Source organism: Aythya marila (assembly GCF_965140915.1).
Source record: "Aythya marila genome assembly, chromosome: 1".
NCBI classification, from domain to species: Eukaryota; Metazoa; Chordata; class Aves; order Anseriformes; family Anatidae; genus Aythya; species Aythya marila.
The window spans coordinates 110,277,743-110,419,120 of record NC_139042.1 but is presented as its reverse complement, the minus strand read 5'-3'; the positions used below and the strand labels follow the sequence as shown (position 1 = coordinate 110,419,120).

The window sequence follows — 141,378 nt, the reverse complement described above, 5'->3', positions numbered from 1 at the left end:
CTGGATCCTAGGATTGCCATAACCTCATGATGCAAAGCACTGGTTAGTGTTGTAAGCTGACTTTTAATAAAGAAAAAAAAAATCAAATTGATTAGATATTTACTTGCATCTCCAGTAGTAAAGGTTCGAAGGTTTTTGTCCTCCCTGGCAGTGAAGATGTCATCAGAACTGTGTCAGGATAACATGATTTAACTATAAGACTTTTGACTGATTTAGTCATAAGTAATTTAACATAGCTTTGCTATGTTAAATTATACTGTGCAATAGCACCTAGTGTTTTAGAAATTGCCTGAAATGTTCCAACTCTACAGCAGATTGGGTACTGTCTTTTCTCAAGACTGGCGTAGAGTTGGTATAAAAGCAAAAATACTGACTTAAGCACCAAATTGTGTGCTCTGGCACTTGACAGAAATGCCATGGGCTGTTTGTGTTTGGTTGCATTGGTGCTGTGGGCCAGCCTGTACAAGTCTGGCATTTGTGATTGTGGAGCAGCAATCTGAATTTTGTCCAGTTGAATTGGCCAAAAGTTGTTCAGCATGGTCAGACCCAAGTTAACTGAGACACTGGGGAATGAGGACGCAAATGTCTGTGAGCTCTGAATCAAGATAAACTACACAAGTGCTGACAGCTACCATTGTTTATTCTGGGTGGCTGCCCAGTCCCCTGGGTGCGATATCAGTTTCTCATTTCCTCTTCAAAAGCCCACGAGGGAATTTGGTGATAGCTCTGGGATGAGCACATGCATAAACACGTACTGGAAAGGGCGTGAGAGCAGGGAAGTAGCAGCAATTTTACTTTTTAGTCACCAAATGCAGTCGCATTCATAAGAAGTGAGCTAAAGCCATTTTTGATACTAGAAAAATGAAGAGAGAAATAAGTTCAACTAAATGAATTAATGACTAACTCATTTTGTGCGTAATTATTTGTTCCAAACAAAGGGATAAATATAGTTTTTTCACTGTTCCAATTCAGGCGCAAGATCTATTGTAAAAGCAATCATTTAGGCAACCTGTTGGCTGATGAAATTAATTTTAAGTGTTTAAGACAATTTGACAGAAATGTTTATAAATTTCCAAGGCACCAAAGGGCTCTCACTGTGGAGAATCTAAAACAAATGGCTCAGAAATTTACAAGTCAACATACATAAAAGGATTTTATTATTCATATTTTAATTACTGCTTGTTTTATTTTTGATTTTTTTTAACATACTTCATCTTGGAAAGACTTTCTGAACAAATGGCAAATTTTTAAGAAATATTCAAGACTATTTTCAACATTTTATGCTTTGGACAATATTCTCTTGAGTTTTCCTCATAGGAATTAAAATGATCAGGACAATGATTTCTCATTTGCTGAAAGTTTAATTTTGAGCCTAGACTTCTAAAAATGTGGTAACTCTCCTTATAGAGGTTGGCCAAGCAGGAGAACTGTGCTGATGCTGTGCTGCACCCAGCTCAGGAAGGAGTTGTCTGCAGCCTTCTTGGAGGAACCTGAGTGGTGCTGCCCAGAGTTTAGCCAGAGTGTTTTTAAAAAGAGAGGTGCAGGGAAAGTGAAGAAGTTCTGTGTTTGGATAGCTGCTCTGGTTCCTAGTTGTTCAGCCTTGCTAAGTGAAGCTACTGCTGTCTTGTTCAATGGGGCTGAGTAGCAGGCAAGAAGAGGTCCCAATGATTCAAAAAGCTATGGTGAGGTTTAGCGTGCTTTTAAGGAATGTATAGTACAGAGATATTTGAGCTGTTGCCTTTTTCCATGTTGGGATGAAGAGTTTTCTTACTGGATACCCCAGCGTGGAACAAATTGTCCTAAAGGAGCGTGTCTGGATGGATCTCTCTCTCCTGCAAGCCTGTGACGGTCTCTGCCTGCTTCGCTGCTCACCCTCACTACAGCAGTCCCTGCTCATATGACCTGTCACAGCAGCCTTGAGCAAGGGTCTCTGAGCTGGGTAATAATTACCACCAGCGTGTGCCTAGCCTTCTGCTCCGCCATCTGCAGCCTTAGCCTCCTGCTAGGAGTTTTGCATGATCTCAGCTGGGGAGGACAATAAAGAAAAATCCTTCCCTGAGCAGCAATGAAATCTTCCCTACAGCTTTGGCCCTGGTGGCTGGATGCTCTGGTGTCTGACAAAGTCAGATCAGAGCCTGCACTTCCTTTGAGGTTGGTGTAGTTGCTATACTGCTATCTCAAGTGGATTCTCTGAAGCCTAATCTGAGCACTGACGGCAGACTGTGGCTCTCCTTTCAGCAGGAGATGCTAGCTTAGGTCTTCTTCTGGGCTTTCTGTTTCACAAAACTTCTTGACATAAAACTTCTTGAAATGTAGCATCTTTAAAACCATCACCTCCTCCATTAAATTTGATCAAGTGTGGATTATCTGAGATGTTATTGGTCAGAGTAGACAGAAACAGACAAATACACACAGCATAGTTGTGTAAGCCTCTTACATAAAGAAAAATTCCATACAATGATTAAATGATGTGACATAAATGATGATATGCTACAGCTCATAATTTCTCTCAAGAATCCTTGAGAAAAATGGGCAACAGTAATGCCCATGTGCCCTAATCTGTCTGTGGGGCTTTCTCCAGCCGGGAGAAAGAAGCTTGCCTGCCCTGGCAACTAACAATGCTGTCCTTCTTACAGGAGACCTGCTGCAGTACCCATTGTTCATCTACATCCTGGCAGGATGTGCAGGGGGTGCAGCTATCCTGGTGGTGGTTGTGTCCTCAGTCATCTGCTGCTGCATGAAGAGGAAGCACAAGTTTATCCCAGTGCCTTCAGGTGAGTGGGGAGCTCTGTTGCCCCTGGGGTGGATCTGCCAGAGGATAGTGTATGTACAGGTTGGGGCAGAAATAGCCCCAGCATGAACTAGCCTCACCTCGGTGGTTAGTCACTTTCCATCTAGCTCTCCCTTGACCCAGCAGAGCAGAAACCTACTCACGGAGAGGCAACCATTAGGAGTGGTGGGATCTTGAAGAAAACTCTGCTTTTCCTCTTTTCAGTTTATATTTGCTTGTGTGTGCCAGAAAGAAACACAGCAAAGTGTTTTCTATGAGCAAATGGAGAAAATGGAGCCCCCTTTTGGGCCTGATCCTGACGGCTGCTGCTGGCTGTCCTCTGTCAGCACCTGTCCCCAAGTGCTCACTCCCTGCGTGGCCACCTCAAGCTGTGATCCTGGCAGCATGGCCAGGCTGGTCTCTGTCAGGCTGGCAGTGGCCCTCCATGCTGGCATCTGTCTGCTCTGGGAGTGGGGCCAGCACCATGTGAGGGGGAGCCACGAGTGGGTGCTGGAGGCCTGGCCTTGTGGCGAATGTTCCAGTGCTGCTGGGGGCCTCTTCCCTTCAAGTCTCTGATTTTTGGCTTTTCAGAGGATGAAAAAGATGACGGAATAGCGATGTCAGTGGTCTCCAGTGAAGCTGTGAAGAGCCCCCCCAATGGAGACCATGTGGAGGCTCAAGCTGCCCAAATCGACTGCCCTCCAGTGCCAGGTGTGTCCAGTGACTTGTTTCACACCAGACAGCCTGCTGAGGAGGGTGAAATGGACGTGTGGGACAGCAGGGAGGGACCTGGCTGCAGAGGGAAGCCTGGGGATAGCTAGTGCGGGCTGCTAGGCCCGTTCTGTCTGGGTGACAGAAGTTGCAGCAGGTCGCTCATCAGTGCTGTACTGGGTAGCTCTTGCCCTCAGCCAGCCGTGGGATGTAGCAGCAGTCTTCTCGAAAGCGTCCTGCAGAGGGTGCTGCCAGCAGGCTGCATGCTGCCTGTGCCACTGTGTCCTGTGCTAAAATGTCTCTTAAGAAAAACAAACAGCAACACCCACCCCAAATTAGCAGCTTTTCCGCAATTTTTATCACCCCTCTCCTTTATCATCAGTTTGATTTTATAAGAATCAGCATTGTTTTAGTAGGCAGACGTCTTCTTTGGGACAGCATCTACCAATATGCTGCAAACAGGGCTAAATCCTATCAAAGTCAGAGGCTTGCATATTTCCTTAAACTGGGGCCAAAATAGGAATACAGCCATATTTTATATCCTCCAAAATAACGGATAATAAAACCCCACTGCTTTTGCACAGTGTGGTCAAGAGAATGCAGCAATGAAAACCCTTCAGAAATCTGTGAACACTTGATATTAATACTCCGCTTTTTGCATTGTTTCCCTCAAATTTATGTCACAAACATGAATGCTTGGCAATACCTTCCTTAGTAATGCATCATCAACAGCTGAAGTAGGTCCAGCGCAGACATCATTACACAGGTCATAGCTCAGCTCTGCTGCCTCTGCTCCCTTTGTCCTTTGCTGTACTGTGCATGGCCTCTCACCTGCTTGGCTGTGCTTTTTGTCTATCCTTAGATGCTTCATTGCTCTGCCTTCAGTTTATTAAAAACACTTATTAAAGAAGAATCATAATTAAATCATTGTTAAAGAAGGGAGCATCATAATTAAATCGTTGTTAAAGAAGCATTCATTGAATATAGTGCAAGAAAGGGAAAAAAATGCAAGTCATTCAGGTAGTTGTTTAATATTAATATAAATAATGTAGAACTTGTTTCTATTTTAAAAAATTCCACAGTATCAGTTTGACTAACAAAACATCCCATATTTAATTTTTCTACAACTTAGTAAAAGCAGAATTGCATGTGGGAAGTGTTAAGGTGAGAACATATTAAAAATGTACATTTAGCCAGCTTTTATGATTCAAATAAAACTGAATAGATTTGGATTTGGTATGTTTTGGTATATTTTGGTTTGCTGGGCCCCGAGAGCTTCAGCACCAATGTGTCTTGCAGAGGAAGCTCCATAAATGAGTAATTATAAAGCATATTGAAATGTGGCTTGTAGAAGCCTGGGGAAGGGGGTGCTTGAGCTGGTTGGGCAGCTTGCAGCAGTGAGGGCTGGGGAGCGGAGGGGGTAACTTCCACAGGGTTAAATGTGTTGCACACATGTGTAAGCTGTTTCCCCCTTCTTTTCCAGATGCTGCCCAGATTGGTCCAGGCACTGAGCCCTTGCCCCTGGTGGAAGAAAATTTTCCAGTGGTGGTAGAACCTGAGGAAATGCCAGAACAGGAGATGATAGGTTACGTGGAAAGCCAGGAACATGCCTCAGACTGTTTCCCGGACCCAACTGATGACTAATGTGACATGGTTGCTGTTTAACCCTCTCCTGAAGCCTGTGACACCCATCCTTTGCATCCCATAGTCTCACTGTGTATAAGAATTGGTCTGGAAAATTTTAGCAGGGGAAAGATGTGATGTGTCAGGCCTGCTATAACCTCATTTAAAACAAAAAAAAAAAAAAAAAAACAAAAAAAAAAAACATGTGTGGCTCTAAGGCCATGCTACCATGGGCTGGCAGGTTCCCTAACAAAACTGGGCAGCTCTCTGGTGCTTTGCCTATTAGCAGACCTGCAGTTACATGATAGAGCCCTGAGGACAGCCTGAGATTGGATGGGCGATCCTTCTCCCTGCCCTCTTCATGCTTTCCCCCATCTTTGCCAGCCAGTGGCTCCTGCAAGGGACAGGTGGATTGTAGTATCACACCGGTTCCAGATAGAAATGAGGACCTGCCAGAAATTTCCTGAGAAAGCCTCTTCTCAGGAGATTTCAAGGCATTTTTTTCACAGTCTTTGCAAAGAGTTTGACTGAGTTTTCAGCTAAGTATCTGCAGTGCCAGGTATTTATCTGAAGTGCTCCTCTGAGCTCCAGACCCTGTTGAGATTTGGGCCTCACCACAAACTGTGTGAGGTGTGAAGCGGTGGGCAGGAAGCTCTGCTGGCTTGCTCACATCCTGATGCCCTGTGATGGCAGGGGGCTGTCAGATACCTTCTACCAGAATGTAACTGCTTGGGCTGTCAGAGCTCAAACAGCTCCATCACTAGCTTGCTTGCCTTCAGCAGGAGGTTGCCTGGGGCTTGGGTGCATTAATTTTGGCTGAAACATTGATTATAATGCTGAGATTATTCATCAATGCAAGCATTAGTGCCTTTATCATAATGGTTTAGCTACTTACCATAAGCTGATTAGGTTGGCCATCTGCCTGTGTGTGTAGGCTTTCTCAGTGCTGCACTATCTGCACAGACAGCAGCGATTTATGGGGTCCCTTAAGCATGCCTTGACACTGCAAGCATCCTGCCGTGCTTACGGGAGGCTTGTGAGTGCCACAGCTGGGGTAGACCTTCAGGGAAGAGGGAGGAGAGGGCAAGGGCTTGATCCCCTGCTGCAGGTAGTCGAGTCTCTGACAAAGCTGCTGGGGGCTGCTGAGCCACCTGAGTGCTCCAGGATGCGTTACCAGAGCAGGGTGTTTACTGCATGGGTACATTCTGGTAAGTAAAAGTGAGGTGCTGGGTCTGAAATGGATGGGGTATGGAGGTGCATTGTCTTTCTCTCTTTTCCCTTGCTCTGTCCCTTCTGTTATCATGCTGATGCTGTCCCAAGTACCTTGGAAGCAGGCTGGAGGTGTGCCTTGTGAATGCCACCCACCCCCTGAGGTCTGCAGGTACCCTTGCAGAAGAAAAACCTGCTGAGAGCTTTTCTCCCAGGTGGGGGAGCTGGCGGGGTGTCTGCATGTTCACCTGGACATCCTTTGTGTCTGCACATGGCAAAGCTCTGCGTCGGTGGTGCCCAGCTATAGGCTGTTCTGCTCCTTGTTCCCATGTTCTGTGGCTGTCTAAAAGGTTTTTGGATCCTGTGTGCTGTGTTGGCAATGATTCAGCTCATCTCCACTCTTTAAGGATGCTGTAGGAATCAGGTTTTTCCATGGTAAGAGGAAGACGATGACTTTTCTTGTGGTGCTGTGCTATCTCCTTTTGGCACCAACATTCCTCAAAGGCCATGAGTTGAGTGACAAAAAAAAAAAGTGTGTGACGTGGGGTGCTGGGGTGGCAGTTGCACTTATGCAGCACAGTGACTGGGATGCTCTGTGGAGGGGGGCCACAGCTGTGAAAATGGGGAGATGTGGCCAGCACTGCTGCTCCTCTGCCCTTTCTGGCAGGGGCAGGCAGGGGATGATCAGCTTCAGCACATGCGTAGCCTCAGGGGCTAAACGCTGCTCCCAGCTGTGCTACAAATGTGCCAGCATTTTGGGGCCAAGGGTTGGTGAGGGGACATTGCTGGGCTAGCCTGTCTGGCTCCAGCTCACCTCCTTGCTCTCCTGTTTCTGGGATGGCTGGGGATGCTGCAGCTGCTCTTAGCACCCTTACTGTCATACCCCCAGTCTGGGTGGGAGGTTTTTTCCCCTTGAGATAAGAGTCTGAGATTTTAGGATTCAAGACAGATAGGACATGCACAGCTGGTTTTCTTTGCTTCCCTGCTGAAGAGGCTGTTCAGCAGCAGGGCAAAGTTTTCTGCTACTGTGAGGTCAGGAGAAAAGTTGTGTAGCCTGTACTCTTCCTGTAATTGTACATGCCCATACCCAGCTATTGTTCTTTTTATGGTGTTCTTTTCTTTTTCCTGCAATGATTTTGTTCCTAATAAAAAAAAAAAAGTAAATCTGTTTTCTTACTTGTTTTGGAAGTGTTTAAGTTCTGTTATTTACTTATTGTTTCTTTATGGCTTTCATGGAAAAGGCAGGCTGGTTTCCAATTTTCCATATGGCCAAAATAGGAGAGATGATTGCAATGTACTGTGACTAGAGCTGGCATGGGTAGTCTAGGGAACAGAGATCCCAAGGACACTTGTTCATAAGTCAGACCAAAAGAAGACTGTAGGACAGTGTCATAAAACCTGTCAGTGTGTGCATATCCATGTGCAGACAGTGGGTTCAGTCCATATCCTGATGATATGTGATCGTAAGAAACCAGAGCAATGGTTCTGGCTGTCCCCTCCAGCCACTGGTGGTGGTGGGCCTCCTGGCAGCCAGCGCCCCTGGCTGGGGAAGGCTGTGAGTAGGGCAGGGTCCATTGCTGTGCCTGTCAAGTGCTGGTGGGACAAGGGAGCTCTGCTTTGTGGGAAATGCAGACATCTGGGGCTCTGCTTTCCAGCCCCTACCCTGGGCTGCTGTTCCTGATGTCATAGTGGCTGTGTACTTAGCTCTTGGGGTCCCTGCTTGGAGTCTAGCATGAGGCAGGTGCACCAAGAACCAGCAGCTGGTAGGGACTGGAGGACTAGGACTCTGCCCACACCATCAGCTCTACAGAAGTGATTGAGGTTGGTGAGTCTGAAAGCAGATAGACAAAACTGGTAGAAGGCCAGTTCACAACAGCAAATGAAACATTCATTGTAAATACTAAAGAGGTGTGTGAGTAGTGGTTAACTTTTGATGAATATCTAAGTCTGTGTATTTGGAAAAAAAAATAGATTTTAGGCATGCATATAGGAAGCTCATGCCACTTTTTCTGAATGACTTTAATTCACTTCAAAATAAGTAAACGAGCTCATGTGTAACTCATCTGTAGGATGCAGTGTCACTGACAGATATTGCAGAAAACCATTTCCTTAACATTAACAAATTCTCACAGTGCTACAGCATCCAGAAGATCAGGCATTACTACCACCATTCAGGGTGGAGTGAGATGCTGCATGGACTTCAAAAGCTATCTACAAAGAACCAGTATCAGAAGGTGGCCAGGAGAGCAACATCACTCCTTTCTGTCAGATATGGATGCAAAAATTTTGTCATGTGCCAGCATGGAGGCTTGGATTAGCATTTGGGTATTGCTTATTCCTTCAGCCAGGCTGCCTAGTGTCCAGGTATAAAGACTGTTCTAACCCTTTGAGTGGAGATGAGCTGTGATCCTACAAGTATGAGGTTAGTGGCAGAGAAGTCCCTCCAGCACATATAAAATGCTTCCCTCTTGTCCTCTGGTGTAAAATGAATGAGGAAACAACTGCATCAGTCCCATGACCCTTGAAGCCTAGTGACTATTTGCATTGGTTTCATTCACAATGAACTCTGTGTTTCCTTATTACAACTTGAAGCAAGTTGTCTCTCAGGCTGGAGACAGCAGGGGAGTTCTTACTGAGAAATCAGAAGGCCTTAAATGAAGCACTTCTAAATATTTGTACTTCTCCAGCAAGCAGATGGTGGCAGGTGTTGTGGTAATTACATTGAGGGTAGTTTAACTTGGAAACAAGGAGTTAGAGGATAGTTTGGGCTAGGATGTAGTATGTAGGACCACTAGGAAGCATGGTACATTTCTGGCTGACCTTGTTCAAATGTTGCTTGCATGACTCCAGACTGTGGGGATGAAGGTCAACTCTTAGCCAACTATGGCACTGAGAGACTTAGGTTGTGGTGGTTTCACCCTGCTGGGCAGCTGAACTCAACTACAACTGCTCTCTCCCTTCTTCTCAAGGGAAGAGGGTGAGAAAATATGATGGAAAGGACTCAAAGGTTGAGATAATGACAGGGAAAGCTGCTCACCATTTATAATTGTTGGCAAGACAGACTCAGCATAGGGGGATAGAAATAATTTCTTACTGATAGCAGATTACAGCAGTGAGAACTAAAAGCAAACTCAAAACACCTTCTCCCCATCCACATTGTTCTACATCCTCCCCATGAGCAGCACAGGGGAACAGGGACTGGGGGCTAAGGTCAATACCTAACACTTCATCTCTGCTGCTCCTTCGTTTTCCCTCCCACGGGATGCCGTCTGTTCCGAACTGAACTTGAGGGGTCTGCCCACAGGCAGCAGCTCTTCAAGAACTGCTCCTACACAGCCCCGTACCACGGGGGTCCATCTGTTGGGAGCAAAATTCTCCCATGCATCCTCCATGGCTGCAGCTCTGGCCCAGGGCCTGCTCCTGTGGGAGCTCTCCATGGGCCGCAGCCTCCCCCAGGCCACATCCACCTGCTCCACCGCGGGCTCCTCCACGGTCTGCAGCGTGGAGATCTGCTCCATGTGGGACCCATGGGCTGCAGGGGGACAGCCTGCTCCACCAGGGGTCTCTCCACAGGCTGCAGGGGAACTGCTGCTCCCTGCCTGGGGCACCTCCTGCTTCACTGACCTTGGGGGCTGCAGGGATGATTCTGTCTCATTTAATGCTCTTCTGTCCTAGCTGCTGTCACACAGCAGTGTCTTTTTTTTTTCCTTTTTTTTTTTTTTCTTCTTCACCTTCCTTCAGTCTGCTCTCCAATAAGCTGAACTAGCGTTGCTCCCTGGCTCAGCTCTGGCCAGCAGTGGGTCCCTTTTGGAGCTGGCTGGAGCTGACTCTGATCTGATGTGGGGCAGCTGCTGGGCTCTGCTCACGGAGGCCACCACTGCAGCACCTCTGCTACCACAACTTTGCCTTGTAAACCCAATACATGCCTAGCTATCTTGACCAAGCAATGCAAGCAATGTGGCTAAGTCACGCTATCATCAGCCATCTAGTGGTGGTAGGGACAAAAGAAACTGTTGCCTGGCCATACCACAGCAGACTGCCTGGAGGGCAAAAGATGTTTAGTGAAAAAGAACATGAGAGTGGTGGGTAGGGGAATATATGTCCTCCTAAAATGATTCAAACATAGCTAAACCCCTCAGGAAGTGTTTAACAATGACGTTAAAGTAGCACGTGAAGCATCCAGAGCGGTTCTGCGGTTCTGCTTGTGTTCGCTGACAGCACTGTGGGCATCTTCATGGGAATATTTCCAACCCCAGACAAGAGGTGGGCTCTAAACAAGTCAAGCCACCCTGCTCCAGGACTGACTTAACACTGCCGTCTCCTTCAGTCTGTGCCTCCCATCACCTTTAAGCTTTGCTCGGAGAAGGGCTGTTTGCTTGTCTCAGCTCTGTGGAGCTGGGTTGGAAGCTGCTGGTCTGTACTAGGGATGCCCAACATCCCAAAAGGAGCTGAACACGGATTTCTGTGGGCAGTAGGTGGAGTGATGTGTGGGTTTTCACTTCACCTGCTGCATGGTCTTTGGGGGTTGGGTGGGTGTTGTGAGGATGGGATGAGTTTCTGCCCCGGGAAATGGGAACACTTGGCCTATGCCCACTGGGTTTATGGGCTTGTCAGGGTAGTGGCTGGTTCTGTGGCACTAGGGCTTGTCTGTAGAGTGCTCATCATGCTTTTGTGCCAAACGGAAATAGTAAAAGAACCTATCTGCAGATGTAGCAAATATGGGTGACCTATGTCAGCTTATTTTGGTTTCTTTTTCTAGTTAGTACATTCCATATAACAGTCAGTTTCTGTTATTAAAAACACTAATCAGAGCTGTATTTCTAAAGTGTGATTTTTATAGTTAATACTGAAAATGAGTTGAGAAAGCAAAACTTCAAACTTGAATTCTGTAAAGATTTCTTTTTTTTTAATCAGCAAATTGATCACAGCTACTCATAGTTTTAGTGCTGTCTAGCAGTATAGAAACAGATGTATTATATGTCATGAATTACTTGGAAGCCATTTTCAGCAAATCTTTAGGAATTGCAAATACTGTATGTTAAAGAGAATTATCTGCTCCTGTATTGTACGCAAATGGAATAACGAAATACAGTTCAGTGTCTATACTATTTTTCCAACATTGCTGTCTCAGCTTTGGCTTACACAAGTTCTTCTTTGAGGGTAAAATGCAATTTCCCAAAACTAATGAGTAAAACATTTTAAGAAATGTTTCTATGTGTGTGTATGTACACACATACACTTTGAGTCGTGTAGTAAGACAACCTCAAAGAAACAAAACAAAACAAAACAAAAAAAAAAAAAGAAAGGAAAAGATGATGTACTGATATTTTGGCCTATTTAAAAAGAATTGTAACAAATCTATGGCTTGAAGTAATGAACATTAAGAGTTTGTATTGTACTCTTGTGAAAGCTTTTCATCAGAGCGCAGTGATCCTCAGGTATTTCTCCTCTGAAATAACAGACAAACCTGTAGTTACGGGATGTGGGACAACAGGTATGAGATTCTGTGTGGCACACAGTCTGAACCCACTGTGAGCTAAGGTGGCTTTTCCTAGGTGACATACCAAGCCTGGAGCAGGAGCTACCTGCTGGGTGGGATGGTGTGTGCTGCTGGTGCCTCTGTCATCAAAGGATGAATTGTGGCAGGACTGAGAGAGGAGGAGGATGCCACGGAGAGTGAACTGTCAGATATGGAGGATCCCAGAGGAAGAAAGGGCGCTGCCTTAACGACTGAGCGTACAGATGTGATGGTGAGTAGCAGCAGTCATATATACTGCTTCTTCTCTCAAGGGGGAGGAGGATGCTGGGATCTCTAGCAAAGTCCTACATCCAACATTGTCCTGCAAACTCCCTAGGGAATATAAAATGTCTTCCTTCAGAAAACAGTAGTCACTGCTGCTACCTCCTCACACCTACTCTCTCTGATGTTTGACAAGAGTCTTATTCCCCTGATGAATGCACTTTTATCCTAGTGGTAGATCACAGTTCCCCTGAGCCTCTTTGGCAATACACAGGATGGGGCCCTGGGCCCACCTTCTCCTCTGTGCTCTTCTCATTAGCCATTTGCAAGGAATGTGTAGTGCTAGCTTTGATAAGCCTGAGAAGGAGGGAGCAAACAAATCTACCCCAGAGTAGCAAAAACAAAAACAAACAAACAAACAAAACAACAACAACAACAACAACAACAACAACAAAACACCTTTTTTTTTCTTTATATATTTTTAATTCCATATTCTCTAAACCTAGCCAACCCTTTCTGGATTTTTCTCTTCATCTCACTTTCTGAGATGGGTTTTGCCAATGGAAATGGGAGAAGCAATGGTGGAAACCTAGAGCCCTGGCCAGTTTTATGTACGTTGAATACAGGCAAGCACTTGTTGTTTCCCTTTATGTTCTGTGCACAGCCTGGGTCAAGATTTCTCTTGCTGTGCTATGAGGCCATGAAGTAAATTGTGCAACTTCTGTTCCTGCCCAGCCATTGAGGGTTTGGGGTTCTTTTTCTTCAGATGATTTAGTTTCTGATAAGGAGTTTTGTTTGCATAACTTTTGTTGAAAGTTTAAAGCTGTGTTATTGGGCAGATTCAAACAACTATTGATAGGTTTCCCTGGAGAGCGAGCTGTAGATGGAGGGTCTCTTCTTTGCTGGAGAGAAAAACAGTAGGATTCAGTGCTGCCATGAATCTGATAGAGGAGAGGAGAGGGAAGGAGAGGAAAGGAAAGAATGGTTAAACAGTCTTAGTGAGAGAGGAAAGTATCTGTCAGTATTTGTGCTGAATTACGGATGCTGCAGAGCTTCAAGGAACTTCCATGATACTATAAATAACCACTGCAACTGTAGTTCCAACCCAGTGCATCTTACTTATGTGGGCACAAAACATCCATAGCAACTTTCCGTTGAGGTTGTGCTGTAAACTTGCAGCTCTTCAAAGAAGCCTTTAAGGTTCAGCAGATGTTTACCAAGTAGCTGAAAGTTGAGCGTGTAGGGGACAAGCAAGGACCATAGTCAACAAAAAACCTGCCCTTCTATAATGAAAACAAGGAGGAGTGGATGAAATTAATGGTGACACCATCCTGAACTTGACCACTTAGACCTTGGCTGTGGAAAGGTAGTGAGAGCATCTGTTTTGAATTGCTCTTCTTTAGACTTGCTGGTGGATCTTAGCATGTCATGTCGTCATCCCCTGCCTCCACTTGTCCATCTGTGATGCTGGAATGTGGAATGGCTGTTTAGTCCCATGTAAAAAAAAAAAAAAAAAAAAGGCCTTGCTGATAGAGTGGCACCCGACACCTTTGTGTTGGTGTTGCCAAGATGGGGGAGACCCCATGGGGTGCTGCATGTGGTGGGGTGGTCTGTCCAGGATGCAGCTGTGGTCTGGTGGTCTGGCTACTGCAGAATGTCTGTCTGCCCAGGATGTTTAGAACAGTGCTTACCAAGGCTGTCAGGTGGACAGGACTTCTCTCGTTAACCATGCTAACATGCTAGGTGCTGGTTTCCTTCTGACTCACAAGAGTGTGACAGAGGGAGCTGGCCCTGATGTATTGCCTCGATAGAAACACTGTGAAAAGCCACAGCTTACCTACAGTTCCCCAACACTCGTGTGTTACCCAGAACTTCCTCTGCCTGCCTCACTAAGATCTTAAACAACCAGAAATTCTCAGAAATGGAGTGACACAGCACCTTAGCCATTAGAGGCTGACAACAGGAGCCATAGGCTGTAAACTCTCAGAAGCATGGGCAGCTTTGTTGCCTGTACTTTTCACATCTGTGCTGTTGTGAAGAAGGCTGTGCTACTGCGCAAGTAACTTCATGCTGCAATCACCTGGTGTTTCCCATGCAAGTGTGATGTGCTGGCAGCAGAGTCGAGATAGGGTGACCTGACCTGCTGCCCTATTGTCCCTGCACCTGGAGGAGCTGCCCACCCTGGGCTTACTGCTGTTGTCCAGACTCAGTGTGGTGAAAGTAGGGGTGCTGCCGTGTCTGATCAAAGTAGGGACTGGCCCTGGTGTGCCAGAGGTGCTTGCATAAGGCTTCCAGGAGAGTAGGGTGTCTTGGTGCACCAGCTAGCCAAGGGTGTTATGGTGGCAAGGGTCTCAGCTCCTGTTTTCTACTTCACTCTGTCCTCACAGCTTGCCAGCTGGCAAGACTGAATGGGTCAGTGAGCAGAAATGGCTGTGCATCCAAGTGGATGGACACCAGCAAGGTCAAAACCAGGTTCACAGGGCACAGAAAGCTTGTGGGACCAGGGAGGAAGCAGGGGAAACTGGGCTGCAAAGTCAGGATCCACAATGAGGAGCAAAAGGGCTGCACCAAGCCCTATGCTGCACCAAGCCCTATGGCCCCTGATGCACATGGCGCAAAGAGCATTAGTGTAAGGCAAGTATCAGTGTCAGGACCTTTATTTTTTCCTCCCCTTACTTCCATGTCCAGTAGCAAGTCTGTGCTGACAAGTCACTCAGAAATTTTTCTGAGAGGTTTAGTTCTTACTTTGCTGGTGGCAATGACCAGGTCTCCTTGTGTGTAGGTGCAGGGCTCCATAATGGGCTTTCGTATGCCATCATAGCTCCATCATTTAAGAAATAAATTAGTCACGTTTGACATCAATTTGGGGGGTCTACAGTGCCACTTCAGAGATGCTTATTCAAGGTCTCCTAGAAGGAACATTTTATGCCTGCATACGTGCATCCCACATATTCACTGGTAGGACAAATCCCTACAGCTTATGAAGAAGCTTGTGTTGATGGCTTGCATTTGAAGTTAAGACCTTCCTTAGTGTGGGGGACCTATGTAAAGGCCATTCTGGGCCTTTCCCAGGAATAAGCAATTTTAGTGCTAAAATGTAATACCCAGATTTTAGTACTCAGTCTCCTGGTTCAGTTCTCATCCTCCCAGCTACCTATTTCATACTGCTCCTCACTCTCTGAAGTTGAAATACTATAATAAAATAAAACATTTTGCAAAAGATCAGTAATTCATTTGTTAAGCTAATGGTTTCTGGAGAATGTCAGATCATGTCAGAAACATTACTCACTTACATGATGATGACAAGTTGTCTTTCCTGGATACATGTCTAAGAGCAGCTTTTTTTCTGTCCCCCTTGACATTTATTACCATACCTATATGATACAAGACCTGCTGGCAACTGTAGCATCATTGTCACATCAAACTCATAACCTGTCAGCAGAGAAATGTTATCTCTGTACATGTCATGAAGCAAGATCATCTGAGCCAGACAATGGACACATTCCTGCAACTGGACAAATGAGTGCTTGGCCTCAGCTGTCCTAATATCTTCCTCGCATAGTCCATTATCTCTCTGGTGATGAAGAAGTATATTGTAGTTAATACAGGCCTTTGTGTATTTATTACTGCTAAGACAGGAAGAGACAGTTCTGTTCATCCCTCTGGCTTCTCATGTAAGACAGATTGACAGCATCATGCCAACAAATTTTTGCTTGAACCACAGCGTGTTTTGCAGTAGTAGTGAGGTCACTGAAATTGCTAGAATAAGACACCAAAAGTTAGATCTTAAATCTCTTTCGTTACAGATGATGGAAATCAGTGTCAGACAAGCAAGAGTGACATGCACTGTCTGCAAGAATAATTGCTCAATGGGATGCAGATCCTCTTGGGCCTAAGTCAATGCTGTGAGCTGCAGGTTTTCAGAGTGCTCTTTCTGGGGCAGTTACTCTCCTTTAGACCAGGCTTATATGAGGTGTATTTGGGAGGCTTGGCTGTTGACACGTTTTTACAAGTAGAAAGGAAGAAAATGAGTCTGAGAGAGAGAGGACCTAGGACCGATGATATGGTGTTATGGAAATAGCAAGGGAGCCATTTTCCTCAAAACAAACAAACAAACAAACAAAAAACAGTCAAGGACTATTCTGTGTGAGTCTCTCTTGGAAAGTGCCCATCTACGTTTTTTCAGAGAAGGATAAAAAGAAGTTTCTTCAGACAGCTGTTTCAGCACTGGCAGGGTGCGTTGCCATTTTTGGAATACTTCTGCTGTGCACAGACAAAGCAGTGCTTTCAGTTTGCATGTAATGGAGTCAAAGCCTTGGGCTCCAAGCTACTGAGTCAGTGTCTCCGCTGTCTTTGTTTTGATTTCATGACCTTCTTGTTTCCACCACTTTGTTCAAGCTGGACGTCTTTCTTTCTTGGGTGTGTTTATGTCAGAAGTGAAGAGAAGGGGATATGTGGCCTTCACTGGCCAAGTGGGAGAAGCTGCATGTGGAAGCCAGTAGATCCTCAGTGTTTCACAGTGCACAGGCAACTCACTCTGCCAAGGCTGGCATTGCTTCTTTCCCACTCCAACCAGTGCCCACAATTCTCCCTGTCCTGCAAAGTTATGCTAAAGGAGAAGGGACTGTGCCATCCTGAAACCCTTAATTACCACCTAGGGCAGCACAGGTGGAGCCCAGCTCTTAGTCTTACAGGCTGGTATGCTTTATCTCCCAACACAGGAAAGCTCTCAGGTATAAAGTTTAGCCTTATCCAAAGCTTCCCTTCTACATCCTCCACATGATTTTACCCACCTGGTGTTTCACTCAATATCACATTCATTGCTCGCCTCACAAACTGCATCTGACTAAAGGCCTGTCTTTGTGAGAAATTTATAGGTGTGAATTTCAGTACTTGTCATCTTTCATGGTGAGGATCTCAAGTGGTGGTGAGATCAGGGTGTCTGCCTGACTCTAACTTTGAGGGAAGAGTAATGAGTCCCACCTAAACACCATTTAATACAACCTAACCTTGTTGTCAGACAAGGTGGTGCAAATTAGCAGATGGGCTACAAGCACGCATTAGTTTATTGCATGCTATCTTTCCTGGGAATAACATGCTAAGTGTATTTGTACTCTTTCGTTTCTAGTAGATCTAGTGTAATTGTTGTTTTTGTTTGTTTGTTTGTTTTGTTTTGTTTTGTTTGTCTCTTGAGATGCTCCCTTCAGATGTGTGGGTGTCTGTCACCTTTCCATGGAAATGTAAGTATGATACTTACCTTCGTTCCCTGTGAGGAAACTGATTAGAGTATTACAAAGAACGAAAGAGTAAAAATGAGAGCAAGCAACAAAGACAAACCCACATGACTATAGTGCTTTGTGGGTTTTGCAGTGGAAACAATACCACAGAGACAGCAGTGGCTGCAAAGAAACACCCCATTGTCATGGTTGCATTTGGTCCTCTGGTTTACCAGGTGTCAGAAGATGGAGATTTCTAGCAATGCAACGGGCTAACCAGAGGCCAAGAATCCTTAGCCATGAGCTGGATGAGAGGCCTAGCTGAAGACAGGTCCAGCACTTTGGTACTGGGAGACATCTCCTTTTGTGTCTGTGCCCTGTTTTTCTATCCGGCTTGTGTTTAGCCTGGCAATGTTACTTCCTGTGTATCGAGTAGGAGAGAGGGTTTCCGCAGTAAGCGGAAGACTGTGGGGCCATGGTTATCTCCATGCCTAGTAGGTTCATCACATCTTGGGGTGGTGTTTGGGCTGTGGCAGCACGCAGCTGTGAGCAGCAGCTGGTACAGGAGGTGTTCGATGCTGGCTAAAAAAGGGGCTGCTCAGTGGGGTGAGCCACGACCACCTAGCATGGGTTCCCTGTGAGATCCTGGCATGTGGGTGGTGGGCCCCTTTGCTTGCCCGGCTGTGACATGGTGCCCAGAGCTTTTACGTAGGAGCTTTGATACGTAGTCCTATAGTGTAGGAAGACCGCGTGGCTGAACCTGTCCTGAGGCCTTATGGAAGGGGAAGGAGATTTTCTTGTACAAAATCTCTGAGCAAGTTGGTTTTGTGCACACACCCCGACCTACTCACAAATGCTCAGGCCTGGTGTCACTTCTGTGATGCACAGTGTACAGGGGACAAAGACTATCAAGTCACAGCCACCTCTCTTGAGTTTCTCTTCATTGGGCACAGCAAGCTCATTTTCTGAACAGACCTTCGAGGAGTGGTTTCTTGCTGCTTTCTGCCTGTTGCTCTACAGGGGAAAAGTTTGATGGCTGTAACCAGGCTGTTGGGACATAGGGGCCACCACACTGAGTCATTTGGGCTGTAACTTTACAAGGGTGTGGGCACTGGGTGTGACAGAAACTTGATTATCTGGAAGTAGTGGCCATCATTAGGAGTACAGGATATCATTCTGCTGTTGGAGCTTTACCTCTCTTCTCTCTCACTTTTACACACTGACATCTTTCCGCTTGCATTTTAGTCATGCCAGTCTTAGTTCTTGTCACAGCTTCACAGCAGGTGTTATCCAGCGAGCAGGACAGCACCGTGCTGCCTCTCTCTGTGCCCAGAGCAAAGGGACAGTCCCTGCCCCAGTGTGTTTGTGGTATGAACGTGCTGACAAAAAGCTGGGGCCTGCTGGAAGCAGAAGTTGACGTCAAGGGATGCTGCTTTGAGGAAAAAAAAAACAGACAACGTTGAGCAGAATGTGGACATTGGTTTCAACATGGCAGGGCCTCCTTTTGCCCTGCTTGATGGGCCCAATGACAAAAGCTTCCTGTGGCTGGGAAGAGAGGTCCCTGCAGCCCCGCAGGGCTGGCACTGCCAACACGGATTGCTTGCTGGGAAGATACCAGGGCATTTTCCATGCCTCAGCCTGTTTTTCTTCCACTGAACATAGAAGTCAGACACAAAAATGTCATCTTGCTGCTGTTGCTTTTTCTCTCCATTTGCATGTGCCTCTGTTGTGTGTTCTTTATAAGGAAACAACAAAAAAAAAAAACAAAGAAAAGCTAGGTTTTCCATGATGTGGAAATCAGTAATGTGTGGCCTTGTCTGTGGCCTTAGTGCATTTTTCCTCAGGTAACTTTTTTCCTTTTGTGCAAACAGAGGTGCTTGCTAAAGATGAGAAAGATGATCAAGCTGAAGAAGGGGAGGGGTTTTAGAAGATCTTCCTATAACTTCAGGAAAGCAGAATGACATGAATAAATGAGAAAGATTTATCTAACGTTGTACATCTCTTGTGCCGCAGCTTTTCTTTTGTCTTCTTTCTTGGCTTACATCTGCGATAAAAAAGCTGATAGATTTCAGTGGCTGCTGTTGCAAAAGGATTGCTGAGAATGATAATTCAAAATCCTCTGCACCCCATCTGTTTCATGTTGGAAACAGGAATAAAGATTTTATTAGCTTCTCATATTTTTTGGACCTAACTCCAATCCCTCCTCCCATCTTCTTTCCTCACGTTCTTTCCAACACCAACCAGCTCTGGGGCTAATTTCTGGCTAGACCAAGGCAGTGTGCTCATCCCCTTCCAAGCTCATCCCTCTTCTGCAGCTTGCTCAGATGGATGGCTATGCTGGCAGGACACCCATGTGTCGCACTGGCCAGCCCCTTGTCGATCAGATGCTGATGTGAAGCTGATCTGATGCTTTCCCAGGGAAGTACATCTCCTTTCTACATGTCGCCCAAGAGCTGTCAGTTCCTGCTCCCCACAAGGGGACCTGGACTTGCTGTCCCCTCTCTGCTGATGGGTCGCAGGGGAGTGGAAGGGTCCCCATCACTCTCTCCCCCCAAAAAGATACATCTGTCCTGGAAGGGAAGGTGGCACGTGGTGTGGATGCTGGAACTGAACTCTTCACATGAATATGGAAGAGGACAAGGGCACCGGCTGGCCCTCCAGCTGGGTAGGCAGACCTTGAGGGCATGCACATTGGTGTACATTTTCCTTGTCACTGCAGATTTCCCCGTCCTGATACAAAGCAGCCTGTCAGAGGGTATTTCTGTCCGTGCTTTCTGTGCCTGTGTGAGAAACGAGAAGTGCTAGAGTGAGAGGGGGAGGAGGGCACGAGGGCTGTGCAGGCACAGCCCACGACCGCTTGCTTATAGCAGACCATCCTTCCACCTGCCAGGAGCTGTCATTAGACAAGGCAGCACTGGCTTTTTGGACCCTGAAAATGAACTTCAGGAGGATTTTCCTAGTCAAGTGCTTGCTGCTTTGGTTTCCCAATGTAAAAGGTAAGCCTTCATTAAGTTTTTGCTTTCTCAGGCTGGTGTTGTTAAAGTTGCATTTTAAACTATTTACAACTTGGTGGGATGTTACTGATAAGAAACTAGTTCCACTTTCTTAGTGGGTGAGGTGTTTGGGCACATTTGGATTATTGCTATTATTACTTGATTTAATTTTCAGCCACGGTGAGGAGGGTAGGACCTGAGTTTCCTATTTCAATTATATTAATAAGCTGTAAACAGTTCTGGTTTTAAGTTAATGAGCTTTAATTTGACACACGTATAATGAGAAATGTCAGCATGCAGTTTTCTCTTTGCCCTCAAGGTAGCTTGTACTACATTAGAGATCTAGTTCACAGTGTGTTGTGCAGAACCATTATCACATGTAATTACCTTTTCTTATCAAAGAAGAACAAATCTTTTTGAAAGTGCAAATTATATTCTTCCATAAATATTAACAGAAAAAGTGATAGATCCCCTTGTCAGCAGTGAGGCTGAAGGAGCCTGTTATGTGGAAACAGTAAGCAAATATGTACTTATATTTTGTATAATACTGCTCTCATTTTTTAAAACATTAATCTAAAAACTTAAGGTGTTAACGTGTAGGTTAGAGAAGGTTTTAAGAGGTGAAGACAACACAACCAGGCACGGATTTTTTTATTTTATTTTTTTTTCTGTTCATTTCACTGCAGATTGTTTAATTTTTTTTCCCTTCAGAACAAAATGAATAGGTAAATAAGGAATTTATTTTTGGTACATGATGTATAAAAGAATCTTCTCAAGCAGAAATAAAGTATATTTCCCTTGAATGGAAAACTGGTTTCAAATATACACGAAGCTGTAAAATAGAAGACTTCCTTACTTCTCTAAAGCTACTATTTTGAGCTTTTATTTGTAACTCTTTCTTGCAACTGCAAATGAGCTCTCTGCTGCCAGTTCTGATATTTCTGCCCGTTGAAGAACATTACAGTTGGCAATAGCAGAATTGATGTTTCCTTAGCTAAACAAAAAGCATTAGCAGAATTGATATTTCCTTAGCTGAACAAATTTTAATATCACACATGTGGAAGCCTCCACTTTTCATCAGCAAGTCTGAGTGTTGATGTGATTTCTGTAGAGATATGGCTAGGTGGTCAGTTCTCAGAGATTCCACTGAATTTTCCCTGAAAACGTAGATTTTTTTTCTTTACTTCTGGAGAGAAAGAAATAAATGCTAGTATCTGTTATGTACAGAAATCCTATTACTAACTCTAAATACCTGTTCATGACTGAGCAGAAATGAGTATTGAAATTCAGACATTTGATTATAACCTGTAGTGTCATCAAAGTGGAAACAAGCTGTTTCCAAGTCTGTGTGATAGCTTGATTTCAGAATATTTCATTAGAGACATCAAATACCTCAAAAAAAAATGCAATAGTGAACTAAGAGCCTCTCCTTAGACTGGGGGTGAAATGTAGGAAACACTTCAGTATTAATTTCCTTGTTGCAGAGGCACAATATTTTAATTCTTTGGTTATCTCCAACACTGTTAGCTTTGTGACACAGAAACCAGATTTCAATTTCTCCTCTGTCATAGAGTTTATCATTGTACTAGATACAAGGAATAAAAAATTATATGCTACAGCGAAGGAGTGTAATAAATGCGTAAATGCAGTTTTTCTGCCTGTGGGAAAAAGTGCTTGAAATCTATAAAATTAGAGCAGAATCGGCTCTGCCTGGTCATGTGAAAAGAAATCCCATCCTGCCTCTGCTTTATCCTATAAATTGAAAAGGAATGAATACAGAATATAGAAGAAGACAAATGAAATAAGTTGCAGTTCTGAATTAACGTTGTTATTCATTAGCATACTCCATCCGACTCTTGTAAGCACTTCTGGTGTTTTTTTTATCTCCTAAAAATTTTCCACCCACACTTGGGATGGAGGCAGTGCCTGCATTGAAGTGACCTCCTGACAAAATGTGTGCTCAGAAGCCCCTGTTCACCAGAGCTGTGCCTTAAGGAGGCTGTGGAGCACCCTTGAGCGTAGAGGACATGAGACCCAGGCACAGCGGGAAGAGTATTTGATCTCCAGTGGCAGTAACGTGCTTAACATTCAACAGTCCTTGCTTTTTCTGAATATTGTCTTCATGAAAAGTGCTACCCAGTCCTGGCTGCACCTTTGTGATGTAGCCTCCTCTCACCTGTTTTGCAGAGGGCATCTGTGATCAAAGGGCACCTGTCAAGAGATTTTTTTTTTCCTTTGCTTGTCTCCCAGTATCTCCAGGGCCTGATAATTTTGCAGGCTGAGGTTAGCTGTTTTTCTCCCCCCTTACTTGTCTGCACCATGATGGTGTGCTACACACACCAGGTGGATGCGCTGCAGAGTGGCAGGGAGGGGGCACCAGGAACCAACAGCCCTGTGTCTTCCTCCAGTTCGGTGTCTTGCACTCACTGATCGACACAGGCACGTCTTTTAGACCACTGTTGTTATTATTATTGCTGTCACTGTTGCTGCTGAAGTGATCCCATGTTCCAGTTTGCGTTCTTGCTGTCTGCAGTAATGATTGCAGTGACAAGCGCTCTAAATGTCAGCCTGTGCCGAATGCTAAACCAAAGTGACCTTATCTTCAGGTAGGGTTAAGTCCATGGGCAGCCATGAAGCTCAGCATCTGAAATCACTCTGAATAAATCAGCCCAAGATTAGATAGCCTGCTTTTGAGAACTGTACCCTTTACTGCCTCATGTCTCAGGTTTAAGCTGGGTGCTGAAATTTAGCTAATGAACGATCAAGAAGAATTTTGGAGCAGGAGAAGAAAATGTAAGTAACAGAGAGGCTTAGGGAACTCAGAGTAGAAATGAAAACCTTTTGGGTCACCGTTGTGGCTGGTGAACAGGACAGCAGTGGCTGTTCAAGACTTGCTGATGGGCTGGTTGTGCTTCCCTTCAAAGGTGCCGATACCAGAACGATTTACGTGGTAGTGAATGGGTCAGCTTTTCTCAACATCATGACTACTGAGACTGTGCATGAGGCAACATGGTCAAGAAATGATCAGAGGTTACTTCAGATAAAAAATAAGAAAATTAAGTATTACACAGACAGTAAAGGCTGCAGGTGTAACGTACTCTCCGATGGGACTCTACAAATACAGAATGTGGTGAAAGAGGACAGCGGCATGTACACAGTGCTTGTTTACCACGAAGATGGAAAACTGAAGGCAGAAGAAAAAACAAAACTCATTGTTCAGGGTGAGTTTTTACTTTCCCCATAGCATTCCCAGCCACAGATGAAAAAGACCTGGTGTTCCCGCACCCTCATACAACCTTTCCTGCTCATTGCCCCATTTCTGTTTCGGGAGGGCTCCTGTGAGATGTCCGTCTTTGCTCCTTTCTATTACTCCTGTTGATTCCCTCTGGTCCCCTGTTGCTTTCTGGCTCCTCTCTTTGTCAGCCACCTGATCTCTCCATGTGCGCAGGCAGCACTAAAAGCCTGTAGATAGGCAATAGGAGACCATACTCTTCTTTTTTCTTTTTCTTTTCTTTTTTTTCTTTCTTTTTTTTTTTTTTTATTTCTATTTTTTTTCTATTTTATTTCTCTTTTTTTTTTGTCTTTTTTCTTTTTTTTCCCTCAAACACAAGAAACTCCAGCGGTCACATAACATGAGATGCACCGCAATAGGCAAGGATTTGAATCTGCAAGGGGAGACAACTCCTGCATCCCCATCCTCAGACAGCATAATGCAACAAATAAAAGCACCCTTAAGCCCACACCTAGGGAGTTCATCTGCATGGGTTCAAAGCATGAGGGCAGCCTCCAGTTCCGTGCTGTATCTTGTGCTGAGAGATGATAGTGGTAGCAGCCCGAGGTTTCTGAGATGAATAGGAAAGATGGGGATTGGTATTCTGCTCTTCAGTGGCTGCTATCACCTCTTCAGACTGCTAAGCCATAAGGCAAGATTATTTTTTTGTTGTTGTTGTTTTGTTTTGTTTTGTTTCCTAGCAAGTGGATTGTTTTTGCTCTGTTCTTCCTCAGCCAGCATGCTGACCTTTGCCAACCTCGAGTGTGTGGGCATCAGCTGGCACTACTGAAATTATGCCTTCACGAGGCAGCAGCAGCAAAGACAGCTGGAATGGCAGCCTTTTTGTGTAGTTTGAAGGCCCCGTGACTAACAAAAAGACTGCTGAGAAGTGAGGGTGTCTCACTACTTCGAAAACCATAATTGCAAACTGTCTGCAGATTCAGGAAGTTGTTGAGGCCTGAATCTACTTACTCATGCTTTAAGGCACTGAGCTGTCATTGGGGTTACCTGAGTTTAATTTTGGGTTAAGGCAATAAGTTGCAAGTTAGCTGTGTGCTGCATCAAGTCACCTACTGTGCAGCAGAAAGCTTGCCTTGCCTCTGGTACATAGTTTTGGAAGTAAAATCCTCTAGTAACTGTTGGGTGAGTCAATTGTCATCCAGTTTATACCTTGATATTAGTGTTGGAAAATAACTGTTCTATAACAGAAAAAAAATATGTTTAGGTGATGACATCATCACCCAACTCCATCACCAGAACCTGGACTCTGGTGTTTCACACTGGGACATTCTGCTGAAAGATAACTTACAGCTTGCAGAAGAGGAGCTTAATGAGGAAAAGGACGCTGCCTTTCCTTCTCAGTGTGAAACTAGACATCATTTGCTATGAGCAGCTCTTAATGGCTTTAAAATTTATGCTCTCCATAGCTTACACTGCCTACAGCTATAGATGAGCCTGGTGTGTAGTTGTTTGCCTCGTTTAAAAGGTAGAAATTGAACTTTTTCCATCTGATGCCCCTGCCAGTTGTCCCTGGTTGAGCAAAAGTCCTGAAAGGCTTTTCTGCTTCAATCAGTGTCACCAGTGACAGAGAATCTGGAACTGAAACATAACTCGTTGCTTGCAGGACAAGGAGAGACAGATATTGGTTCTCTCTGTCATATTGCCTTGTTGAGAGCTAAGAGTGGTCTGTTTTGTTTTGTGATTTCTGTTCTGATGGGTTTTCATGCTGTGGCTGTCATGCAAGCTGAGTGCCTTTGGTGATACATAAAGCACCGTAAGCAGCTGTTTGTTCTGCCTTAGAGGAAATCTCTCCTGATGGGTACAGGCAGATCAGAGCTCACTTAATTTGCACCAAAACACTGAAGCAGGAGCTGCAGAGGGCTGATTCCAGTCCCCCCCATTCACCTCCTTTTCCTTCTTTCCCTACACTCGCTGAGCTGGCCGTGAGCCAGGCTGGGCCTGGAAGTCATCCAGCCACATTGGTGCTCTGCTTTGCTGAAACGCTCTCAGATGGCTTCCAGATCTTGGCAGAGCTCCACAACCATGGCTCCTCCCTTCCACCCCCAAATCACTCGAGTAAGCTTTAGCATCCCTTCAGGTTGCACAGTATATGGTTAACTACCTGGAGTTAAAGTGCCCTTACGATGTGAACTATTCTGAAGAGGAACTGGGGATAAAACTCAGGTTTTAAATTGTGGGTAATGCTGCAGTGAAAACGGGTACAGGAGAAGGTAGAGTGTAGAGTGTAGGTGCTCTTGCTGAAATAATCATGCCTTGTTTAAGGAAGAGACACTTTATAGAGTAGTGAGAAGGGAATAGAAGGAGACAAAAAAAGATCAGAAGTGTGTTAGAACACATGTAGACTAATATACTGCATTTTGGTTATCATTGCTGTGTTGCTTCTGCAGTAGAGGTCTAATTTGCTCTTTATTCTTCTCTGGTCTCATTAGCTGGTGTTACTCCCTCACTGCTTGTTGGTGGCTAATTTATTGTCCTGCTTAATAATGGAGATTTTCAAAAGGAGAAACCTTGTCAGACCTGCCTGTCCCCTCTCTTGTTTTTCAGAGCCCGTCCCTCAGCCAATCATCTACGCTGAATGCATTAATAAAACCACAGCTGTGAAATGTGAAGTGAAGCAGGCGACTAAGAACCAAACATTTACAGTAGAAGTGGTTTATGATAAAATTAAAAAAAGTAATTCAACAAGGGTGGAATTTACTACAACCCATTCTGGGATGTTCAGATGTACTGTCAAGAATGAAGTCAGCGAAAAAACAACCGAGAAACAAGTCAAGTGCTCAGGTAGAAAATCCATTTTTACTACAATCTGTTGGTTTGACCTAGAGGGCTTGATGTAGTTGCACATATCTGCAGGATTGTTCCAGGTACCAGAAATATCAATGGTTCCCTGTACCCAATATCATGAGTCTAGAGCCACTGCTGGGTTTTTATTGCATGCATTGCATGCTGGGTTTTTATCTGTCTGCAACAGGCAGAAATCACTCCTCTCATTTTAATACTTCTTTATTCCTTTAAAACAAGTGGTACTTCCCAAATGATTACCGTGAAAGAGGTGATTTCAGTAAGATAGTATAAAACTACCCAAGCTACTACAACATAAATTAACAGCTTGTTTTGGGAAATGTGGCATGGGATCTTCTCCATATGTATATGAAGCCATGGCGTTGACTTCAGGGGATTTGCTCTTGATTTACACCTTCATGGTGGGAAAATTTGTTGCAAGTTCTTTTTCTCCTCTCCATGCCTACAAAGGTGGTGGTTGTCTGCTATCTGTGGGTGTGCTTGGGTGCTCTCACAAGGGGAAAAATAAGCTCATTGGGCTCCCTGCTTGGCCAAAAAATCAGGAAGGAGGTTTTGGAGAAGTTAGCTGAGCTTTGGGGCCACATGACTCAGATAAGCATGGCTCACATATACCATGGATTTCCTTACTCATTTGAAGTTTCACCTTCCTCAAACACCGTCACAGCAAGAGAACTGTGGGAAATGTATTTTAAATGGGCAGAATCATGCTGAAAATGATTAGATAGGCAAAAGTAGTTATACCCTTCCCTCCCTGCCTCAGTAAAAGTGTTTTGAGAGTTAAGGTGAAAACAAGGGACAGATCATACCAGTGTAACACCACATACATGGTGCTCAGTTCTAAGCTGAGATATCCAGTGCAGCACCGGGGAAAAGTCCTTGAATTTGATGATCTTGGACTCATCCCTCCCAACTGGCAGCACTGAACTTGAAGCACTCACTGGCTCTGCTGCAGCTAGTGGAGCATGGGGACTCATGGTAGCTGGTGTAGTGTTTCCAATGTCCTGCTATTTCTGCCACAGCAAATTTCAGAAAAGTCCAAAGTTCAGCCCACAGTGTGAGAAGAGAAGGAGCAAATCCTTGAGGTACAGGCCTCACTAAAGTGACACCAAGGTGTACCGTGGCTGAGTGAAGGAGAAATAGCAGAGGAACAGGGTGGGCCTGGGCAGCCCAGGGAATGAGCCAAGCTAGCACAGGCCTGCCTGCAGTGCTGGTGTAGGCATTATCCATCAGCCAGATGCTTCCATCTAGTGGGTAATCCTTGAGAAGAAGTGCTCCTTTTGCACAGGGTGAGACAGTTTGTTTTTCTGTCAAATAATTAATGGAGAAAGAAAATGTTTGCTATGCTGGTCTTGAAGGTACTCATTTGTGCAACACTGATAAAGTAACATAACCATTTATTTCTACCCTTCCTACACAAACTAAAACGTTCTCAGACCTTTCAGTGTGGTGGCAGTACATGAATAGCTCCATAGTAGATTTAAAAATCCCTAAAATTTCAGTCAAATCTTATTCCAACCCTGCTGCCATTCTTGAATATCTTGTCCTGAATTTGAGGTCTATCACCTTGAATATTGACCTTCAGTGGACAAGGCATACTTCAGATGGGATTGAGTTCATCTAACTTTATATAAGCATAGCTTTTTGTCAGTCTGCTTGGGCTCAGCCTTATAGTCAACTGGGATAAACAGACCTTGGAAAGGCAAAACACATCTCAGTGCAACATTGGCAGCTGAAGCAGGTGAGATGAACTAAGTCACTGAGCGTGCTTGTTTCTCTCCATTACAGTCCAGACTGGTGCAGGTCTTCATACTGTAGATAAATGTCTTGACTTCAGCCTTGTGACTCATGCCCTCTGTGTGCATGTCTGGTGTACGTTATGGGTGGTACCAGTAGTGCCTCCTCTTTCGGAGTTTTGTCTCCCAGGGAGCAAAGGAAGGTGCACTTCTTTTGGGTACTTCAGCTCTGTAGTGCCTGTGCTCAAGCACAAACACCAAATGCCAGGAGAGCAGTCCAAACAGGAGGTAGCAAAGGAAGGCAAAATTCCAACAAACCTTATTTGGCCAAAGTAAGGAAGGCTCACATAAATCTTTGTCCACCAATCAAACCAAACCCTTGTTTTGAGGCTGTAGGATATTTGGTTATTTTTTTTTTCCCATCTTCACTATCTTTTAATTTGCATAGAGCCAAAACTTGAAGCAGAAGTACCAAAATGCTATGCAGCAAGCTGATCTCAGTGTTTCCAGCTCGGTAGGAAGTACATAGAAAAAGTTTATTTCTGTTGGATGCTGAGCACTGCCTGGATGCTTGTTGTCCTTAAAAGGGTCCCTTGAAGGAGCAGACTATTTGTATTAATTTAAATAAGAGGAGCTGACACATGAGTGCTCTGGTTTCAATTTGCTGCAAAGAAAGTTTCCAGAGCATTCTCCAACACTGTGTCCTTCACAATGAGGACCAGTAACTTTCTGCTCTGTACAGAGAAAGGGTAGAGGGTGGGTTCTTCCACTGGGGCTGCCTTTATAGTCAATGGGAGAAAAATACAGAATTCTAGGTAGGCATTATGCAAGTTATTTCTTTTTCTCTAACAACCTCTTTCTTTTTTTAACTAGGCCAGCTGGACTTCTATCTTATCATAAGCATAGCAGGAGGCGCAATTTTGTTTGTCTCTTTTGTGATTTTGCTTATTTTCTGCATCAGGAAGAAAAAAACAGAAAGGCTTGAAGATGATGGTAAGTGTTTAAAGGCTTTATGTTACTCTCCAGGCACCTAAAATCTTCAGGCTTCCTACTGATTGCACCCCTGTGGGCAGGAGCGTGCTGTTTGCCATAGCTTGAGCAAGAGCCCAATTTTCACATGCAGTGAATCTCAGCAGATCAGCTGCTATTGTCAGTCTTGGTTTCCCAGGATGTGCTTGGAACAAAAGACCTTTTGATCTCAAACACTTCTGTTTATCTGTGGGAGAAGAATGGCTCCCCTAAATCTCAGCCCAGACCACCTGTCATGAACATCCATGGGGCTAAACATACAATTAGATACTCCGTCAGCAGATTTTTTTTCCAGTAAATTTATATAGTGTAAAATTAGGATCTTTGAAATCATTAGTCACATTTAGAAACACTGTACATAGTGGAAAGGGGCAAGAAGAGCTCAGCTTTTCCATGAGTTTCCTCAGGCATCTTCTGGTGCCGGTTCTCTCTACAAAGCAATGTTGTTGGAGGCCTATCAACACTGGAGGCCCAACATGGGGCACTTTATTAAAGACACCATGCTTTCAGAGTGGGCAGAGACTTCATCTGTCCAAAATTCAAGCTTCTTTAAGGCCACAAGAAATATGCTGATGGAGTTGTCTCTCAGCATGGACTCAGTGTTGATGGAGAGGTTTCTTTGAATTACAGCTCGTGTGCTGTCCCTATTTTGTGTGGGCAGAGGACACTGAGCTGCCACTCAGGAAGAGTTGGCTGGCCCACCCAGAAGAGGAAGCTGAAGTTATGAGGAGGTCACCCAGCAGCCAGGGGAGCCCCTTGGTGTTGCAGGCTTGTTTTCAAGTCCTGCACCCACATACTGTGTCAGGCTTCCTGTGTGGTCTTCAATAGCAGCTAGTCTCTGCATGAGTCAGTGCTCAGGCTACAAAATGGTAGAAAAGACTCCTTTGTACACCACAGCAGTCTTTGTCAAGGTGAAGAGGGCAACATTTGCAAGAAACTCCAGCTGATACCTCGAAGGTGCTTGTGGTCAGGCTGACAGCAGGTCTGAGAATGGCCTTTCCCATGGCCGAGGGTATGACATTAGTGCTGTAACTCACCATGGCCCTCTCACTTCACCTGGTCACAAAAGACAGGCAGGTGCTTTCCCTGTTCTCTGGGAGAGCTCACAGCAGTGCAACCACAGGATATCATCTCAGAAGGCTTGGCATAGGCTGTGAGCACGATGCCAGTGTGAGCGTAGCCATCAGAGTGTTATTTTACATTATGGCTGTTCTTGTTTGAGTGGGATAAATTACTCCCTCAACTGTGCGGTGACAGCATCTCCTAAGTTCTTGGGTCTGGATTTAAAAAAAAAAAAAAAAAAAAAAAAGATGTCTGGGAGAATGAGAACTAAAATAAGAAGGTGACCAGCCTCTTTGAAACAGTTTGGTGTGTGTTTAAAGACATTTCAGTGCCCCAAGAGGTAAATCCCTCAGTCCCTAAGCTAAGATGACTGACATTTCAGAAATGACAAGTTAATGATCAGCTGGCATGTATTTAATTCTTCTACATGTTGGGAAATTAATTCTGGCAATTACCAAGTGCCTGGAAATCTTCATGGCAATCCCACACAGACAGTGGCAGGGCAGAGTGCTTTTATGTTGCGTACTGTAAGTGCATCTCAATTTCCATTCAGTGGTCTGTCTTCAAAAGATGACAGAGTAGCTCAGGCTGTGGGTGTCCCTTGGTGGATGACCAGCACAGAGGGGGCAGAGCTACCTCAAATGTCCCCAGGCACCTTGACCTCAGCTGGGCAACTGAAAAGCTTTCAGCTTTGCCTGGGGTGCATGGGTGACGGTGATTTTGTTTGTTCCACTGAAGCAGCAGGACAATCTGAGAGTGACAGCGGCCTTCCAGGTAAGACCAATATCTGGCTTTTTCTTCCCTGAGCTTTTTCCTCTCCCTCGCTGACTTAAATAACAGCATTGCCTTCTGCTTAGACCTGAGTAGGTGCCTGACTGCTGGGGTCTCCTGTCGTTGCAGATGAGGAGAGGACGATGCAGATTCGCAAGGTGGAGACTGAGATGGCGGTGCGGGAGCTCCCTCGTCCGCCGGCCAACCCTACCCCCCGGCAGGTGCGCGTGCAGCAGAGGCCTCTGCCACAGCCCCAGGGGCAGCAGCAAGCCGTGCCTCCGTGGCCCAGGCCGCGTACCCAGCCGCGGACTCCAAACCAACTGAGAGAGAAACCTTGAGCATCTGGCCTCGGAGGGATGGAGCTCTCTCTGCTCCACGACTCGCCAGAAGAAGGAAGTTGGCAGTTGTCAGGGAACCCTCGCACCCAGGCTTGTTTAATGCTCAGCTATGAAGCACTAGCTTTTGTTGCATAAAATTAGAGAGAACACCAAATAGCTGGAGATGGAGAGTCACGGTGGAGGACATTGAAGGGGCCTAATCCCTGGAGCCATGTTAATTCAACTGAGACTTGACACCAGTGTCTTTCTGTGGCTCACTTGTTTTTACTGCACCTTGTTGTAGTCTTGCTTTTTGGATGGATTATCTCAAGAAGAAGCTAGAGCCCTAGGGAGACAACACTGGCTTATGGATCTCACATGGTTCTGTCTCGTAGCTTTCTGTTCTCCTGCCATGCATTGGGACAGCCCTCTGGTTTCAGCATCGAATGCATGATCTCCTGGACAGAAAAATAAGTTGTACATAATCAGTCGCTTGTCTGATGTTGAAAGAATTGTGTTGTCCAAAGCAAAGAAGAAAACACTGAAGCCTGAAGCATGTATGTGGGAAAAGTAGGGAAGGAGTAAACCCTTTACTTTCTCTACCATATTTAGAACAAGAAATTACATGCTTAAATTGCAGAAAGATATAGGTTGGATTTTTTTTTCCAACAGACAAACAAACATGGAGACAAATTTCTGGGAGAGTATCGCCAACACTTGGGGTTTCAGAGGATGGATTAGACAACAACCTGCAAGGTACCCTCATCTGCTGAGGGCCAGGGGAACATACTGCATGGCTTCCACAAGGACTGCTTCAGCTGTTTTCTGTGACTTCTTGCTGGCAAATAAAATGAAACTATACTCCCTACGTGCATAACCAGGTGCTTGCAGAGAATTGTTGAGAGATCTCCCAAAGGGAGAGGTGTGTATCCAGACTGCAATAACTGCTCCTACATCACTCCACGTGATGGACAAATGCTGCTTACTCCTCTGGTCCTTGGAAATGTTCATAACTGCCTCTGTTGGACAGCTAAGGAGCAGGGAGAGGACATACCTCAGAGCTATGTCTGAATGGATAAATGAGCCCATTTGGTGTAACCTGCAGCATAGGTGGAGAAAGGGAGAGCTACCAGAGCCACAGAGCATGAACCATCTGGCCAGCATTCTGTTGCAATAGGTAGAACATGTCGTACGTCTATCAGGGTTGGTTATTCTGCGCGCATCATGGGAGTGAAAACAGCCATCCTTTGTTTCTCCTCAGAAATGTGACTATTTTTATATTCTGGCATAAGGGCAGAGAAGAAACTTGTCAAAGAGAAGGAGGTATTTGCCTCATCCAGAGCTCAGTCACTTTGCTCGAACTCCAGTCATGGACACAGTGTTGGAAGTGCCACTTGTTCTTGCTTTAGCTTTCTGCAGCTCGTTTTAGGGTTTCTACTTATTTAAAGTTGCATTCAGTAAACATTTCATGGCTAATTTTGTAATACAAGCTATGTCCCTGTAGTGAATGAATAAAGAGAAGAGTGTGTGGTGAGTATTTCAGTTCATACCTGTGCTGCAATTCCAGTATCTGGATCTCACTTTGCTACAGAGGAGACAGGAAAAATGTTCTGGTCGCTGAACCACAGAAACTTGGATGCAGGAGGTGTTGCAGAGATCATCAGTAGGCACTGGTCATCATGTGGGTACCTGCAGCTGGTGGGATTAGGTCAGCATGGGTGAGCACAGCCACTGTGCCTGCCTGCCTGGTGTGGCCAGAGCTTTCCTTGTGCCCTCTCCAGAGTGAGCAGACAGACTGGGACTGCTCTGGTTAGGGTAGTGCTGGTCCTTCCTGGGAGAGAGGGGGGCTACTGGGGCCTGGTGGGGAAGATGGGCTCCTCCTGGGACTCCACTGCCACCGAACAGTGCTGTCAGTGCCATGGGCTTAACAGAGCTGCAGGAGCACTTTGGAGATGCTCCTTCCCCATGGCTGGGGCTTGGTGAACTTCTGGCATGTGCCTTCCTCTTAGAGAGCTGCTTATGTCAAGGGACCTCAGTCTGTGATTTACTTGGTGGGGGTCTGCAGCTGGTTGCCTTGTGCCAGGTGTCTCCATCACCCAGGGGCAGTCGTGCAGAGCCTGGCTCCCAGCCGAACCGCTGTGCTGGCAGCTCTGCAAACCCTGCCGGCTGCACTTGCAGCATGGTGGCAGTGCTGTAGCCACTCTCCTGCCCTGCCACTGACCCCTCTATGAAGTGCCTCGACAGCACATGCCCTCTGCTTGATCCCTGTTGCTGCAATCTGTGCCCTGCTCCTGGCTGCAGCAGCCGCTCCTGGGGTTGGTTTTGGGTCCTTGCTCTCCCCTTCAGCTGAAGAAGCTTTTCTGCTGTTGGTTGCAAACTGGGTCCAACCCCACCCTTGAGGCCAGACTGGAGACCACGCTGTGAACCATGAAACCTCAGTGTCTCAGCTATTGTAAGGCTGAGCACACCCAAAATCTGCCTTTGGTTCCTGTTCCTGGGGGCAGGGCTGCCAGCAGATGCCCACAGTAGCAGGCATGGGTGCACTGGGGAGGTGCACATTTCAACCCACTGGGGTCTCCTCTGGCTCCTTCTCCATCGCTTTCTCTCTGAGGTGACAAGGGGCTCCAAGCTGAGTTAAAAAAGCTGAATATAGCCATGTTGGGTGGAGTTGTATGAAAATGTGGGCACCTTCAGGAAGATGCAGGGAAATGAGTGCAGAATACTAAGTCTGACAGGAGTCTCGTCAGGGCAATGCTTATATTTGCTTCTCTTACCTGTTCTTTGGTAGTGACTCTTGCTTTTGTGATATGTTTGTTTCAATGTGCTGCAACAGATTATTTGTACGTACAGGGTATTTATACATTCCTGAGTTCTGCTTGATGCCTACAAGAAGTCAGCAATTTGTGTGTGTGTGTCATGGAGCATTCAAATCTTAGTGGTTTTTTTTTATGCTGTAGAGGATGTTTCAGTTCTGGAAAATGAGCCAACATTAAGACCTAAGAAATAACAGGAAGTGCTCAGCTCTAATGATACTTGCTGCAACCTTTCCTGGTTCTTCTTTCATAGACAAATCTATCAGTGAGTCACATCAGATGAAGTGTTTTTCTCCATTCCTGCCATGCAGGATGGGACAAAAGAGGGTTGATATGCTGAGCTGCACTCTACAAGGACGCTGGCTTGTCCTTCCATTCAAGAGATGCAACACATGCAGGAGGCAGCTTTGGTTGGTGATGGATAGCAAGACCTAGCACTGAAGGAATGGGAGGAAAAGTGCAACGCTATGATCAGAGCAGGGCGGTTGGGCAGTCATCATACTGTGCTCCAGCAGCTCTCACCTGTTGTGCAGTCTGAGTAGACATCCGAAAAGCAGTGGTTTTCTTTTGGGTCTTCTGTACTATTCGTAGGCCACTTGACATCAGCAGCACTTGCTGCCTAAACTTGGGCTTTCTGGTGAAACGTACAAGACCTGCTTGTAACCTCAGCCAGGCATTAATCAGTCTAGAGAGCTCTTGCTCCTGGAACAGGCAGAGATGGACCCAGTTAACTTAATTTCTAAAATTAAGTTAAGATCAGCCCCAGCTGGGACTGTCTTGCCCATCAGCTCCCTTCTCTGTTGTTACAGGCAGGGCATCATCGCCTCAGCTGTGCTGAAACCATGCAGTAGGCTCAAGAAATGCTGATTTTGTCTTTCAAACTGCAGTCCTGCATGGGGTGTGCTGTGGGTGATATGTCAGAGCAGAGCTCAGGTGCTGACCATGCAGCACATGGGCCATCAGGGCTATCACCTTCTGATTCCCAGAGTGACCAACGTTCACCCAGAGGGACCGAGGGGCTGGTCCTGCATTACGAGTGATGATGTCCAGAGGTCTGACTTCAGGCTTGTGAGTAAGATCAGTTTCTAGTAACTGGGAAATCTGTGAAATAACCCTGGTGGGTGATGCTATCTCACTCTGTGGGAAGAAAGGTTCACTGAATGCAGGCACAGGAAGAGGCCCTATGCCAACAAAGTGGCCTCCTCTCCCACTTTCTCCAAGGATGGGAAATCACCTTGCTGTGTTGGGCCACAGTCACTGATCAGCCATAGCTGGGCTCTGAGCATCTTCTGCCAAGAAGGAAGCCACACTGACATGTCTGCCCTGAAAGCCAGGAATGCGTCAGCATCCCGAATGCCTCCCTTTTGGTTGCTTTGGCTGCTGACCCCCTTGATCTTCTGCTGGAATTGGGAAGGCACAGAGTGGAGCTGTGTGGAGAGAGGAGCAGGCTCACCAGGAGCTACCTCGTATCAGGATTAGTATGGGCATGCTGCCCTGGGGCTTCCCAGCAGGGATTTGGTCTTCTCTTTCCCTGCAGAGACCTCATCCGAGCTGTGGTGTGTACCTGGGGCAGGGGCCATGTGTTGCTGCCTTGCTGCCTCCCACTTCCTCATCCTCAGTGATCAGGACCGGTAGCCTTTCTGTTACCCTCTGTGAAGTTACCCCGAGCCTGCACTACTGAAGTGTTACTTTCTGTTCTAGCTCTCCCTTCCTACAAAACACCCACACTGGCTGGTTTGTTTTTCCTCTTTAAACTGAAACCTTGCACTTGGCCTCTGTGCCCCTCATGCCAGCCAAGAGAGAACGGAGAGGACTTGTAGGGCCCTCGAGTGGCTACAGACCATGGCTCCCGTTCACCTTGCCTGCCCTGGGAAGCTCATCTCCAGGCTGCTTTGCTATTTTCAGCCTTTACCAGTGCTGCTGGAAACAGCCCTGGCTCAGAAAGGATTGAGGAGAGGAACGGCTCTGTTCAGAGAAGGCGGGCATTGCTGTGTCGAGGTGTGCATGGCTTACACTGACTCTCCAGGGCTCACAGCAAGGGCAGGGCAGTGAGCCCCAACCGCACAGGAGCTGGGGTGCAGAAGTCCTGCTCACCCTGCCCCAGCACACGACACTCATTGGTGTGGGCAAAGAGTGTGTGAATGGATGGAGAGGACAGAAACCAGGGCAGAAAAACACCTCGAGGTGACATTTGGTGCCTGCCCACTTGGCTGTCAGCAGCACCAGCCCCAACACTGCAATGGCGCTTCATGTGCCTTTGTTTTGGGTGATATTGTTAGATGGTCTCTGTCTCAGTGCCTCTGAAATGCAGGTGCTGAGATAACAGGAAGAGATAAGCCCACAACAGAGGAGCTCTGCGTGCAGCAGCGCTCATTGGCTGTGTTTCCCATGCGCTTTCTCTGCCTACATAATAACAGAAGGAAGGCATTTGGGGTTGCTGCCTGCCCTCCCACACAAATACCTGCTTTCATTTCCAATCCTTCTCGGTGACTTGGGCAGGTAAGCAAGCATGGGGTGACCGTGGGGTAAAATGAACAGCTTGGAAACCAAAACCAAACGGCCTGTGGGCATCCTAAAACTGTGTTTCCATGCTTACAGCTCCCCAGCTGAGCCCTGGTGAGGCAGAGTGGGCGGTAAGTCTGGTGTGTTAGGACAACTGAGCCCTTGACGAGCCTCCTGCTGATGTGTCATGCCTGGTGGGACAGCCTGGGACCTCTCTGGTTGGCAACCCGAATCAGACAACCCCTTCTTCCTCTGTTAAATGCAAGGTGAGCTTTCCCATCAAGAAAGGGAACGAAATAAAGGGGTGTTGCTTTGCTAATGAGTCTCTTCAACGTAAGGGATCTCATGCTTTTCCTCTGTAAAGTGTGCACCTCACTTGCTTTCACGATGGGCTCTTCCCATGCCTTGGTGGCTCTCCTGGCAGATGCTGACCTGTGAGAGCAGGGGCAGGTCGTTGGCTTGAGAAGCTGCTGCTTGTGCTCCTGTGGGGGAACATGGTCCTGATTTCTCTTCTTGTCTGAGAAGGGAGCACCTGTGGGGTCTTGGTTTGTTATTGCCATCGCTGTAGCTCTCTGCTCTATTCAGCTTCCACTTTTCTGGAGCTTTTACAGCTGCTAAGCAAGCCACCTGAGGGAGCTGTGTCTTCGAGAATGGCTGCCTGCCTTGGGGCTCTACTCGCGGCTGTGCGGCCGGCAGGCGTGCACTGCAAGGGCTGCTGCAGGGCACGCACGGTGCGGGCACTGCACGAGCTAGATCTCCACTTTTACTTGGCTTCACCATGATTTCAGTAGCCAGGGCCAGTGCGAGCAAGTGACAGAATGAGGATGTGGTTCCTAGTGCAGGGGAAATGCCTGTAACTCAAACCCAAGACTCGACCAGCAAAACCTCCAACACCCTTTTGCTGAGCTTATCATATCTGTAGACTCTGTTTTTGTTTCAGCCGTACAAAAAAAAAAAAAAAAAAAAAAAAAAAAGAGAGAGAGAGATTAGCCAAAAGCTAGCCTCTGCAAAAGAGGAACTGAGCAGCACCAAGGCTTAAAAAAAGCACTGTCAGGAAGGAAATGTGTCTGCACAGAAAGTGATTTTTAGGGAGACTTCAGGCCTTGAACTGGGAAATTAAATTCTGCATATTGGAGGAGTTTCTGGGAATCCAAGGACCACAAAAGAAAAGTCTGCTTAACAAGCAAAAAATTAATGGAAATAAACGGAGCCCCCACTCTCTTTCTATATCACGCCTCTCATCTTAACTAGAAATTTGGGCGGCACACAGGCAGCCTAATTTCACACTGCTGGGAACAGCAAATACGTCCCCAGTGATTGCTGCCAAAGTACACGTGCTTATCAGACGCGTTCTTGCCTATCCCACCCCTCTTCCTTGTTGTCCATGTGCCACAGGAATAGCTGGGACACATTTGAAGGTAACGGGAGAGGCTGGGTGTACACTTCTGTGAATATCAAATGTCACCTGCAGTGGATGCAGCTATGGCTAGGGTCAGGCCAGCTGCTTGATTGCTCCCAAAAGCTGCTGCTGGGGACTTGAGGGCTTGTCCTTTTCCCATCTACCAGCCCTGAAAGTGCCCTGCTCCCTTGTGCCAGCTCTTCCCCATCCCTGAAATGGGCTGCTCAGCTCCCAGCCCTGCTGGTAATTAACCACTTGGTCCTGGTGGGGCTGATGTTTCTGCTGGGCTAGGGCACTGGACTGGCCCATGGTGGTTGAGAAGGAAGGGAGATCTCTGTTGATGCTGGCAAGACCACCTCAGGAAAAGTGGTTCAGCTGTGGGAAAACCACCAAAGTGCAGCTCCAAAGAGTCACGGGTGTAAGGGGAGGTTGACAAGGGAGGAGAGGCATTTCACAGTGGCACTGGAGGAAGACGTGCCTGTGAGTCCTCTTTATCTCAAAGCATATGTGCTGGAAAGAGTAACAACTGTGACAGAGCACCTGAGGCAGATTCAGGCCCGATCTCTTATCTAGAGATGAAAAACTGCTCTGCTGCTGTCGGGCACCAAAGCAGCTGTCTCAACTGATTCAACGTGAGTATGCACGTGGTAAGTGGTGAGAACCCTCTCTGGAGGCTTTGAAGGATGTGTGTTTCCAAAGCCTTAATTAGAAGTTGTACAGAAGCACAGTTTAAAGGCCTAGGTTGGTCAGGTGAGAACCAAAAGCTCTTCTTCTCCAAGGAATAGAAAGAAGGTTCTGTGTCCATTTCAAAACAAAATAAAAACCTGCTGTAGCTGCATGGGATGAAATAAATGAGAATTATTTCATTTTGTTCCTGGTCTTTAAACATGCTTATGGTCTAAAGTTGCACCAGGGGAGGTTGAGATTGGACATCAGGAAGAGTTTCTTCACAGAGAGGGTGGTCAAAATCCCCATGCAATGTGGGATTTTGGCTGGCCACAGCCAGTGGTGGCCAAGGCCTCAGGTGGTGAACATCATGGCAAGAAGAAGGGACACAAGATCTGTACCCATGCTTAAAAGGGTCAGCTAGCCCATTGCCACTCAGGGAACTGATCACTGCTTGGTCTCACCAGGGGGAGACGGGGATGTGTGGGCCATACAATGACGACAACAGTTTAGGGATGCCTTATTTAAGCACGGTACCTATTAGCCAGGTTCTGGCACACACCTCTAGGTAGGTAAGGCAGTGTACAGCACAGATCTACCATACAGCTCCTGTACAAAGCCTTGTCCTTGGGCCAAGCATGCTGTTCAGCTACCTCCAGAGACAAGAGGTAGAGGCAGTGGGTGCCTGCAGCATCCTGCTCCTTGCTGGTGGGAGCCTGGGATGCACAACGGCTTGGTAGTGCTGTCATCTAGCGGGACAACAGGAGCATGGTCTGGCCGGGCCCTTGTGCCCTTTTCTCCCTGTTACTTTGTTTGTTGGTTGGTTGGTTGGTTGGTTGGTTTTTGTTTGTTTTGTTTTGTTTTGTTTTGTTTTACATCCTGACTGGCAAGCCTGGGAGTGTTGAGGAGCTTTTCCCTAGAAGCAGCAGTGGAAAAGCTGCTAATGGTCCAGGTTTCCCAAACATTTTTTTATTAGGTTTGTGTGTCCAAGCTCATGAACTGGGCTGGCCCCTGATGTTCCTCCTCCCCATTAGGTACATTCTGTGTCTGCAAAAGAGACCAGCTCAATGCATAAATCGAATGAAAGTTGTCTCCCATCTGATGTAGTTCTTGTGTTGAGGTCAAGGAAATCTGGGCAGTCAAAGCTAGAGGCTTCCCTTAGACACTTGATTTCTGTGATTCATATTCAAAACACGTCAGTCATGGCTTTGTGTTCACCATCCCAGCTACAGGTAGGTTCAAGTTTTGGCTCCTCTTGTAGCTGCTCAGACTTGTTCTGCCACTCACAGAAGAGGAGGCACAGGTCCCTGCTGGAGGCCCTGGGCTTTCCCACAGGGTACACTGAGGTGACTTGTCTTCAGGAAGGAAAAAGCCTTGTGAAAGGAGTGGTATTTGGGAGGCATTCAAGGCTGAGTGGCAGCGGAAGGGCAGAGGTGGGAGTAGGGTCTTGTAGCTCATCTTTCATTTTTTCCCAGCCTCTCCTGGCCTCGTCCTGTAAGTGCCTTGTTCCCCACACAGCAAGGGAATGATGGAAAATCTGACGCTGCTCGTTCTGGGGGTAGGAGCTGGGACACAAACACAGCTTGGGCAGGGAACTAATAGCAGCCTCCCAAATGAGAAACATTGGTGGGCTTTTCTTTTTAATGATGCAGGGATTTCTTAGCTGCATTTTAAATACTTGGTCTAGGTTGAAATCCTTCATCTTGTTATCTGTGGCACCTGTGCTTGTGTCAGAGAGGGTGATCTTGGCTGGTTGAGGTATCCCTTAGGAAACAGGGTTATGAAAGTGTACCTCTGGTGGTCCCCATTTGTGCTGTCCTTCTGTATCCTTCCCCAGCAGCTCCTTATTTATTTATCTTTAAGCAAGCAGAGTAACCTGCAGGTTACACCTGCTTAAGTGACATAAGTGATTGGCTTCTGAAGGACTCCTGGCTTAATTTTCATTACTCTCTTCTGCTGCATGAGGCATTCCTGGCCCAGCTGACTACTCCAGCGAGGAGTGGCAGCCCCAGCAGCTGCAGGAGCTCGGTGGGTGGATGGAACTCCTGGTGGGGCAATGGGGGCTGCAGAGGGCCAGGTAGGAGAGGGGGTTTTCCTTCTGTCCATTTGCTGAGCATGGACATGAACAAGGGGATGGAAAGGAGGAAGCTGCCTTCTGCTTGGAGCTCGCTGGCGCTGGAGCACAACCCCAAGGGAAACAGAAGCATGGGTTGGGTGGAAGCTCCCAGATCACCACGGTGTGGTACCAAACCAGCCAGGACCAGGCCAGAAGCTTCTGATGGGGGCCCCAATGGCAGCACCCACCATTCTTGCCCTGCCTGGGCCCCCACGGCAGCCAACATACGAGGAGAAACCCCAGAAAGGCCAGAAGAGGGCACCTGGAAACAACTGTTTTGTGCACAGCTGTGTCTGCTGTTGGGCTCTTCCCTCTCCTTTTTTTTTTTTTTTTTTTTTTTTTTGTGTGTGTGTGTGTGCTTTTTTTCCTCCTCCCCCCATTTTTCCTTTGCTTTTCTTTGCACAGGCCTCAAGAGCCATTTTCATCTTCCTAGGTACTCGCAGCTTCATGGCACGGAAGGGGAGCCCAGGACATCTCCCACCAGCTGCTCTCCACCATCCCCACCCGGCTGTCCCACGTCCTCTCCCCACCGTGCCCCCCCAGTGCACGCTGCATCCCTCTTGCACACGTGCCTGTGCAGAGCAATGCTCTTGGCTACAAAATGCACATGGGTGGGCGAGTGCATCATAACCACACAACGAAAGCAGCAATCCTGGCACTAAACCCAGGCCTGATATTTATTTATTTATTTTTTCCTGAAAAGCGCCCTGAAACATGCAGGCTTCAGTGAAACAGCACCTGCGTGCAAACCACAGTGGGGCTGGGAGGAAGGAAAAAAGAAACCACCTCACCCAGCAAGAATGTTAAGCAAAAAGCAGCTCTGGGCTTGGCTGTCTTTCTGAGGTGCTGTGGCATGCTGGCTCTGAAACCCTAAAATTCAGAAAGCTGAAAACGTTGAGCCAGAGATCCTACACATCAGGACTGCAAATCGAAGCTGTCAGGCTGGGGAAATTTGCAGAGGTCAGCTGCAACACCCAGCTGGGTGCGACACTGATCTAATCCAGTTTACAGAGCCCCTGGGGTTCATTCAGAGTAAATTTCGATGAGTGCCGTCCCTGCGCAGCATCCCTACCACGCTTCTTTCTGGGGGTGCCAGCATCTACGGTCTTTCCCCATCTCACAGGTGCAGATACACACTCTTTTCACCCTCACCCCCTGAACACGCACTGCTTCCTCCTCACTTCCCATGGGGGCGTGCAGACTCAGGCATGAAATCTCTACCAACAAATGCTTTTTACGTGCTGTGCTGTGCGGCTGGGGTGTATGCTCTCATGTCCTAATTGCATCACTTTCCTGCAACTCCCTCCCTCAGGTGAGCACCCCTCTCTTAGTCAGTGCATGCACATGATAAACATTTCATGCAGCACAGCCATGCCTGGATAACCCCCACACAACCCGCAGTTACATGCACATCTCCTCTTTTAGGTACAGAGGCATGAACTTCTCTAGGTGTTTACAGACATCCTTCCCTAAAGGTCCATACAATATCAAGTTTAAATACATGAGCTTTCTTCCTTGCACAGACGTGAGCACACACTTACTTTCCTTTCTCCAGAAAACACAAGCTCTGTTGATAAGCTGTCCCTGGTCTTTCTGTTCCCCATTGTTTCTGATGCTGTTTTCCCAAATTTCTTCTCTCTCTCTCTCTCACTTGTTCAGGCTGCCAGCTGAGCTGCAAGGTGCCACAGACAAGCCACATGAAGTTGTGTTTGTCCAAGGCCTTTTCCTGGACCAGTGGGTGTCTTGTTCAAATGGGCTTCACGTGTGCTCTCCCTCCTCCACCCCACTTTGACGGTACCACAGTGTTTTGATGATACATTTCCTCCCCATGGGATGCTCTGAGCTGTAGGGGCAAGGGCCGGGGCTCCTCCTTGGGGAGGTGCAGCACCTCTTCCATTGCTGTTGCAAGAGCCAAAAAGACTCAACATCCACTCCTGCAAACAGCTTCCTCTTGCCAGGACATGCGGGGCCACACATCCAGCCTGCCTGGGCTTGCTAACTGCCTTGGCCCTGGGCTCAAAGGGCAGGAGCAGCGGGAAGCTGGGTGAGCAATGCAGGCACTTGGGTCAATTGGGAGGAATATGGGGGCATCGGCAAAGACCTGCAGCTTTTGGGAGGGCACAGCTTGTGGCAGGGGATTCCTGTCACTGGAGGGAGGGCAGGCTGTGGTGTGGTGCCAGGGACAAGGGGAGGTGGTGAGGGTCTCTACCACCCTTCCTGCCCCATGCTGAGCATCTTGCACCTTGCCGCTGCGCATAGCCCAGGGCCATGAAGGATGCAGCCTTGCTGAGGCTTTTGCAAGAGGTGGAGTACCTGAGGTGTCAGGCTCTGCACCTGGGCAGGGGCTCTGCCCTGGGGAAAGGGTGTTAGCCCCAGCCAGCCTTCAGCTGTGTCCCCAGCTGTGCTTCGCTTTTAAATACAGGCTTCCCACTGCTCACTGTGAATCTGCTCAGGCTGGGGCTGTGGAGAGGTGCAGGGGATGATGCTGAGAGGTATGTGTTGGCTCTGTGGGATTATCTCAGTGCATGGGTGGCTTCTGGCTTTGTGAACCTCAGCCTATCCTGGTGCATAGGTGATGGGTGGCAAAAAGAGCTGTGCCAAGTGCCTCTCTCTGCGCTGACCCCCAGCTGCATCCATGTGTGGTTTGAGGCTCTGCTGAAGTAGGGTAAATGGGTGCTGATTTAGCTGGAAGGGTTCCTGTCTCCAAAATATCTTTGTGATGAGGTGTGGGGGGAAGCTCCTTGTTTGCAGGTCCCTCTCTGACCCCACTAGGGGAAGCAAGGCCCATCGCTGTGGTGCCCCCAGGGGCTGGTATCTTGTCCTAGGTAGCATTTTTGCCTTGTGGGTGATGCTGATGACAGGTATTTGGATGAAATACATTCAGAAACATAGCAGTGGGAAGCTGGGCTCCACTAGTTTCTCCCTGCAGTGCTGTGCTTGATACTGAACCCATTTTCTTCCCCTACTGGTCTCAGTCTCCTGGTTCTCTTGCTGGGCTTAAAGTCCTAAACCAGTCATGCCCCCATCTCTGCTGCCCTGTTTGCCTCTTGCATGGGGTTTCTAGACAAGCCAGAGGCAGGAGCCATGTGTCCCTTGTGTGCAGTACAGCAATGGCCCCAGCTCCTGGTCGGCTTGCTGAGGTGGAGACTTCTGGGTGTACACAAAGAGCATTGTTAGTGGGAAAAGCGGTGCAGGCCCGTAGGAAACACGTGAGCATGGATGGAGCCAGCTGTCCTGTGTGGGAAGGAGGGCGGCTGGCCCGGAGGGTGCGGGGGAGAAAGAAAAGCCTGACCTGGAGCGAGCTGCTCCTCTCCATGGCCAGGAAGATGAGCGGCTGGGGCTGGACGTGGGTGCATGGCACAGGGCCACGTGATGAGGAGCAAGCTCTAAGGGCACTGAGAGAGCCGTGGATGTCAGCTCCTGCGAAAAGGCTGTTGGATACCTTGTGGCCTGGGGAGGCTGACAGTGTGGTGTGTTTCTGCTTGTCATCATTAGCAGGGTTTTTACACAGGCCTGCTGTCACCTGGGGCTTTGTCTTCTCAGGGAAAGGCACAGGACCCCTGCCCATGGTCTGATGTGCAGCTCTGTGCTTTGCTTCTGGGCTGGCTCTGTGCCATGGATAAACATCCAGGGTATTTAAGGAGAGAAAACCTGCTCTGTATGGCCCCTTGCATCCTGAGCAGGCAATTCAGGTGGCAAAGGTCATCCCAAACACCGTATATGTGCTGGGGTCTGGGCTGGATGTGGCTGTGGAGGCTGTGACAACCATGTGTTGAGCAGGGGAACTTGTTGGTGCCTATAGGGAGGCCACAGCTCTTTATTCTTCTCTTTGAGAAATCCAGCTAGGCTCTGTGTTCAGGAGTAATCTGAATTTATATGCTGACAGCCCTCCCTCAAAGCCGCAGCAGTGGTATGGGACTCAAAGCAAAGAGTGAGGCAGCCTCCTCTCTGTGTACGGTGAGCCAAAATGGTCCGATTTTTCCTCAGAAGCTTCTGGGTGACCAGCCATGTTAACACAGCTGCAGCTGTGTCTCTGCAGGGGTGTTGTTTTCCAAGCTGAAACCCAGAACAATTTCCTCAAAGATGAGCTGAGGAAAAAAGTGACTATGCTGAGAGGAGCAGCGTTGTTACTTGAGTGATGGGTTGGCTCTGAACGATTCTCTCCAAACTGGAGAATCACCCAATTTAGGTGGGAAGGGACCCCTTGGAGGCCACCTAGTCCAAGCCCCAGGGAGCCCCCAGATGAAGGAGGAAGATAGCAAGGCATCTTTGTGTTGCTGAGGAGACAAAGTCTGGAAATAACGTTCCCCCAGACCTCCCAGGTTTGCGTGAGTTTGCAACTGTGCTTTCTGCTACTGGTAGGTCTGGGCGTACGAGGAGAACAAACGTTGGACGCTGTTTTGCACTTCAGTCAGGTCGTGCTGCAGCCAGGAGGAGCAATGGCCCATAATGGAGAACATATGGGCTCGCACAAAAACACCCTCGCTTCCCTGCCTGTAAGATGGAAATAATAACTCAGTGCCTTAACGAAGAGTTGTAGGGCTCACTTAAATAATTAAGACCTCATCTGGAGGAGATGGCTGGAGGGCATTGTGATTTTGATGGCAGGAGCGTGGCCGGTATGCCTCCTGCCCTCACACCCACATGAGAAGGCGATGCTGCCATGCCATGGGGATATGGTGGCCCTCTACACAGCCCTTGTGGTGGCTGTACACAGTGTGAGATCAGCCCCATGTGGGGTGTTGGGTGGTTTCACTGGTCCTGTAGCTGTCTGGGTCTGTTCCTCGCTGCTGCTGTAGAGAACCAGCTCCCTCCCCTCTGACTGTCCTTGCACACTCATGCTCTACATCAAACATTGGTGGACTCAGAGCAGGGGCACTAAAAAAGTCCCCACGGATATGAACATTTCCCAAGATAGCAACATCAGGGGACTATTTATTTATTTTTTTCCTCCTCCACCTCCATATTTTTTTTTTTTTTTTTTTTTTTAGGTTTTTAAACTGAAACTTTTTATTCTGCCTTCAGGGAAAGCATTACTTATCTTTCTTAGAGCTGTGTTTAAAAGAAAAAAAAAATTATATCATTTTCCCTTTCCATGCTGACCTTTCTGGGGCAGAGGAGAACAGCCTTTAGTGAAGAGAGTTGGGGAAGGCTCCCAACTTCTCCTCTCTGTCCTCCTCCAGGGCACCTCGTCCTCACTTTTCCATCCCTCGCTCTTGGCATTGGTTCCTGGAGGAAGGGAGGCCAGCTCTGCTCCGTCTCCTGATTGATGGCTCTGCTCCTCCCCACATTGTTTCATATGTTCTTGGCCTCTCTTCTCCTGCTGAGCCTGACACAGTGATGAGATGAGGTCAATGCTCAGGATGTTTCAAGAGCTGAAGCCTGGGCTCTGTAACACGTGAGGTCCTCTCTGGTCCCCTGGGGTTGTGTGGGGTCCTTCTGCTGCCCAAAGCTGCCTGAGAAGCTGGGTGGCTGGGCTGCACAAACTCATGGTGGTTTTGTTTGGTCAGGGTGGGACTGCCTCCAAGCATTTTGCCATGTCCTGAAAGCCTGTAAGAGTGAGCTGCTTCTGAAAGCACCAAATGAAGTGTTTATGAGAAGAAATTGCCCCTGAGAGCCTGGCTGCCACCATATGGGCAGGGAAACCAAATGGCTGGGAGACCTCATGGGACCACTGTGCCAAAAAGGGTCCCTTGCAGCCCTCCCTGGTGCTGGGACTATGCTGGCACCTCTGCCAGTCCAGGGCCTCATCCTGGCAACCCTGTGCAATAACTGGTTGAAGTCTGTCAAAGCTGAGAGGCACTGAGCAAAGCAACTCACCAGTAAATGAAGTGGCTTTTTTCCAGGGAAATTTTTGCTCAGCAGAAACTATATGGTTGCATCTGATATGGAGTCTGTAAGTGGCCATTAGCTTGTTGTGGATGAGAACAACATAATTGAATTTAAGGGAAAGGTTTAAGAGGAAATAAACTTTTCCTTTTGCGTCGAGTTTCCTGCACCACCACCACCCCATCTCTTTTATTTTTTTCCTCCAGCTGATAGCTGCAAATGTCAATAGGTTGCAGTTAATATGCAGAGATAAAAATAAGAACAAAGGGAGGAGAAATGAGGAGGAAAACTAGGGATGTCCATCTTCACTAGAGCTGGGTGTATGTAGCAATAAACGTTCACAAAATGTGCTTCTGAATAAAACATGCAGACTGTCTTCCTTAGCGATTGTGACCCATTTCATTCCCAAACACTGCTGAAAAAAATTTTCTGCCTACAAAGATGTTCACGAAAGCAAGCCATCTTTTAGAGTAATGTGAATAAACGTAATTGAGCGCCCGCACTGGCGTTATTCTCAAAGCCATTTTGAAGAGCTCTATTGGTTGCGTGATAGGCTCGTGGAACAATTCGGCATGATTGCAAATAACTTGCAGCTAGAAGAGGATGTGTCTCCTGAGTGTGAAGCATGGCCTCTGGCTGGAAGCAGTGCAGTGTGACTTACATGACCAGTGGCATAAAGAAAGGGGGGGGCTAAGGGGTGGGATGTTTTCTGAGATGGGGTCTCAGGGAAGCCGTATGTTAAAACGCCTTCTTGCAAGGTACTTGTCAGACTCACCTGAGGGGCAGCCCTGTTTGCAAGGAGACAAGCTGCTTGCTGATAATTCAGGGCTGGGTAATGGGGCTGTGTCTGTCCAAGGATTTATCTGCAGCGAGCAATTTGATCAGCTTTAATCAAATGTGACAGCAACGTGAAGTGCAAAGATTTGGTCAATCGGTTTGAATTAATCCCCCCCGTGCCTCCATCAATGTCACCGAAACAGGGATAAGGGCATGCCCGTGTTGCTTCCTCGCTCAGCCCATGGCCATGGGACATTGATCCCCAGTTCCCGCACTCCTCTTCCTCAGCCCTTCTGGCCTGGGCTCTCCGAGGTGGGGATGGAAAGGAGCTGTTCCTTTGCACAGTGTCTGTTCACCTCTGGCTGTTTCAAAGTCCTCTCCAGTGGGTTTTTCACTTTTTTTTTCCTGTTGTAGCAGCGAGTTGCGTTTCATGTGCCCTGAACACTGGGGCTTTCCCGGCGTCTCCCGGATGGCTATTGCACATTAAGCTGTAATTGCACCGTCAGGGAGTTTTCCTTTCTGATGCTCTGCCAAAACATTCCCTTTGAAAAAAATTATATCTATAGAGGTTAGCCTGGGCAGGAAATAATCCAGACAAATGCATGCTACCCGATCTTCAGGCCAATTAATCCAAAACAGATACTCGGGGAGAGGGTGATAGCGGAAACGCTGAATGGGGTCTGTGGGGAGTGGGCAGCAATTTGGACATGCTGTAAGCTTGCAGTGCAGATGCTGGCAGCGGTGCTTAGTGCTTGTGGGCTATGGGGAGGGCAGGAGAGCGCTCTGCTCGCTATAGCGAGTGGGAGGTGATGCCTGTGTGCAGCACCACCACTGCTCTGTGCTCCTCGGGCATCCCCGGCTGCCTGTGGGTTGTGTCTGGAGGCAGTGGCTCACAAAGATGCTGGACTGGGGTAATGTTGTGGTGGAAATAACCCACGGGTGATGTGTAGAAGAGCTTTCCCTGTTCCTGGCTTCCCCCTGGCCAGGAAAGCGTTTTCCATGCAGTTCAGGATGCGCCAAAGGGCGACCCTGCACAGGGGCCAGGTCTTGGTAAAAGCAGAGAGCATCCATGGAAAATTAAGAACAAATGGCAAAACAAAGAGGGGAAAAATGCCTTTTTTCACTTTCTTGATTCCATTTGTGAGGATTTGAGATTTTGGCTTGGAAAGGAATGAGAAATTGTTCTGAAAGCTTCATTTTGAAAATACTGAACTGAAGCCTGTTGGCTGCCTGAAGAGTTGGTTGGTCACTCATTGCATTTTTATTTATTTATTTATTTTCACATGAAGAGTTGTGCAGGCTGTGCCATTCCACTGAAGGCTTTGGTGCCATCAGATCTGGATCGATGAGGGGAAAGGCGCTACCAGTCACGGCATCATGCAGTCCCCAGTAGGAATGGGGAGACGTTGTGGAGGCATGGCTTTCTGCAAGCAGCGCAATGAAATCTCTGATAAGATTAGTAGTAATCTGATGAACATTAACCACGGGGGTGGAGGGGGATGGGATGCGACTAGGAAAAGTTTGATAGAGAGGTCTAATAGCAGGAAGAAGATTTACTGTGAAATAATGAATGCTTTTGCACTACAAATTGATTTGGAAGAAAGAAAAAAGAGGAGTCAATCATTCTCTCAGGCATTCTCTCTCACTGCTGTTTAATTTGTAGTTGTAATGGAAATAATATCTATAAACTCTCACTCAGTAGCTCTTCTTCCCTTCCTGACCCTACCCAGGAGGAAAAAAAAAAAAATAAGCCTCGAAGCATCAGAAAACCTGGAATGAAATCCTTAAACAAAAAAGTTACCTTCAGGAAGGGGTAGCATGAAATATTTTTTGTATAGATTTTAGTCCTGTTAGCTGTGCTATTTAAAAATGAATTGGATGCAGCAGGGAGATCAGCAATAGCTGTTGTTAATAGCCTCTCTCTTTTCAAGACACATCTTAAAAAACCCAAGCACGCTCCCTTTGTGGGATGTACAGCTGGAGTGATAGGACCTGCTATCCAAATCTGAGCAGTGTGAAAGGTGGGTCGGGTGTCCAAGCTGTGGGAGGGGAGCTGTCAGCAGAGCAGGCAGTAGCCGAGCACTAGAGGAAAGAAGCCTGAGACAGCAAGAGGGAAATCTGCCCTTCACATCCCTCCTTCATTTCGGGGAGCAGGCCTTGCCTCTGCCTGCACCCCCGAGCCTTTGTGCTGCACCCTCCAGGCCGCTCTGAGTGTTCCTCCTTCAGGCTGTGCTCACTCTTCCAGTCCAGGTCTCTGCAGAAGGAGGTTCCTTCTGGAAAATGAGAAGAAATGATGGTCAGTGACTGGGAGGAAAGCAGGGACGTTCTTAGCAGCCTTTTGGCCAAAAGTTGAGAGAATGAAAGGTGGAAATTAGGGGGGGAAGTAACTTCTGCTACAAACAGCTCTCTCAGCTCATGCTAGCAGTGCTGGCTTTCTTTTGATGACATTTTGATTGCTTTAAAGTCACGTGCTGTGCCTGCTGGGTACTTTTTTCCATGGCTAAGCTTGCAATGTGAGCAGCTGAGCAAAGCTTCACAGCCTGCAGGAGCGGCTGATCTCCCAACACAGCAACAGGTCCCATTAAATGGACCATGGGCCATGCAAGATGCATGGCCTGACCCTGCACGGCCTGGAGGGGGGCAGGAGACCCTCTGCTGCAGCTCCTCAGTGCCTGTTAGAGGTGCAGAGCCAGGTGCTGAAGGGTCCGGCAGGACAGGGGGATGGTGCCCTCCCCTAGGGCTTTAGGAGCCCTGCAGCTGGTAGTGGGGCTGGGGGACAGGGCCCTTTCCTGGACCTTTCAGGGAGAATGAGGTGAGCCAAAAATCTGGGAGCGTGTGGGCTATTCTGCTCTCCGGGCAGCAGACGTGATGTCCTTAGCCGCTTCTGGCTGGCAGCAGTGCTTCAAAGGCCTGCAGAACAAAGCTCCTGTTTTCCTTCTGTTTCACCTTAAAGGCAAGAATAAAGTAGGTCTTCCCCATGGACTAGAGGAAACATAGGAAAGTGTGCCAAGGGGAACATATGCCTGCTGTGGGACGTGAGGCAGGATTTCCACTGACACCAGTCATGGCACACTGCACCCAGCAAAGCAGAGGTGTACGGCCTGGGGACCCCCAGTGAGGCAGGGATTTGGGGGCTGCCAGGGCGTGCTGCCAGGGTCTCACCGAGTGAGGTGGGAGCACACTCTCCCTGTGGGCAGTGGGCTGGGCAGTGAGCTGTGCACTTGCTGCTGGTGCTTAGTATTTATTAATGGCTTGGAAAAGTGGGGGAAGCAGCGAAGCAGCAAGGTTTGCAGATGGCATGAAATTATTTAGGTGAGAGAAGGTGCCCGGCGGGACTTACCCACAGCAGGTGAGTGGGCAGGCGAAGCTTGCTGTTGACAAACACGGTGCAGAAGGATGCCTCTGTGTCTTGCCAGCCTCTCAATTTACCATGGCCAGCCGGGTGATGGCAGGGGGAGGCTAGGTGTCACTGCACACAGCTCAGTGGAAACATCTGCTCAGTCTAGAGCAGCCATCTCAAGAGGGAGTAAAATGGCTGGCTGCATAAAGAGAAGGATTTAAAAAAAAAAAAAAAAAAAAAAAGATGAAAATGCCACCTCTCTGCTGTCTGAGCAAAGTGGTTGATTTATGGACTGGGGCAATCTTCTATTGCACGAGTAATGCAGGTGAAAAATGGGAGCCAAAAGTAGGCAAAGAAAATGATGGATGCAGAGAGATGGAAAATAGTGACTGTGTCTTGCTCCCACTTGTATAAGGAGGGTTGTGGTGAGGTGTCTGAAAAATAAAGACAAATCAGTTTCTAGAATAACAGAATGGTTTGGGTTGGAAGAGACCTTAAAGACCACTCAGTTCCAACCCCCTGCCATGAGCAGGGACACCTCCCACCAGACCAAGTTGCCCAAAGCCCCATCCAGCCTGGCCTTGAACACCTCCAGGGATGGGGCATCCACAGCTTCTCTGGGCAGCCTGTGCCAGGGCCTCACCTCCTTAACACTAAAGAACTTCTTCCAAAACTCTAATCTAAATCTAAACCTCCCCTCTTTTAGTTTAAAGCCATTGCTCCTTGTTCTCTGCTGCAGCAGGGGTGCTGGCACCTCTGCCCTGTGCAAAGGCTGGGTCTTGCTTAAATTACTCGAGCAAGACAAGCCTTTGCCTCTGATACGGTGAGGAAATGTGACCTAGTTAAGCCCAGCCAGTTTTGAGTGTGATGAAATGGAAGAGACTTGTGTGTTGCTGAAATCTGCCACCAGAAGCAGGGCATTAGCTGCACAGCCTGCCCAACAGCCACCCAGCGAGGTGTCTGTAGGCATCCCACCCCTCCTCATCCACATCCCCAGTGCTGCTGCTGCCAGATGGGCAGTGGGCACCCCTCTCCCAAGCAGCCCTGGCCATCCCGCACTGTGCATTGCACTGCTGCGTGAAATCCAATTAAAGGGTGAAATGAATTTCGGAGTCGCTGCGAGGGGACGGGAAATGCCCATGCACAGAGGAGCAGCAAGGAGACTGCTATGGCCTCGTTTTTAAGCCCAGCCCGACTGAAAAGCTGCTGCCGTGGCTGCAAGGGAACTATAAACGTACCATGCAATAACGTTACTGCTTTGATGGATGCTGTAAAGGCTCTGAATGCTTTTCTTTCTCTCTCTCTCTCTCTCTCTTTTTTTTTTTTTTTTTTTTTTTTTTTTTTTTTGTTACACTATGGCCTTGTACCTTGCAGCCTCCCTTGCTGTAAGATGCCAGCTTCATTTGTAACTCAGCTCCTGCCCTCTCCTCTCTCCGTATCTTTTTCTTATTGGTCACAAAACCTTTATTTGCCACCCCTTTCCTTGAGGACAAAAAGAAGTGCTCTAGTATTTCAGGAAACACAGCATTTCTCCTCTCCTCTTTCTGCTCCCAGTACAGGTTTATGCCTCTCTGAAGCAGAGATGACTAGCAAGGAGCTTCTGCATGGGCTGCAAAGCGCGTGGAGCATTTCTCTTGGGGGACTGCCCTTGAGGGACCTTGCGGGCTGTGGAGGAGAGCCTCTCCTCAGGCCTGTGGAGGAGAAACTTCTAAGTGCTGAAAGCTATCAGTTCTGTCATTTTCCCCCTTGGAAAGTCCCCCTTTCCTGCCCCCCTTCCTGGTATGTGCTCAAGCTGCGGGGCCGGGTGGGGACGGAGGCCAGCAGCACATGGGGGCCAGGCAGCCATTAAGTTCAGGGGAGAAGAGATCCCCAAGGGCCAGGAAGGCTGCAGGTGCCGGGCCTGGCTGCAGGAGTTCCTGTGCTGTGGGCTGCCAGGAGCTGGAGGGTCCTCAGGGGAAAGTCACACAACACTTCTGGCTTTTCTGTGCTTTTCTCTAAAATGTCTGCTCTGGGCCGCTGCTAGCAGCAGCGTCCCAAGCTGGATGCCCACAGGCCTGGTGAAGGGCAGTCGTTCTTGCGCCCTGCTCTCTGCTGTTTTTTGGATTTCATTCACCCTCCTCCTTCTGCCTCTCTGGTTGTTTCCCTGCAAGGATGACTTCTCCTCTCTCCTGTTCTGCTCTAGTCTGCTTGTGCCTTATAGGATTTGTTGCAGCATTCAGCCCTGGCTTGGCTCCGGCTGCGGGTGACTCATTCTCCGTGCCTTGCCTTGGTCCCACCTCCCTGCTCTCTCTTGGACATCTGCTCTGTGCTGCCTAACTCTAACGTAGCCTGCCCGAAAATGAAGCCCTGCTCTGTCTCCCTTTACAGTAAAAACCTGCCTTCCCCGGAGGGCTGGGGTCTCTCCAAGGGCACTGCAGGCTCCTCAGTGGTAAGCACCAACAGCAAGGCTTTGGGATGGTCCCCTCCACCTTCTTCCTCCTCCTGTCCCCAGCCTAAGATGTAGCTGGTCAGTGAGGGCGTGCAGTCTAACAGAAGCGGAAGGTTGAATTTCTGGCCAGTATCATCTGACCAGACAAAAACCTTGATGAATGTGTTTTCTTTTTCCCCTCCTTTACTTAAACGAATTCAGGCGAGACCAATGTTTCCTTCTTGGTGAGGGATTTCTGAGGTTCTGACTCCATGGAAAGTTTGACGGGCTTGGGTGAGCGGCCAATTTTTGAAGACAGCATTTGTTGAGGGTTTGCTCAGTGCCTGGAATATAAAACCGAAATAAACATATACATTCAGTAGCTCTGCTGAGAGTTCAGGGCTTGGTGTGTGTACTGTCCAAACACACAGGAAGGATTCTGCTGCTGCAAACCCAAGCAAACCAGTCAAATTAAACACAAAGGTATGCACTTAAGAAACACCCGTGCAGATCTGCAGTTGAATAACATCCGTGCTGTGAAGGGACAAATCCCAGGCACATTTCTGAGTGAAGATTTCCACAGCTTCTTAATCTTGGTAATAGTAAGTCTTTCTATAGGTGCTCCTCACCTTGAAGTGTCTCCAAATGCTTTGTGCATGTGTATATGAAGGTGGTGGTGGGCTCTGGGGTGGGATGTAGCATCCATTCTGCATGACCTACTGTGTCCTTGGGCTCATTCTCCCCCACACAGAGCCCCCCAGTACAAACACAGTGCTGTTAGCTCCCTCTGAATTCCTCTTCCAGCCTCCTCCCCCTGCATTTCTCTGGACTTTCTCCACATCCCTCCTTGCATCCCTTGCTCCCATGCTCGCCCTTGTGCCTAGAGCGCCCTCCCCAGTACTGCTGCACATACACTGCTCCTCTTCCTAGGCAGCCCTCTACAAATCCTACTCCCTCTTCCTCCCTCTCCTCCAGGATCCTCTGTGCTTGAGCTTGTACCTTCCAGTGGAATTTGCATGCCCTGCCTGTTTCAGCTTGTAAGCCACCTGGGACAGCAAAGATGTTTTATCTGCAGTGACAAATTGCTGTGTGAAGTTACAGTGCTACTTGAAAAGAACAACCTCCCTAACAACGTCGCAGCCTGATGGCCGTGATATACCTGGGAGAAGGTTAAAGAAAACAAAGGTGAGTGCTGATATATTGAGGGCTGAAACTAAAGAAACGTACTTAAAGCTTTCTTTATCTCATGCTTTGCACTTAGCCCTTCTAAGATCACCTGTCAATTCCCAGCATCCCATTTTAGGCAGACGAAGAACAAACTTCTGTGTGCCTCAGGGGTGGCTGGGCCATACCAATTTTAACAGCCACCCAGCAAGCCCCCACAGATTCCTAGCTTCAGATTATACTGATTGTATGGTTTAAGTAGTCTAAAACCAGGACTCTAATGCCATGTGCTTAACCTCACTCATCAGGCCATACCATCTAATCTTCTGCCATACCCATTCACCTTATTTTTTGCTTCTGGACTAGGCTTCTTTGGAATTTCACATGTCTTTACAACTGCATGGAATGGCAGGTGGTTGACAAGTAAGCTGCCTTGAGCTTCTGTTCATCGTCTTCTTGGGGGCTCACAGTTCACAGATTTCCACCGTTCTCCATGCCTTTGTCCCAAGCTCCATCTCTAGCTAGGTGGTTCCTCAACATGGAGAGCTTGGTATGCTCATGGAGTAGGGAGTGATCTCTCTCCACCCCGAGCAGGAGGAGAGCTGGTCACAGTGCAGAGGGAGACTCAGAGCCTTTGGCCCATTCCCCACTGACAGGGTGGATAGTGTGAGTCACGCTGCACGTGTCTGATAGAAACAGGCTTGGGGCTGGGCTGACTGATTTCTGCGATGAAACAGTCCAGAAAGCAGCCAGGAGACAGTACTAGGCCTTTGCCATTCTTTCTGTGGTCAGCAATATGAGGCAAACCTGGCAGCTCAAAGGCAATCGAACACCAGCTGTATGAAACCTTAGGTTGTTAACAAGATAAATATCTCTTATGAAGATGATGGAAAGTAGGATGGAAAGGATCTTCTGTGTTATACTGCCCAGTTCCCTGCTGTTTGAGGCGTAGGGGTGGTACCTGTAGGGAACTGCCCCAGCTCTGCATTAAAACAAGCTGTGATTTTTGTCCTGATAAAACCTCCTGGAAGGCAATCCCAGAAAAGCACTTGGAGAGTCAGAACCTTCTTCTCAGTTCCAGCTGAAATGTTTTCCTGGCAAATTTATACTCATTTCTGCTAGCACTGCCCTTTCACTCAAACAGTTCTTCTCTCTTCCTGGTGCTTCCCTCCAGGGTATTTATAAGCAAAAAATATATCCCAGCCTGCATTTTGCTAGACTCAAGAAACCAAGCTCATTTACTCTCTTCTTGTAGAAGAAAGGTCTCTTTTCCCCTGGTCATCCTGAGAGAGGCCGAAAAAAGGCAATTTTAAATTAATTCATCTTTTAAATGGATGTACAGTATTCTGTACTTCTTTCATGGCGTTAAAATCTTCCTAGTCCTATTAGAAATCCCTCATCTGATGTGTCTTAGGTTCACATTTGTCTTTCTCACATCTGCATGATGTTGCTAGCTTGCAGTCATTTGATCGGCTAGTGCACTCAGGTCTTTCTCCTCCTCTGTCACTTCCAACTGATGAGCTCCCAGCTGGTAGCAGAAATTCTCGTTATTACTCCCTCAGGGCACGACCTCGCATTTTGTACTATTAAATTTGATTCCATCTCTATTGCTTCTGTCCCTTTTTCGTAAGAAAACTGCTCTGATTAGTCACCGTATAATGCCTTAGAGACCTAAAGACATATTCACTATATTTTTATTTTTAGAAACTGTTTGCTGTTTCAGTATTTTCATTCAGTGAATGATGCTGATGTCTCTCTGTATTACCACATCTTTCTAACAGGAACTCCAGACTGATGTGGAGAAGGGTAGTGGAAAATTGCCTCACGGATGAAATATATGGCAAAAACAGGTATATTTCCAAATTGTTTCAAGGAAATAATTCTTTAAGTTGGTTGTCATTCTGTTGCATGAAATGATCAGACACGGTGTCCAATCAGCTAAGAAGTGCAGGTGTGGAGATGTTCTGTTTTACCTATTTTTTTCTGAAGCAATCCACCTTTGCTGTGTCTGAATTTACAGCGTCTCGCTGTCAGAGCACATATCTCGTCTTCAGTACTGTCACAATGATGGCTTCCAGCACTTTTGGTTTGTAACCACCAAAACTATTTTTATGATGTTCAAAGTACTTCAGAAACAACTGTCTTTATTGCTTAATTATTATGCTCAATTACCACGGCAGTGGGCAGCTTATGAAGATCTGCGATGGTGATGAGAATTCATTTATTCTGACCTCCAACTCTCAGCTACAAATAATTACTTTACCCAGAGAAGGCCTGATGCAATGCAAAACAGCCTCCCTGCACCTAGGATGCCACAGCAGCCCTGAAGAGCCTCTGAGGCTGCGCGTTGCCCACTGGAGAGAGTCCAGGACTGACAGTCCTGGGGTGCTTTGGCTGCACTGTGTGCTGCAGGCAGGCTTTGGGTAGCCACAGAGAGACAGAGAGCTTGGTTTTGAGAGCATGCTTTGGAAGGAGACAACTTTGGAGAACCATGCTGAAGGAAATTGCCACTGCGAGAGCTATTTTACGGACAAATTTATTGCAGGAAACAGATGGGGGGATGTACACAACAGTACTGCAGAATTTTATTTCCCATGTCTGGATTGCTAGGTGTTTCACAGGGCCGTGAGCTCTTTACTGGACTACTCCTTTTGTAGCTGTCTGAGCAGCATCCAAAAGCAATGGGCCTTCCCTCCCAGGGGGATGTCTGCAAATGAGTATTGAGGTTACTTGGGCTGCTTGTGAACCAGACAAAGCCACTGTGTGCAGGGAGCCACAGTGGTGCTGTGGTATTAAAATCAAAGGCGGCTTTCACTTGTTCTCACTCCTGCAAATGGGGCACATCCCAGAGGCGCAGGACAATGTGCTATAGTGGTCTTCAGAGGGGTGAAACTTCGTGGCCAGGAAAGAAGTTTCCACACTGCCTCCCATGTGTGCACTGAGGGTGCCCTGTGTGTTGGGGTACAGTGGGGTGCCTGCAGGGAGATGCATTTCTGTGCCCTGCTGCCCTCAGTCAAAGTGGCAGAAGTGTGCACCCTTTCAAGATGTAAGTACCTTTTTCTTTTTTTTTTTTTCTTTTTTTTTTTTTTGGCAAAGACTGTTTCCTGCCTTGTCCAAGCCTGTTAACAAGGTGCCTGTGACACCTGACAGGGCCTGCCTATGGAGACATGGAAGAAGGAAGAAAACAGCAGAGGGAGAGGGAAGGCAAAACATCATTTTGGAAGCACGAGAACTTCTGAAACATTAATCTGGTGGATAACTCCCTGCCAGCTGAATTTCACTAAACCACTGATCTGAATCATGTCACAGATGGTATCATCTTCCAAAGTGTTAGCAAAACACAGGGCTCAACCTTCAGTGGCCGTGCATCGCTATTTCTGATCCAGCACAACACGCCTGTAAAAGACAGAGCTTGTAATAACTGCAGCTCAGGAAAAAAAAAAATAATAACAGTTTGTGATCTGAATAGCTGGCTTGCAGAAGGAGAATTGCCCATTTTGCTCAGTGCAGCAGTGAAGATGGGCTCATAGGAAAAAGAGCAGCACAAGCTCTGCTAGACTGTGAGATCTGCTTTGATGCCCTTTAATAAGTGTAAAATCCCAACTGGCATTTCTAAGTGGAAGGCAAAGGTGTTAGGCTTGGTGAAATAGGACCAGTCATGACACAGGCAGAAAGAGAGGAGGAAGAGATTGCCTGTCAGCTGGGAGCTTCCATTCCTGTTATTTCACGACTGCAGGAAGAATTTAGGTTTGAAACGTTGTTTTAAATATTAAAACCCGTGCTACCTGCTGTGGAGATGGATAAATGGTCATGCTCCTGAGCTTTTGTGATCTGATAACAGAAGCTATGCCTGTGTTATCTCAACCTGGGGTCTGGCACCTGAATTTCGGTGCATGTCCTGGCCACATCCCACCTTCACGGTGGGAAGTGGCCAGTGCTCCCTACTTGCCTACTCCTGATTTCCACACAGGAGGGTAGCACCCAGGCCCTATGCTGATGTGCCTGGGCAGACAGCCCCTCCGTGGCTCAAGGAGGACATCTGAAGGGGCTGCATCTTCCCACCAGGCACTGAGCTGCTGGGAGAAATGCAGGAGCTGCCCTAAGCACTCCAGCATTATCATGGTGCTACCGAAGGACCTAAGAGGAAATTAAATAGGGCCAGAGCTGCCCTAAGCACTCCAGTATTGTAATGGTGCTACAGAAAGACCTAAGAGGAAATTAATAGGGCCAGAGTAACCAGATTTGAATAGTATGTAGTACAAAAGGCTGAGGAATCTGTCAGCCTGAGGCAAGACCTCTCACAGAAGATGTCAGCCCAGCCAGTTAAAGTCAGGCAGCCTCAGAAGAAGCTGAGTATAATGGCAACCTGCATAATAGGCGCTGCTACCACCTATCACAGTAATGAGATTTCATAAAGAAAAGCCCATCTCAGTGGCTTCCAGGAGGATTTACTGCAGCAGACAGCTGGGCACATGGGCTGATTAAACACAGATGCAATTTTGAACAACTGCAACAGCCTCTCATGTTTTACTGTACCCAGGCAGTTCTAGAGAAAAGAGATGCAACAGACACATTCAATCCTTTTTTAGCTCGTCTGAATGTATATGCGCTGTGAGAAAACTAACCACCGATTCCCTGTAAGGAGGATGGTGCAGCACAGGACCCATAGCAGGACGGTGGCATGTCCTCCGGGTTAGGAGGTGGGAGCTGTCATGTTGCCTTCTCCATCCTGGAGGAGGACCTGGAAGCAGGACTGGGTTCTGAGTCTGTCCTTGTTTGACTTGGCTGGGATGCTTCATGGTCAGCCAGGGCCGCAGGCACAGCCCCATCCATCGCTCCTGGCTATAAATTGGTGAGGCTGCTACACCTTTTCTCCTGCCTCAAAGTGAGTTGCTGCCTGGCTCAGTTAAGGCACTGCCAGCAGGAGCTGTGACTACCTGCACTTGTGATTTTGATCTGCGATTGCCTGGTGACCTGTCCAAAGCACAAAGAGATAACAGGGAAAAGGCTGGGGTAAAATCTCACTGGCACTGAGCTTATAGACAGGATGCTACTTAGACCTCATTTTCCCCCAAGGAAAGGTTTTGTTTGATCTCAAGGTGGGCTGGATCCCACTACCCTTCCTCAAGGCTCCACTGCAGCAAAGCAGTGGCTCTAGCACTAAGCTTTGAAATGCTAAGTGAGCGCAAAGGATCTAAGGACCCACTTCACAGACAGGGCTCATGCAGTGGTGAGATAATCTCAAGAAAGAAGGGAATGGTGCAATTAAGCGAAGGGATGCTAAAGGCAGGGGAGATTTGGGCTTCTTCCCTTATGAGTCTTTGTAATACTGGGGCTGAAGCAAAGCCACGATTCCTTAAATCACCTAACACCTGGAGGGAGGCCTATGGCAGGCTCACAGCACAAAGTGGATGCTTCTGCTACTGGTGTTATTATCATCATCAGTCTTGCTAACCAAGCAATGATAGAAAAACTCATCATCTGAGGAGCTGTGTCCACCCTCCCTTTCTACAAAATATGGCTTTAATTATACTCAAAGGATCTAATGACAAATTAGGGACTAGTCACTGCCTTTTGAAGTCAACAAAAAGGTTCCTGTTGACTGGATTTGGCATTGGCTGAGGACCATAAACTGCAGGAGAATGTTTGGATCTCTGTGAACCTGCACTGGACTCTGTTGAGGGGTGGCTGGTGGTGTCAGAGCCAGCAGAACTGAGCACCCATGGCTGCCAAAATCAGGAGCACGGTTTTATCAAACCGTCCTCTGCTGTCGTGTTCATGTTCACTCCTGGTCTGTAGAGGCATTGCAGGCTGGTCTGCAGCAATCACCACTTACCCACACACCGCCCCATTGCATCCCTGGACTGCTGTTTTCCTAGCTGTAAGGTGGGACCAGATCATCAACTCATCACCAGCTAAGAATCTGACCTTTTTTTTCTCTCTTCCCTTGTTCTAGGAAAAAATGTCAGTCCACGCTAATTTTAAAACTGACAAAGCTATCAAATTAGATTCAATTAGGCTCTTTCCACCCCTTGCACATGCCTGGAAAAAAAAAAAAAAAAAAAAAAAAAGCTCAGTTATTGGAGTTTAGCTGACGATGCTTTTGTGCAAGAAAGGAAAGGCTCCAGCGAGTTTCTCTGTAACTGAAGCCATATGGGATCGAGACTTGTTGGACCAATACTGAAATGTGTCTGTGTCACAGAGCATTTTGATTCCAAGACATACAATGGACTGTTTGCAAAGTCACGTTGCTGGTTAAAACTACATTTTTTTTAATTGACAAATAATTTAGGGACTCAGCTGCTTAGGAGGATATGGTCTAGCTGATTGCTTGGGAAAGTTTTAAAAAACCCAAGCTAGCCTGAGGTTCTCTGTTGACTTGTTTTCATATTACATCTAACAACCACACTGTGGTAAATGTTTGCCAGCCTTTTAGGCAAGTTGCTTAAGGCACGTCAAGAGATAAGGAGAGTTAAAAATGATTTTAACCTCCTAATTTCCCATCCACCCTCTCCAACACATGCATGATTGCTGCACCGAGAAGCAGGTGAGTTGTTAATGCAGATTAAGTTGTCCTTCGAGGAGCTACTGCAATTAATCACCCAGTAACTCCCAAACAAAGAAGTATTGCCATGACACATCAGTGTTTCCAGATTTGGAAAGGACTTGATAAATGCTTAACTGAACTCACGCAGCAAGAGAGCTGTGGTGGAGAGAAAAGCACGCCTCCTCCAGAGGAGGGCATGGATTCAAGGGAAAAATAACTTCCCTGTTCTGCCTGCTTGGTCAGTAACCTGCATGGTCAATAATAGCTTTTATTTTATTATTTATTTATTTTATTTTACTTTACTGTATTTTATTTTATATAGGTGTTTGGCAGAAAAGAAGCAGGTTGGAGGAAGTCAGAGGTGTTTCATCCTCTCAGAGCTTGCTGATGACTGGAGGCTTCTTCACTTCCATGTAGCATCTTCCGCAGCAGCCCGTGACCACTTAAAGTCTCTCTCTATTACAATACAAGGTATTCCCCCTCTTTTTTGGTTCTTGTTCTCCATGTCATATGGATTTGTAATGTTAATGGAAGGTAGCATTTTGTAGTCCTCAAAGAGCTTTGGTAATTCTGGGTTAAGTCTGGCCTGGGGAACTGTATTTTATCACAGAACAGCATTCATGTTATCGGTTATTGTACTGCAAAAGGGCCTAAAAATCTCATTATGATCCCCTCTCCAAAGGGTGTAGTATCAAAAGGCATTAACGAGGCAGGTAAGAGGATACCTGTGGTTATGGTGCCACGTGGCACTGTAAATTGAGGTAACCTGAGCCAGCGTGCACTGGAGAAAGGCAGTCACTGGTGGCAAATCCCTCAGATCACGGCTCAGTGCCTCCAGTGCAAAATCTGAGCCATGTAGAAATGGAGTGGAAACATCATGAGGGACAAGAATGGGAATGACCTTGTAGAATTTGTTGCTAACCAAAACAGGTGAAGTCACCTGCAGTTGTGTGGGAACCTGCCTGCAATGGGGCTAGGTATCAGCTTCCTGGTGTGGATTTTGCATCGTAATTTACCGCTCAGGCAAAAACAAACAAACAAACAAACAAAAAAAACCACCACACAACACAAAACCAAAACAGATAAAATGAAATGAAAAAAACAAATGTTTTTTTGTGTAATGCCTCATAATAAGCTCTCTCTGTTGCGGCAGCAGCTGCAGTTTTTCCTCTCAGATTTCTCTTCTGTTATTACTAAGAAAGAATCAGCAGCTGCTTAGGAAGTAATCCAGAAAGATTCATTGAGAGGCTCTTGGTGATTTTTCAGATACTGATCGGACAGAAGTAACGTCATTGAGGAAGGGATGGGGTCTCCTGTGTTTCACCTGCTCCTCATAAATTAGTGGCTTGTGATAAGATGGTTTTCTACAAGGAAACAACAGGAGGAAGAATTGAGAAATAACAGGCCCAGGTGATGGGAGATGAGTGCATTTTTAATGTCACAGAAGGGGTGTGGGAATTGCTTAGGTTACTTTAATGATCATTTTTGCAGCTCTCTAAAAGCTTGTGTTCCACGACACTGCTTTCCAACTGGCTGTACCTGGAGGGATCACCCAGAAGAGATACAAGAGATACACAGTGTCCTCAAGTAGCATACCTTCAGGACACAACCAAGGTGGGGTTGATTTGGTGCTGTTGTCATGCCCTGTGTTTCACAGCTGGATTGTCATCAGGACAGCCATGTCCACCCATGGCTGGAGGCCAAAACCTGCTGGCTATCCCCCTGCCCTCCTGCCTCTGAACTCCCCCTGATGACACCCCAAGCCCAGCTGGCTCCAGGAATAACGCAGGGAGCTGGGGTGAGGTGGAGCCTCCAAAGGTCTCAAGGCCGTGAATCTTGCTATACAGAGAATGAAATGCAAAAGTTTCCTCCTCCTCGGTCACTTGCAGGTAGGGGAAGAAAACAATTAACCCCAGGTAAAAGCAGTTGGGCCAGTGAAGTCCAATGCTCTCAAATGCTGTCCACTGAAGTACATGAGCTCTCAGGAATGTGGAAGAGATAACTGGAGGCTAATAGAGCCAATTACTTCTATGGAAAAATCCCAGCTCTTTCTCTTTATTGGAGTGGGCTCACGATCATCTATATAAAAGAAAGCTGTGTTCTGAGGACACACGCATTTGCATACGGATGGTGTTCTCTTGCAAATTATTTGAATAAAAATAAAAGAAAAATGAAAACAGGAGTTTTCACTCAAGGGAAAAGTTAATGAACTCACTTCTCTTTCTTTCACTCCCTGATTAAATATTATGTTACCATTTTATCTTTGTGCATGAAGAGTAAAGCCCGATTCTGTATTTTGCCAGCTTCATTCATGAAGCTTTGTATTATTTTTACTGTGCTAGAAAATTAAAAATGACTCTCTCCACATGAGAAGCAGAATGAAGAAGAGAAGAGCAGTAATTCCCAGCAGTGTGGAGGAAGGAGAAAGTGAAAGATGAGACATCTTTTGTTTGTTCGAATAGGCATGAGATGTGCTCCAGCATGTGCTGATGGGAGTATTTCAAGAAGACCAGCTACAGAAGCTCAGCGAGAAATACAAAAGACATTACCTGCTTTGTAAGATATGTATGACCTTCCTTTCTGAAGGTTTTTTTTTTTTTTTTTTTTTTTTTTTTAAACATTCATTGTTTCTGAGATCCCATGGGCTCAGCAGCAAATTGCAGTGATGTTTTAGGTTTGACTGCTTGCTCGTTCTGATTCAGACCCCGTGGATTTTCAGTTTTAGTAGCTAGAGTGGATTTCAGCAGATTTGCAGCTAGATGAGCTGAACATCACTGGACTTGCCTTTCTGCAGCAGGCAGGCGACTCAGCTGAGCCGGTGTTGCTCACATGGTGCACCACATTCTTTTAGGTGGCAGGCTCTTTTTTAGCATTGGCAACACTTAGAGAAAGAAGTCCAGACTCGTATGCCAGAGGTTGGCTCCAGAATTGGCTTGGTATTTTATTATCACATCAGAAGGCTATAGCCATGGATTTGTTGACTGCTGGATATAGGAATTTTGGAAGGAACGGCTGTCTGAGGCGGCACCAGAAAACCAGCTCTGTATGAAAGCAACATGATGGGGAAAGTCTGTTCCTGCTCAATATGGCTGTTTTTCAAATATTTTTGAGAAAGAACATTGTTGCTTACAATCTACAAGTGGATGCAGGATTTTTTAGAGCCTTGATGCCTGAATGGCTTGCAGTCATGTACAGTCATGCAGCTGTTGAGATGTAAGCAGGGGTAACAAGGGATCACAGAAGAGATGTCCACATGCAAACCTTGTAAAACACTTTTCTGGAGGAAAAAAATATAAATTCTTAGTAAGGGTGAATGAAAAGCCAATAAGCAAACATGCAAATCAGAGTGGGAAGAGGAGTTTTACCATTTGGAAGTAAACTCCTCCATCCAGGGATTTCATCTGTGCTACTCCTACTGGCCCATTTCAGTAGGAGCAAGTCTTCTAGCTGCCAATCAACCATTTTCTTTTTGATAATTATTCATATTGCTGTAGAAACGGAAATTATCTCTATTTTCTCACTTCCCAGTTGAAAACTGTAATTGCAGCTGCTCCCTCCCCCTTGTTTTGGAAGTTTTACATGCAGAGAGTCATCAGCCAGGCTTGCCTTAAATCAAATCTTCCCATGCAGCCTGGATGCTAATCTAGCAAGCACAACAGCTGCCTATTCTCAGCAAGGAGAAAAGCAACACATTTCTTCAGCCACTGGCTAGGGAATTCCTGCTCAAAGAAGAGGGCTATGCCTCGTCTGGAGCCTTTATAAAGTTATATGAGGCAGTTTCCTGAGGGCTTTCACAGTTACTGCTAATCATCTTAAACTGAAACAGGGCTTCCAAAAATGGCATGTAAATCCCCGTAACACACCTTCAATTTCCGTCTCCACGGCTACCCAGCTGCCCTCATCCTCTGTGACAGGATCTGGAAACTCTGTGATGCTTCCTTGTGCACTACTTCTACCCAAAAACCTCTCCACGGGCAGATGTCCTGCTCGCTCTTGGCTCCTCGCTCACAGGAGACATCATCTCTGCCATGTGGTGGGTGACAAGCCGAAGGGGAAACCCATGGGACATGTGATTGGCAGGGGACACAGGGATCTCTGCTCTCCCACAAGCAGAGGGGTGATGATTTCCGCAGGGGTATAAGAGAAGAGCCGGAGCCCCCCACACAGGCCTGCCCTGCCTGGCTGTGCTCACTCATCTGCCCAAAGGCTGGGTCTGAAGGTTTCTTCAACACCATGTTAATAGCATTTATTCATGCTGCTTTTACTGAACCTTCTCATTCTGCTCTAAGACATGCAGCTTGTGAATAGCAGCTACTCCCCAGCCAGGGAAGCGGATTTGGGGGGACACGGTATATGCAGCCTTATTGGACATTTTCCAGTGACTTTATATGCAGACACTGCCTTCTCACTGAGAGCCAAATTCTGCCCTCTTCTGAAGTCTCTTGGGTCTAAATTAGTGAGATTTTTATATATCGTGACTTGAATCTCAATGTGTTTCCTTGCTTGCCATCCCTTCGGTCACAGGGTAGGCAAGGAGAATTTGTGCTGCAGTTTACCTTGCGATAAGTGAGCTTTTTTGGTTGTCCCGGTGAACCACATGATCAGCATGCACATTCCCCATGTTGCCAAAGCAGGAGCACTTTCTGCAAGGGACCATTTTCAAGGATGCAGGATTTGCAGAGGCATGGATGTATGGAGCAGCATTCCAGCAGCACGCAGGATCCCCCAGCTGATGCTCATCTGAACATCTGTGGTGAGGTGCATCTTCTCGGGGTAGCTGGCACTTGAGGTTCCTCCCTGAATATTACCCGAAACTCACAGAAGGAGTGCTGGATGCGCTAACGAACCTTTTGTGCTTGTAGATGCCCCCAAAGCACTGCAGGGTCAAGAGCACAAAGCCAGACTAGAATCAACGAGGCCTTATGCAGGCACTCATGAATAACGAGCCAGCTAGTGGATTTGCAGATGGACTATAACAGCTTGTTATCTGATGTCTCTTGGGCTCAAACACTGAGACATCTGCAGTTTTTGACCTGTTTTTTCCCTCTGCTGGCTCAGTACCTAGTTAGCTGGTCATCCAACGTGGAACCAAAACAGAGGGAAGAAGACAGCAAATAGCAGTGAGCAGGAGATGCTGGAATAGTAAGATGCCAAAAGGACTGGAAATACAATAAGAACACAGGTTGCTTTGCTCTCCTATAGCTTTTTGTGCATAAAGCTTTCTAAGTTTGTTTCTGGAATTCTGTTGAAAGCAGAAGTTTCAGCTTGCCAGTTGTCACTGAACTTTTATGTTGGTTTTATTCTGCATGCATTTTACATCTCTAATCACTTCACTCAGCACTGTGAGTTAAAAATGAACCTGAAAATCAGACGTTGGGATTTCACTGGCTTTCCCTGTTTTTTAATACAAAGCTCTCTTCATCTCATCTCCACCCGCCCCACTCCAGGGTGGGAAGAGCCCCCAGAGCACCCTGCTGGGTCATTCTGTGGGCTGTCCTCTGCTCCTTGGGGCACAGCGACCGTGCCAGCTAATAGCGTGCCTCTTCCCTGCTTCCAGGCTCTCATTCCTACAGAGTGCACCCAGATTGTCAGAAGGGGTCATGATCATCAACCCCAGCCTAATCTCCTAATTAACTCCCGCTAATGTAAGTGCACTCAGGAAGATTCTTTTAGCCACTCTGCTCAAGAAATTAGAAGTCCTCTCTTGACAAGATAGCGTTTCTTGCTTCGTGGCTCGGTGTAGTGACAACGCTGTCTTGCTGCATGAGAAGGATTTGCCTCATCCTGTGGTGTTCATTTCTCATCCCTGGATTATAGATTATTTAAAATCAACTCAGGATAATAGGTGACAGCTCAGTGTATGTTATCTGCAGCATTTCAGCCTTGCATAGGCGGAGGCCTCCTGGCTTCTTGCTTCTGTAATTTCTGTGCCTCAGAAAAGTAAAGAAGTACAGAGTGGGGTATGCACCTTGTAGTGACATGTGAGGCTCTGGGACCTCCCTGAGAAACGTGCTTTTGCAGCTTCTGATTTAATTTGCCACATTGCATGGATGTCCTGCTCATTGTAGGCAAGGTTAGAAAAGGATTTAAGCCTGTTTCTGATGTGGAAAGAGAGTAGTCCCACAGGTAGTAACACAAAAAAGAGCTAAGCTCAGACTGACCCCAGGAAAAAAAGCAAAGCAAGCTCCCAAAATGGAGCATAACTGGACTGCATCGAGAGAGTGAATCTGGAGCAGGATGAGAATTGTACCTGCTTGCCTTACAAGCAGAGACTCTCCCCACCTTCCCAACTTCAATTTTGCCTCGGAGGATCCATATGAAAACAAACAAACGCCAACTGAAATGCTTCTATTGTTTTCTTTCTCTGTTTGTAATGAAAGCTGTTCCTTTAAAACAGAGCAATATCCTCCCCTATGATTTTTGCAGTCACAACACAGAAATGGAGAAAACCTGAAAGCACAATTGACTCCTTTTGATTTTTCCTAGACATGCCAGTGGGAAAGAGAACAAAAATCATGCCGAGTAAATCTAGATTTTTAACTGTCTCCAATGATCAACAGAAAACAACCAAATGTGTATTCTGGTTTTATAGTTTGTGTTTAAGCTGATCAGCAGATCTTCAATTTGATATTCAGTCATCATTACATAAAAATATCTTTTAGATCATTTCTTTATTAATTAATCACTTCTACAGAGTTTAGACAGCAAGTTTTTGGGTGATAATTTAGTCACATACTGCCTTGGCAGGCAGATTCTGTTCACAAATTCTTTGGTTGGTGATGCTCAGCTTGGTACTGGAGGTCAAATCCCCTTTGTACTGAACTTGACAAGAAAATGTCCAATAGTATGAGCAGGGTGTTGATTTTATCTGTACTGTATGTGCCATGGCAGGAGCTGCCATAACATCTAATGCCAAACCCTTCACACCCATATACTGCTCTGAAAGTACAGCTCCTCGTATCGGGTACCGAGCAGTCACAATTCTGAGCAAAAATCAAGGGAGGGGCTGCAGTCCTGCTACTGGAGATGTAAAAGAGAGGCATCAAGGAGAAAGATGTCTCGTTTATTGCCTAGCAGGTTGGATTACTCTTCTGTGTGTGGTTTGCTTGTGAGGCACCAGTGACATGGGTGTGCAAGCTGCAGCCACTCACAGGTCTCTGCAACCTGCCTGCTTCCTGGTTATTATCTTCCTCCTAGACCATCATAAACATTTCTGCAGGCAAGCATCTAAGGTCATGCTGCTAAATCTGTATGCGTGCACCGAAATATCATGATACATGGTTTTCTCCTCATGTGTTTAATGCTGAAAAATTCCATCAAATTCAACAAGAGCTCAGCATGTAATATAAAGCAGCTGTTTATGAGTGCTCAAGTACAGAATTAAGAACCAAACGTCAGACAGCCAGATTTGAAAAATGTAGTCAGCCTGTAACTGATGTGCCCTGCTGAAAGGAGTCTAGTCTAAAAATGCTCACGAAGTGTGATAGTTTATGATGTAAAGGAACCTGTAGCTAGCAGTGTGTGCTTCCTACTTGTTCTGGGTTTCATTATGCCTTCCTGCCTCACAGAACAGCTGTAACATTAAACCCATTGAAATTTGTAAAGTGCTTAGAGATCCGCTGAAGGGAGGCAGGAGGGAAGTAAAAGGTACTCAATTTTCATTGCTATTTTATCAGGCAAGATAGTTTCCAGAATGTCTTCATAATAAATAAGAATAAATAGCTGCAAACGTAGAATCTATCCTGCGCTCGCTAATAGGTGAATAAGGAGAAGGCGAGTGCAGATTTGAAGATTTGAATTCATATTTCATACCTTTCTTGGGACCATGGCTTGAAGCACCATGGTGCACTTCACTTCTGCTAACATTTGAATAACAGTGGCAAACAGTTTGTTTGACCATTTTCTCCTGTCAAATTTCAACTAGATTTTCAAATAAATCATTCACCAATATTTTTTCCTCATGACTTGGTTACCTCAATAGCCATCTGAACAATATTCATCAAATAAATTACCCGCTTTTTTTTTCCGTCAATCTGCAAATAATTTATTCACAAATACTTTTTACAGAAGGCAGCCAGCTCTAGCCAGGACAAATCAAGGTAATTTCCTGCCCTTTTGATCAAATGCCAGTAGGACTTTATCTTGGACAGCTCAATAGAGACAGGTTTTAATGCATAATACATAATGGGTAAGCTGAGTTTTTCACAGTTCTTTGTGAGCTCTCTGCTGTTGCCCATATTTCTGTTCAGCTACCGAGAGAGGAATGACAGGGGGCATGTATTTTATATCCAGGTACGTTTGGAAGCATTTCACCAAACTGACTGTGCATCTTAGAGGCTGTCGGGCTCATGCCAGCTACAGCTGTGCTGGGGCAGCTCCTTGGCTGGTTAGTAGGGCAAGGCGAGATTGAACAGGAGCTGAGGATGAATATTGTGCCCGCTCCAAAATCCAAAGCGAACCTCAAAGCAGAAGGAAATCGAGACTTTGGCCAGCACACTGGGATAATGTCCCTAGCTCTTGAGAAAAGGATCTTTAATGAGTACCCACGGCACCAGACGGCACATCTAGGTGTAGGTGTCTGCAGGACAGCTTTGCGCTGTGGTTCCCTTTGCCCAGGGCAGTTTGGGAGCTGCTGACGGTCTCCTTCCTGCCCTTAGTGTCTGCCCTGTTGCTGACAGAGCAGATGAGCATGGACTTACCTGTCTGCCTAGCCCTCTCTTTGTTGTGGAGAGCTTATGGCTGCCACACACCAGCAGCAAGGGCCCTCACTTACAGCAGGCAGTGGCACCAAAATATTGTTCCAGTGCTTAGGGTTCGCAGCCAGCGATCTGCGCTGCATGGGAGCTGTGCTTCTGCAGCCCCTGCCCCTGAACAGGGTGCTGGGTCCTTGCCTGGCTGGGCCCTTCCACTGCCAAAGATGCATAGGACTTCTGAACGCTGCACTCTGTGCTCCCAGTGGGCACTCGGCTCACATTTGTTCTCTGCTGCTCAGGCAACAAGGTGGGGAGCGCAGCAGCTTGTTTGTCAAGAGGGAAACTGCAAAGCCTGGCAAGTAAGTGTTGGAGGAGTGGTGCGAGTAGAGAGGGTTTGCATGTGGCTTTCTTGAGGATCAGTGTGTGTTCATGTTTATGCACGTGTGCGTGCATGTTGTTGAATATAACCCTTCAATGGTGATCCTTCTCCGAGAGACTGCTGGCTAATCTAGTTACCCCAGAATGAGAGGTGCCTTCAGCCAATGCATTATGCAGCAATCTAGGTATGAAGAAATGCAGGCAAACATTTCTGCAGTGTCATCAATAAATGAAATAGATGTGGTATCTACGCAACGACAACAATGCCAAATGCTGAAAGTCAAACTGGATGCCTTCCTAAGAAACAAACAACTGACCACATATTTACCCTGCACGTCGTAAATAAACATGGAGAAAGCACAAAAACAGAGGAAGATATTTGTCTTGACTTTATACTCAGAGAAAGCTTTTAACTCAGTCTGGCTCCTGTAGCTGAACTATACAAAATGGAATTGGCAAGGGCTAAAAATGACATAATCACATACATGTAACAATCCATTGAAAGTAGGACACGCAACAAAAAAAAAAAGAAGAAAACAGGCTTTGAAGGAGAAGGTAGACTAACTCAGTGGTCAGCTTCAGCCCTGTTCTTTTTGGCATCTATGCTGGTGACTTATCAGCCTCAGAGAAATGGTTTTAAAATCGAATGAGGGATCTCAAACATCTGCTTAAATTGTCACAGCATTTCAAAACATTGTTTAACACAGCCTGCTGCAAGGCCACGGCGTGAGAAAGGAAGAACATCAGTAATGAATGGCTGTCTTGGAAAACAGATGCAAAAAGAGACTTGAGGATTCAGCATGGGTGATGGACTCCACAAGCTGTTTGTGTAGGGTAGGCAGTTAATGGTGTAATTCTGTTTTCATGTATGTGGGAAGGGGAAAACCAAATAATGATAAAGAAATAGTTTTTCCTCCGTGTGCAGCATGTGTACAGACCACGATGATATTGTATCCAGGGTGGGTGCCTGCATGTCAACAAGCACGTAGAAATGTGGGAGAATCCGAAAGATGCTGCAGGGGCTGGGAAGTGAATCCTTTAATGCGAGGCGTCGGTGAAAACAATCCATTCTGTTTAGCAGTGAGCAGTGATAGGAGCACTGTGTATAGTTACTTATCCATGAAAATGGGTTGTGAGTGCAGGTTTGTAGACAAAAGCATAACAAGTTCTGATGTTTCGAAGTCAAAGTCGGACAAATTCAACCTTGAAAGAAGCAATTTTCTAGCAGCAAGAGTAATGAGACGTTGGAGTAAATTAGCGGATGGAACAAGGCACTCTCCATTCCTTGGAGCCTTTAAGACAAGATGTGTTTTCTTTCAAATAAAACTGCCTTGATCCAGCTGCTGGGAAAAAATTCATGGCTTGTGTACACATGTCAGATTAAGGGGTTATGGTGGCCCCTCCTATCTAGAAGTCTGACCGTGTATATGGGAAGGAAATTGGTTCCTACTAAATGTGAAGTAAAAGGGTGAGGTGCCACTTGTTGGGAATACCACACACCACAACTCTAGGATCATAGGCGTTTATGTTTTCTTTTCACCAGTACAATTCCAGTGCCAAGCCATAGTGAAGTAGACACCTGCACCTGGCAGCTACAGTAAATGCAATGGGGCCTTCCAAATTGGACAGTCAGAAGGCAAAGCTTTCCACGGGTACAAAGAAAATCCTCAAGACCATCTCTTGGAGAAAGCTACTGCTGCAACCATTCAGTAATTCAGGTCCTAGCTCGCTGATCCTAACCCAGCAGCAGAACACAGGAAACATGAAGCACAGAGCAAACAGAGTGGGGCTTCTGCAGAGCCAGTGGATTGTGCATGCAGTGAACTTCGCAACCGTGACTACATCCATATGTACCTGTTAGGATTGCTGCTGCGAGGCTTAAGGGGTACAAGGGGACATGTTTTCAGGACTAGAGTTTGGTGAAGGATCAGTAGTTTAACCAGCATGACAGAAGTAGACTGGTAAGGCAGAGAGAGCTAATCAGTTTTCTGAATTTGACGTTAAGAAACATGTTTTGGTATACAGAAGAGATGCTTTTCAGTTAAGGAAAAGAATTTCAGAAAAAATGTATTTGAGTGCTGGCCAGAGGAGGAGGTAGAACAGAATGATCACAAACAGGTGGCAAGAACAAACGGGCATAGAGGGTATTGTAAACACAAAAAAGTCCTGTTTTGTTTGGGCAGCCGCTGCTCAGTCATGTTTGTGGCTGCAGCCTCACTTGCAATTTGGAAGACAGGATAACTTCAGCATGGCTGGGACCAAGTGTCCCCCAGGCACCTCGCAGCTGCAGCTCTGCAAAGGTATCTCACTTGTACCAGAGCTCAGGTAATTGCAGTTGAAGCATAAACGTTCTCACCAAGCCTCACCAGGTGGCTCCTGTCTCATTCCTATCAGGCAACACCCTCCCTCCTGTGAAGCATTACGGAATTAATGGCAAAGTCCAACCCCAAATCCCATCTGGTAATCATTCCCAGGCGCGAACACAGTGCGCACTTCCTGCTGGTGGGAGCAAACAACCTCACCCAACCCAAGGCGTGCTCCAGGCTGAGGTGTCCTGGGGACACCGGAATAAAGCCTACGCCAGCCATTTGCTGCTGGAGGAGCTGCTCAAAACCATGCACGGGCTCTGGAGGCTCCCTGCACAGCAACTGTAATGCGGGCCTAGCTCTGCCAAAGCACGGCAAACCAGGTGGCCTGAAGGGAGCCTGGGAAGACAACAGCAGGACACACACATGGAGGGTGACGATTTTGCAGCTAATAACCATCCTGGCTTGTATCAGGAGTAGTGTAACCAACAAGACCAGGAAGGTGATTGTCCTCCTGTACTCAGCTCTGGTGAGGCTGCACCTTGAGTGCTGTGTTCAGCTTTGGGCCCCTCACTACAAGAAGGACATTGAGGCCCTGGAGTGTGTCCAGAGAAGGGCTACGAAGCTGGTGAAGGGCCTGGAACACAAGTCCTGTGAGGAGTGGCTGAGGGCACTGGGGTTGTTTGGTCTGGAGGAGGCTCAGGGGAGACCTTATTGCTCTCTACAGCTACCTTCTTGCATATAACTAGTGACAGGACTAGAGGAAATGGCCTCAAGTTGTGCCAGGGGAGGTTCAGGTTGGAAATGAGGAGACATTTCTACTCATAAAGAGCAGTCAGGCGTTCGGACGGGTTGCCCAGGGAGGTGGTGGAGTCACCGTCCCTAGGGGTGTTCCAGGAGAGGCTGGACGTGGTGCTTAGGGACATGGGTTAGCGGGTGATGCTGGTGGCAGGGGATGGCTGGACCAGGTGACCTTGGAGGGCTTTTCCAGCCTTATTGATCCTATGATTCTACAATATGGCAAGGAGATTGAAACTCCCCAAGTTTCCTGAGCCTTTTGCTTTCACGGGAGATCAGGAACTCAACCCCCCCGGACAAACCAACACGGGAAGGCTGCGGTGCTGCGGCAGGGGCGGGCAGGGGGCACCTCCTGCCCTGCCCACACCTCTCGCGGTGCAGGCAGCGGGCACTGCCTGCGGGGACGGGGCGGGCTGGGCGCCATGTCGGCCGGGCCAGGCCCAGCGGCCGGGGGGGCGGCGGGGCTCGGCGGCGGCTCTGCCGGGCCCCGCGTGCTCGGAGGCCGGGCGGCGGCGGCCGGGCCGGGCCGGGCGGGAGGCTCCGGCTCCGCCCCGCTCAGGGCTCCGGGGGCCGTCCCCGCTCCGCCGCCCCCCCGCTACCTGCGGGCAGGGGCGGGCGCTGGGGAAAGTTTGTCTCCGTGGTTGGCTGCGCGGCGCGGCGCGGCCGGTTCGGGGCGGGCGGGCGGCTCCGTGCGCTCGGCGGGGCAGCGGGCGGCGAGCCGGGCGGCGGGGAGCGCTGCCGCCGGTCCCCGGGCCAGGGAGGCGAGCAGGAGGCGTGCGGCATGGGGCAGCGCGGGGACAGGGCGCCCTGCCTCCCCCTCCTCCTCCTCCTCCTGCTGCTGCTGCTGCTGCTCGGTGAGCGCGGGGGGCCGCAGGTAGCGGGGGAGGGCAGGGCCCACGGACCCCCTGCGCCGGGGCCGTGCCCCAAACTTTGGGGCGGGGGCTCCCCGGGGACCCCCCGGGGCATGGGGGGGGGGCCGGGACCCGCTGGCGCAGGTGCTGGGCGCTGGCTCCTTCCCGCGGGGTGGGCGATGGCTGGCTGGCTGGCTGGTTGGTGGCTTTTTTATGATTTTTTTTTAATTCATCGTTTTAACATTTTGGGGTCCCGGTGAGTTGGGGCGGGCAGGGGAGGTGGGAGCCGGGCTCCCCAGGTCCGGGGGCAAGGAGCGGGGTGCCCCCCGCCCCGCCCGGCACCGCCTGCCTTCAGACAAAACGCTGCCCGCCCGCCTGGGCTGCGCTCCTGCTTGGGACACGGCAGCGCCCGTGACGCCTTGTCTCAACTCCGCCAGGGCGCCGTCCTCGCCGGGTCTGCAGAGCGGGCAGCCGCGGCTGGCAGTCGGGCCTCCCAAATCTGGGCTCGCCCCCGGCTGGGTCCCGGGGCGGTCAGGCTGGGCGAGAGGTGCCCGCTCTGCTTTCCCCGACTTGCAGCCGGGGCTGGCTGCCTCGTTTCTCTTCGGGTGTCGGCACCGTGCCGGCTGGGGAAGCAGCGGAGAACCGCCGAGGACACCTTTAGCCTCTTTGGTTAGGAAACGGAGAGGGAATAAACATTTTTTCGAGAGAGTGGTTTAGTAGGACAAGCAGAAAACCAGGACTCTCGGATGAAGTGCTCGGGATCACCCAGCAAAAAGTAAATTTATTAAGGGTGGTGTGCAACAGGGAAGTTTTTCTTTGTTTTTCCTCCTTAATTCCAGACAAAATAATTCCCATAACTTAAAACGTGCATGCACAGGTATCGATCCACCATTTGCAACGTGTTTTGTCTGTATGGTCTGTCCTTTTTTTTAATTGCAGTCGTGCTGTTAAAATTGAAAGTGCTTTTGTGTGCAGGAAAAAAATACCCTGAACTTTTCGGAATGACTTGTCTGGTGTGTTGCGGTGTGACTGTCTCCTGATACAATTTGTAGCTTCTCTGAGCTATTCCAAATGTTGCGAGAAGGCTGTGTGAGAGGTTGGGGAGGTGCTGCTCCTCTCACTCTGGGTGGGAAAAGTGTGCTTCTGCAAACGTGTGTTTTCCAGGAGCTCTTTAATAGAGGAGACGGGCTGTTGTTTCTTTCTTTTAATTAATGTGCTGCAAGTGTTGATGAATTTCTGTATAACCAAGGTGAAGGGAAGGAGTTGAAGCATGAAAAAGTTCATCCCTTGCGTGTACTTAGGCTTGATTGTTTCGTTCAGATCTTTATGGAATAACCCAGCAAATGGCTGAAGTATCTGGCCATGACAAATAGGAATGTTTTCTCATCCTTTCTCCTGGATCCAGTACCACTGTTGTTATCTGTTAGTGCCAGTGTTGGTAAGGAGATGGTGGATCCTGAATTAAAGGCTTGATCTAGTCTGTCTGCTTCCCTCTGGTGTGGTTAGATTCTGAGGACAGAGGGCAGCACGAGGGAGTTTTGCACTGCCATTCCCTCTTTTATGTGTGATTTCATTCTGCAGTCAGCCTGCCTAATCAACCTGTGAAACACTCTGGAAACCAAAACATCCTTCCTAGGACAACACTTTAAAAAAAACCAAACCCACAGGTATCTAGCAGTTACTAGGCCTCAGACTGTAGCGTCTGAGAGTGAGCCTTGCAGCCTCTGGGTTTTATTTTTTTTCCTGTTCTTGTTTGAGATTTAAGGTAAGGTTTTCAGTGTAACTGATCAAAAGCTCATTTTTGTGTACATGCTGTGGGACAGGAGGAGAGCAGGCGCTCACTAGATCCTGAGGGAATACCACTGATGCTGGGTTTCCCAGGGGTGACCTTTTTCTTACTGTCACTTAGACCTGGGTGACACACGCTGTCTGCTGTGATGGTAGCCAGTGCCAGCATGCCAGATCCCCAGAAGCCTTGTGTGCACATAAATATGTTATTTCCTACAACTTGCACCTGGAATTCTGTAGTGTTTGTTTTTCTTTTCCTCAGGAGCTACAGCAGCAAGTCATTTGAATCAAGCTTTAGCTCAGGCTCTGTGTTAGAAAGCTTATGGCAATTAGTGTAAGTTATTGCGATCATGAACTTAAAGGAAAAGCACGCTTTAATCTTTTCCTGGGTTTGCACCTAAAGCATGAGAAAATGGGTGAGCCATAAGGTTTAGGGCGGGGAAGTGGTGCATGGACGAGCGCCCACGCACCTTTCAAGGTGTGTTGCAGGGAATTTGCTTCCTTTCCCTGCTGGTGTCTGCTCACCTGCTGGCAAGCTCAGCGCTGGTGGCCTTTGCTCTCCTTCTGCTGGAAGGAGGTGGACTCGTGCCCACACTACTACTCAGAGGGGGAGCAGGCGGTGAGGCCTGCATACCTCTGCTGTAGCTTTAGCGGTGGTTAAAAAGCATATGCTGAACACTGGAGCTGGGTTGGTGGGGCACTGGAAGGCAGGTGTTGTTTCTGAGGAGGAAGCATTTCCCATGTGTTTTTGCCATGCTGATGTATTTTCTTAGAGTGTAGGCTGTGGGAGTACGTGGAAATCAGAGGAAAAGCAGTACAGCAAGTGTTTTTACCCTTGCACCCTGTGCTCCTTCAGGTCAGCAGATGATAGCTTGGTCACCTCTTTCTGGCTCTTGTGCATCTTTCGAGGTCCAGAACTACTTTTCAGTAGCACAGGTGCTTTTTCTGAAATTTCTTCATCCCTGTTTTCCAGATTTCTCAATTGCTACGTTTCAACACTGCAACAGCTTGCTCTCTTTAGGTAGCCTCTGTTGTATTTGGCTCTAATCCCTGAATCGAAGTGTAAGCCTGCCCGAACAAGATTTGAACTAAGCAGTAGGGGTCACTTAAAAATGCAGCCACATGCTCGATTAGGGGGGATTGTAGGTTTAAAAAAAAAATAAAATACATATACGTAGATAAATCCACCTCTATATACAAACAAACATTTGGGGACATCTGAGATTTCAGCTTTCATGTTTGATAAACTGATGGGTTTTATGTGGTGGTGGTGTGTTTTGTTTTTTTTTTTTTCCTAGTTGCCACAGTCCTTTTCAAACACCTGCAAAACTGATCTGTGTGTCTTCTTAATGGAGAAAAAGTTGCATATCTAAGTGAGATACTTTTCGAAACTAAATGTTACGATTGTCTCTTTTAGATGCCTTTCACTGATACATTTTTGTGTGAAGTCCTGTGTTTTAGGAGGAAGAGTAATGGACACCTTATCTGAAGGTGTGAAGCCTTCCTGATATGTATAGAAATTAATCACGTATAGAATTATATTAATTATTTATAATATAATTAATTAATATAATTACATTAATTACATTAATCATGTATAGAATTTCACTAGGAAAGTTAAATTGTAAAGGACTTGAGGAAAACATTACTAATATCAATTGGGTCAAAGTAAGGGTTATGTCGGTGTCTGTCAAGGTCTCTGAGTTTTGAAGGCAGGACATTAGATGAATTATGAAGTGAGGGTGTCTGTTATAACATGAAAAAGGTATTTTTCTTTGCATTTTGCTTTTGACTTTTCCTGGAGAGGTTACCTACAAGGCCTAGCAGTCCTGCTTTTTAGAAGATCTGCAGTAGTAAATAATAAAGCCTGATGTGTAAGATACCTGTAATGTTTGTTATGGATACTGATGTTTCACTCTGTGCCCAAGAATAATAACTCAGGCCGAGGGAGTTGGCGTTGTTCAGGGTGGAGAAGAGAAGTCTCTGGGGAGACCTTACAGTGGCCTGCCACTACCTCAATGTGGCCCACAGGAAAGCTGGGGAGGGACTCCCTGTCAGGGGGTGTGGTGACAGGACAAGGGGGAATGGCTTTAATGAAAACAAGTAGATTTAGATTAGATACAAGGTAGAAATTCTTTATTCTGAGGGTGGAGAGGCACTGTCACAGGTTGCCCCAGAGAAGCTGTGGGTGCCCCATCCCTGGAGGCGCTCAAGGCCAGGCTGGATGGGGCTTTGGGCAGCCTGGGCTGGTGGGAGGTGTCCCTGCCCATGGCAGCGGGACAGGAACTAGATGGTCCTTAAGGTCCCTTCCAACCCAAGCCATTCTGTGATTCTACAAGTAAGCCATTTCCTGCACAACCCTCATTCCTAACCCAAAGAAGGTGTACACAAAAACTGAATTAAAGAAGAAAGGGAGAGACTGTCACTCCCTTTCTTGTTTGGGTGTTGATATTTCTTGCCTTAAAGAAGGAATGAGTTTGTTTCAAGATACCGAGTTCTCCAATTGTCCTTTTTTTTTTTTTTTTTTTTTTTTGTAAGTTGATTGTTAAGAAAATCTCAAATTGTAGCTTTCTTCCAAGGCTTGAATACCTGCTGAAAAGTGCTCTAAAATAATTAGATGAATGTTTAAAACATCTTATGCATTAGGTTTTATAGGGGGCAAAGGTATAAAAATAGATAATCAGTTTCAAAAAAATTGTGTTTGAGATAGGATGATCTGAAAAATAGCTTTTCAGATGCCAAAAGCCGTGAATCTTATCTTTCTAGATCATCCGTGTATCTAAAACAGGATTCAAGAACTTAACTTGAACTTACAGAACTTAACTCAAAATACTGAGATACTTCTTTTTTTATCAGAATCTGGCTTATTTGTAGACATGAGAGTTTGCAGATTTGAAAAACAGCTGATTTCATCTAACTAAAGTCCGAGACAAAAAAAGGGATGGCCTGTTTTTTTCCTCTGTAGTTGGAAGAGGTTTCAGAACTGGGTTACCACTGGAAACGGTCACAAACTTTAGCTACGGCATTACAGCTAGGCTTATGAGTGAGCTTAGAAGGTAGGACTAGTCCTGCTAAATATCTTGACCGAGTCTTCTAATGTTATAAAGCTGTATGGGAATGCTAGGAAATGTGAATTGATGTAATTGTCCTGGGGACTGCTCGAAACTTGTGCAAGTGTTGCAGTAGGTGCTTTTCATTATGCTGTTGGGTGAGGCACATTGGAGGGAAAGCCTTATATGACTGGGTCTCAAGGAACAGCCCTGAGAACGATGTGTTGGTGCTTTTTTTTTTTTTTTTTTGTATGCAGCGATGGCAAAATTGCGCTGCAGAAATATGAAGAAGAGCTGAAGCAAGCTGAAATAGCGAACTGCTGATAATCTCTACGGCCAGATGGCATTTGCATGGATGCTGTAAAGGAACTGAACTGTTAGCCAAGCTATGGGAAGAATAAGTCAGTAAATAAATAAGAGACCAAGTTGTGAGCAGTGTTTTACTCCTTTAAAAAAGGATTTGAGGATGGTTTTTGGAATTAATTGACTTGTGAACTTCAGGAATGAGAACTAATTAAAGACTGGAGCTCACAGGCAAGCTGTCACAGCTGCTGATAGACAGGGCTGCCAGCAATGCCTGTAGTACGTCTGCTTGCTACTTTTTGTTACGAGGGCCATCTCTTAAATTGTTTATTACTCTGCATGGCTTCATGCATTCAAGCTGAAATTTTTAGGGTTGGGTGTATACCCCACATTGGCTTTCCCCCCCCGACCAAAAAACAAACAAACAAACAAAAAAGCTCAAACGTTTCCAAGCATTACACTTTGGGAGTGGGGAAGGCAGGAAGAAGCAGCTTTGTTATTATTATTATTTTTTTTTTTTCCCACATGTTCTAGCCAATTCCCTCTCCTCAGTCTCGAGCAAATAATAATATTGCAGCTGCTAAGCTGAGAACTTGTAGCACCTCAGTGCTTTAGAGCAAGGGCTGGAAATTTGGCTGGAGTTAACTTTGCACCAAGAATGTGGCTTTTGCTGTTCTTATGAAAAATGTCCAAATTTGGCCACATTATAAGGCTTGGAAAAGTATCCGTTTCTAAAGGCTCGTTAGGGAATTAGTCTCAGGTCCCTCGAGGAAGCACTCTGTCATTTTTTTTTTTTGAGGTGTCAGAGGATTACAGCTGGAATTGGGGGCAGGGAAGTGGAAGCTGCCTTTTTATTCCGGTTTCAGAGTTCTGTAAATGTGTTGTGAAGGTTTTTTCTTTTTTTTTTTTTTCTTTTTCTTTTTTTTTTCCTCCTTCTGCCAAATTGGCCAGTATTGGAACAACGTGCTGCTGGTCTGTGTGGATCACTGATCATATCTGCTTGTGAGAGCCTGCTGCTTACGGCAGACACAGTATATATCATCTTTCTTATATATGGCCTTAAAAAAAAAAATCAATGTAAACTTTATGTGTGGTTTTCAACTTCTGTTCTCTGGCTTCAGTTCTTCTCTCAGGCTTTTTCCCAGGTGTCCCCCTTTGTCCTTTACTTCATGCTGGCTGTAAACCAGTTCCTGCTGCTGCTATAGTTTCTCTCGAAAAAGTAAAGAACTTATAGTACTCTTCCTGTTTAATAAGCTTGATCCGTCTGGGCTTGCCTCTCTGCCGACTTTCCTATAGATGTGGTTCAGCTATGCTGCTTAATGCTTGCTTCGTGATTGTGATTTGCATGCTTTCATGCTTTTTGGGTCACTCTTTTCTTGCCATATCAGTATCTATTAAAAAGAGGTTGGTGGAACCATTGCTGGGGTCGGGATGGTTAGCAAGAGTCTGCTTCTGACAAAAGCTAGCTCTGCTTAGGTTTGTCAGCCTTAAGAAGAACAATTGCCAATGTAAAGGACTTTGTTTCCGTGCCTGTTCCACTGTTAGCTCCAACTGCAGAGATTTAGCGTCGTGTTTCAGTCTTTGATGCAATGTGGCTGTGGGGAATCTTTGAGCGGGCTGTAACAGCATTGTTCTCCTACACGCATTAAAATGATTGTTGCAAGAGAGGCATCCGCAGGGACCTCTGCCAGCTTCTTATTGATGTGTTCGGTTTCATCTATTGACACACTACCCTTCATTATTACACAGTGAATCCTGTGGTAGTGGAATTTGCTATTAAATCTGCCCTGCAAAAGAGAATTGGCAGTAGCTGCTTTAAAAGCAGCGTGACCCCTGTGTTTGCAAAGAATAGCTTCTAAATATGAAACAGATGCTGAACTAACACAGGATGCTTCCTAAATTTTCAGGGTACCAAACATAATCGTTGAGAGAAAAAGTCAGAATTGACACAATGGGTGAATAATTCATTAGGTTCCAGTACTTTTTTTTTTTTATATTTTTTCTCACAGTAATGTATGTTTAATCAGTACATGCATTTTTTTGCTCTTGAACATAGTGAGTAATACTGAGGTAGAAAATAGGCAATTACTTGTTAGTGGAAACTGTTGGAATACACGGTGAGGTGTTGGTCTTCTGTGCTAGATGGTGGGAAAGGTGGTGGTGTCTTCCCTTGTCTTTTACCATAGCCACTACCTATTTTGTGCATTCAGAGCACTGCCCATAAGATGCACCCAGAAGTTACAGCCTCCGCCTTTTCCCAAAAGAAGTGGCATGTTCTTCAGAAGCCCGGTGGCATCCTGTGTTTCGGGAGGTGCTGTCAGTGGATGAAGTTTGTGCCTATGTAAAGAGCCTGTGTGTTGTGTGTAGAGTGTGCTTGTTTATATTCAGTTCGTATGGAGATCTAAATGAATGCAGAGTAATAAGCCTATTGCATCAACCTCGTTTCCCTTTGATCTCATGGCTGGGTTCTAGGCAAGGCCTGCTGTGCCTTTTGGCTTAGAGAGCCTGAATGCCTGGAGCAGGCTTCATCAGTGAGAAAACAAAAAGCGTGACAGCTTATCGCAGGCAAAATCACCCTGCGGTCCTCTGCAGCGGGGAGGTGGCAAGGTAAGCCTGGGTCCTGCATTTCTGTCACAAAGCAGGGTTGAATGGGCATTAAAGCTATTGACTGAGCTCTGTATTGATAGGCACCTGTCAATAGCTGCCAAACTGCTGACAGCCCTGGGTTTGTTAGGTCATTCATTTAAAAAAAAAAAAAAAAAAAAAAAGAGAGAGAGAGTAAATAACAGCACTCAATTGGCATAGAACACAGAACTGTGTCTGTTGTTAGGAGTTGGAGTAAGGAAGGCTAGGAGAGAGTACTGGAGTAGGACATGCTCCAGAGAGAACGAGCAGTGGGAGAATGGCTTGCTTAACATGGGAGAATGAGTTAAAGGTGTGTCTGCTGCCTGGGGCGGTGCTGCTGGGGCAGTTATCCACAGAAAACAGCCTTGGTAGAAGTCAACAAGTTTCTCAAAGCTCTGCAAATAAATCTTGAAATACCCTAGCTTTCTGAGCAAAGTTTTCTGCTGACCGCTGGCAGGTAAATGGCATAGCTAATTTTCAGCTCCTGCAGAACTTAAAACAAGGAGTGAAGTGGGATGGGTGCAGCTGCAGGGTGTGTGGTGGTGTCTGGACTGATTTTTGGTGCCCACCTTTTGAGTCCGAAAGGGAGGCTTGAGGGGGAGGCTGTGGTACTGTGAGCAGAGTCACTGGGTGGGGGTGTCTTTCCAAAGCAGCAGGACAAAGGGGACTTCTGAGGGTCCCCTTGTTCCCACTCATGGCCAGAGGGCACAGGGAATGTGCCTGTCACAGAACTTGTCTTCTTGGTAAACCCATAGGGATCAACTAGATAAGCCAAAACTACTTGGAAAGAAGCTATTAAGGGTCATTTAAAAGATATTTTTGCAACCTTTTTGGTGTGAGCTGGCAGTTTTTGCTTTGTATGCATTTAGAGAGATTGTTCTCCCTGCCTGAAGCCATAGAGAGACACTTTGTTTTTCATGCTAAGTCTGGTAACCTACAGACCAATGCAGGGCACTCTCCTGGACAAGGTATTTCCATACCCGGGCTTTGTAAGGCGGGTCCTTCCCTTGCATTAATGATTCCTATCTAGAACGAGAAACCAGTCCCTGTACAAGGCTTTCCTGGAACAAGTATATGCCATCAGAGTAATTTGCTGGCTTCTCTTTCTTCTGTATTTTCTTCTTGCATCACACTTCTGGTATTGGTGCATTGGGGTGGGAACTTGCTTTGCATCTGTGTGCTTGGCCAAAGTCCAGCGTGAGTTCTGTTCTCGTACAAGTGACAATCTGGGGGCAGAGTTGCCTTGTTGCTGTAGGATCTCGCTTGCAGTCGAAAGCAGGACTTTGGTCAAGTGCCTGTCATAAGTAAACAGCCAGTCCTTGGGATTAAAGCCCCGCGACCGAGGTTTCCTCCTCAGAGGGAGCCTCTCACGTAAGACCTTCTGTGCCTGGCACTTGGCCTGAAATGCGTTCAGAGAAGCAGTTTGTGAGGGAAATGATCAGTAATCGAGTCACAGGGTGTGCTTTGAAGAAGAGCAGGTTGTGCACGGGGGTGGGAACCTATCTGGAGGTTTTGGTAGGTGTAGGAGGCAGTGGCCCAAGCTGCAGGTTCTGTGAGTGGCATAGTGATGAAAAGCTTTGCTACCACTTCATGATTTTTTAATTTTATTTTATAATCTTGGTCTGATGGCTTAAGGTCTCTTTTGAGCTTGTTTGCATGGGAGGGCAGGTAAAGGGAAAAACAGCAGCTGAGGTACTTGAGTGTGAGAAGGGAACATGGGCTTCTAGAAGGTCTAGCAATGAGACCTGCTGGACCTCCTTTGGACCTTCTCCTTAGGACTTGTGTGTGTTAAAAGCTGCTTGTAGGTTACTATTTCTTCCTACCTCCTTACTCAGGTGTCAGACTCTTATGTTGACGGGGATAATGTGGTGGACAACTTTAGGCTCGAAGCCTCGTGTTGATTGTCAGAGGACAAAGAAAACTACTATAGTACTCTGTGCCATGAATTAATGGTGGGGGACAACGAGTCTCGGGGAGTTTGGTAACATGAGGACAGCTTTCTGCTTTCACGTGTGTTGGTATGAACCTAGCCCAGTGGCTGCCCTGTGGTGGGCCTGTGTAAAATGGGGTTCTGGGTGAATGCATGTCTGCTGCCCTGAGTGAAATGGTGGCAGGTCCTGGGTGACACGCTAGTCAGCAAATTTGCTCCCTCACCAGCTCGGTACCCAGTTTCTGATGCCAAACAGCCAGATGTGTTGGCTGACACTTGCACACGGAGGCTGCTGAGGGGACATTTGCCCTGCTCTTGCCTCTTTTGTCTGAGTGGGCAAGAGAAGACCTTTGGCCTGAAAGTTACTGAGTGCTTCTCATTGCTATTTAACATCGCTGCTTCCCTCTGCACCTCTCCGTAAATGGCTGTTTTTATATGTGTTATAAATATGAAAGGCTCATATATTGACAACTGTTTTGTGTACATATAGCCAAGGAGATTTTTTTAACTCATGGTAATTAATGCCCTATCTTTAAGACCTTCCTGGAGTCCCGGGTTCACGCCACCAGATAATGACAGAAAATGACCTGATAATTGCTCTGGTCTGTTCAACAAGACCCCTAAATCCCTCACAAGCTGTTTCATCTACCATTTTTGTAGTAATTTAATATAAAATTTGGTCCTGAGAGTTAAATTTACCCTTATGCTACTTAAAAACAGAGGTCTGTAGTACTTTTTGAGAGGCAGCAGTGTGTATGGTAAGTTGTGCTGAGCATAGCCCAATTCCACTTTGTCTGTAATGTATTCAGTTGATTTAAACTTGCTTGTTTTGGACACTTTAAAGATGTACAAGATGGAGCAAATATGGCTACCTGTGCTTTTGTTCTGCATCCTTTGTTGCACCTTTTGGAGGTGCTGGTTCATACATTCGGAGTAGTTTGGATGGGTGGTGGGAGCTTGAAGCAGGAGCCTGAGAGCATCTCCTAGCTAGCGTGTCTGTGCAGAGGTTGTTCTCCTTTCTGTCCGAAAAGATGGCATGCCTGCTTTGTATTGGAATAGATAAAAGGCGGTGAATGCCCACTGAGAAACTCGAACAGAACTCATTTAGTGAGAGCTGTGCTTATCTGGCGGTACGTACTGCTGGCATTTTCAGGAGAATGGAATCTCTCTTGCCCTCTTTCAGAACATCTATTTCTGCACATGAAGTCATCTTTTGCTTGCCTTTTCTTTCCTCCATTCAAATCTATTATTTCTGCCTAAGCAGTCTTCTCAGCAGCATCAGAAGCATGAATGCCAGCAAGGATTTTGTCAGGTCATTTTGGGTACTTTGTTCTGCGGGAGGATCGCTATGGGTAGAAGCACTGGAGTGTATACTTGTGGCAGGGACAGCCACGGGAGGCCGGGGGACTTTGCAGAGCCCGTTGATGGGGGATGATGGCAAATATATAACTGTGCATGTGAAATTATATGGAAGGTCCTCACTGTGTCCGTGTCAGAACGGGGACTGGTGTGCCATCCCTTCCAGCTCTACCAGCTGGCCTAATGAAGGGTTTCTAAAGAACATTGCCTTAGACTGCTGTGGTTACATAAATACTGCTACTAGATTATACAGTTTCTCTGTGACTCGAAGTTATAATTCTGATTATGATTTCTGCCACACGCATGCTGAATTATGCATTGCATGGAAGCTGTCACAAGTTTCAAGTAATAATAAAACTGCAGTTTAAAACCAAGTAAGCTCTAAAAATGAAATAGTTGGATGAACACTCTTTGAATTTATGGTGCTAGTCATTTGGAAGCTCTGGTGTCCATTTCTGGATTTTTTCCCCCATGCTTAGCATATTTTAATTCTCAGTTTGCTCAGGTTTTTAATTTTTTATTTTTAGTATGTTGAGATAGAAGCTAATTGGAATCAATTAGTGTTTTCTTTCCTCTGTCCTTTCAGATTTCTGGCATTTAAGGAGGAAATGGGGACAAATATTTAACTGAGTGACATCCAGCCTTAGCAGCAGCTTGTGAAGTTAGGCTGAGAAAGCCTGTACTGTGCTTCTCCCCCTTTACAGGTAGAAATTAAAGAGCATCAAGTAAAACTTTTCCTGCAAGAAGTTTCCCATAAATACAGCCCTGACCCATGGTATTAGCCTGTCTTTGGTATCTGTAATGCCTGTACTTCGACAATATTCAGCAGTTGCATATTTCCACAAATATACATAAATGATGAAACTGCCCACAATAACGATGCTGTTTTTGTTACTGGCTTCCAGTATTGGTGTTCAGGGTTGGAGCTTTCACCTCCGCTATTGTTTCAGGCTCTCTACAGTTGATTTAGAGCCTTGGCTTACAATAGATCTGTTTTGGGTGGATTTCACTCCCAAGTTCAAGCTAAAACCTGTGTAAATGTGTCTTCCATGTAGAAAATAGGGTTCTGATTATAATCTCAGTTGAGTTCTGCTTACAAGATGATTTTTTTTCAGTGATAATCAGTTGCCTGCCCATGCCTGTGACTTTTCCCTAGCAGTCAACTATGTACAAACCCTTTCTTAAAGAGCTTATCAGCGAGGAATAAGAAGTGTTTTTGATGATTTACAGCACCATGCCCAAGAGCTTTCTTTTTTCCAGAGATTTTGTAATGTGAATAATGTGATGTGAGTACAGCTTTATTAGAATTGTAAACTCCCATAATGATCAGAAGGGAAGAATACATCTGCCAGGCGGATTAATGAAGATGGTTCTTTTCATCAGTACAGAGATTTTTTTTTCAATAGGATCTCAGAGAATTCTGGGAGATCTTAGTGATTGTGCTAAGCAACTATAGATGATAGATAGGAAGTGAATTTCCTGCATTGACCTGCTAAAAGATGAAAGTACAGTAGTGTGAACAGGGCAGGCAGAAAATACAAATACCTTAAAGCTACCTAGGGAACATAATTATGAAAGTGTTAAACTGATTTTTTTTTTAAACATCTATTCTCTTCAGCAACGTGGATCTCCTTTTATGATAAAAGCAGAGCGCTGCTTTTCAGCCTAGGGATGAACTGGACGTCTGGTCTGTACTTTCTGTTAAGACTTTGTAGCTGTCCCTTGTCCGAGGCTTGCTTATGCCTTGTGAAAGGGACAAAGATCTTGAAATGATCTGTGTTTTGTCTGAGGAAAGGCGAAAGCTGAACTAGTAGCGTGCTTTGCACCCCACGTTTGGACTCTTGGTAGGGCTTAGGCTATAAAACTGCGAACAGTGGAAGCATTTGTGGGCTGCTCTTGCATTGCATTATGGCTGGCGCTCTTCTGCCTGGATTCTCTGAAACATCTTAATTTGATGTTGTGTGTTTTAACTGGCTGAAGCTCCTGGGAAATGCTCTTCAGATCGTTAATCTCTAAAAACCTGTTCTTATTTCTGAAAAATTTAGTGGGGAGGCAGGGAGTGAGGTGAGGCGGAAGTCGCGCGGTTAACTGGAGCTCTCTAAGTGCTGCTGTGCAGCTCTCCGCTAGCAGCAGGAGTGCCTGCTAGGAGCTTTGCTGGTTTCCTGCAACAGTAATAATTCTGGCTGCTGCCTAATAACAAACAAAATTTGTTATAGGGTAGTGCTGTTAACATGATCTATGGCTGCCATGCCAGCGAGAAAGCTAAAAGCAGTTCGTTTTGGGATGCTTTAAACTCAAGAGAGCAGGGTGTGGAAGGTAGTATTTGACACTTTAAAGTACAAATTACGAACAGAGTAGAAATTAAAAGAGAAATACTTTTGGTGTATTTACATGCCAGTCTTTGTTATGGTCTTTTTAAATTGTTGTCTTGTTGATGCTAGACCTGGCAGAGCTGCAGAGCTGGGAGGAGGAGGATCCTTTGTTTCAAACCATAGGTTGAGAAGTCTGGCTGCATTAACACTTGGAAAGAGACACAGGATGTGTGAAGGCGTAACTCCTTTTCTTTTGCCCGCTGGGGCTTAGATGCAACACTTTGACTTTCTCAAGTGATGCTATCCTTTTGAACACTATCATGAGGTATGAGAGCAAGGGGAATTTCCTGATATTGCACAGCGTTCAAGTGCTTTTCTTGCTTATTCCTTTTTTTGCTAATGTTTGTGAGAACAGGCAGATTGCTTGCAGCCTAAGTGACAAAAGAACACCTCTTGGGTATAGGTTGGTGTTGTACAGCTGCAGTTCACATTTCTGGTTTTCTTATGTATGGGTCAGTGTTCTGCGTTTGCATCCTGGAAGATATGTCAGTTCATATTGTCCTTGGTGCTAAGGCTGGGTGAACAGTTTGCCTTAACCTCACGTGGCTTCCAGGACATGTTCTGAAAAAGGATCAGGACTTGCTCAGCCCATTGGACAGTGGTGCTTCATGATCCCATTTACTGGGCTTAATCAAAGGTACTTCTGGGGAATGTTAGCCCTCCCTGTGTCTTGAGTACAGCTCTGTTACCAGAATGCCACTGGGGAGCCAGAGGGGCAGGTCAGAGAGATGAACGTTAGCTAAAATCTTGAAGATGCTTAAAAGATGCTACTGAGAATCTTTTCTCACTGTTTAAAAGTGTGGGCTGCTAATTCTAGTGTTTGTGGACACGTCTGCAGTTTTCCCGATGAATTTTAACACCCTTCAATTTCTAAATGGGTGTTGTACTTCCCACTTTCTGTTTGTATGCTGCTCTATATTGTATGCTGTTAGACAGCTGCTGCGCTTGCACCAGACATCATTTCTTTTCAGTCAGTGTTAAAATTACTCCTTTGTGTTAATACAGTGGCTGGTGTAAGACTTCTGAGACTTAGACCGCAATGTGCTGCTGCTGATGCAATGGTAATTTGGAACTTGCAATGTTGTCTTTAGTTCTTATGCCCTATACGTGTACTGGTTCAGGAGCCTGAAAATGTCTGGCATGCTCTCTGTTGGGGTGAAGCATGGCTGTGGAGTCTTTTGTGCTGCTGTAAAAGGCACTCTGGGTCATACCTGTTCTTCCCAGTGCAGCAAATGTGAGGATGCCCAGGGTGAAAGCAATCTGCTGTCTGTTGCCGCGTAAGCTGATTATAAGTGTTAGTTACTGAATAATTTCAGGACATCCAAGTTTCACCCAAATATTAGGAGCTACTTAATTTGTATGTAGGTTGTCTTATTAGGTAGTGTAACCCTGGAACAACTCTGCAAGGAGACTGGAGCAGAAAAGAAACAAGCGGTTTCCCTCTGGGCTTCTCTCAAAAACTGTATTTTCTTCCTCCTGCTGCTTTAACATTGTGCTGGTTCTCTGCCCTTTCTCTCCCGTGTCATGCCCCAAAGGGTTCCCTCTCTTTTCATTTTCAGACTTACTTGAAAAAGCTGTGTTTGTTCTTTGTTTCTTTTTCTTGCCTTTCTTCTCACTCCTGGGCACAGTGGAACCACCAGTTTGGCTGCCACTGAGAAGCAAGCAGTGGAAAATGGCACTTCCTCCAATCCTCCAGAAGCTGGAGAGAGAGAAGGGTGACCACAAATGTCCATTTAGCCTCATATCTTGCTTCTGACAGTGGCCAAGACTGGATGCCTAGGGAAGAGTGAGCACATCCTCCCCATTACCATCTTCTCATGACCATCTCTAGCTTGGAGACCTTCTAAGTTAGAGGTGGTATCCTCACATTTAGCCTCGTATTTTTCCTCCAAAAGTCTGCTGACTCACAGGCATTGCATTTGACCTCTTGAGGTTTCATTTTCTGAAGTGTGCTGGGTGAGGGTGCGTATCAGCTGCTCTTTGTGTGTTAACTTTCCTCTTCTCTTTTATCACCTGTGATGTTGACCTTTCCTGTACGCAGCATGGCAGCGACAGCAGCAAAGTAAATACTTGTGAGATAAATTTCTTAATATGCTTCCTGTTATTCCAACTTTTAAGATGTGTATTTAGGCATGCTTATCTGAAAATTAGTGGCTTGTGGCTGAATGCCAACTGCTAAGACTTGAAGAAACAATATTTTGCAATGCAGTCTTTCATTATGTGGCTGCATGTGGATTTTCTCAAATGTCTCATGGTATAAAATTGTCCCTAAGCTTAAACGTGTGTGACATTCTGTAGTGGTATGTGCTACTGTGTATACAAGGGAGGCTATTCAGCATTGATTGCAGAGGAGAGTAGATACTATGGCAAATGCTGCAAGTTAGTCGAAGAAATAGCAGTGAAAACTCTCTGGCCTATAATCTAAAGGGAGAAGAGACTTTCAGTTTGTGATGGGGAACAGGGGACAACTGCTTGATTTCTTCAGGCAGGTACTGAATTGATGAACCTTGCTATTTTATTCCGCTCCTGGAGATAACAAAATACCTGTGCTGAATGCAGGGCAAGTTTTTCAGAGGTGAGAGGAGGTGGAGAGCTTCAGGCTGTGAGCTTGGAAACATTATGAAGAGACTTGGAAGGTTAATGTTAGGGTTAATGTTCAGGGTTTTTTGAAAACTGAGCCTTTGGATTTTTTGAACTAGCTAACATTGATCATCACAGTGGAGTGTTTTTTTTTTTTTTCTAGAAGGGGCAAATACGAAGAGGTTGCTTCTCTCCAGGATGGGGTAAATGGGAGCAGAGTTGTACCAGGAGTAAGCCTTGCACAGGGTGGTTCATTTCTCTGCAGGTTTCTGAATCCCTCACACACTGCCCGCATGCCCGTACCTGCCCACCCATTCCAGCAAGCCTCTTCTCTTTGGCCGGCCTGGTTAGGATAAACAGCAGCCTCATACAATGTCATTTCCTTTCACTTGCGAGAACAGCTTTCTAGAGGTAGAGTACAGTTAAAAGACAGCTAATTACACAGCTAATTTGCCTTCAAGCTCTGGGAGGCAGTGAATGCCAGCAAATTTTCAACTCTTGCACACTTTTTTGGAGACTTTGGCCTTGGAATTTGTTGAGCAGGGATAAGGAGCGCTGCAGAGAGTGGGTGGATTCCATATCCCAGACATGTGTTGATGGCTTAACTCACATTTGTGATTTTGGGAAGAGTTCCCATCTCCACATTCAAGTTCTCAAAAGTTTAATATGAACAGTACCCTTTAGAAGGAGCCCTCAGGCTGCATCCTTGTTACCATTTTACATGGGATAAGGACTGAATTGCTGATGTGAATCTCCTCATAGCACATCTGCTGTGCTTCAGTTGCTCTTTTGGCTTATGGCACCAAATGCAGAGTGGTGCAAACCCCAAGCAGATGTGTAGTGTAGTTCTTGGGATCTCACCACTAACCTTCTACAGCCTTTTCTCCTTTGGGACCGGCTGCTGAAGCAGTTGTGCTGGTCTTGTGAGTTTAAAAATGATGCTTGCTTTTTAGATGTTATTGAAGTAAATAGACTGTTGTGTGTTCCATCTACTGATCTAAATACATTATTTTCAGTTTTCAGGAGTCTTAATGCAAGCAACCTGATTGATTGGATGTTGTTTGTGAAGGCTTTTCCCATGTCTTTGGAACTGTATATGCTGGTATTTAAGAGTCTCTTTCAAATAATGAAGAGTGCTGTGGCATGTCTGTTTTAAAGCCAGCTGTTCTGCAGACCCATCTGGGGGTAATTTTATTTAATGTTCTGTGTGGGGTTACACATACCCTCTTAAAGACCTTGACCTGAATCCTTGCATGTCTTCTAGGTGTTGTTTATGCCTCTGGCCTCTTGTATTTTTTTTTTTTATCTTGACCTCTTCCTTTCTCTTACCCCCTTCTAGACCCCTTGCGGTCTTATACTTTGCAAGATGGAGTCAATACCGTAATGAGAAATGTTTCTTCCTGAGGTGGGGTAACTTAATGTGTAATATTTTTAATGCTGGAGACCAGGCTAGCTGCCTTTTTTGGGACAAGGGAGTTTCTCATAGTCCCATAGCAAATAATAAAAGCTCAGCTGCAACAAGTACTGTAAATACCTTGCACTCCTGTTCTCAGTTACAGAATTAGTTATGCAAATCTTATATTAAAGAAGGAAGAGCCCTGGTGTGTCTTAAATCATACTTCGGATGTGTACGCATGCGTACGAGTGCCCCTTGTCTAGAAGGAAAATATCTGTGCTCCTAACGTGCAGGCTCCGTAGAGATTAGCATACTAAACAGTAGTGCTCCGCATGACCTGAAATTGGCTTTTGAGTGCTAATTGGATCTAGGAGTTGAGAGGAGGGGTTGGAAAACATTGCCCTCTGTTTTTTCCAGGTTACAGCCAAAAGTATAGATGCGATGGTGGTGCAGGTGACCACATGAAGGCCTCAGGGCCTCCCGAGCTATGGGGGCACCAATAGTTAGAGCTGTCCCCTATACATTTGCTCTTGTCTTCTTTGTCTAGTTCAACAGATCTCCCTGTCTTCATCTTTACGTGAAGAAACAGTGTGCTACAGTGAAATGGGTGCTGAGCTTGAACCCAGGAGTGCCTGATCTATTTCTAATGGCTCCTGTTGTACCACATGAGCGTGGTCTCGTTGGTTGGTCTGTCCAGGTGTATCTTCTGCAGCAAGACAGCTGGCCCATTCGGTGTGCATCTGCTGTGGGCATTTTTAATGTGGCTCTTGCTCGGAGGTTATTTATGTTGAAGACGGACTGTTAGGTAATTAAATTACAGATGAAGAGGATTACTCAGACACTGAGCTCCGTCCCTCCACTGGCTCCTGTGGCTGCAAATCAGCTACAAGTCAAGCGCGGAGCCAAGGCAGGCTGGTGCCATATGCTGCTGTGGCCAGCAGTTCCTGCTGCCCCGTCACCTCCTTGAATCTCTCACCACAGCAGATGCAAAGAGAGCAAAGCTGCCCTTGGGGATCCCAAAGCAATTGGAGACTTCAGGAGCCTGTCGTGGTGTTGGGATGTTCGGTGTTGTGGCTGCCGCCTCCTGTAGCCAGGCCTGGCTCCGGTTTTGCTGAGGTCTGCGTCTTGGCTTCTCTCATCCCATGGAATGCTTGCTGGGAAATTAGCTCTGTGTGCTGAGATGTGAAATGATCCTCAGCAAGGAGTTTTGGGGAAATAGCAGGTAAAATCAGTGTCTGGATTATGAGAGTGTGTGTGGCTCCTTAATCTCCTCTGTCAATCCACGTTAGACTTTGGTATAGGTGAAGTGCAGGGTTGAATTGAAGTGGACGAAGAGTGCCAACTTTGAGCAGGTAAAAAAGACAAACAGCTATTCTGTGGTAGTTTTTCTGTTTTTTGTTCTTAATAGAAATGAAAGGTAGAAGGCTTCATACTGGATTCAGCATTTCCTAGCATTTTGAGTGCTTTTGTGTATTGCCTAACATTAAAGGTAATTTTGAAAACAAATGATCACTCCATGCCAATAAAAATCTATACCTGCTGCTCTGGGAAGAAAAAGGAGTGATAATCATGGAAATTGTTTTGAGGAGAGAGGGAAGTTGGGAGTGTTCTACGGTCGCCTTTTTAAAATTAATATTTTGTGAAATTATAGATTTATGAAGCACGTGGCTATTGCTGTATGTGCATCTCTTAAAAAGTCTTTTGACAAAAATACTTTTTCTTGGCTTTAAAGCTTTCCCATCACTGCTAGGTGCTATGCTCAGTTTAAAATGATGCTGCTTGAAAAATTTATTAGGTTCTACAGTTTAACACGAGCTTGCCTTGGATTTAGATTTTTTCTGTCTTATTTTGGGTTTTCACACTCTGTGTGATTTTACTTAATGCAGACTTAGGAACGATCTATTCTAGTCTAATTGTTTTCTCAAGTTAAATCCAAAGAAGGCTCAGTTCAATGCTAGAGGTGTGCTGCATTCCACACAGAGCAAAGAAAATGGCTGGTCTCTGCCCGGAGGAAATTACAGTGTAGAGCAAATGGATTTAGACTGCTCTGCTCCCTTCCAACTGCTTTGGAAGAGATCTGAGATAACAGATAAGTGCAAGTTAATGATGTTGCAGAACAGCACTGACTTTAATTCTGTATATTCCAGTTTGAGGAGTTTTTTTTACCTTTGATAAATGTATGTTTTTCTCTTGAGTTGGGATTAATATTGCATTTTTTCCTATGACCTTTCTCCCCACACACACAAAAAAAGTGGAGATATTTTTAAAATGGCATTTGTACAAATTGTCGCAGCCCAGCTTCCAACTGTGCCAACTCCTCAGCTTTGAGTCATGGGCTTTATTGCTTTGTCAACTTTTTTTCTTAAAATGTGACATGTTGAACCTGTCCTCTTGCAATACAAATTGCTTTGAGGTAGAACAAAAGAGAATCGCCTGTCTGGTGAGGCAGTCTAAATGTCAGTTTTTAGAGTCCCTGGATGTTTTGGATGTCACCAGGTAACCTAAATGGGGTGCTCTGTCAGGGTAAGGTAAAAAATAAGTTCTGCGAGAGAATTTGGAGGAAAGTAAATGAAGATCATTAACAGGGGCAGGTCTTTCAGGTAAGAGCCAGGAAGCAGCATGTTGACTCTTGCATTTCATTGCTTTTTCTCTTTCCGTCCCACTTCGCCCCTAGCAGCATTTTGGAGACTTATCAAAAGTAGTTCTTTACATGTAGCCTTTTATCTTCAACTGTCAGTCAGTGGTAGAGAAAGGAAATAGAGATCATATGTGGTAGTTGTTTGACATCCAGAGGAATCTAAAACACAATCTTCAGTATTATCTCTGCCTGTTAGACATTTCTTCTGTTTGGACTGGAGGTGCCGCAGTTTTCTGCCCACCAAAGGGTACGCAGTTTAACAAGCTAGGCTTTTGTTTTGCATAGCTGGGGAAGGTTTATGTGGCTCCTTATTTCCCCTTTTTGTGGTTACCCAAAGTAACATCATGTTGAGCAGAAGGGATCAGGCCTGATTCCCTGTGTGTTCATCTGGCCTACTGTGATGGTGTGTCTTGCATTTCTGGAGTGTATTTAAAAAAAGAAAAAGGGGGAAAAAACTGTTTTTGTTTTCTGCTGATCTCAGGTGGTTCTCGCTAGGCTCTGGCCGTAAGCAGTGATGGGAGAGAAATTTATTGGAGTGCTTTTCTCCACTGATGACAGGTAGAGCCTAGCTAGCTAGCTAAGGTGACAGGCATCTAACACAGCTGTGCTAAAGGACTTTTGGAAATGGGGAGATGCACCGTAGGATAACTGGGAGCTGAGCCCTAGTGAAAGCCTTGTGATTCACTCAGGGGCATTTGAAATCCCTTTTCTTGGGGGAGATGTGTGTGGGATGAATAGAGGAGACAGCAGTTCGTTACTGTGCTGCAAAAGATGTTGTTTAATCCTTTCATGTGAATCCCAGTCCACGTGGTATAGATGGAGTCCAACTGTGAAGGTACTTGCTTTTTCACCCAGGGCTGGAGATGTGGCTTTTCGGAGATATCTCAGATGGCACGGAGATTAGAGCAATCCAGCAGCCTTGCAGTTTGATAGCGTTTCTGAGGCTTCACTTAAGATGCAGTATGCGTTTCTTCATCCTGATAGAGATAATGGGTTTTAAGCAATTACACCCAGGCTAATTCCTTTTGATAAGAGCTCTGCATTATCTAAAAAAAGAATCCCAGCCGCCTGGGAAAGAACAATGTAAATGTCTCTCTCATGGACTCTTTCATTCGCTCTTCTCTGATAACTTCAGATGATGCACTGCACAGCTTTCAAGCCATAAAAACCTACCAGTCATTTTTTAGGTAGAGTATATCAGGCAGGGAGGTAGAGCAGTACCGTTGCTTTGCAAGGGACAGAGCCCAGGCTGCTTCGAGTAATTCCAGGCTAGTATATGGCAATTACCCCTTACATGTAAGGGATCGGCTTTGGTCTCTTTTAAAGGAGCCCCTTGTGATTCAGGCTGCCTGGTTGTAAGGGACAGGTTGCTTCTGCTGATTAGGATGATATAAATTTTGTAATTTTGAAGGAGTAGCAAGAGAGCTTTGTCTAGGGTAGGTCCCAACCCCTGTGTGTCTCTTTTGCACTGGAAAGAAGAGTGTGATTTTGGTGCACGTTATGCAGGGATGGTAAGAGATCTCGCTTATTTCTTTTTAAGACCAGTAAAGAAATTTCAATAATTAGCTGGATTTCTGGTGCTATAAAAAATAAAAATCCTTTTATTCTCCTTAATCTCTTTCTGTCTTTCTCTCTTCTACATAGGCAACGTAGGATAGAAAATTGAATTGATTGCATTTAAAAAAGGGCGCGGGGAAATTCCAAAGCAATGTGCTGTTTGTGTTAAGGTGCAACTTCTAGGAAAACAGTGTTATATATTAAAAAAGAATATGTATGTATGTAAAGGCATTGAAAGGTTTTCAGACATTGTAGACTTGCTTGTTAAAGCTCCTTTCTCTCTCCCCGATAGTCACACATGTCATTCTTGATGTGGAGCTGCCTGATAATTGAAGCTGGGAGGAGAGGCGGGGGGGAAGACTGGAGATAAGGATTGTAATCTCTCCTGCTGATATACTTTGGTTCTCCTTCCCTAGAAAAGAGCCTGTGACTGTGTGGCATGCTGCCTGTCTCTTTACCTGTCTGCTGGCTAGGAAAAGTTGCTCAGTGCCTTGGGGCAGGGGCCTGAACAGCTCTTTTCAGAGCAGAGGAAGAGGATTTGTGTGGACATGTCTCAGCAGTAGGAAAAAAAAAATGATGCCAAAATCAAATCCCTTTTTTCTTCCATGTTGTAAAATGCTTTCATGCGTCACAAACACTGTAGTTGAGCAGGGTGCTACAGAATTGGGAGATCAGGTGTTTTGCTCCAAATTGGAGGCGGAGAGCACAGCTTTTCGTGCTGAGGAATCTACTGCATGTCCTCTGGTGTGTCACAGGAATGGTTGTCCCTGCTCAACCCCCTCATTTGTATAGGGTTGCAGCAGAGTTGTACCTGGATTGAAAATAAATGGAGGAGTTGAGAGAGGGAAAATCGTTACCCCCGTTTGCATAGTTGGGTGCTGTATGTTTCCTGTCATAAACCGTTGTGAATTTGGAAGGGCTGCTCTATCTCCTTCCCAGACATGCTAACGGTTAGTTGGCAAACGAAACAACCTTTTGTTTGGAAAGCTCTTCTGAGATGCTTTGGGGATGAAAGGCATCAGCAAAGTTGTCGTTACATCTCCCCAGCTGCCTTGGGTGAGGAGCTGGACAGCATGTCCTTTCAGATGCAGAGCGCTCAGTCTGAGCCAATTTAGTCAGTCGTCAGTTCTCACTTTTTGGGCTTTAATTGACTTCCTACTGCATGTCACATTGCGTTTTCCTTTGGAGGGTGGATGTAGAGAGTTGACCTCCTTCTCCCGGCTGCTAAGAGAACATGGTTTTGTATTAGGTGGAGCTGTCTCATGTGGGCTGGGGGAAGCACCTCATGTAAGACAGTGCTGAAGCAGAAGTGTGTTCTTTGCAATAATAATACCCTCTCAGCCTTGTGGGTGACTTATCAGATTACTTCTCATCGTGTTCTTTCCCAAATGATATGTAGATACACAACCTGTGTGAAGATGAAGTTCCCAGGAGGCTTTCCTTATCTATGGTAATGTCCTTAATGCAAGAGGAAATCCTCACCAGCTCCTTTCTTGAGGAGTTGCTGCTGGTTAAGAGTTTAAACAGACCACTTGTTATGTAGGTCCTTCTTGATCTTGCTGCCTTGTTTTCTTGGTTATCCTAAAAATGACAGGTTGCTATTTAATGTACTTGGATTGACTTCACAACCGATCTACTCAGTCATCTGCTTCCTGTGTGCTCTCTTTGGAAATATTTCATGTCATGACAGCAATGAGATGGTGCATCTAAGTGATGGGGCAAATTAAACTAAGTACTTCATGCAGCGTCAGTAGGGAACAAACACTAGCTCAAAACTAACTCGGCTGAGTCTGGGATATCTTGCCTCTATGTTGTTGACATGGCAGTCCCCAGATTATTATTCTACCTTTAGACATACTTTGCCTGCGTTTCTGGTTGAGTATTTCATGTATTTCCGAGGGAGAATTCTCTAAACAAGCACTTGATGAACAGCCATAAAATCCCTGTGGTTGCCCTCCTACTTGGGTGTTTCTGGCCCAAAAGCACTGGTGTTGTCAGGTGGTCCTGTCACCTGCCTAGTGAGCCCAAGCAACAAGTCCCATCCTTTGTGTTTGCCTGCTGGCCTCCTTACAACCACTCCATTACCTTTTGCCTTGAAAAGTAGTTTCTTGCAATTTCATCTAGTGCTTGGGAGCTCTATAAATACAGTTTTGCATTGAAGCAGTTCATCTTGTACTTGGATTTGATGTCCAGCATTGCAGTTTATGATACAGAGCCAATTACAGAGTCCTTACTAAGTACCCATCAATTTTTTTTCAGTATCACAGAGAGCACCAACCTAAACTGCTTATGTTCTGCTGAGTTTTGTCACTAGCATGTACTCTGTTCTGTCCCGATCCATCTGTTTCTACAGTTAAATAGTATTCAAGTGAATTCATTAAGAACATGTCACCTTATATTAACATTAAAACATATTAGGTGCCATGAAAAATCAATGTTCCCAATAAATTCACTGAGTGCGAATTTGAACTTTGATTGCTCTGGGAAGATGGAGGGAGGCGTATGTGAGTCTAACACAGGGCACTGCAAGAACAAAATATTTGCAGAAGCTCCCATTTATCTGCCAGAGCAACATGGATCTTGCTGTTGGCAAGATTGGTGTCTGCAGCTTGGTGCCTTCTGCTGCAGTTACATGAGACGTTAATCCCTAATGCACAGCGAAGAACACAACACCTTGTTGAGCAGCTAGGGATATCCTTGCTGCTGACTGCTACGGGACAAAAAGCAGAACCCTGAATTCATGGGTTGCTAGATACTGAGCCTCCTGGGTCACCTAGAATAGCAACTCACCCTCGAGTATCAGCCCTGTGCTCTCTCTTCCCTACCTGCAGGCAGTTAGGGCGCAGCAGGTGCTCTGCAGTAAGTACACATCCTCTTACCTCGTGATGCTGTCTCTGTGCTCCTGCCTCATGAGAACCCTCCTTTCTTTTAGCAGTAACAAATGTTGTTTGCGAAGCAGGAAATCATAAGAAAATGTTACAGGGTGTCCCTTTTCTCTCCTGCAGCTGTTCCACTGCCTGCCTTCCACCTTCCTGTAAAACCGAAATTGTTGCCTGCTTCTGGGACTGTTGTGAAGAGGGTATAGGCAGTGCTTTGCAGCAGCAGGGTACCGACTCTGAACAGATTCACAGAGGAATCCCTATTCCCCTTTCTCTTTCCTTTTGTCTGCCTTCTCTTACAAAGATGCTAATCACCACTACCTTCATTAAATGTCAGAGAGTCTTTAGCAACCTCGGAAGGAAGAGAAACTGAGCTGTCAGTGCTAATCCAAAGCACAAACGTGTAGCCCTTGCCACATCAGTGTGCCTTTGTCACCTCTAGATTGGATTAGTGCAGTGCACGGTATGTGGGTCTACAGCTGAAGACACATGCAGAACAGTGTTGTCCGCTTGTTTTAGCATCACGGGAGAGCGTTTTCTAGAGAGAAGACAGCGTTTAAAAAGAATGCCCTCAGTTGGAATCCTGAGCTGACTTCTCACTCTGGTCTGTTCAAAGCTGTTTTGGCAGTCAGGCAGTGCTTTAAAGCTTACCTGCTGCTGTTCCTGCTTTCTGTAAGAGGATCAGCTGAAGGATTGAATGGGGCTGAATCTTAAGGCATGGTGAGAATATATTGGCTGGAGCCCCTCAGCTATCTTTTCTTTTTTTTTTTTTTTTGGTTGTTTTTCCATATTCTGGATTTTAATATATGGTGCTTGTGGTTAGAGAGATCCCCTTAAACAAGGGGACAAGACATAGTCAAGGTTTTTCTCTCCTGCTCACAGGTGAAAGACGCAGAGAAGTTTGGCCTTCTTATTAGGACTAGGCAATCACTTGATCAGGTACATTACAGCAGTCTTCTGAGAGGGGTGTAAGAGGGTAAGAGACATATTTTGATTGCAGACTGGGGTTAGTGTGATAAAATACTAATGTCAATTATACAAAGTCATGGCAATCAGGAAACTGGGCTGTTAGGAACGAGCCTGTGCACATGAACAGCCTGCAAGGCAAAGAACATGCTGGGGACTACCTCTTCTTACCAGCTGCAGAGGTAAAGACAGCGTCAGTCCTTGGTTCAACTGGTGAATTAGAGCAGTTGTGAGTTATTGGGCTTCATGCATATGTGGGCTATTTGGTTAAATTTGACATTGCCTGAGTGATATTCTAGATCAACCTTTTGGTCCAGCTGCTCCTGCTATAGTTATGGTGGTCTACTTGATTTTTGCAATATCTACCCTTTAGCATTTTGGCTTCTCTTGTTCTGCTGTTCTCCTGCTCTGCCATTTTGCTGTGGATGTGGAGCTGTGGTACCCATGTCCACAGCCAAATATTGGTAAGCATTTTGTTGCTACTGTTTGGAGACTGAACTTTGGTAGTACATCTCTTTTGCTGAACAAGTTTCTCTGGTTGGAACCAGAGTGAAAGCCGTTTGCTTTTCTTGAAGTGAGAATCTGCCAAGATCCATGTGCAGACACTGTGGTTGTTCTTTGAGCTACAGAGCCAAATCAACCAGAAAAGTCTCTTTCTATATCTGCCAGGTCCTCTGGCTACTTTAAGTGGTTTGTGCTTTTGCCTGAAGCATAACACGTTGCTGTGCCAGCCTTCAGCAGAGAACTGCTGTTGTTTTTCTGTCCTTCGAGTTAGATGGTCCCAGAAAACACAGTCTGAACACTGTTTTCCCGTGCTTTTGGAGGGAGTGTGCTCTGCTCCTGCTCTCATGTTCTGGGACTTCCATTAAAGGTGAATTGTGTGCTGGAAGCAGGTGTGGTTGCAGAAACCCATTCAAGCACTGTCTGTGGAAATCAGTAATTCCTTTAAAGTCACTTAGAAAGGCAGGGAAGCTCATCTGCATTAGAGAAGCCCTGATCCTGTAGGGAAGAGGTGACTTCATGCTTGGAGTATGTCAACTTGCTATTCTTATGGCTGTCAAGCTGAAGGAGAGTTAGAACTTCTTCTTTGAACCCTCTACTGATGTCAGCGGAAGACTTATAAAAATGCCCAATTAGATTATGCCATCACTGTAGTAATGAAAACCACTACTTAATGCTGTTTAAGTGTATTTCTCTCAGCCTCTGGTGGAAACATGGCACTTGGAGGCTTACCACTTTGTCTCTGGTGGAAACTGTTAACCACTGGACCTGTGGCTAAATAGTGTTCTCTTTTTTTTTTTTTCTCTTTAAATTCTTCTCTCCTCGTCTCTGTGTTTCATTACCTAACACATTACTAAATAAGCAGTGAACCAAAGATTGCCCATGCTGTTCCAATGAGATTAAACGTTAATGGGAAAGATTGCTCTTACTAGTTATAGCTTTCTGCAGGGTGGGTGCCCAACCTTACCGTATTTCACATGATTTTGGTCAAAGGCTATCCTGGTGATTTCCTTTATTAACTGCCTGCTTTCTTTCTCCTTATTCCCCAACCTAGCTTTCTGCAGGGGACGCATTGTGAGGGTACCCAAAGGTCCTCTGATTCGAGTCTTGGGCACGGAGGTGGCGATCCCTTGCAGCGTGAGTGACTACGACGGACCCAGCGAGCAGAACTTTGACTGGGAGTTCGCCCGAGAGACTGACTTCGTGCGGATAGTGAGTACCTGGGATTCTACCTTCACCTCTGAGGAGTACCAAAAACGCGTGGGCCACGGGGATATCAAACTGAGACGGAGCAGCAACGATGCTGTGGAACTCGTGATTAAAAACATCCAGCCAACTGACCAAGGGAGATACAAATGCTCCACGCCCAGCACTGATGCCACCGTTCAGGGAAATTATGATGCTGAGGTCCAAGTGAAAGGTATTTCTGAAGAGTGAGGTGTGCTCTAAGTTTGTTTTTGATATTGATTATAGATGTACCCTTAATGATGTTGAATTTCTGTTGCTTATGAGCATTGTGATCTTTTTTTTTCTATTTGATTCTACTGAAGCCAAAATTGGGAGGCATGATAGGAGCAAGGGCAAGCCAGGCAAAGAAGCAAAGGGGACCTGTTACTCTGAACACCACTTTTGCTTTTCTATCTAGGAAATATGTAAATAAATATGGGAAAACTAAGCAGTGTGTTTTCCTAAGATGTCTGCAAATGCTTAATGTCACTAAGCCTCTGGGGAGAGGGGCTAACTTCAGGTAAAAACATCGCCTGCGTTCCTTCTTATTTAGTGTCATTTAGAGATCTTTCTGTGAGGGAAGTAGTCTTCCCTTTCATCTTTAGCATGTTGTTCCTGCAGTTATGTCCTAGCCTTGCTCTCTCATTTAGGGTTCTTCAGTAATAATTTGGGAGACTGTTTTTTCTCTTTGTGTTGTCTCTTTTTCTCGTGAAAATCAAGATGGTTCTGGATCGGAATAGTCTGAATGATATTACTTGGATAAGAAATTGAAGTGAGGGTAGGGTAAATGAAGTTGAATGCTTGTTATGGCATGTTTAAAGGGGGTGACGAATGAATTTTCAGCCAAGTTTCCTTGTTCCTGGAATGTATTTGTGTGGAAGAAGGAACAATTGGAGAGGTGGTAGTTTTAGTGCTTTATATCCAAACAGGTCATTGTGGGTGTTTTCTCCTTTCTTCGCTTTTATGATATTTGTGTATTTTGGTCTTTTTTAAATAGTAATTTCTGATGGCTTATGGGTGAGCAGTTCAAAAGCACGTTCTTCAACATCTCTCAAGCTCTCTGAGGGTGACTCCTTCAAACAGCGCTGCTCAGCAATCACCACCTCACCGGAGCACACTCACCTGCACGTGACTTGGCAGATCAAAAGTGGATTGTCTTGGCAGGACATCCTATCTTTGACTCACGAAGGCAAATTCCAGCCTGGCCCTGGCTATGAGGAGCGCTACCGTGATGGAGATATCCGCTTGGACACAGGAGCGAACGATACGTATCGACTATCTGTGTCCCAGGCCTCATCGGTGGATGCAGGCACCTACAGGTGTCTTGTGAGCGAGTGGGTGAGAGGGGCAGATAGCTCATGGCAGAAGATTCAGGAGAAGAGCGTGGAGATAGCAAGCGTGTCGATCCAGCGGACTGGTGAGTGTTACAGCTGGGCTGGGGCCATGGCTTGTAGCTACTGCAGTGCTGTGCCCAGGAGGCGATGCTTCTTGAGAGCAGAAATTGGATAAGCTGAACTAAATAAGGACACCTTTCCAGGAGAGCTTAGAGTGCTGTTTGGATAGCTGGCCTGTTTACATCTGGGTTAACAGCATATGCTTGGCATGAGTTTGCTAGCTTTTATTCTGGGGGCAATGGGGATGATGGCATGGAAGGACTGACTGGAATCTCTGATGTGCCTAGACTGAGATTTTTATCTCATCCTTAGTTCACTTCCTCGGGTTACACTATTTCTTAAATCGTGTTGTGTTTAACCCCGAGCATCCTAAACCTGCCCTCTGTGCTATCATTAACATAGGTTATCTGAGAGTACTAAACTGCTGTGCTTCCCCTGTGAAAGTGGACTGTGATTCATGACAGATGTGAATGTTGTGTATTAAAATGGCATAGAAAGATTGGCAGAAAAGAGAAAGGCAGGGATAATTTCAAAGGACAAATTATCCTCTGATTTCTATCGCTACCACTGGATCACTGGGCTGATGGCTCCGCTGTGTTGGCGGGCACTGCTAAATGCATCATTGCATGCTTGACTAAGGAGACAGAAATACACATAGTGCTGTGCTGAGGATATCCAGATATCCCTGTCTGTGTAGGTTTCAGGAGCAGATGCACTAAGCGCTTAATTGCATTAGCATTGCCACTGCTAGTTGGAGGGGGGAAGCAGGGGGTGATGCTACTTGTCACTCAATAGGTGGTAAAACAAGCAATGATGGTCTCAGAAATGTGAGATTATGGCAGTATTTTTTCAAAGTATTCAGACAATAAGGGTATCTTTTCATTTTTGTCATCTTCTGATTGATATAGGGAAAAGTCAGAACTGCTGGGTTTTGGCTAGCTCCCTTGGACGTAGTTTTAGTATCCTGATGGTGTTTAGCCTGTGAGATTTGACAGGATCAATCTGCCCCTTTTTCAGGGTATCTGTTACACAGTAAAGCTTGCAGGTACTCTCTGTTGAGACAGGGGCAGCTGATTAAGAGCTGTAGCTGTAGTCCTCTATTTTGTTGCACATATGGAGAATTTGGCTGAAGTTGGTGGGCAGAAAACAGGATGAGGATGGCCAGGACCAGTAGCAGTGCCTAATGGGGCAGTTTTTTAATGTTCCCTCTGTCTGTCTGTGTCTCTTTTCTCCTGTTTGGTTTGTAAAGTTTTTTTTGGCCTTCATTTTCAGCTCAGTCATTGGCAGCAGTGGCACTTTGTCAGGAGCAAGAAAGCTTTCTAGCCTCCCCCTCCCTTCTTACCTGCTGTAAACTGTAGGGTTGAATTTGTAGAAATAAAATAAAAATAATAACAGAAATTATTATCTAACATAAAAAAAAAAAATAGTCATGTGCAAAGCTACTTGTGTAACTACTTGCATAAGTAGCACAGATTACTTGCAAAAAGGAATTACTCTTCCATCTACTTTGGTGTCCTTAAATCATGAACTCTTTCGGCCTGACTTTGTTCCTGTATGTCTTTTTTAATAGCGCCTTGCACTAGAGGAATATAATCCTAAGTGAGGCCTTCAGGCACTTCTGCAACCAAAAAAGGAGCCTTGAGAAGGCACATACAAGTAAACTCTCTTAGAGTCCCTCTCCGTGATTATCCTGCCAGGTTCTGAATGCCGGTCACTAGTGCATGATCAGAGGTGCTCCTTGGAGAAACACTGCTCTTAACTTTTCAGAGGGCTCTTGATTTGTATTCTGGCATTTAAATTAACTAGTCTCTTAAATTAACTAGGCTTTCCTACTGTTTCCAGTCCCGGTGAGGCATTCATCAGATAGGGGACTTGGCTTTACCTCTCAGGAGAGGCTCGATTCAGTCTGTTCTGTGCTATTGAGTGGTGAGCAGTGAGATGAGTACTGCTTGGTTTTATTGGCAATAGTTGTGGCCACTCAGAAAAACAGTTTGGCATTTCTATACTGTCTCTAGTTTCTGGTGATAGTCCTAGAAAGCTTTTACAGATGGGTATGTATTAGGTACTAGAACATGGCTTTACATAGAAATCACTGATCTGCTCTTAGCTGCCTGTTTAAGGCAGGACTAGTGGAACTACTGAGAAGAGCTGCTACAGTTCTGGTGTAGGGCCTCGTGGTTTCAGTGGACATTTTCCATTCTGGGAGAGTCCCCAAATACCTTGACTCTCCTGTGAGAATAAATATCCTTCGTTTTTTCCTGTGTGAGGGTGGTGTACAGTCTGTGGTTAGGACAAAGCCTTCGCAGACCAGTTGTTGTTGAGGTATAGAAACACTGTTCTCTTCTCCTTCTTTCTCCCACCCTTATCAAAGATCCCTTGCTTGCTTGATAATGTGTGCTTGTCTTATAATAAATGATGCAGCACAACAGTCGAGGGGTGCTTGAAAGTGGGGCTACTGAGCTACTTGAGAAAATTCTGTAATAGAAAGTGAAGGTCTGCATAATTTACAGTGAGTGGGCTCTTTAAAATATTAATAAAAGCAATGTTTTATTTTTTGTTTGAATTTTTCTCTCTTCATTTCCAAGTTCTAGATGTGCTCATCTCAACAAGCAATCTGTCCGTGACTGAAAGAGACTCCCTGGATCTTACCTGCAACATCACAACAGACAGGAGTGGTATTTTCCAGGCCGAGGTGACGTGGTATTTCTCTGGGTCACCCGACGACACCTTGTCAGATGCTCAGGTTTTGCTGAGCATGGACCATGACTCTGTTGTCAGTGATTCAACTCTAATCAGCCTGAGCCATGTCGATAGGAATTCCTATCGCCTCTTGGTGCGTGATGTGGGTGTGGAGGACTCTGGGTATTACTTCTGCCAAGCAGCTGTCTGGGTACCGCTGCACAACGGGAGCTGGCATAAAGTGGTGGAGAGGACATCTGCGCCAGTCAGTGTGGTGGTGACTGCATTAGGTGAGTGATTCTGCTCGCAAACTTCATGGATATTGTACCATGCATTCCTTCTTCCTATCAGAAAAGGGAAAGGACCTTGCAGGATCTCATCTCTTCCACATTTGCATGTATCATCTCTCTCTCTGGGCTTGTATGTTTTGGGACTTTAGGGTATCACTGAACTGTCTGTAACTGGGAAACAGAACTTAAAAGTCCACCTTATTTTCCAGGGGCTGAAGCTACCTCGGTATCATATTGTCCCCTTTCATTTCCCGTGTACTGTCAGCAGGGCTTTGATACTGCAGCAGGTGTTCTTTCTGAGCTCCAAACGCAGTGATACCACATGGTTCCCATCATTTTTGAGTCATTTGCCATATAGTTATTTATGATGCAAACTTCATAATGAACTGCAATATCTTTCAAATTGTTTCTTTGTTTTAATCGCTAAAGACACACCACATCCTACCGATAGATTTAGGATGGGATGGGATTTTATACTGCTTTATTCTCTTCCCTCGACAGGCAAGTCTATTTTAGGAGACCACACTATTGAATAGTATGACTGAACAAGAGAGACCTGGCTAAGAGCTTAATTCTGGAAGTGTTGTTTAGCACAGTAACCACTAAAGTAGGTCTTCCCGCAGTACTTAATATCCCACTCTGGTGCATTTTTGATCATTCAGTTCTAGACATGAGTGGGTTTTTGTCCTTTTGAGGACACAAAGGATTATTTGTGCACCTGAATGTATGGGTTCCTTAAGTTACTGCAACATTTTTGCAGCAAGTTCTTTTAAGTCACTAGTGGGAAAAAAAGATCTACTTAAACAGCGATTTGATGATCTCTTTATCCTCTCCTTCTTTCATTCCCCAGCTGTTCATAGTTATTTTCCCTTCTTATTTCCCTTCTTGTACCTCTAATACCATCATTTTTTTTATATATTTTTTTTTCTTCACAAGGGGGCTGTGCTTAGGAAGAGTTGTGTTTAGCAGTTGTTCATTCTAAACAGAACAGAAGCTGAAGTGGAGGTCAGAGGTTCAACAGGCTTGTCTAATCTACCTGGCCTACAAGAGCAGGCTGACAATATCTTTCCCTACACCCCCGCCCTGAAAAAAAATGTGTTTTGGAGATCTACTGGATCATACACATGCTGAAGACTGTAGATATTTTACTTTGCATTATCCTTTCTGAACATTAAGCTTTGGCTGTCTCTCTTTATGCAAATATGCTTAGAAACAAAGTTGCTTCGGAGAAATGCTAAAAATGAAACTCCAGCAAAACTTCTAAAAAGTCTGGCTTTTTAAGGGTATGTTAGCCTTCCTATGTTATCTTCTAGTTTAATCATGAGAGAAGAGTAACTTCAATTCATAAGCAATGTAACTCAGGATGGTGTTGCAGGATGCTGTAGGTAAGGCGTTTCCACCTTTTTCCTGCTGAAATTCACAAAGGATTGTTTGTGTTGGAAGCATGGATGAACCTAGATGTGAACTGGAGAACTGGCAGAGCTGTCGTACTTGATGTTTGTTCCCAGCTTTTATTGGATGCAAGCATCTGTGCCTAAACGTTCTCCATGTACTCATTTGGAGCCTCTTGTAATCAGTCTGATGGTGCTGCCCAGTTACAAAGGCAGAGTTCCTCCAACACAAAAGGACAGAATGGGTTCAGCATATAGAGAGTCTGTTTATCAGAAATAAATAGCTGTAGCCACAAGGTTAAATTCCAGTGATAAACATTGTAATTTTGCAATTTGGCATTGTACAGAGCAGTTGAGCTGTGGCTCTTTCTTGCATACTTGCAATGTGTGCTAGAGGTAAGTGCACAAGTGATAAGTCTTTGTTTTCATTCTTCAGCCATTTGATTACACATTCAGCTTCTGCGAGCTCGCCCCTTTCCCCATGTACGTGCATGTGCACACACGTGTTCATGCACATACAGGTGCACCATGTGCTCACATATTCTTTTACATTGCCAGTGCCTGTAGAACTATTCCTTGCTTTTTCCATTCCAATTGGGTATTATCTGGGGAAAGGAGAGAATAAAATCTACTCCTCGGCAGACGCTTGGTTGCTAAGGACAAAGGAAAGTAGAATAATTTTTCAGCATTTGAGGTTTTCAGCTGCATCCAGAATTCACCAACTCCTCCTTCTTAATGGAAGTTAAGAGCTGCTGGGGTATTAAGTCATTGAACTGTCAGTGAGGCTGTTCTTTGACAGCTGACAGAGTGGAGGAATGAGGTTTATCCAGCCAGCCTTTTATTCTTTCTAAATCCTCTGTCTGAATGTCTGTCAGGGTGAAGCGCCTATCTGGAGTGGTGCTGTCAAAGCCAAGACTCTCTTCTTAGCGGTCCTTTCCCTCCCCGCAAATAAAACAGCCTGAAGTGATTATTGAAGAACTTGACTTTCTTGCAGCTTTTTCCTTTCTGTGTTCCTATCCTGAGAAGAGTTTCGGCTCTTTTAGTCTTTGTTGCTGTGAAAATATTAATTGGTCTTGACTGCCACCTGTTTTGGTGGTGAAGATGAGTCAAGGGGGAATAAGAAAACTGCAGAGTGTGTGCAATATATCATGAGGCCCTGGAGAAGACTGGTCTTTCGTGAATGAGACAGGAAGGGTAGAGTAGCTGTAGGATCTGTGGGGATTTGCTTGCACCAAAAATGGGTTTTGGCCACCATTAATAATCTATGAGTTGGCTGCAGCAGAGGAATTGAGTGAATTTTTATTTTGTATTACTCATACCGAGAGTCTGCAAAAATCTATGCTTATGTTCACTATGTAGTGCATAGTGAGCTAGTGTACAGTAAATTTCAGCAGGCATCATAATAAACACAAAGTAGGTTAACAGTCAGAGATGCATATATCAGGAGAGCTTCGCAGAATAAAGAAGCACAGTGCTATACAGCTGTGTGGTACTGCTGCCAACAGTAGGTACTTTGGACTTAGGTGAGCAATACCTTTACGTTTGTTACCTAGCACTGCAGAAACTCAGTGATTTAGATCTTCCGGCGTCTGGTCTGTTTGTATGCCCTTGTTCTGGCTAGATGCAAGGACACTGCATGCCTGCATGCAGAACGCTTAGTGGCGAGAGATCCTTTCTCCAAGCTGGCGTGGCAGCAGCCAGGTTGCTTGAATAGAATTGTTTCCTTCATTTGCATCCCAAGTCCAAAAGTGCATGTGCACACACATTAGCGCAGCAGCTCTATTAAGATGTTTTATTATCTTGGCTCACTGGTGAGCTAAGTCTAAGTTTTAGCCTTGGATTGCCTTCTCTGTCCCAATTATAGCTTCAGTTAATTGTTTCTGGGAGGGCAAAATGCCAAATACAACATAAAGCAAGAAATAAATATAGAGCACTGAATACGCTTATAATACAAAATCCATGTGATGAGTATTGGCTGAACAGTTGGAAGGCTAGTATTTTTTCTGAATAATAGTAGGCAGCAAGAGAGAAAAATATTCTAATGCTAGTAAATAAACATGTATCTCCTTTGTGGTGAGAGGTCCTTGCTGTAATCTTTTTCCTTTACTATCTCCATAGTCCAAGAGAAAATAGTCATGTGGCTGCCTTATCTCTTTTAGGCTTTGGACAGCCAGCTATTTTAGATTTAAATACAGCAGCCCCAATCTTAACCCGTGCATTTCAGGCGATCCTTTTCAAGCCTCAGGGTTTCTAGCCTCACAGCTGTACAGCATCTACTTCTTTGTTCTGTGGAGCTCTTCTGATATCTTTTGATATACACATTGTTGGCTTAACCTACTTGTTATTTATTATGATGCCTGCTGAAATTTACTGCACGCTGCTGTTTGTGCTGCCCGTGGCCAGTGGCACTGATGCCCCCTGATTTGGGTGGACGGGTGGGTGAGATGTTTAACATTCATTGCATGCTGTAGAGAGATGATGGGATGTTAAGTGCAGAGAAGGTGGCATTTCAGGATGGGAAATGGACTCTTATCCTGGAGACAAACTGGGGAGATGGCATGGCTCTGGACAGTGCAAAGACAGAGTGTAACAGGTCTTCTGGCTGCTGGAGGCCTTCAGACAGGTGCAAAAGTGGCGGGATATCTGAAACAACTGTGGGTTCTTGGGGCCAGGCCTAAGGAAGGGAATGATTTTGCTCAATAAAATCACTTTGTCCTGATTTTTCTGAAATGGTCTGACAAGACACACAAGTCCTGTTTGGAAATTCAGGCCTAGGGTGGCTCACTTCACACCAGTACAAGTCTGAGAGCTAGAGTCCAAGTTCCCAATCACCAGCTCTTGTAAGAAAAATAGATGTTCTGGCACTTGGCTTTGGGACCATGTGCTTTCACAAACTGGATGTTAGCAGTATCTTATTTAACATTAAGCTTTGCCACTTGCTCCTTTCTGCTTGTATCTTCTCACTTCTTTATTGTGGGTTTTCTCTCCCACAGAGCCAGATTATGAGGTGTTCCTGAATGCATCTAAAACACCCAAGTTTTCAGATGACCCCACCGAGCTGGAGTGCAGGATCACAAACGCCCAGGACACCGAAGCAAACATCCGTTTCACAGTTTCATGGTACTACAAGGAGCACCTGCCCGGTGACGATGTTGCGACAGAAGAACTGCTGGCCACCATGGATGCAGACTGGACTCTACTTCTCGGGGACAGGAGCAGAGAGCGGACTCAGAACGGGGAAATAATCTTCTCTAAAAAGGCTGTTGACACCTTCAGTTTACGGATCCAGTGGACTTCAGAAAGTGACAGAGGGGATTATTTCTGTGTCATCTCTGCATGGAGCAGGCACCGCAACAACAGCTGGGTAAAAAGCAAAGACGTGACTTCTGCACCTGTCAGCATTTTATGGGCTACACAAGGTAGGAACCTTGCACCTATTCACTGGAAGTCCTGGAAAGCTAAGATAGTTTTCTCTTGAGTAGATCCATCATGCAGAAGGCCTACAAAAGGCTTTTGGAAATGTGTCTCTGTGTTATGAAGAAGAAAAATTACTTTGTGTAAAGACCTATATTTTTGCAGTTAAATAATTAGTAAACAGCACTGACCAGTTTTGTGCAACAGCTTGGAGTGGAAGTGCGAAACAGATCCTTTGCTCAAACTGCGCTGAGACTTAGAGGAACCAGGCTGTCATTGTGACAGGGTGTATCCAGCAGTAATGCTGGGGTCACTGCTCGCTTTCATGACCCAGAGTATTTCAGTATCTCTAGGATGCATCTTGTTGCTTGCAACGAGGCTGTCTTGGGTTAAAAAAGGAATGTCACTCACTTTAAGTCATCTCTTACTGTCAGTTTGATAGCATTTTTTTTTGATTGTTTGTTTTTTTCTATACCAACTTGTAATTATAAGCATGTGTTTAAAGGGCACTTTTGAGTATGTTCATGAGCATAGTAGTACCAGAGCATCAAAAAAAAAAAAAAAAAAAAAAGCATGTGACAGCAAAGTCATTCAGTGCTTTGCTTGGACCTAGGCCTATTTTTGACAGAAGTGAACTGCCCTTTGGTCAGTATTTCAACAGTCCTTGGGAGCATTTCTTAGGAGCTAAATAAAGGTACCTGAATCACTTGGTATAAAGCGGGTGCCTGTAGCCTGATTGTCCTGTAGAGTGATATCCTTTTGGCTTACGTGTGAAGCCATGTAAGAGGGGACTGCTGAATGGGGGAAGAAGGAATGGGGTAGCCTAGGATGTAACATCTTTGTCAAAAACAAAAAAAACAAACAAACAAGCAAAACAACAACAACAACAAAAACAGCAATTAGCTAAGCTGTCCTTGCACCTCACAGATTTGTTGAGCGGTGTAGCTCAAGTAGCTATAGACAGATGACCGTTTCAAAGACATGTAGTCTTAAATGAATTTAAATCTGTTCAGGCATTATCTTTATATGAACTGGAGAACTTCTGTGATTTTGTTCCAGTGGAGACAGAAAATGGCAGGCTGCTTGTTCAGACTTTCTTCAACCCCAGACCAAGTCTGGTCCACAGAAAGGGTATTTCCTTTTTTGTTAGGAGCTGGCTTCTCTAGCAGGAATGAGATCCCTCAATAATGGCGAATGCCGGTCACAATCAGTTCAGTTATGCCATAGCTGTGTGTGTGTGCATGCACGCGTAATGGATCACCGCCTTCAGAGCAGCTAGAGAAACCAGCTGGAGTTGAAAAGTCTCAGCCTGTGTTGACATTTCTGAGGGAAAACAAACCGTGACAGGTGTGAACGTTCCCTTGTTTCTGGTTTTGTTCCAAAAACTCTGCTAATTTTGCCACACAAATGTAAATGTTACAGTCCCCATGCTGAAAAGTACGTTTGTTGGCAAAACTCAGAGCTGGGGTATTTACGACGTGAAAGCAAACTCTCCTACAAACATTCTTCTCCTGAAAAAAAAAACACACACATATGTATGTATGGAGGGGGAAATATTTAGGCTTGATTTCCCCCTTCTTCCCTTCCACTCCCTGCCATGCTCTTCCAGCAATCTGGCCCCAGATGCCGTTCCCTGCACGCCCTGACCCCAGTCACAGCTGGTTCCTGCAGGCTCCAAACGGGGCTGTGAGCCTGGTGGTGCAGCACCAACTATGAAGGAGTTAATGTGCTGCTGCCTCTGCTCTCTGACTGTTGTTTTGACAAGTATCTCTGGTGATTTGAGTCCCGAATTGCTCCCAATGCTTATAAAAGCAAGCAGCCAGGCTCCCACGTGTTTGCCTAAGGAGAGAACCGAAATTTGCCTGTTCCTTGGATAGCTTATGCCTACATAGAGGCTTTTCTTCCAACTATTTCACTATTTGCATTGTCTGTGTTAACTTTAGAGCAGTGCTGGGGGTGGAGAGGACTTCAGAGAGATCTGACTTTGAAAAATCTCACTCTGAGTATCAGAGAAAGGCGAAATGATTTTGTTGCATCCGTGGGGCAGTCAGTAGAGGGGTGTTGAGGATAACAGGCCTTGGCTTGAAATGTAAACATCACACGAGGATGTCAAAGCCCTTTTTCCTTGTGTTTTATAATAAATTGTATGCTTGCCCATTTTCACTTGAGGCTTTTTATCCTTTTTTTTTTCTTCTGTTCTATCCGTTGGGAGTAATAAAGCTCATGTGTCATTCTGCTTATTCAGCTCTGCAAGTGCTGATTGCACATCACCATTGCTTTTGACATGGTCTGCCTGATTTCTGTTTCTTTGCTTTTTTATTTTGTTACCCAATGCCCCCATCAATGGCAACAAAGCATCTTTGTCCCAAATATGAAAGCATCAAATGTGTTGTTGTATTCAGATTATTTACTTCCTGGGATTTGTACTTTATAAAGGGGTAAGGGAAGGCAGGGAAACTTTTTTTTTTGACTGGTTCTGTAGATTATTTTGAACACAGAAGTTTGATAGTTTGAAAAGATTATTTTATATATCAGTTGGAGTGTGAGTGCTACCTACATTTAAAACAAAGGTGCTGTTAGCAGTGGAATGCAGAATCAGTGCTCGTTTCCTAAACCAGTGTTGTCAGCTTTAGATCTGCATGAAAGCCTTAGCAAAAGAGAGCATTATCTTTTAATTGAAACTCCATATCCCAAAGATACTATTATTTGGGGTTTTGTTAATACTTCTGTCTTTAATTTGCAAAGTAATTGTATTTAACAGAATGTTACTGGTCCTAAACGTTTGCTCAGGACCTTCCATTAAGTTTAATGGGGAGCAAGGGCATCTTCATCTTGCAGAAAGTCCTGCGAGCAGGGAGCAGGTGATATTTCTTCTACCCACTTGTCTTTGCAATTGCTGGTGTGTAACACACTGCTCAGTACAGACATGCAGAGAAATCCCCATCCCTGTGGCACCACTCCGTCACGCTACGTGCCAATTTGGGCCTGAGAACAAGCTAGTGCATTACAGTAGGTACACGAGCCAGGAGCCCCTGGGCTCCTCTTCCCCTGGCTGCACGAGGACCAAGTGGTTGTACTCATTGCTTAGGAGCTGAGCAGGGCAGTGAAGGCGACATAGGGGGGGGTGTGTGCAGCAGTGAGAGCAGTTGCCTCGTGTATACATGTGTCAGGCCGTGGTGTAGGCCGCAGCGTGCCGGCTGTGCTTTCAGTGCTCGTGGTATCCAAGCTTCTGGGCCTACGATTGTACCGTGGGGTGCCATATAGCCGCCGCCTCCTGCGAAGGCAAAACTGTCATTACCTTAATGTCTGCTGCATTCCCTCCACTTCCAATCTTGTTCAGTGCACTGGGGGATGAAGCAGCTTTTACGAATATTGGGATGGTGTTACTTGGCGCTGCTGACAAGGCATTAGGCTCTGAGATTAGTTACTTGTGGCTGCTGCTTCTTTTCAGACTGGAATTGGTGGAGCACAGGGAACATGTTTGTTGTTTCCTTGCCCTTTAGCTGCTAGGCTTCTCTAGCAATTGGACTGACAGATTAGGTGAAAACTGTTTTCAGTCATTTCCCAGGAAGCATCCTTGAAGCTGAGCACACGCTTAGTCGAAGGGAGCAGCAAGAGAATTAGTGTGGGTTAGCCACTTGGAGTGGCCCGGGATGGAAGGCAGCAGCACATGCTGCCAAGCTCCAAAGTACAGTTTGGTCAATTTTTATCTAAATAATTTGGCCAGGATTTCTTATTCTGCTAGCCCTCTGTCTTGTAATAGGACCCAAACTGGTTATGAGCTTTGGGTATGGTTTATATAGGTTCTCTTCCCCTAGTGTTTTCCAACAAACTCTGCAGATTGCAGCCTCCTGTGTGCGATGGACAGGGGTATGTTTTGTCCTGCTTTTCTTACACAGAGCTTTTTGAGAAGGAGGTGAGACTCTGCACAGGACAGAGAGGCTCTTGCCTGTGTGTGTGTGCCTGCATGGAGGGGCAAGTGTACACAGTAGTGGTCAAGACACAGACATTGCTTTCTTGTCAATTCTCAGAAGATTAGAAAAGAGGTATCAAGCTGTAGTTCTTGGAAAGAAAATGTTCTTTGACCTCTCTGGCCTATATTTTGCTTTCTAGCAAACAACAAACACTTCAGCACCTCTGGGTGTTGTTTATCATGCCCCCTTCTCCATTCTGGTTTGCATTTCTTATGTTCTCACATAAGAGAATGTGCCTCTGCCTTCTGTGGTATTCATCCAACGTAAAGGATGAAGGGGCTTTGGGTTTTTTCTAAAGGTAGAAAAATCCTATGCAAGGACTTCTAGAAGGATGTTTCCCAGTCCTTTGTTCAGCATCCTAATTTCTAACCCTTTTGTATTCAACCACTGTTATCCAGCTGCACTGCAGGTCTTCAGATGTTCTCTTCCACAAACTCTACAGACAACATTGCTGCGTTTTCATGCTACCATTACTACTTTTATTTAACAAAAATAATTGGTCAAAGCAGCATTTTCTGTTGCCCTCAAATAGGAAGCCAAGAAAACAACAACTGGGAACAAAGCTGGGTTGGTCCTTGCTGGGGACAAGACACAGTTCCCTGTGTGCTGCTTCCTGACCTGTGTCTCAGAGAATAGTTAAAGTATTCCATTTGCAGCCCAGATGGTAGGGAGGGTTGCAGCTTCTCAGCTACATCTGTACTGTTCTTGTCACATTAAGGTATTTTCCTTATGTACATGTATGAGAGACCAAGTGCAAGATTTCTTTTTCAGTGTCCAGGACTCAGCTCTCTGACATGGAGATCAGAAGCACAATGGACATTTGCATCAGGAAACTTTTTGCCCATAGCCTTCTCACAAGGTCTAGTGAGCAGCAGTAAGGCAGAGAAGTATGGTTAGCTGTTTGTGCTTCTGCTTTTGGGGCAAAAGTATGATTGTAGGCTATATTCCTAAGATATGAGGCAAGTTGATTTGTGCTGGGATCCCAAAAGCTACCATCTTATAAAGAGGGTGTTATCAGAGTCTCAGGGCACAGAAGGAGAAAAACAGATCTGAAGTCTGGAATCAGATGTGAGATGAGCTCTCACCCAGGAGAAGCAGGGGATGCATGCACACAAAACTTCAATTGTGATTGTACCCTCAGTGCTTAAATGTGCAACCCTTACATTCCCACTTGCTTAGTGGGTGGAAGTACAAGGGGGGCTGGTGTGGAGTATCAAATAATTCTGTGCTCAGCGAGACCACTTGATGCTGCCCCTGCTGTTTCTTTATATAGCTTTGTACTGTGATCTGCTTTATACAGTACCGATTTAAAGTTGTCATACCAGGTTTCTCATCTTGCGGGCCGTGTTTACTCATTGTGAAAACTGCTGCTTGAAGGCAAAACACTGCAAAATGTAATCTTGACAAGTATCTCATTGCTCTTATGGGGAGGGCATAAATATTACTTCATTTAGTTCACTCTGGGGAAAGCGTTGCAATCTTACCATCGCTTATTTTCCTTATCCTGAGAAGTTTCACCTTGCGTAAGGGTGATGTGTGGAGATTTTGTTTGATGCATCTGGACCCATTTTTCATAAGGAGGGGAAAGGAGAATATGCTGTAGTGAAGTCCAGAAAGCTGCATTGGCCAAGTTCTTGCAATACTGCTGCTATGGGATGTTGCTGTAAGCTGTGTGCTCTGCCCCAGCCCTTCTTTCCTAAGGAAGAACCTGGATGTGCAGGATGTCTCTTCATCACAATGCCAGGAAAATAACAACTCCCTTTCCTTTTATCTAGATATAATTTCAGGCACTCTTCATTTTCTCATTTTCTCACTGTGACTTTTTTTTTTTTTTTTTTTTTTTTGTCTTGAGGCTTTGCTCCTAGATGTATAATTTTCCCAAACCCTATAATTAAGGGATTCTTGGGATTGAGAGCCCGCATACTTGGAGGATGCTGAAGGGAATGAAATCAAGTAGTAAGCGTTGCTGGTGCCAAACTGCTGGGGACACATCAAGGTCTGTGTTAGGCTTGTAATCAGGTGAATGCACTAGAAACGAGTGAAAAGAGCATTTGTGGAGGCAGATGTGTGCTGACCTCTTCGAGAGCAGTGTGTGTATGAGTGTACTGGAGGCAATGGGTTCTCATGTTAACGCCAACTTTCCTGTCATGCAATCTTGTCATGATTTGAGGGGTTCAGCTCAATGTGTCTGGGTTGCTGTTAGGGTGAATTTTTCAAGAGAAATAAAAAGCAGCTCTACTAAGTGCTGCAGATTCAGTCAGTGGCAGCTGTTGTCACTAGTCACAAGTACTTCATCAGCGTCCCTGTACTCTGTCGCTGATGGGGCTTTTCCAGATCCAACATCAAACTGGGGCTCCAAGTCTCATCTGACTAGTATCCATACTCTTAAATAAAAATGTCCTGGAGGTTATGCTGTGTCCTGTGTGTTGCATCATCTGTTCAGAGTATGGTGTTTGTTTGAATCCTTGCATTTCGACCCAAGCTGTTGTGTGCTGTTAAGTAGCATTCTGGGATGTCCATGTGTGTTTAGATAAATGTGCTGGGATTTGTCTCTGCAAAAAAAGCATTTTGCTTATTAGTAACCTTCCAGATGAACAAGTGCAGCAATAACTGCACTACTTATTAACCCCTTCCTTGTTGCTTATTTCCTTCCCCCTTCAGATTACACGCTGACTGTGGAGGCGGTGAAACTGAAGCCATTCTTCGTGGCAGGCCACACCTTTGAGATGACATGCAAAGTGTCCTCGAAAAACATCAAGACGCCGCGCTATTCTGTCCTCATCACGGCAGAGAAGCCGCTGACAGATCAGTCGAATCCCAATGGAACCACTCGCATAATTTCCCTGAACCAGGATTCAGTGGTGCGGTTGGAAGACTGGACGGACCAGACCCGTGTGGATGGCGTGGTTCTGGAGAAGGTGCAGGAGAACGAGTTCCGCTACAGGATGTATCAAACCCAAATTTCTGACGCTGGGCTCTACCGCTGTGTGGTGACTGCCTGGTCTCCGGGTGGTGGTGGCATGTGGCGTGAAGCAGTGAATGGCTTATCCAACCCCATCCAGATAGACTTCCAGACATCAGGTTGGTGTAGCATTTGTGTGTGTGTGTGTGTGTCTGAGCCAGAAGGGGAGGGAGTTCTGTGACACCCTTCCAGTGGTTTCCCTGTCTCTGGGCAATACCTGCTATTTTAGAAATTGAAAGGCTCTCCAGATGGTGTGATGGCTGGGAGCTTTCCTTGTCTCCTTTGGTGGTACTTGCATCCTTTGTGTTACAAATTGTTTACAGAAAGACATTCAATAACCCAAAGGTTACGATTATAACTAATTCTTCCTTTACTAATTCAGCTTTTATGGTCTTGCAGGCTCAGAGCTGGTTCTCAGTATGGAATAATTGCTGCCACATTTGCCAGATTCATTGCTAGGTTGCTGTTAGGTAACAACCACTTTGGAAGAGTATTAATATAAAGTGGATTTCTGTTCCAAAACAAACTTCATTAGCGTAGCATTAAATTGCCTGAGCACACCTTCTCGTTGATATAATTGCAGAAAATGGTGAGGTCAAGGCAATGGCAATTTTTCAACAATCTCAGCAAGTATATCCTGCTGCTGAAGACCTTTAAGGCCTCTTGTGGATGGTTTGCAAAGCTCCACAAGTTGGAATGAATTTCAGTGCCCAGATGTGCATCCTGTTCCCCACATCCTTGCTGAAACCCTCACCTTTGTAACAAACCCCGCCTGGTGGGGTTTTCCCAGGGAAGTGTGCCTGTCCTGGTATATTATGGGGGTGAGAGAAAGTGGGGCAGTATTGGTTTGAATCGTCAAGGTGCGTGTTAACGCTGACTTCCTATCATGCCGCGTGATTGGGAACTGTTGCAGAGTTGTTTTTGTAATGGCAGTGAGAGTTTCATCTTGTGATTTGATAAACCAAGCTCGTGATGACTTGAACACTTCTAAAGAGCTCTTGGTGTAGCCCAAGGGTGCATCCTGTGTTGGACCTCTCTGCTCAGCTGCTTATCTCAAACCTCCTGCACCCCCCTGTTGCTATTCACAAACACAGCTTGGGTGGAAGTCTCTCTTCACATCCCTTATTCTTCGTGAACTGAATTACTCTGCATATAATATGGGACTGAAGGGTTTTAGGAAGAAGCAGCTGTGACTAGGCTAGAGCAGCTTGACTTCTGGTTGCCTCCATAACTAAGGTAATCATTCTCCACCAGGTTATTTCTAAAACCTCAGTTTCTCTGTAGCTGGTGTGCAAGGAAAAGGACAAGAGCTGAACGTAGGGGGCATCTGTGCAGTGAGAACTTCACTTTGTAAGAAGTTCTGAAGTGTATCATCCCCATACAAACCCTATTGAAGACACAGCCTGACCTAAGCTGGGCGAAGAGAGGACAGGGACTCAGCTCAGTGCCTGTTCAGTTCTAGATCATCCCAGTTGGCTTTTCAGTGTTATGGTAAGTTACTGTTCTGAAAATATCCTATTAGTTTGCATATGTTCCAAAAGGCTCTTGGAGTAACAGTGTCACAGCTGAGTATTGCTGTAGATTTGTCTTCTAGAGATACGGTTTTAGTGGGCTGTAGCTTCAGCCTTGCTGCTCTTATTGTTTGAATCAGACACCGTGGGAGAGCAAGACTTACAAAGGGCTGATGCAAAAAACCAGGAGGGATGAAATCTGGCCCAAACCTCCCCCCTGCAAGCTCTGACATGGGGGCTTTCCTGCACGAAAGCGGTGCTTGGTAGCTCTGCCAACACTGCTTGCGTTATGTCACTTTGAACTCCCCCCAAAAAGGTTTGGCAAGAGGTTATTAATATTCGTGGTTCGGAGGGAAACCTGTGAGCTATGCAAGGGAGGGAAGTGTGCATGTCACAGTCTTGACTTCTTTCTGCTATCAGCTTCTCTTCACTCCCTCCTCGCCCAGCTAGGATTTCCGGCACGTGGAGAGAAGGAGGGGAGGCAGCCCGCAGCTCTGCCCAGGGAATGTGTGAATTCCTGGAGCCGGGGGAGGGATGGTCCTGAAGCCCTGTCAGCCTTCCGTGCTTTACTAGAGAATGAAGGCAGAAATGAGATCCCAGGCACAATTTACTGGAGAGCTGTTTCCCAAAATAGCCTCGCCATGTAGCCAAATCTGGCTTAAAATACCTTTATTCAACTGATGGATGAACTTTGTGTCCTTCAGTAGTTGCTCAGATATCCACACTGGACATTCATCTGTGGGCATGATTATGACACATGACAAGCACAGTCAGAATGGAGCACAGTCAGAATGGATGCTGGCAGGCTTGCTTCCCTACTTACATACCCTCCTTTCCCCAAAATTTTCTTCTTCCTTTGGTGCAAACTCTGACCAAGTCAGGCAGCCAGAGGTAAGTGGCAAAGCTGCGGGGCAGCTGTAAAAGCACAGCTCAGATATCGCGCCCTTGTCTCGCTTCCTGTGGTACAGGCAACTGTCAAGCTTGTTCTCCAAAAAAAAGGAGCTGATGCCAGATTCTCCCCAATGGGAATGGTGTAAGGCAGAACTGCTGAGGTTGATGGATTTTCTGGGGAAAACGGGAGGTTCCCCAGAACTGGAGGGAAGAAGCTAACCAACAGAGGGTCAGAGACAGCAAAGAGGGGCATGTTGCTCTCCAGGTAACTGCAAAAGCTGGAAGGCACCTCTCTGCTAAATCTCGAGTTTGATGGGGATATGTGGTGAGTGGTTTATGTGTGTGTTTGTCCCCGATAGTGCAATTACCTTGCTAACAGTTCTCCTGACTTCAAGGGTCTCGAAGTGTAGCAGAGAAGCACTTTAAGTGTGGCAGTGGTGGGGCCTTGCTAATGCAGTGTAACTTAAAATCCAGAAGGCATTCCTCTCTTCTCCCGACTACGAGGGCTTGGGCTGCCACAGCATTTCCAGCTGGCACCATGTGGGGGATGGAGCGGGGAGGAGATCGATATGGAAGCAGCGTTTTCAGCAGAAGGAAGCCCTTAAAGGGTTTTACATGAAGGTTTGAGTGCTAGGAGGAATTTCTTGCTCGGTTGTTTTTATTGATTCCTCTTCGGTAGGGGGCAGGGAGGTTTGCTTGGGTTGGAAATCCTTCCTGCCAGCTTGACTCCCTCCCAGATCCCTGAGTCGAGCGATGCTTCAAGGAAGGATTTTGGTGTGCGTACGCGCCATGCAGCGTGATCTATCTGAGCAGCAGGAGGCCTGTAAGCATTTTATATGAGCTGGGGACTGCGCGCATGAAACTTCAGTGTTTCCTGCCACAATGGGCTTGAAATGTGGCAGTGCTCCGAAATGTTTTTCCATGAACATCTGTGGAAAATGTCTCACTCGGATTCTTTCCATTCAAGGCAGAACTTGCTGGCTGCAAGCAGAGACCTCCTCTCCTCTTTCTCCACTTGCTGTTGCAGAGGGACGTATTTATTCCACGTAGTTTATGATCTGAAATGTTAATGTAAAGGCATTTGTTTGAAACTTCCTGAACTTAAAAAAAAAAAAAAAAAAAAAAAAAAAAATGTGGATTTTGTTCACAGAATTATATAAACTGGAGGGGGAGGGGGAGAGGAGGGGAAGGAGGAGCCTCGTAAGTCTTTAGTTTGCATATTTTCAATCAATGGCAGATTGTTCTCTGCTGGATGTATTTTAAGACCAGAGGGGGATCTTGAGAATCCTTCGGGTCAGGCCTTGTGAATACTGTGGAGCACTAGACTAGTTTTGGGAAATGAATGCCTGCTGTATGTCCAGTAGCTATAAGCAAGCTAAGCTTATTTGGGAAGGAGGCAGGAGGAAGCCACCCCATATGAAGTAATATTCTTCAGTGCTGCTTTTTGGTCAGCTCAGTTTAAAACAGAAGTTCTGCCATCCCTTTTCAAAGCTTGCCCAGCACTGGGAGGGATAGGAGCAGCTGCTAGTACTTGTCTTGTGATTTTCTCTTAATTTCATGTCATTCTTCTTGCTGAAGCCCAAATGCTGCTTCTCCCCCATCGAGCCATCAGATGATGTGTGTGTATATATACACAGCATTTCGTTCAGCCTGGAACGCATCTGTTTTCTGTAGTTTTTTCCTGTTTTCCTTTTCAAGCCAGCTGATCAGGACAGCTTCGTGTAAGGCTTATGATCTTGCCCACCTGGCCCCAAATCTCTCCCTTTTAAAATCAGCTCTCCTGGTCACCTGGAGGTGCTGCTCCAGTGCCTTTGCACTGCTAGGGCTGAGCAGCAGATGTGAGAGGTTGACTTTTTTTTTGTGTGTGTGTGTGTGTGTGTGTGTGTGCACACTGTCACCGTCAGACTTAGCTGAGCCAGCCAGCAAAAGTGGCTTCTAATAGCTGGGAACTTGCTTGAGATCAGAGTGCTTATCTGATACAGGTCTGTGTACAGGTATTGGGTATGAGTGGTTCCAGCTGGCCTGGAGCTGGATTGTTTATCCCGGGGCCATATATTCTTCTTTGGCATTCATCCTTTAATCTTCTATCCCTTTCAGCCTGTACCCAGCAACCCAGGTTAGTGTTTAGGTTGTGTTTGCCCTCTCTGTGCTCACTGGGATTTCCACAGAAGTGACTTATTTTCTTTTGCCTGAAGGAAAGCAGAAAGAAGGAAGCTTTTAATTGTGTATTCAGAAGTACGTTATGAGAGGGGACCGTTTGGAGCTGGGCTGTGCTCTGAGCTGGCTTTCCTCTGTGCCATTCAGCAAAGGGCAAGTAGCTTTGGAGAGGCAAAAATAAAAGAGAACTTGAAGGGAAGTGTCTCAATTAAATCTTCAACTCTGGATTACATCTGCATGTGAGCTCATTGCACAGCAATGTATTATCATTCTCTTTGGAAGAAGTTGAGATAAACTAAGAGCTTCGGAAATATGAGCTGAGTATTGATGCTGAACTGGCAATTAAAATGAAATGATGCCCTGCAATGACCCAGAGATACTCAGCTGCAAGAAAGTAAAGCAGAAGGGTTCTTAAAGGAAAGAAACCTTAATCATGGAAATGAATAAATGGCCATACAGCAGAAATTCTTTGGCGAGAGAGGCTGGTATTTTCCAGCCACCGTTAATGGGCAGGAACATGCTTTGTCATTGTATGCCTTTGTGCCTGTGTGCACTAATTTGTATCTGGAAGTGGAAACCTCAGACTAAACTACTAGAGGCTTCTTCTAGTAATGGCTAGTATGAGGCTTGGGGTGAAACTCGCTGGGGAACAGCTCTGTGAAGAAGCTGGGAGAGGACGGGGGCTGCAATAGTGTGGGTGAAGGAGCTCGTTATCTGGAGAGTCAGATCATGGGATCCTCACTTTGAGCAGAGATCTGCTGCCAGGGCAGATATGAGTAATGCTTTGGATGATGGAGAACTTGTGGATTGCATCAGTTTTTTCCCCCTTGTGGTCCGTGGTGCTGGCTGATTGCAAGAAGTGGAGCTGGATGCAGTGATTGCTCCTGCTGCGCTGGGCTGTGCTGGGTAACGAACTGGGTACAGGGTTATTGCTGGAGCAGCCTGGTCTGGATATCTCTTGCCAGATAGATTACTTGACCTTTCTCTGCCCTACTTTGTCTGGAAAATGAAAGTAACTCCTTTCTTTGGGGAGATTGGAACTTGTTTTTGCAGAGAATATAGTGCCTGAGATGAAGTAGAAAAGGCCAAAACATCACCTAGGACCTGGTTAATTAGCTCTTCTATTGTAAATCCAGATGTTAACTGGCTTTTGGTTATTCTTCTTTCTCCCCCCCTTCTTTTTCTTGCTGATTTAAAGTGTTTGGATTACTGAGCAGTGATGGAAAGCAGGGAGAGTAGGGTGACATCAGGTAAACAGGGCTCAAGGTTTATTTTTTTCCAGTACATAAATCCTTAAGCTGAGTAAATTAATTGAATAATTAAACCAAACAGGTCCTGATCCTGGAACAGAGTTTCTTTTTAAGCACTTCTAGATTTGTACTAGTAAATTTCAATTGATCAATTTCAATTTACCAATTTTTCAATTTCAATTTACCTCAATTACTTCCATTTTTATTTTTTAAAGTAGAGTTTTTCAGACATGCAGAAATCAAGACATGACTCCAAAAACTATTTATTTTCCTATCTTGACAGTAGCTGCTTTTTAATATAAAATTGTTATTACTTTATTTAAGAAGAATTTTTAAGAGACTTTTCTAAGCTTACATACGGCCTCATTTTAGTGAGAAATGGAGTGTTCGGCTTAGTTTAAATCAAAGGTCTTAGTAGAGGATAGCAATATAGGGGAAAATGGATGCTTGGCTCTTAGAATTGGGAATGCTGGTTTATTTTGTAAGTCTGCTTTTTTAGTTTCTGAGCTAGCTGAGATTATGATGCTTGTGTTCAAACCAGAAGTTACTCAAATCCACTTATTTTTCAGCTTTCAACCTCCTGAATAGCCTCCCTACACTTTGCTTTGTTCCTGATGAGCTTTGCAAGTCATGCTTCATCTGCCAACCTTGCACTTGAAACTAAATTCCAACTTGTTTGTTCTCGAGTGACCTGTAGTTGCCAACAACAGGATTTCAAACTGTTAAATACAGGTGGCAAGGTGAGAAAAGCCACATCATCTGTCTGCAGAGTTCTATTTTTTCTCAGTGTTCATGTGGCATGAACTCAGGTCTTGTTGAAGGAGAGCTTGTTACCTCCCCATCCCTTCCTGTGACAGTGCAAACACTTGGACATGGCAATGGAGAGACACCGATAGATGTTGCTGTTGTCCCTGTCTTCTGAGGGTTTCCTGTTAACCAAGTGCTTGCAGCTGTAAGCTTGGGGTTGAGTGTGTGTGGTTGGGTTTTTGCTGTTTTGTTTTTTTACTTGGGGGGTAAAAACTTCAGGATACCACTTGGGTTTTGTGTGATGAGCTCTTGGTGGAGTCTAGATCTGGGGCTGCTTGAATACTGTGTTGTGATGGTAATGGGGGAAAAAAATAAGGTGATCCACACCTTGTGGAAGATTTTGTGGCATGTTTGCCTTGGGAGGTCCTCAAGAGCATTAGAAAGGTGTCTGGAAACATCCTGTGTTTGCTCTGGTGTCTTTTTTTTTTTTTTTTTTTAAAACTGAAGTCCTTTTTTTGAGCCTATAGTAAAGAAGATACCCAGTTAGCTAAGGTGATGGCTTTGCTTGTAACTCACTAACAAACACTGGTTTGCTGCTGCCTTTGCTTGAGATTCACATGCAGTTCATTCCTGCTTCTCTTATCCTGTTGCCAGGCAGGTTCAGCTGAAGCCAGAGTAAATTATTTAAGCCGGGGGACATAAATCAGACAAGCTATTAAGTTAAAAACTCTTGTCATTTTTTTCTTTAGAATAAAAGCAAACAAAAAACCTTGAACCCTTCTACAGAGAAGGGTGACAGATTTTTCACGAGGGATAAAGCCATGTTGTCAGCTTTTGTGAACCTTTCCCAGGCTGTGCAGTGACTGCAGCTCTGGCAAGTGTACCTTGTGTTGGGTGGTAAGAGGTTACACGGTTGTCTTGATCCAGATCAGGGCTAAATAGGTGTCTGTTGCAAGCAGCCTCCTGTCTTTTCAAGTTCTGGGGTAAGGGAAAAACCATCAGTGAAGATGCTTTATTCTGCCCTTTCATGCCTGAGGGCAGCCTGAGGTCCAGGGCATGGGGCATGTGGGCAGAAAGGTCGGCAGTATTGCTAAGGTAGAAAGGTGCTCTTCCTAAAAAGCTGCAGTTTTCAAGGCTAAGCTAAGGGGACTTCACTGTAATGAAGTTTATTTACATTTTAAAAAGCTTTTAATTGATAATATTTATTTTCCTCTTCAGCTAGAGAGAGGGAAGAGCACTGTCAAAATCCAGTCCTAATACAGGGCAGTGATTTTTCCTCTGGAGTTACAGAAGGTGATTTTTAGATGTACCCCCTTGTAGGGAAATAAGCAAAGGGAAATTATTGCTTGTGGCTTACCAAGGGGAAGTATGATCACAAAATGACCGAGCAGGAGCTGCCAGGCAGCCTTCTTACTGCCTAGGAAGCTTTGACTCTTCACACGCAGGTAGGCTAGAGATGTACTTGGTGACCCAGAACAGGAGGGTCTGTATGGGGTGCTGTGTTGCTGTGATATGGCCTCTCCTGGCCGAGAGACCAACCAAGCAAATTGGCATTTACCCTAAAGACATTCAATGGCCGGGGGTGCTCAGACTCCGGAGGCTGTGCATTAGTGTGTTTTGGCCTGCCAGGTTTGAAGCCAGCATCTGTTGAATGCCTGGACTTTCACTCTAGAAATAAGACCGGAAAAGACATCCTATCTACATGTACCCTTCTGTCTTTCCTTCTTCACCCTGCCAGGGCAGGAGTCAGCCTTAGCCTGACAAAGTTGGGATCATGCAATTCATCTCCTTCGCCTGATTTCTGCTAGCATCCAGCAGGCCAGGGCCTGTTCGCAGGACCAGGGCATGTCTCAAGCTCCTGACGTGTCACCTCAGTCACTGCCAGGCTGTTGTGTAGACACTGAGCTACAGACAGTGGCCAGGATTAGTATGGAGCTGTTCTGTGTTCGATCAGTGCAGCAGAGGGTGTGTGCTGGGATGTTCCTGGCAGACGTGACACTTGCTTCATTTGTGTTGCTGTGAGAGTTCACACGCGCCATGAGACATTGCTGGTTACAGCTGGCTGTGGTGCCCTGGTCCATCCTCCCTTCACAACTAGTCCCTTGGGACCTTGAATCTGCACAATTACCCCACCCCACCCCCCAAAAAAGTGAAATACCTTGTTTTATCTGAAAAAGAATAATCAAGTCAGCTGCAAGAGGAATATGGTTAGAGGTGTGAGGAGCTGGGGATCAGCCTCTTATTGCAGGTAACCAGTGATAGGACTATAGGGAATGGCCTCAAGTTGTGCCAGGGGAGGTTTAGGTTGGAAACGAGGAGACATTCTCAGAAAAAGCAGTCAGACGTTGGACCAGGTTGCCCAGGGAGGTGGTGGCATCACTGCTTCTGGGGCAGAGGGCTATAAGAGGTTTGCAGTGTAACAAACCACAGCAGATTGTGTGCTGTGGAAATTGTGGGGGGAGGATTTTGGAAGCCACAGAATAATTATTGCAATGTAAATGGAATTTACTTTGTGTGCTGTGTAATCTCTGCTGAAGAAAACAAGCCAGATCCCTGTAGTCTATCATAGTTTCACCAAAAATAACAGCTCTAGCTTCATGGCATCTCCAAGTTTCTGTACAGAACCTCAATTTGGAAGTGATGCGATAAGTGTGTGCAGCGTGGTGAGCTACCGGCATAGCTTTTCACAAAAACCTGTTGGGAGGGCAGGGGGAAAGTGGGCTGCTTGGCTGATTTCCTTAAATGTTCTCTGTCAGAAGTGTTGTTTGCCACAGATCTTGAATGGATTTGGAATTTACAAGTCCTGTACTTAAACTGCTAGCATGTAAGAGCAGAGCATGGCAGATCTTCCAACAGTTTACAAACTAATTTTCTGTTCTTGTTGCTGCTGATGCTATCCCAGAAGTAGCTGAGCCAGGTAATGATGGCAGCTAAGAGATTTCAGAGAAGGTAAAAATCTAAAATCTTCTAAAATCTGAATCCCAAGTGCCTTCTTCCGTTCCTTGGCCCCTTTCCCCAAAGCCATTCTGGAGGCCACAGTTAGCATCTGCTTTCCTCCTCCATATCTCCTCTGTTTTCTTTAGTAGAAAAATCACTAAGGGTATTTTGATGCATTCTTCGTTTTCTGTCCTGTGAAATGGAGAGTACCTAGCAATGTAGGCATGTCTGAGGAATTGTGGTTTTGTTAACTTTGCACCAGAGATGTAGTTGTTGTCAAAAATGTGGGCAAGTTGTGTTGTTTTTTTTAATCTTCTGCATCTCAGAAGTCAAACACACATGTTGTTATGGTGTCTGAGCATTTCATAACAGCCTAATGGTTTTCATCAATATCATCATCACTTCACAGCTGAAGGAGTTACTATACCCTTGGGCATTGAGACATCTTGTACAAAAGAAGCTATCTGTAGCAGAGCCTGAAGGAAAATCCACAGAAAAATGTTATCAGATGCATTCTTGTATTGTCTGTGTTTCAGTTCCGCAGCAGAACCTCCTGTATGGTTAAATTACTGGTTTGCTCTAACTTGAATTCCTATTGACAGCTTCAGCTGAAATGATCTCTGCTGGATTAGCCAGAGGACCTGAACTCTATTCTTCTTAGAGAAGTCACCAGTGGAAGAAAGGCTCGTTTTGTGCAGGACAGTGGAAGGCAGATACGGGCAGCGACTTCTGTGTTGTGTGACAGGTCTGGCAGTCTGGGTATTAGTGCAGCAATTAGTGTCTAAAAATGGGTAACTATTTTGCCCAAACTTGCATGACTGCTTATCCCTACTTCAAAGCTCCGTTTCTGCAAACACATAGAGGACGATTCAAAAATACACAAGAATACTTTTGGACGTTGAAGAAAAGCCTGTCATGAATAATTGTGGTTACTCTTTTCTAGGTCCTGTGTTTAATGTCTCCGTGCATTCTGACAACCTGACAATTTACCAGGGTGAACTGGCAGACTTGCTCTGTATCATCACAACGGATGGAATGGCACTGGAGCCAGGTATTTTGAAGAAAATATTTTACTTGTAACTCATTCGCCTCCAGATTGTATACCAGCAGTTATAACCCCGTGTCATGTGAGTGAAGCTGGAGAATTGAGAACATTTAATGTTGTACAGAACTAGCTAAATACAGGAGAGAATGTTTGCTTTACACGGCCAAGTCTAAAACAAGATTTGTGTTTCACATTCTGAGGTGAGAAGGGGAAAAAAGCGTTCTTATTCCTAACCCCTGTGCTGTCTGTACCAACTGACCCCACTGCTGGCGGTCAGCCTGCAACCACTAGATGGGCGTGAAAACTATTGCTGTCTCCTTCAATTAGAAAGAAGGTCCATTGGCAAAGCCTGTCAGGAGAAAGCAGTTACCTGTAAACCAATCTTAAAATCACCTGGCCGGTCAGCTTAGAACTTCACAGTGAATTTAAGGCTTAATGTAAATCTAAGAATCACAAAAATTGACTTCTGCAGCCTAAATACTGAAAATGAACATTACTTCCTGATGCCTTCAAAGGTGAGCTTCCTTTTTTTTTTTTTTTTTTTTTTTTGTGTAGAAGAAGAAAGAAGCATGGTACCTATGAAAAGGACAGCAGACACTTTAAAGAGAGATTTTTGTGAAGGGCTGAAAAGTTCAGAGAATTGCTCAAAACTTAGCTGCTTGCCAAAGGTTGCCTGAGCTGCTTTTCATCAAAAGGCTGTGAGAGTAGCTCTGGTTATTGTATCCAAAATGTGGCTTTGGAGTGAGTTTAGTGTGTCTTTTAAAGTTATTTTTATGTGCAAATATAAAAATATATTTTAAATCTATAAATGTGTTTAAATATAAATATATATACACCTAAATGTAAAGGTACCATGATTCATGTGGGACAGAAATCTATGCAAAAGCCGCTACAAAAAAGGGGCTGTGTGGCAAATATTAGTTAGTGTAATAGTTGATGAGATGAAGTACCAAGTTTATTGAAGGTGCATCACTTTGAAATTGCAGAATGGCTGTTTGATGTTAAATCTGAGTGTAGCAGGGAGGCAATTTGCTAGATTACAGTTCTGTGCTGCCTGTGAAAAAATGATAGAAGTCTGTAGATTGTATTATTGAAATGCTTGGTAGGGGGGAAATGCTGAGTAAACTTTATTGTTGTCAAAAGAGTCATAGCCTGGGATATTGGACAGTCTGCAGCAATGTACGTCTGTACATACGCCTCCATCTGTCCTGCAGTTTCTGCTCAGCAGAAAGCATCTTCTGAAGTTGAGGTGTTTCTAAGCTGTTAAAGGTATTGTTGCAAGGCAGTACCCAAAGCATCTGGCTTCCTTTGCAGAGCAGTAATTGCTGGCAGGGAGCAGCTGCTGCTTCTCCTGGTGTTCGACAGCTAAAATAAGCTTGGGGTTGCCTTGTGAAAGAGGCCTCAGCATCCCTGACCCACTTAAAACTTGAAAAGATGCCACTTACTGAGAGTGGGGCTCTCCTATCAGTGCTCTGCTGCAGTTGGGTTTGTGATGTTTTTGTGTGCTTGGTAGCTCGAGACAGAAGCACTGACAAGATAAGGGTAATCAAATGGATTTAAATAAAAAGGTGGCCTCTTCAAGGAGCTGTTGATCAGCACAGTTAAGTTTAAACTGGGAAAATTCTTGAGAGAGTAGGGATGTCTGTTGAGTTGATAGATGATGCCTGTATTTGGAAACATTACCCTTTCCAGAGATCATGAGCAGCCAGCACACAGTTTTAAATGTCAGCACTGTAACGCGTTCCGTAACTGGGTAATATCATATTGAAATGGCACATCCCTGCCTCTCTGGTTGCTGGCGTTGTTTTTGTTGTGGATTTTTGTCTGTAACGGGGCAGATACATGCATGACGGATACCCACAGAAAGGAGGGAAGAAGCGTGGTACTGTGGCAAGTAGGGAGAACATTTTGGTCTGTGCTCTGAGCCTGCAGTTGCTGAAAGAGCAAGGTTTGGGGTCTAACCAGCCATGCTCTGTGTGTCTCTGTGGGGAAGTCCCATGTGAGCACTTCAGCTGGGCCTAAGAAGCTGGCCCCTCTCCAGTCCTTGCTGGTCCTCTCGGTGAGACAGGCAGCAGAGCTTCAGTTATGTGGAGGAGGACTTTAAGGCCTCATCCGGTAACAACCAGATGTAATCATTCAACGGGAACGCTTTTCACTCTGCATCCCATCTCTGATGGGTCTCTACACTCAGTCAGTATCACAATTTAATTCACAACCAAAATGGAGAATTTACACTTTAAATGATTGCCAAAACATTAGACAGACTGTGAAAATAACAGTGCTGTCTCATCCCAGTGGGGAAATAAGGCATGTTGTTGGGGAAAGCCCACACCAGATAATGAGATAGGAAAAGCAAGAGCTGCCAGCATCTCCTAGAAGAAAACAGATGACAACAGTGCCGGCATGGCCTTTCCATTTGGGAACTTGTTGAGAAGGGAGAGCAGAGTAGTTGCATATCGATGTTGCTATCCTGCTGTTCTGTGGGTCATTATGGCTTTCAAGAGGTCTGCTCTTCTGGGGTCAGGCCTTCTGCAGTGGGGTATTACAGGCCCTCTTGTGTGCAAAGAGGGATCAGGGAATTTCATAAGATCTTTTGTTAAATGCACTTCCTGCACAGTCTGAATGTGCTCGGTGTGCCAGCTGGCTCTGCTCTTGTACATGTAGTGTGATGTTAAAGTATGCAAGCAGATCAGCATGTATACCTTCAGTAGTGAGGTGAGGTGTCAGGTGCCAGCTCTTCTCCCTCTTTGTGTCCACAGTCAGAGAAATAAAGTACTTTCAAGGAGCTGAGGAGAAGTTAAGTGACCAATGATCTTTGGAAGTCCCCTTCTTATGTCCATTCCTTGCTAGAAGAATAACTTATGGGCTGGCCCATCCTCTAGCAGAGGCAATTCACAGCTGTGTGTGAGTACACACACCCACCCTGTGGGAAACTTTCAAAAGGGTTGAAAAGGTTTTGGCATGACTGCTACGTGGTTTAATTTCCTCTGCTTCTTTGAGACCCCGCTGAAGTGGAGTGTGTATTACTGAGCTCAGTACATGGCAGCAACCATTCTGTCTAAAGAAGTGCTTCTTTGGCTTGGCATCCGTAGCTGGTGTTTTGAATTGATATGAGGGAAGTATGTGTGTGTCAGGGGGGAATAGTAGTAGTACTTCTGTGCCCTGAAGATACAAAAGCTGCTTCTGATGTTTCTGTTGAATACACATTTTCACAAACGATCTCTCTAGACTTCCCAGATCACCCCTTCTTGGGCTATGTGCTTAGGGATTTAAAAGTATTACTTACTCTGCCTGAAAGAGATTTATTTTTTTTTTTAAATCTGCTCCAGACGGACCCAGTGGGCACTCTGGAGAATTTAACAAAACCAGCTTGTTTACCTCTTGTATGGCTTGAAGTGGTTTGCTCAGCTCTCTAGGAAGCCCTATTCAACCTCATTTAAATGTAGTAAACAAAAAGGGTCTCAAAATTGTGATTCAGCGCTGGAACAAGATGCTGAGAGAGCTCCATTCTAAGCAGTGGAAGTGCATGGTTCCTAGGAGCTGGTCTAGAAATAGGATTCCCAGTTCTGTGGGGTGATTGGCCAGAGAAGCAGCTGAGACCCAGACAGCTTAGTCCTGTGTGTTAAATCGAAATGTGTGTAAAGATGTGCTTTACATGTTGATGATGCTCACTAGCTGAGGAGGGGAAGGATGGCACCACTCTTACTCTGCTTACAGAGCCTGTGAAGCATCCAGTGCCCCGTGTTCCTGGATGAAAGGAGCTGGGTTGCACGAGCAGTGGGTGCTGAGGTCCTTGGTGGCCTTCTGCAGCACAACATCCCAGTGACGAGCTTTCTGTAATGCATGGTCCCTTCCTGACCTTACTGGTAAAAGAAACCTTTGTAGTCATAAGTGTGTCTGTGGGTCAAGTGGTTCTGTTTTGTTTTTTGAAGACTGGGGACAAAAACTGAGTGTCTGATTTGTCTGCATGGACACAAAGGGTGTGTGGAGTTAAACAGATGCTTTTGGGAAGCCTAGCGTCTGGCCTTCTTTATGTCAGTAAAATTGCAGATTTGTTAGCTTGTGGGAGCTGTTCGGCATGGCCATCACTGATCTTTGGAGAGTGCTTGATCTGTGTCCTTGTTTTGCTAAATTTTACTGTGTTTTTACAGCATGAAAAATGAGAGAGATAGAAACGAATCAGATGACTTTGCTGTATGAAGCTAGTTCAAGGAGGATAGCGACAAAGAGCACTCTGAGCCAAATCCTCCCTCTGACTGTCTGCAGTGAGTCACTAATTGCACACTGTGTATACTGACTAATAAAATATGTTGGCATAATACTGTTGTCCCATGTTGTAATTACAGAAGACAGATTCAGCTATTTCAAAGTGACAGCAAGTGCCTGCATTCATCTTTGTACATTGAGGGAAGAGAACCTCAAATTAAGTGAGACTTAAACAGAGGAGTTCTTCAACAGTAGTAAATCCCCCGGGAATCTGAAGGCTAGGTTATTTTCCCCCCCCTCCTAAACTTACTGCTGAAATCTATTTTAGTAAATGCAACCGTGTATTCAGTGTAGTTGGACGTAGCCTGGAAGGTGTCCATATGCTCCTACTGTACCTGGAAGCATGGAGCAAATGTCAGCCTTCATGATATTTGGAAGGAATTGGTCATGCCCAACCTGACTGCCTGTGGCTGGTGTTAATGCTGTGTTTGGAATAAACAGGCAACAGAGATGAACAATAGTTTATAGAAACGGAGCTCTCTCAAGCAGAGGCCCTGTTTCCCACAGCTACTTGGGAGAGTACACAAGGCAGCGGTCAAAGTTTAGTCCTGTCAACTGAAAATGTGTGTGGTGATCTTGATTAGCTTTGCTTTCCAGGGAGGGGATCGGAGTGGTATGCTGAGTAATTAACGGTAGTATTTGTGGTATGATGTGGCAAAGTGTGGTTGTTATGAGTGCTGCTGGTCCATATGGCCAATGCTCACCACCACATAGGACCAGGAAACCTCTTCCCGCGATAGGACTACAAAACACACGAGGTGCTCTCTTGAGGCTCTGTGTTGTCACCCGGAGCAGCTGGCCATGGCAGGCAGGGCAATAAACTGGCTGGTGTCCCAAATGGTTTGGTCAGCCAGTGTCTCTGGGAGTGACTGAGTGCTGCCATCTGCTTCCTCAAGTTTCTATTTTGTTTTTGAAGATGTGTGTAGAACAGTGTACCTTACTGGGGAATTAATTGTACCGCAAACAGTGAGTGTTTTTTGTCTGCAATAAGAGGGACTGTAGCAGCTGATGCGTAACCACAAGTAGCAGAACCGAGGATGTCCCTACCCTTTTTTAAAAGATTATTCTAAGGTTCCCTGTCTTCCTAAGATGTCAGCTTGCCTGATAACAGCTTAAAAGTTGTCTTCAATTATATCTGCAAATAATTTAAGTACAGCAGGAGGTTCAGGGCTTAGATGAAAGATCAGTTTTAAATTTCAGATCGCTAATGCTGTATTTTTCACAGATCTCAATACCAGCAAGTGAAGGTTTGATATATGCCCAAAATCATAGGACTGTCTTAGGTGTGCAGAGGTTAATCCCCTTGCAGAATGTCTGCACAAAACTCAAGACAGAATTACTACCCTCTATTTCCAGTTTGGGCCTATCAGTTTAAGTGCCAGGAAGGAGGAACTACTGTTGAACCAAGCGAGCAGGCATCTGAGGCCCTTTTCTGTCTACGCTGTGGGTCACGCCATGTTTCAGACCCTTTGACAGGTATTGCTGAGCTCACATTAGAAAAGCAGCGTGCTGATTTTTAAAGCAGATACTCAACAACAGCCTAATAGGGCTAAGATTGAGATCTGCTAATGGGATCAATAGCATTTTGCACGAACGTAAAAAAGGGCTTAATGTGCTGATGAGCTCTGTCTACCTGTCAGCGAGGTTAATGTGGAAGGTGCTGCAAATGTTTTTTGTAGGCTATCTCCTGGGATAGTAAAATTCATACAAAGCACAGTGCACGATGGCCCATGACACTTACTAACAATTGCAGAAATAGTGCATAAAAGCATTGTGGTCAAACTTTGCTTCCAAATGCTTTATATTTTTGCACGTAATTTTTTTTCTACTCCTTGTAGAATCTCTTTAAGTTAGGCAGACTAAATGTGTGGAAGGGGCCTTTAGGAAAGAGCATTCTGATTTTGTAGCTGTGCAGCTGCTGCATGAAGGTAGTGATTGCAAATCACTCTGCTAGCAAATGCCTAGCATTGCCACTCCCTTTTCAGTGTAGGCTCAGCCCAGTTTTAGCACTTCTCATGACACCAGGCCTGCTTGGTGAAAAGTTAGATCGGAGACGAAATACGCATTTTAGGATGATAGGTAGGAAAGCAAGAAACCCCCTCTGTGTTGTTGCCATAGCAAGTCACCCTCCCTGTGCAGCTATATTCTTCCTGTCAGTGCATTTCATTGCAGTTCACTGCTTGAATCCTCCTTGAAAGGACACGTTCAGGACATTCTTCCCTGCCTCCCCTACCCCCACTGTCAGTCCAGTGTTGGTTACGCCATTGGCAGATTAACCTTTCTGCTGAGAAGTGGCACTATGAATAGTCTTTGCAGCTCACCAACGTGTCCAAATTCTCCTTTTTCCCTGAATGCAGATGACATGTCTTTTGATGTCTCCTGGTTTGCTGTGCGCTCCTTCGCGCTGGACAGAGAGCCCGTCTTGCTGGCCTCGGTGGACCGAAGAGGGATCGTGACGCAGAGCAGGAGAAACGGGAGCAGTGACCTCAGCCTGGAGAGAATCAGCCCACTGGAATTCCGTCTCCGTGTGCATGGCTGCGAGGACCATGATTTTGGGAACCATTACTGCGTGGTGACCCCGTGGGTACGGTCTGCCACCGGTGTGTGGCAGCAGGAACCTGCCGTCAAAGCCAAACCTGTTTTCCTATCTGTGAAAATGGATGGTAAGAGATGACTGTGTGTGTTGCGGGATTTTTAGCACCTTGTTATGTTAATCTGTGACAAATGTTCTCTATATATGTTTTTAATGATGCCTGTGATAATTTCATTAGATTTTGTTATCCTCTTGCTGTTGTTTTCAATTTGTAATTCGAAGTTCTACAGACTAGGTAGGCCTGAATAGGTCATACTCATAAGCGTGAAGTGTTCTTTTTCCTGATGCCTTGCTGACGTTTTGCATAGCTAGGGCATCTTTTAATCAAGGTGTAGCATTCTCTCCAAGTGTTAATCTTCCTGTTCCCTGCTGGAAGAAACACTGGTTTGCAGCTGGGGTGTGCTGAAGTAGTCATGTTATGGTTAATATCAAAGCAGGGAACAAAACGTCAGGGCTCTGACTCCTTCCTCCCTCTCCTAACCACAAGACATGCTGCTCCCTGCACTTAATACCTTGCCTGCTCTACAATCAGAGTTGCAAGTGTTGCTAGACTTTGTGAGAAGCTAGATGTGTGCTAGATGCTTCATTCAGCACGTAGCTAAGGAGAAGAATGAATTTGGGAGAGGCTTTGAACTGGTTGCTTTCTTCTAAGCGTTTCCAGGAGAGGTCACAATGAGAAGTTCTGTGAACTTGAATCAGAAACTTTTGTTCTCCCTACTATGCAGATAACTGTCATAACTGTACTTTCTAAGCTCCTTCCATTTCTTGACCCTGTCTTTTAAGTGTGCATCAGGTGCCTACAAATCAACTTTCTTGTTCATGCACCAACTTAGGAGGTTGATTAGGCGAGGTTGCTGAGTGGCAGTGAATGTACTGTACAAGTAGTTCTAATCAAGCACAGTGTAAAGTCCTTGCCATTTGGAAACAGTTTTATAAAGAGATGGCAGCCACAGTCTGCCTGTGATAGAGAACTGTTGCCAGGCCATTGTTTGGAAAAACAGGTAATGGGGTACTTCTTAGAACTATTGTCACTTTGCTATATCATTGCAAGGTTTCTCTGGTGCCTCTAGCCTCCCCAGAGCTTTGAAATGGTGGAGGAAGAAATATGGTGAAGAAGGAAGCAATGGAGTCCAGTAAGGTCCTGGTATCCCAAACCTCAGAAGACAGAAATCAAGAAGGAGAATTAGCTTTTCCTTCCAAAATAATTAACCTGCCCATGACTGAAAAATGTGGGATTTACTCCCTCTTTAGGCAAGAACAAATAATGTTGATCTTTAAATTTCTCTGTGATATCTAACGACTTTTGTTTTCCTTGCTGTTTTTCAGTTTTGAATGCTTTCAAGTATCCCCTGTTGATTGGCATTGGTCTGGCCACTGTCATCGGACTCTTATCCTGCCTCATCGGCTACTGCAGCTCCCGTTGGTGCTGCAAGAAGGAAGTGCAGGAAACACGGCGAGAGCGTCGCCGGCTGATGTCAATGGAGATGGACTGAGTGCTGGAGCCAGGCACGCCTGCGTTTTGGGAGAGACTCACAGGGCTCTTGGACTGTGCTGAGACACTCGCTCACAGGCCCAGACAAGACAGCACGCTTCCTCTCTGATTTCAGCCTGGACCTCAAGCTTCTCCTTGTTACACATCATGTCCCGAGAGCTTTCAGGCCATGTTTAGTGACTCAAAGTTCTCCTTCTTCCAGCAGCACTTTCTGCATAGGGATCGTGTCCTTCTAACGTACAAACTGTTGAGTCTGCTTTCAGCAGGGCCCTGTGACAAAATTCACTAAATTGTTATTTTATAAATATTTTGATTTAGCCCCTCTTGGTTTTTGAAAAGGTCTTCCTCTACGAAAACATGACAAGGAAGGCAATGTGTGGGAAGGGACTGGTAGAATCGTCAGGCTTTCATTGTGTTAACTAATCTACTTTTCCCCTCTGCCCTCATTGCAGCATCCTGTCCACTTCCTCTGTCACCACGGTATCTCACAGACTTCTCTGTGTTGGCTTGAAGCCTGGAGAAGGGTATTCCACTGGTGCCTCATGAGGCTATTCCAGCAGGGAATTGATTTTTGGCTGTTAGCATGCCTTCTCTTCCCTGGCTTTCAAAGGGTTTACGATTAACCTGAAAGCATAACTTGCCTGGAGGTCTTTGAGACTTTTTTCTTATTATTTTTTTTCTAGTTTTCTGTGCTCAAAGCTCTTGACTGTGGTGAACAGGGGCTAACTTGTCAGCCCTGAAGAGTCACTCTTCAGACAAGCATTTGTTGGATGTCTGCGTATGGCCACCAGCTCCCCAACCTTTCTTTTCTCCTCACTACAGCTGCTCACATTGTGCCTCAGACCCTGCTCTGCTTGTGGCATGGGGGGCAGCATGGTATTTAGAGACAAGATCCAGCCTTCTGCTGGCCTTGGCAGAGGAAGGAGACCTTGCCCAACTGGCAGTGGCGTGACTCATGAAAAAAATGTGAGATGGGTCTTCATGTGCACTTGGCCGACTGATCGTGTTTTTAGAGGAGACTGGTAAACTGTCCCCAGATGCACAGACCAGATACCAATGCTGCTTCTGACAGTCGCTCAGTGGTAACCCTTGAACTTGTGAGCAGAGTCTGACTGCAGTAGCTCAGAGTAGGAGTATGAGCAAGCTGAAGAGGGCAGCAAAAAAGTTCCTGTGATCCTGGTCTTGTGCATGGGCCTGCAGTAAGGTTTTCGCCATGGGTTCAAGGTATTTTCCTAGGTGCTATATTATAAGAAGTCCTGCTTTGGTCTTCCACATACACTGACCTGGCTGCTGCCAAGGGAGCAGCTGCTTTTCCGGGCAGTTCTGTCTTTCCAGCACAGCTGGTATTTTAAGCAATAAAAGTCAGAGTATAGGTACTGTGTACAAACAAAAGAGTAGGACTGTACCACAACCTGATGTCACAGCCAGGGTCTAGTTTGCATCAGGAAGGGTTAAAAATGCAGAGATGAGGTCAGGGCTCAATCCTTTAAAGGTTTTGTAGGATAAAAGAAAAGACTCTGGAGGATGGCACCTGCAGAAGGTAGCGTTTGTGGTGTGCTGTTGCCAATCTTAGATGTTAGTTATGTTCTAGGCCATCTCCTTCACTAACAGCTTGTTCCAGGGGAGCTGCAGGTCTGTGCTGCAATGGCCTCATTTCACATTAGCTAGTGGACCCTTTTACTCACCACTACAGCTATTCCATTTTTTTTTTCAGTAAGGTTTTTTGTTTTGTTTTCTTAGCTTGTGTTGTGACCATTTTTCTGAGGTTGGCATGAAGATTTTCTCTAGAAGGCTACGTTCTGCTCCCAGCACGCAAACATGCACACAGTCACACTGCTGGTGGGTTAACCTTGGCTGTACATATGGACACACACAATGTCTAATGATTTCTTGGAAGCTGAATGTGAGGCATCTTCAAAATGGACTTGATTTGCAGAGATGTAGCTTGCAACTCACTGTTGGACTCTCTTTGGCACTTTGTGTAGGGTTCTAGAGCTGAGAGACCCACAGCCTGTAAACCTCTGGAGGACTTTGGCCTAAACATTCTTAGCAGCTTCTCTTTCTGTCCTGATGTGTGTGGTGTTTTTTTCCCTCCTCTCTTGAAGAGCTCTGAAAAGTCCTATGTTGCAGACAGACGTAGCTGCCTCTGCTGAGGAACAGGGCAGAAGCAAACTCTAGTTTCCACTGCGAAAGCTCGGAAATCTTTATTGATGCTTTACAAAGAAAGGGCGTCAAGGAGAAAATTCACTCAAATATCATTTTGACAGCAAGAATTTTTCTTCCTCTCCTGTTTGGCTGCTGTAGTGAAATCTTGCTTTTTCTTGAAAGTTAAGGAACACCATTCTGATGTCTGGGGTGCTGGCTGTCCTTCCCACACTGATCTACACAGCTTCTTTCCTGCTTTATTGTCTGCTTTCTTCACAGAAATGACCTGTGGAATTGGGGTGTCTTGGGTGGGGAGATTGGTAGTGGTGTTGAGGTTCAAAGCACAGCATCAGTTGCTTGCTGTCCGAGTAGACTGACTCCATATTTATGTGCCCTTGGTTAAGTTTTAGGGAAAGAGGGTCACGATGCAATAATTAGGGAATGAATGAGCAGGGACCCGCCAGCTCTTCCCAAGCACGCAACATAGCACACTTTATCCCTGCCGGAAAAAAACTCAGGGTTATTTTGGTCAGGGCTCCCTGCTTCTCTAATGAAAGGTCCCCATGTCTTTAGCTAATGCTGGCCTTCCTTCAAGGCCAGTAACAAACCATCTTTGTCATTCCAAGTGAAGCAAGTTTGCTGCTAGCTCACACTGCTGCCCGCCCCTTGGAAGGCAATGCTGCATCACCTTAGGCCCTGGATTTGCTGTAGTTGGAAGGCTAGAAGCTGAGGGGCTAGGCTTACCCTACAGGTTTCCTTCTATTTGTGCCAATTTTGTATTATCCCCTTTTTTAAAAATAGAGTGGAAATCTTGTCTCCAATGGTGGGGAAAAAAAAAAAAAAGACTCTTGGTCACTTTCATGTTTTTTTATTATTAGTTCCTGTGTGACCAGGGTTTGTGTGAGTGGAGATGTGTGTGCACCTGGTCGTGTATTAAACCTGCAGAATATCAGGAGAGTGAGCTGCCTGCGATGCTGTGCAAGGATCCGTATCCTCTCTGCTGCAACCTGTGGTATTGTCTAAGTATCCTAAGGGCTCATGTTGATCTTCCTCTGTTCGCATTGCCACATCTCCTGGGTAAGCTGGTAAATTCCTCCAGGCACTTGGGAATTTGATCCAGGACAAGCTCGAACATCCAAACATCCGTATAGCAGAAGGGCAAGATGTTTTCTTTCTTTTGTTTTAATTTCAAAGTTACAAAATGAAGTGTTTGGCACAGTTCTGGAATGCAGGTACCCAATAGTTCTAACAATACTGTGTAAAATGTTTCTTTTTATGTTTAAAATAAAGAACCTTTTTGATTAAGTTTGTGCTGTGGGTCTGGATGTTTGCGCTATGGGAGTTCCCTCCTTGTGCCTTGCACATATGCAGACGCTATTGTTACTGCCAGGTTGTCAAATGTAAACCTTCCAGTCCTGTTCCCAGCACTGCTTGCCCTGCAAAATAAGCATTGGTCCTTTTACAGTAAGTTTAAAATATTTGCCTACGTTTGTATGACGAATTGAGGAACTTAATTGTTTTCTGAATCGACCCTGTTCCTACCCCATTGTAAGTCAATATTTTCGTTGCCAGAGCGGAAGGGACAGATTTTCTAAATAAGATGGTTTTGGCCTCGTTTCTTCCAAGCGGCTGCTTGTGATGATAACACAAATACTGCTCGTCATCTATGAGTTCCAGGCAAGCAACTGTGCGCTGAACGTTGTACCTAATATGAAGCAAAGTCTTTTTCCACAGGTTATTGCAGTGGGCTTCATCTTTAACACCTCGGCCAGCCCCCTTGAACTTGGAAAAATAGGTATCTCAAGAACGAAGTTTATCTGACCTACTGGAGACATGTGTTTTAGAAGAATGGGAACCTGCAAGTACATGTTTCTTACCATGAGCTGTAAAGGAAAGGCCAGCTTATCTCAGATGTGAGAATTAGGTGTGGCAAGAGTGTACAGTGTTGGCCAGGCTGGTAAGAGAAATGAGGCAATAGCAGCTCCCTCTAGTGATAGGACAGGAAAGGAGGGAGGAAACCACAGCAGGTAGCTGTAGTCATTAATTCAACCAAGACATGGATGACGTTTCGAGGTTTTTGTAACATTCACTCTCACAGAGACTTTTTGTGAAAACAGTTCCAGGATGGATTTTAGTCTTTTTTTTTTTTTTTTTTTTTTTTCTCGTTGAGTGTATAACACCTGTCTTTGCATAAGAATAGCCAATGGGTTATGGAAAGGATACAATCCACTTTTTACATATGTTTTATGTTATCCAATCCACTCTTTATATCTATATATGTTTTATATCCCTGCTCAGGCTTCTAGTCTTCAGCCATGCTGCTTTTCTGCCACGTGAATCCCGCAGTCTCATACCAAGGTTCCTGGCATGTTATCTGCAAAGTATCTCCCTGAAGCCATCTCTCCTATTAGCTGCACTAATAGTGAGTGACCAGTCTTCTTGAAGTATTTACTTGGAGCAAAACCATTGCAATAAGGTGAGTCTTTCAGCAATGAAAGGATAATGTATGTGTCTTTCTACTTTTGGTGTTTGTCCTTCTCACCGCTCCTCTCAGCCACCACAGCCCAGAAATGTCTGTCTCTGATGTTTCAGGGAGAGCCCCTTCAGAAGCTGAGCTCTTAGTTCTCAGCCTGGAAGTTTGTTTTCTTTAGAAGAAAGACGTTTAAGGTTCTTTTGAAGTTGGAGGCTTTGCCTGTAGCCTTTCAGGTGCGTGCTGAGGTGTCCTTGCCTGGTGCCATTATCTTTTCTTCCTGTCTTCAGCTCCCTGATTTCATCCAAGAATGTCTTTTGTTAGTCACTATTCATCCAGGAATGTCTTTTGTTAGTCACTATTCATCTCCTTCCTTGACCTGAATATATGTGCTATTAACAAGATGGCTCTCAGGACCCGTGGGCATGGCATTGCTGTGTTTGAACCCTCCCTTACCTTCTGTGGATGGCAGCACCATGTCCTCCAAGTGTCGCGACTTCCCACCCAACTGAGCCCATGTTGAGAGATGTTCTCTGAGTCTGGGGGGGTAACTGGGGAGGCACTGCAGGGTCTCTTGGGTAGAAGGTGTCAGTTAAAAGTGAGGTGATAGCTGCTGTGTTGCAGTACTGGGAGCACTGTTTATTAAGCCTTGGACAGCAATGGCAGCATTGAAGGAGGAGTTGCTTTCAGGGTGAGACTTGCAATCCACGCACAAAGAGGTGACGTCTAGTATACACACTTATAA

The 141,378-nt window shown here is 45.7% G+C and overlaps 3 protein-coding genes across 10 annotated transcripts in view; all 3 read left to right on the top strand.

Moving 5' to 3' along the window:
* Positions 1–7,482, top strand: part of LOC309891236 (uncharacterized protein) — an 11,542-nt gene extending 4,060 nt beyond the window's left edge. The window contains exons 4-6 of the mRNA XM_082784513.1: positions 2,637–2,774; positions 3,362–3,481; positions 4,965–7,482. Of these exons, the coding sequence (XP_082640639.1) occupies positions 2,637–2,774; positions 3,362–3,481; positions 4,965–5,125 (419 nt within the window). The 3' untranslated portion in view covers positions 5,126–7,482. The remainder of the gene's footprint in view (positions 1–2,636; positions 2,775–3,361; positions 3,482–4,964) is intronic.
* A 12,633-nt stretch (positions 7,483–20,115) lies between these two features.
* Positions 20,116–32,797, top strand: CD2 (CD2 molecule). 2 transcript variants are annotated; one of them, XM_082751566.1, is made up of 6 exons: positions 20,116–20,265; positions 23,187–23,483; positions 26,099–26,335; positions 28,963–29,082; positions 30,919–30,954; positions 31,081–32,797. In XM_082751566.1, exons 1-6 carry the CDS (start codon positions 20,205–20,207, stop codon positions 31,287–31,289), a joined length of 960 nt encoding a protein of 319 aa, XP_082607692.1. In that variant the 5' UTR covers positions 20,116–20,204; the 3' UTR covers positions 31,290–32,797. The 2 variants fall into 2 exon arrangements, with proteins under 2 accessions (XP_082607692.1, XP_082607693.1); XM_082751567.1 differs by lacking the exon at positions 30,919–30,954.
* Positions 32,798–36,515: 3,718 nt separating this feature from the next.
* PTGFRN (prostaglandin F2 receptor inhibitor) lies at positions 36,516–139,444 on the top strand. 7 transcript variants are annotated; one of them, XM_082766093.1, is made up of 12 exons: positions 36,516–36,580; positions 36,680–36,849; positions 56,063–56,131; positions 61,151–61,299; positions 100,853–101,218; positions 102,023–102,442; positions 105,005–105,388; positions 109,773–110,198; positions 116,829–117,248; positions 127,566–127,673; positions 134,291–134,596; positions 135,853–139,444. In XM_082766093.1, the coding sequence occupies exons 2-12, from the start codon at positions 36,764–36,766 to the stop codon at positions 136,017–136,019; spliced, it is 2,901 nt and encodes a 966-aa protein (XP_082622219.1). In that variant the 5' UTR covers positions 36,516–36,580; positions 36,680–36,763; the 3' UTR covers positions 136,020–139,444. The 7 variants fall into 7 exon arrangements, with proteins under 7 accessions (XP_082622219.1, XP_082622223.1, XP_082622220.1 ...); XM_082766097.1 differs by lacking the exon at positions 36,680–36,849 and adding an exon at positions 54,093–54,302 and having other exon boundaries at positions 36,553–36,580; XM_082766098.1 differs by lacking the exon at positions 36,516–36,580 and adding an exon at positions 54,219–54,302 and having other exon boundaries at positions 36,610–36,849.
* The last annotated feature ends 1,934 nt before the right edge of the window (positions 139,445–141,378 follow it).

Bases quoted from the DNA above. Each gene is read 5' to 3' on its own strand.
- CD2 (XM_082751566.1), top strand. From the start codon at position 20,205: ATGAACTTCAGGAGGATTTTCCTAGTCAAGTGCTTGCTGCTTTGGTTT. The intron at 26,336-28,962 runs GTAGAAAATCCA...TTTTTTAACTAG, and splicing joins GAAACAAGTCAAGTGCTCAG to GCCAGCTGGACTTCTATCTT. The intron at 30,955-31,080 runs GTAAGACCAATA...CTGTCGTTGCAG, and splicing joins GAGTGACAGCGGCCTTCCAG to ATGAGGAGAGGACGATGCAG.
- PTGFRN (XM_082766093.1), top strand. From the start codon at position 36,764: ATGTGTCATGCCTGGTGGGACAGCCTGGGACCTCTCTGGTTGGCAACC. The intron at 102,443-105,004 runs GTGAGTGTTACA...TTCATTTCCAAG, and splicing joins CGTGTCGATCCAGCGGACTG to TTCTAGATGTGCTCATCTCA. The intron at 117,249-127,565 runs GTTGGTGTAGCA...ACTCTTTTCTAG, and splicing joins GATAGACTTCCAGACATCAG to GTCCTGTGTTTAATGTCTCC.